The following is a 144,179-nucleotide window of genomic DNA, read 5'->3' on the forward strand; positions in this document are numbered from 1 at the left end:
TTCTTGTTGCTATTAGGTTCTTACTTTAAGTTGTTTAGGTTAATTTAGTTAAGTTACTTAGGTTAATTTACTTAGGTTAATTTTTATTAGGTTCTTAGGTTAAGTTACATAGGTTAATTCTTATTAGGTTGCAAATTTTTCTTCAAGTTTCATATAGGCTATTTAAAGAAAAGAAAAACAGAATTGATTACCACTAGTTCCAAATATTACGAAGAAAAAAGACTCTTGCATTTTGCTTCAAGTTCTATATTGTTCTTCCTATTATATGAAAATTTGAAGTGGACATGTCATATGTGGACATGTGATTTGGACATGTGATATTTGGAATTGGGACATGTCATGCCGAAATTACCCGTGAAAGGAGAAGAAGAGGAGAGGAGGAGGATAAAAGGAGAGGAGGAGGAGGAGAGGAGAGGAGGAGGAGGAGGAGAAGAAGAAGAAGAAGAAGAAGAAGAAGAAAAATACCTTCCCCTTCTTCTCCTCCTTCTTCTCCTCCTCCTCCTTCTCCTTCTTCTTGATTTCTTCTTCTTCTTCTCCTCCTCCTCTTGCTTCTCCTCTTTATTATTCTCCTTACCTTATTTTCCCCAACACTGAGATAATTATCCCATTTAGCTATAAAATGACATAATTAGCATATTTGTGTTGATCGGGTGGATTTACATGTGACAGTTATCTCTTCGCTGTGAGGTCTGCTGTGCGAAGACATCCTCGTGCGTTGTACTAGCTCCGCCCCTGCATTCGTGGGTCAGTACACATGTCGTCTCCTCCTCGCCCCTTCATTTACTGTGGGTCGGTTTCCAGATGAAACTTCCTAGATTTAGGTAATTAAATTAATTTATCAGTATGCGTGACCAGTATGCGTCTCTTGTTCGAAAGGGCGACATCTATAAATATGCATCTCTTTGCATATTTATAACCGCCATCCTTTCGTATTGTCCAACATTATCCATGAACAACCCGAGTATGTGTATATTGGGTTCGTTTTCCCATATGCAGTGCTCTGGATCCGATGCAAAATATCGTCAGTGCCTCTCTGTTGTTCTCCGGATGCACATCCTCTCTGTTTATTGTGGAGACGTGTATCAGGGGAACAGCTGGGAGGTGCTGCCAAAATTTTGCGTTGGATCCGGAGCAGAGCATGGGAAAACAAACCCAATCTACACATACTCGGTTGGGATTAGGACCTATCTTTACCTATTAGCGTGTAGGTTGCCTGGACGTAATAAAAATGGCGAACCTGATTAACCGATGAATATCAATGCTAAATTATATATAAATACATTTCTTCTGTCCTTAGTATCTACGCAAGATGAGTGATCGTGCGTGGATGTATACCGGTCACCCTAGTGAGAAAGAGATGACGAAAGAATGGTTTGTAAAAACAAAGGAATTTGTGAAAGCCGCATTCGCAAATGGCCAGGAAAGAAACTATTGCCCCTGTCTTGGATGCGACAACTATAAAAAGATGACAGAGGAGGGGTTTTAAGCCTAGTTATACAGTGTGGACATTTCATGGTGAGTCTATACAACGCACAAGAGCTGAGGTGGTCCGTCGTCGCACGGACGAGCATGGTACCGGGATCGAAGACATGGTGCAAGACTTTGATGATGCTCGGGATTCGGAAGATGAGATGGAGGAATCTGCAAAGACCTTTTATGAAATTTTGGAGTCTTCAAAACGTCCTCTCCATGAGCACACTGAGCTCTGTCAGATGGATGCAATTGCACAAGTAATGGCTCTGAAGGCTCAGTTCAACTTGGGAAGATAATGCTACGACGCGATGATGACACTATTTGGACGTTTCCTACCCAAAGGCCATGTCATGCCTGCAAACCTGTACCAGTCGGACAAAATACTTCGTGTACTTAAGCTGCCCTATGAGAAGATAGATGCATGTGAGGAAGGATGTGTATTATTTAGGAAGGAGTATGCACACTTGGACTATTATCCCAATTGCGAGTCTTGCACGTATCTTGTGGTAGACAACGATATGGGTGAGAAGAGTCAGACCAAAATCGGAGTTAGTGATCTTCGGTATATGCCAATCGTACCAAGACTTCAACGTCTTTTCATGGTCGAAGAGACAGCCAGACAGATGACATGGCACAAATTGGGCAAAAGAACCGAACTAGATGCGGATGGGAATAAGATGATGGTACACACATCAGATGGGGAAGCGTGGAAACATTTCGATGTATTGCATCAGGATAAAGCGGCAGATCCAAGGAATCCTCAAGTCTGCACCGCCACGGATGGTTTTAATCCCTTAGGCATGACGACAACCCAATACAGTTGTTGGCCTGTATTTGTCATTCCACTCAATCTCCCCCCGGGCAGATTATGCAAAGAAAGAACATATTTCTGACGTTGATAATTCCAGGGCCCAATTATCCGGGGAAGAATATGAGTGTGTACCTGCAACCGCTTAAGGATGAATTGGAAGAAGCTTGGGATAATGGGGTCAATACATACGATGGTGCTAGAACAGAGAACTTCAAAATGCATGTGTGGTACATGTACTCTATGCATGACTTGCGAGCGTATGCGCTATTCTCTGGATGGTGTGTGCATGGAAAGTTCCCGTGCCCCCAATGCAATGCAGCTCTTCAGTTTCATTGGTTGCAGGAAGGTCGGAAGTAGTCTTGCTTTGACTTGCATAGACAGTTCCTGGATCCTGACCATCAGTTCAGAAAAGACAAGAAGAACTTTACCAAAGGTAAAGTTGTCAAAAACTTGGCACCACCTGCGTTCATAGGCCAACAGATCCTGGATCAGTTAAACGCCCCTGAGCCTGATCCAGAGCGTCCAGGGTATTTCAAGGGGTATAATTCAAAACACGCCTGGACTCACAAGCCATGCTTCTAGGATCTGCCTTACTTCAAAGACCTCCTTCTTCCACACAATATCGACATGATGCACACTGAAAAGAATATCGGAGACGCTATTTTTGGTACATTGTTCGACATATATGGGAAGACAAAGGATAATATTAAGGCTAGAGTCGATCAAGAGACACTATGTCATAGACCATTTCAAAACATGCGAGAAGGCAAAGGAAAGCAGAGTGGTCGAAACCAAAGGCCTGGTTCAATCTTGGAAGGCCAACTATGAGGGAAATTATCTTGTGGGTCAAAATGCACTTGATGTTCCCCGATGGGTATGCAGCGAATCTAAAGAGGGGAGCTAGTCTTGAAAAATTAAAAATCTTTGGTCTCAAGAGTCATGATTGGCACATATGGCTAGAGCGGGTAATGCCGGTGATGTTACGTGGCTTTATTCCTGAGGATGAATGGCTAGTACTGGCGGAGCTGAGCTATTTCTTCTGTGTTCTTTGTGCGAAAGAATTGTCGCCTGGCGTGGTAGAAGACATGGAGGAGTTTGCACCGGAGTTGTTGTGCAAGTTAGAGAAGATCTTTCCACCAGGCTTCTTTAATCCAATGCAGCATTTGATTTTACATCTACCGACCGAGCCAAGACTGGGTGGGCCCGTGTAAGATCGTTGGTGCTATGCAACTGAAAGGATGCAGAAAACCCTTCGAGCTAAATGTAATAATAAGCGTAGAATTGAAGCATCGATGGCTGAGGCATTCATTACTAAGGAGGTGGCAAACTTTGTGACAGCACACTACGAAGCCAAAAATCATCATTTGCATAATCCGAAGCCTCGGCACAATGATGCATACCCTAAAAAGGTGGGTCCAACCTCTGCCTATTCAAAGGGAAGCTCGCTCCAGTCGGTGCTTCGAAACCAAAAACGTTGGATGTCGAAGAATGGCAGAACATTTCGTTGTATATCTTCAACAACCTAAGAGAAGTGCGGCCCTACATCGAGTGAGTTCTCGGCACATTTTCCCATAACTTCTAATTCATTTGAACTTCTCTTATTCCCGGATATTTCAAACAGCCGTTACGTCACCAAATTCTCGGATGGAGCGGTGATCGAAAATGATTCCTTCGAAGAGTATGAGCTCTGTCAAAGACAGGAGGCGGCTATCCCGGTTTCATCTCTTGGTTCAAACAAACGGTAATTATCAATAATGGACCATTTCATTCTTGGTCTAACTTGCGGCTAATGCAACAACCGTTTCGTATTAAACTTGTAGGCTAATTCATAGCCTATGGACGCCGAATTGAGACAGGTCGCTAATGGTTTTGACTATAAGGTCCGTTCATTTGAGAAATACAACATCAACGGGTATCTCTTTCGTACCTTTGGCAAAGAGCTATCTATGACCGACCGGAAATCTACAAATTGTGGTGTCTCTGCTATCGGCGAAGGTGTTATCGAGTATTATGGAAGAGTTGAAGCAATTTATGAACTTCAATTCTATGGTGAAAACCCACCGAACGTCGTAGTCTTAAAATGTTATTGGTTCCAGCCGAAAAAGACTAGAAGGACTCATGAACATATAGGACTAGTCGAAATGAATCCAAACACCCATTTAGATGTTCCCGATGTCTATGTTACGGCTCAATAGGCGACCCAAGTTTTCTATCTACCGTGGGAATGCCAAACATATAAGAATCTGGAAGGTTGGTATGTTGTTTATGAAGTGCCGCCACATGTCAGACCACCTCTCCCAAATGAACAGGATTATGAACCTCACATTAACCCAGACACATATGATGGAGAATTCTTACAAGAAACACGTCTTTCCAAGAAACGTTTCAAGAACCGCCGTGGTTCACCCAAGAACATGGAAGTAGACAACCACAATGAATCCGACTCCAGCCCTGAGCCGGAACGAGAAGACCTGGAACTCGTAGAGGTTACTGATGCGGATGACCTGTCAATGCTTCAACGATTAAAGGAACTCCTTTCACAACTTCACGCCGTTGAACCCGACGAGCACGTCATTCATGAAGACATGCGTGATAGTGATGATGATGATGCATTTATTGATGATGATTATTAGTTTGTAAGATTCACAACTTAAATTATATATATTTTAATCTTTATTATTCATGTACATATTATTATCCATGTCAGTTATTCAATTTTTTTATGTTGTATTAATTTCTTTTAATCTTTATCATGGCAGGTCACCGGGTGTCGAAAGTTGGTGGGCGATCGTCCAGATCGCTCGACGGGTTCTTCCCAGGCGCCCCGCACAAGGGGTGGTACTTCCCTTCCACCCCTATCTCTCTGTAGAGCCTTGGCAGACAGTCTGTCGACAGCACCCGTGGGTTCTTCTTCATCGACGGCATTGCCCACTAGGAGAGGTGCTGGTCGGGTAGGGAAGAAGGGGAAGGGTACAAGGAGAGGTGGTGGCCGCGGAAGATCCAGGAGGACTCTTGAGCCGTCCTCGCCACCACCACCAGCTCATTGACCTGAGCATAGGACTACTATGGTCAACCCGTTTGCGGAGGAGGCTACGGTGACTCCATTCCAGGAGCTTGTTGTTGACGGGCATTCGTCCCATGAGACTTCGGTCCAGGAGTAGCCTCGGGTCGAGGTGCATTCGGCCCAGGAGCAGCCGGAGGACACTACGGTTCCGGAGGCTTCACCCGACGTGGAGGGCCCGGATGGGAGACCTGGTCGGATCGTACCGAGTTGCCGGATTGGTCCGAGGGTCCGGGTGGCTTAGAGGGCGGGGATGGCGGGGATGAGCTTACGGATAGTGAGGCCGATGTGTAGGTGGACGGGGCCACCGTGTACAAGCGTGGTAGTACACGTCTCCCGGTCGCGCCGGCTACCCGCGAGCAGAGGCCGGTGATTAAACCTGAAGGAGATAGGTAAGTACATTTACTCTTTTTTTAGCTTTTGCCTTCAAGTTTGTTCAAATATCTAATGCGTTGACCTTATCATACTGCAGGGGATGGGTCCACCCTCTTGGAGTCCGCAGGCCGAACTCCGTCCTTGGTGTGCTTTGCCGGACAAATTTCCCGGGGTTTGTCACGTTGCCTGCTGAGGGTCAGGTTCCTACACTAGGATTTTCCTGGGAGCACTACCAGGCTGCGCAGGCCCCACTGGAGGAGATTATAGATGGTGTCTTGTGCCACACGAGGGCCGAGAAGGTGATCAAGAGCTTTTGGGTAAATTATCCTTTTACAGAATCTAAAATTAACAATATAGCTAATTATTGTACTAATCGGTGTTTTCACGTTTGATTGCAGACCTTCTATAGGTGTCAGGATGGATATGAGGAGGAGGCGGCCAGGGTTCTCGAGGCCGAGTGTAGGCGGTTACTACAGAACTCGCGCCACGAGGCTCGGCTGCAGGCTATTCGAGATTACTACGCCACGCGTGGTATTAACAAGCAGAAGAAGGATTGCCGCGGAATATTTCTGAAGAAGGAGCAATACATGAAGGTAATTACCTATTCTTAAGTCCTTCTACGTAGTTTTCTTGATTTCATTCATAGGCGTAGTGCTGAAAATTCTTCTATTAACTTACAGGTGCCCCCGAGATGGTGTGCGAATAAGATGGATTGTTGGGAGGCGTTGGTTGATGAGTGGTGCACAGGCAGCTGGCGAGCCATCCACGAGAATGCGAAGGATCGGCGTAGCCAAATGGTTGGTGTGCCACACCATCAAGGCTGCGCAACTTACTTCAGTTTGGACGAAACTGGGTATGTGATTTGCTTCATGATTGATGCAATTCATTCTTGATGCTAATATTTTGTTCCTCTCTTTTAGGCGCATCACAATAAGAGAGAGATGCCACACTTGTACGACCTTTATGGCATGGCCCATACTGCCTCGTACAAGAAGGCGAAGGCATTCTCTGAGTCTGACCTAGATGATCCCAATAACTTCACCAACATATCATCCCACCAAAAGCTCGTGGCATACAGGTACGCGGGGAAGGCTACGAAAGGGGATGACTTTAACCCTAGCCAGGAACCTTTGGATCCAGAGCTGGTTATGATATCTGGTAGCGGGAGACCCATGGCTCGATAGCCATTGGAGATGGGATAATACGTTGTCCACTCACTCTTCCAGAGATCAAGCCGCGCCAGTCAAGCAGCTGTCCTGAGATAATGCGTCGTCCACGGCCAATCGAACTTGCCATCGAGGTTACTTGTACGGACTAAGAACACTTTCATCCATTTCCTTATGTGTGTCACCATAGATCATTACTATGGTAACGAGGAATGGTGTTTCAGGCTGCTCTTCAGAAAGAGAGATTGACAAACCAGGCTGCCCTTGGGAAAGAGAGATTGGCAAGCCAGGCTGCTCTTGAGAAAGAGAGATCGGCAAGTCAGGCTGCTCTTGATGAGAGGGACCAGACCACGGCACGATTTATTGAGGAGGAGAGGTCCCGGAATGAGGCGGGTCAACGGGCCGTGTATGAGCTTTTTGTGGTATGTTTTTTTTCAAATTAGCCAAATCATGTGTGTAATGTCTTTTCATTACTAACTAATACGACCCACTCTTCAGGGTCTGTGCGAGAAGAGCGGTCAAGTCCCTCCACCGATGACGGTCTTCTCTTCGATTGGCACGGTGAGTTTAATTATAAACTAGTATTAATAATTGAGTGTCATCATGCTAACTGAGACATTGCAAAATATCTATTATGCAGAATAACTCTCGAGCGGCATCGCAAGACCCTTCTCTAGGTGTTTCTCCTCCTTGATGACCACTACGGTAAGTTTCTCTTCTCCTCTTTCATATTCTCCTTGCCTTAATTTCCCCAACAATGACATAGTTAGCCCATTTAGCTCCAAAAAGACATAATTAGCCCATTTAGCTCCAAAATGCCATAATAACCTCAAAATGGCATAAGAACCTTGGTTAGCTCATTAATATTATATGCTTAGCTTGTTTTCCTCTAAAATGAGATAATTAGCCCATTTAGCTCCAAAAAGACATAGTTAGCTAATTTAGATCCAAGAAGAGGAGAAGAGGAGAAGAAATAGGAAAAATGAAAAGAAAGAAGAAGAAGAGAAGGAGGAGGAGGAGGACGAGGAGGAGGAGAAGGAGGAGAAGGCCAAGGACCTTCTCCTCCTTCTCCTTCTCCTCCTTCTTCTTGATTTCTTCTTCTTCTCCTCCTCCTCCTCTTTCTTCTCCTCTTTCATATTATCCTTGCTTTAATTTCCCCAAAAAGACATAATTAGCCCATTTAGCTCCAAAATGCCATAATAACCTCAAAATGGCATAAGAACCTTGGTTATCTCATGAATATTATATACTTAGGTTGTTTTCCTCTAAAATGAGATAATTAGCCCATTTAGATCCAAAAACACATAGTTAGCTAACTTAGCTCCAAGAAGAGGACAAGAAATAGGAAAAATGAAAAGAAAGAAGAAGAAGAAGAATAAGAAGAAGAGAAGGAGGAGGAGGAGGAGGAGGAGGAGGAGAAGGAGGAGAAGGCCAAGGACCTTCTAGTCCTTCTCCTTCTCCTCCTTCTTCTTGATTTTTTCTTCTTCTCGTCTTCCTCCTCTTTCTTCCCCTCTTTCATCTTATCCTTGCTTTAATTTCCCCAACAATGACATAATTAGCCCATTTAGCTCCAAAATGCCATAATAACCTCAAAATGGCATAAGAACCTTGGTTAGCTCATGAATATTATATACTTAGCTTGTTTTCCACTAAAATGGGATAATTAGCCCATTTAGCTCCAAAAAGACATAATTAGGTAATTTAGCTCCAACAAGAGGAGAATAAATAGGAAAAATGAAAAGAAAGAAGAAGAAGAAGAAGAGAAGAAGGAGAAGGAGGAGGAGGAGGAGGAGGAGGAGGAGGAGAAGGAGGAGAAGGCCAAGGACCTTCTAGTCCTTCTCCTCCTCCTCCTTCTCCTTCTTCTCCTCCTTCTTCTTGATTTCTTCTTCTTCTCCTACTCCTCCTCTTTCTTCTCCTTTTTCATATTATCCTTGCTTTAATTTCCCAAACAATGACATAATTAGCCCATTTAGCTCCAAAATGCCATAATAACCTCAAAATGGCATAAGAACCTTGGTTAGCTCATGAATATTATATACTTAGCTTGTTTTCCTCTAAAATGGGATAATTAGCCCATTTAGCTCCAAAAAGACATAATTAGATAATTTAGCTCCAACAAGAGCAAAAGAAATAGGAAAAATGAAAAGAAAGAAGAAGAATAAGAAGAGAAGAAGGAGAAGGAGGAGGAGGAGGAGGAGAAGGTGGAGAAGGCCAAGGACCTTCTAGTCCTTCTCCTCCTCCTCCTTCTCCTCCTTCTCCTCCTTCTTCTTGATTTCTTCTTCTTCTCCTCCTCCTCCACTTTCTTCTCCTGTTTCATATTATCCTTGCTTTAATTTCCCAAACAATGACATAATTAGCCCATTTATCTCCAAAATGCCATAATAACCTCAAAATGGCATAAGAACCTTGGTTAGCTCATGAATATTATATACTTAGCTTGTTTTCCTCTAAAATGGGATAATTAGCCCATTTAGCTCCAAAAAGACATAATTAGGTAATTTAGCTCCAACAAGAGCAGAAGAAATAGGAAAAATGAAAAGAAAGAAAAAGAAGAAGAAGAGAAGAAGGAGAAGGAGGAGCAGGACGAGGACTAGGAGGAGGAGGAGGAGGAGAAGGCCAAGGACCTTCTAGTCCTTCTCCTCCTTCTCCTCCTTCTCCTCCTTCTCCTCCTTCTCCTCCTTCTTCTTGATTTCTTCTTCTTCTCCTCCTCCTCCTCTTTCTTCTCCTCTTTCATATTATCCTTGCTTTAATTTCCCCAACAATGACATAATTAGCCCATTTAGCTCCAAAATGGCATAATAAGCTCAAAATGGCATAAGAACCTTGGTTAGCTCATGAATATTATATACTTAGCTTGTTTTCCTCTAAAATGGGATAATTAGCCCATTTAGCTCCAAAAAGACATAATTAGGTAATTTAGCTCCAACAAGAGGAGAAGAGGAGAAGAAATAGGAAAAATGAAAAGAAAGAAGAGGAAGAGGAAGAAGAAGAAGAGAAGAAGGAGGAGGTGGAGGAGAAGGCCAAGGACCTTCTAGTCCTTCTCCTCCTCCTCCTTCTCCTCCTCCTTCTTGATTTCTTCTTCTTCTCCTCCCCCTCCTCTTTCTTCTCCTATTTCATATTATCCTTGCTTTAATTTCCCCAACAATGACATAATTAGCCCATTTAGCTCCAAAATACCATAATAAGCTCAAAATGGCATAAGAACCTTGGTTAGCTCATGAATATTATATACTTAGCTTGTTTTCCTCTAAAATGGGATAATTAGACCATTTAGCTCCACAAATACATAATTAGGTAATTTAGCTCCAACGAAAGGGGAAGAGGAGAAGAAATAGGAACAATGAAAATAAAGAAGAAGAAGAAGAAGAAGACGAAGAAGAGAAGGAGAAGGAGGAGGAGGAGGAGGAGAAGGCTAAGGACCTTCTAGTCCTTCTCCTCCTCCTCCTTCTCCTCCTTCTCCTTCTTCTTGATTTGTTCTTCTTCTCCTCCTCCTCCTCTTTCTTCTCCTCTTTCATATTATCCTTGCTTTAATTTCCCCAACAATGACATAATTAACCCATTTAGCTCCAAAATGCCATAATAAGCTAAAAATGGCATAAGAACCTTGGTTAGCTCATGAATATTATATTCTTAGCTTGTTTTTCGCTAAAAATGACATAATTAGCTAAAAAACATCATATTTTGTTCTTCTACTAACTTTCTTATTCACATTTTTGCAGATTGGATATACTACATGCATGGAAGCTGGCATTCATGGAGTTGAACAATGTCGATGGATGAACTTTATATGTATATCATCTAGTTTTCATTCGAGTTGATGAACAATGTCGAACTATATGTATATGTATATATGGATAAATAGTTCAATACTTTGTATGTTGGTTCTTTCCATATATGGGGATGTACATTGATTTATATGTATATCATATATGTGTGGTGAATTATATATGTGTTGGCAAGTATATGTGTGGTGAACTATATATCATATATGTGTGGTGAATTATATAAATGTGCTGCCATATATATATATATATATATATATATATATATATATATATATATATATATATGAGCTGTGAAATAATATAAAACAAAAAAACAGGTACTATATGGGCTTTTGCCGTCTGCCAGCTGATGGAAAAGACTTGTTCCATCAGCTGGCAGATGGCAAAGGTGCCACATGGCACCCACTTGTGCATCCTGGGGTGTCTATATGGGCTCTTTGTCGTCTGCCTCCAGGGTGGGCAGACAGCAAAGAAGAGGGCACAGAGGAGGGGGGAGGAGGAGGCAGATGACAAAGAGTTGAGGGGGGGGAGGAGGAGGAGGCAGACGACAAAGAATAAGGGGGAGGCACGCGGCAAAGAATAAGGGGGAGGCAGACGACAAAGCCTCCGTTAACCCCTAACGGAGGCAACGCCTGTCGGCTGCCGTCTCGAGCACTTTGCCAACTGCTCCTATGGAAAGCTGACGACAAAGAGCTTTGTCGTCCGCTTTGTGGGGACAGACGGCAAAGAAGGTACGATGCCGTCGTAGGCTGACGCAGAAATTTTGCCTGTCGTGAGATTCTTTGCCGTCTGTGATATTCTCTTTGCCGTCCGGGATTTAGTCTTTGCCGTCTGTGATGGCAGACGGCAAAGAAGCTGATTCCTGTAGTGCACTAGCTATATGGTGGTGACAAAACGAGAGACTCTCAATCATGAAGATCATGGTCCTTAATAAGCACAAGTGTGGAAATATAGTAGCATTGTCCCTTCTCTCTTTTTCTCTCATTTTTTTTGGTGGGATCTTTGGCCTCTTTTTTTTGGTGGGCATCTTTGGCCTCTTTTTGTAAATGGGTTTCGCTGGCCTCTTTTATTTCCTCAGATGGGACAATGCTCCATAAATGATGATCATCACACTTACAACTCAAAACTTAGAGGAATGATGACTGTATATGAAATGCCTTCGGTAGTGTACCGTGACAATGACCTAGCATGACATAGACATCAATGGAACCATCATGCTAGCTATCTTATGATCATGCAATGGCAATGTAGAAGTGGTGGCACATGTCATGGTGGTAGTTGCATGGCAATATATCTCGGAATGGCTTTGAAAATGCCATAGTAGGTAGGTATGGTGGCTGTTCTGAGGGAGGCTATATGGTGGGTTTTGTGCACCGGCGAAAGTTGCACGACACTAAACAAGATAGTAATGGTGGAAGGTGAAAGTGCATCTAAACCATGGACTCAAGAATAGTCATGAAGAACTCATATACTTGTTGCAAAAGTTTTAGTAGTAATCGAAACAAAGCATTCAACGCATACTCCTAGGGGAAGGGTTGGTAGGTATAAACCATCGCGCGATCCCGACCGCCACACAAAGGATGACAATCAATAAACTAATCATGCCCAGACTTCATCACATAGCGGTTCACCATACGTGCATGCTACGGGAATCAGTAACTTCAACACAAGTATTTCTAGATCCACAACACCTTACTAGTATAACTTCAATATTACCACAACCACAACTCAATACTAATTGAGATGAATCAAACTTCTCGAACTATTCAATGCACATGAAGGTGGAAGTTTTCATATCCCTTTGGATAACTACCCCTTTTGAGACTACTTTCATAGCATAGATCAACTACCACGCCACGCGCCACTGTGCTCTAAAAGATAGAAGTAAAACACATCGAGCAAAATCAACTAGCTCAAAACATATAAGTCAAACACATGTGAGCTGAATTGTCTAACCAAAGGATATAAGTGAAGCTCGAAAAATTCACGGTGAGTGCATGTCTCTCTCTCTAGGTGTGCAACAAGGAAGATTGTGACACAACAAAAATAAAAGACTCCTACAATACAAGACGCTCCAAGCAAAACACATAACATGTAGTGAATAAAAATATAGCCCTAAGTAACGTTACCGATGGATTGAAGACGAAAGAGGGGATGCCTTCCCGGGGCATCCCCAAGCTTAGGCTTTTACGTCATCCTTGAATCAACTTGGGGTTCCTTGGGCATCCCCAAGCTTGAGCTCTTGCCACTCTTTATCTCTTTGTCCATAAGAACTTCACCCAAAACTTGAAAACATCACAACACAAAACTTAAACAGAAACTCGTGATAACATTAGTATAATAAAGCAAACCACCACTTCGTTAGGTACTGTAGCAAACTTAAATTCTACTTATGTTGATGTTGGGTTACTGTATTTTCAATATTCCATGGCTAATACCCCCCGACACTATCCATAGTTTCATCAAAATAAGCAACCAACTCAACAAAAACAGAATCTGTTAATAGCAGACCAGTCTGTAGGAATCTGTATACTTCGTATACTTTTGTTACTTCACAAATTCTGAAAAATTACGACAGTCTTAAGAATTTGCGTAGCAATCTGCCGAAAAAATAATCAACTCAAAATCTCTTACATAATAAAAATTAAAATTCTTTTCGCGAGCAGAAAGTTTCTGTCTTTTCCAGCATGATCAAACGATCATCCCCAAGACTAATCATAACGGTTTTACTTGGCACAAACGCAAAAGAAACACAAAAAACACAATCATAACAGAATTATGAAAGTGTGGAAAACACAAAACATAAAGAAAAAGGATAGATTCGTTGGGTTGCCTCCCAACAAGCGTTATTGTTTAACGCCCTTAGAAAGGCATAAGGTGATGGAATCACGTATAGTCATCTTTGGTGCTCAAACCATAAGTAGTGTGATCATTTATTATCTTAAGATCTTCATCTTTATTGGATGACTCACCACTAGCTTTAGAAACAAAAACAGACTTGACGGTCTTTTTTAGAGTGAGATTTGGAGTATTTTGCACAATGGCAAAAGCGGAACCCAAGTTGGTTATGACATCTTCTAGTTTGCCAATTCTGGAGGACTTATTAACTATAGGTTCCTTCTCCCTTCAATTTTTCAAAACCATTCCCACTTTGGATCCGTAATGAGTAATTTGATTGTGGATCTTTCTATCCAAATCCCCAATAAGTTCAATTGTGGCAATTTTGTTTTCAATAGCGTCAAGCCTTTGCATCACGTGTTCCACGGTCAAGGTAGTTCCATTAACCATGAGCGGGGGTGAACCTACCAAATTAATGATAGCTCCATAGGAGTCAACAATATGGCTCCCCAAAACAATTCCCGCCTATGATGGTATCAAGAATATACCTATTCCAAGGAGAGATTCCAACATGAAAACTGTGAAGAAGAACGGTAGTGGATTGCTTACGAGTAGATCTACTTTGAACATTGCAAATCCTGTAACAAGCGTCCTTTAAATATTCTTCCTCATTCTGCTTGAAATTGAGAACTTCGTTCTCAGGTATCATTTGGAGTGGTGGGTCTAGCCATTGATGCACTATCCCACACACAAACGAACAGGAAGTAAGCGAGTGAAACGGGCAAAAGAGAACGGCAAAAACGCAAAAGAAAACGGCAAAGGAGAAAGGCAAATGAAAACGGCAAATGTGAAGTGGGGGAGAGGAAAACAAGAGGCAACTGGCAAAAAAAGGTAAATGCAAGAGATGAGTTTGCGACACTTACTTGGATAGATCTTGACTTGATCTCTCCCAGGCAACGGCGCCAGAAATCCTTCTCCTACGGCGAGAACAGACCTTTCCCGGCAAAGGCGCCAGAAATCCTTCTGCTGCTGGCTACGCCTATAGGGACTTCCTTGGCAAATATGCAATGGATTCCCCCGCAGCCTTGGAGCCTTGCGTTGGTGTTCCCTTGAAGAGGAAAGGGTGATGTAGCACTGCGGCGGTAAGTATTTCCCTCAGTTTGAGAACCAAGGTATCAATCCAGTAGGAGGATCGCGTCAAGTCACAAGTACCTGCACAAACACAAAGAGCTTGCACCCAACGCTATGAAGGGGTTGTGAATCCCTTATAGATTGTTTGCAAAGTGAGAACTGAAAGCAAAAAGTAAACAAAGCAAAGTAAAAGTAAAAGTGGAGATGATAGTTGTGAATAGACCCGGGGCCGTAGTGTTCACTAGTGGCTTCTCTCATGAAAGAAAGTAGACGGTGGGTGAACGAATTACTGTCGAGCAATTGATAGAACCGCGCAAAGTCATGACGTTATCTATGGCAATGATCATATCTATAGGGATCACGTCCAAAACAAGTAGACCGATACTTTCTGCATCTACCAGTATTACTCCACACGTCGACCGCTATCCAACATGCATCAAGTGTATTGAGTTCATAAGAACAGAGTAACGCCTTAAGCAAGATGACGTGATGAAGATGGACAATCTCAGATCTATGATGAAAGCCCATCTTGTTACCCTTGATGGCAACAACACGATGCGTGCCTTGATAGCCCTTCTGTCACTGGGAAAGGTCACCGCACGGTATGAACCCAAAACCAAGCACTTCTCCCATTGCCAGAATCATAGATCTAGTTAGCCAAACAAAACCCAAGACTCAGAGAGACTTACAAGGATATCAAATCACGGTTATAAGAAATTAGCAAAGACTCAAATATAATTCATAGATAATATGATCACAAATCCACAATTCATCGAATCTCGACAAACACACCGCCAAAGAGGATTACATCGGATAGATCTCCATGAAGATCATGGAGAACTTTGTATTGAAGATCCAAGAGAGAGAAGAAGCCATCTAGCTACTAACTACTGACCCGTAGGTCTGAAGTGGACTACTCACGAGTCATTGGAGAGGCGATGATGTTGATGTACAAGCCCTCCAACTCCAAAGTCCCCTCCGGCAGGGCACCGGGAAGGGTCACCAGATGAGATCTCGCGGAAATGGAAGCTCGCGGCAGCAGAAAAGTGGTTTCGTGGACGCCCTGATTTTTTTTGGGAGTTTAGGGAATATATAGGCCAAATAGCTAGGGCAGGGGAGCTCCAGGGAGGCCACAAGCCTGGTGGCCTCGCCCCCCTGGCCACGGCCTTAGGGCTTGTGGGCTCCCTGTGGCCTCCTGCCTTAGCCCTCAAGTCCCCTGATCTTCTTCCGTTCTGGAACAATTCATTTGTGGGCTTTTATTCCATTTGGACTCCGTTCCAAAATCAGATCAGAAAAAAGTCAAAAACATGGAAAACAGGAACTGGCACTTGGCACTGAATTAATAAGTTAGTCCCAAAAAAGATATAAAAGGTATATAAAACATCCAAAGTTGACAAGATAACAGCATGAAACCGTCTAAAATCATAGATACATTTGTGACGTATCAGCAACCTTCAAGCAGAAGCACTGGCCTCGGTGTCGGCCACGACCATTAACCACACAAGACCCTAGTCCAGGTTTATCGCCTATTTGAGACTGAACCCGCAAGGCTGTCCAGCCGAAGTCTCCTCAAACGATGTACGCAGGGATCCACAAGCCCACCATCCGGGTGCGACTTGGTACACCGTGCCACTCTGTATCTACCGCACTGAAGACTACGCCGTCGGACAGAGCTAAGCATGGCGGCCAACATTTTTCCTGCAAACACCAGAACTAGTTGCAACTCCTGGACAAAGATCTAGGCGATTAATAAGCCCAGAGGGTCACTTAAGCATTCCAATGTGTGGTAGTATCTTGTCTTGGATAACATACAGAGAACTCAATTCTTAAGGATGGTCCCAATGAGACAACCCACCATGTACTCCTACATGGCCTCTCATCGCTACCTTTATGACATGAGCACAACCATTTTGATTCATCGTCCAGATGGATCAGACCCTACCCGATTCTAAGCATAGCACGCACAATAAGCAATCATGGATGAATAAGCACAATAAGGCTCAAGAAGTTGCTACTCATGTTAAGTGGTTTCAACTATTTACTTTGGCAAAAAAAGGTCATGCAGAGGAATGGGTTCAACTAACGGAACATGTAGCAATTGAATCGTTGTTGTCCTAATGTAGTAAAGAGAGCAGGAGCGAGATAGTGGGTTTACATCAGTATGCTCAAGGTGGGGTTGCATGCCTGACAGTTCTGAAGATAGTACTTCTCTTCATAATTGTCAACGGTCACAATGTCGGAACCATCGTCCACCGAGGGGGAACAGCACCAGCAAACAGAAAAGAAAAACATTTACTTCATAGAAATGCAACACTATGATGCATGATCATGTCATGGAAATATGTTGTTTATTGAGCTAATGCATCTAGCAACAACGTCAAATGAAGTTGGTATGAACCAATGTTCAAATTTAAACTTTATATGTGGTTATTTAAAAGGCATTTAATAGAATTGTCTAAAACAGAGGACATAAGTTGTTCTAACATGCATGAAAGTTTGATAAACATATTGCTTGCATTCTTTTGATGATTTTTCATATATAATTTACATTCATCCAATTTATACATTATTTTCTATGATTTTTAGAAGTTTTATACATTTTCTGAAATTAAATAAATCCAGTAATCAAATATTGGATCATGCTGACGTCATCCAGTCAACGGTGCCTCGCTAGGTCAAACCTGACCATGGGACCCCTGTGTCATTGACTCAGGACTAATCCCTGTGTCAGCGACTATTAGTCGTGCTAACCACGTGAGGTTAGTCCCTAATGACGTCCACGTCGGACGTCGCCGGAGTTTCGCCGCCGGCTTCCAAAACAATGGCGGAGCTCGCCGAACTTGATCAAACTTGTGCTACGGGCCTCGGATTAACGCGCTGAGGGAACTGGGAGGAAGCCCGTGCTCGACCACATCGACCAGAGGCGTCAGAAGGGCTTGGGGTCACCAGAGATGACGACCACGACGAGCTTCGCGGCGACCGGCGTTCGGCAGCATGTGGATGCACGGCTCCGGGGCACTAACGGCCTAGTTCGAGGGCCCTACGGAATCTACAAAACTCCAGGAGCTCATTCCTGAGCTCGGAAGCGTGGTTAGAAGACCACGGCGACGCCAGAGAGATGGCCGGCGTCGAGGAGCTCTTGGCTCCAGCGGCTTTGCTAGCCAGGGGTGCGGGGAACCACGGGGAGAGGGGGAAAACGCTGCAGCAGCTCACCGCGAGTCGGAAGGAGCAAAACTCGGGCTCGAGGACGCACTGGTGCTGGCGGATTTGACGACGGTGGCACTTGGTTACTGGTGGTGGAAACGGTGATGATGGCGGCCCTCCGAGGTTTCTGGGCTCGATTCTGATGGCGAGGTGGATCAGGGCGACGAGGCGGTTCCTCTAGGCTTGTCGGAGAGGCGAAAGGAGGCCGGGTCTACGCGGACAACGGCGGCTTGCTAGAGCAGGGATCGGCAATGGCGAGGGGAGAGAGAGCAGGGGAAAGAAGAGGAATGAGAGGGAGAGAGAAATGGAGTAGGGGGTCCTGCGCGTCTCAAGTCGAGGAGATAGGCTCGGGGACGTATGTGCTAGCGCGAAGCAGGAGGTGGCCGCGGGTGAGCGCGCGTGCGCCACGCCTCTACCTACTGGCGAGAGGTGGAAGAAGACCCCTTCGCCCCTGGTGGACTGGGCCATGTCCTTCCTGGGCCAGGTAAGTAGGTAAGGATTTTATTTATTTATTTTGTTTTTGTTTTCTATTGTTTTAATTTGTTTTGGTTTGATTAACAGACCAAAACATATTTATAGAATCTGAAACTTTTATGGACCCTCACTGATTTTTTTAGGAGGCCCTCTCCAAGTTTCAAATTATTTGGAGCTATGCAATTATATATAATCTTAATAGCTCTAATGGAAATACTTATTAAGTTAATTCCAGAACCAAAAGTGACATGGAAAAAACATGCTTCACCTCTGGTTAATGTTATCACAATTATCCAGAAATGAAAACAATTTTGGTTGATCCTATTTGAATTTATTTGGTGCTAGGGTTTTATCATCCCCAATTCAAACTCAAAAGAAATATATAAATGCATGCATGAAATGCAATGACAAACAAGTCTAATCTAGGGCTGTGACATTCACACAAAAGTTATTGTGGTATGTTTCAATGTATTTTCCCCCTCCTCAAGGTTATTGGGTGTTTTACGTAAGTTATTAGGCTTACATTGCCTAAATTATCATGCACACAAAACTATTATTAGGGGGTATGCTTCGACAACAAAAAAAACATCGGGTGAAAGTTGGCATGTGTTTTTTATGTAAGTTATGACAACAACGGTGCGCAAATTACCGTGCCATTTACACGAAAGTTATCGAAGGTATGTTTTCAATGCCTTTTTTCACAGATCAAATGTTACCGCGTTGTTCGTACTCGAGTTATGACCTCGACGTTATGCAATTTACCATGGTATTTACACGAAAGCTGCCGGGGTATGTTTTAAACAACTTTTTCTTTGAGGTCACTATTACCATCATGTTCATGTGTTAATTATGAGGGTTACATCATGCAAATTATCATGTTATTTGCACAAAAGTTACTAATGTGATGTGTTTTCAACATGTTTTGCAAAGGAAACGGGACGTCGAATGTGTGCTTTGGTATGAGTCATTCAGTGAAAGAGTACAATAGAAATTTTGTGGAAACACAAACAAAATGATGGACAAAATAAAAAATGAGGAGACCAAGAAACCGCCCCAAAATGTGTTCTTATGTACGTACGTAAATAACGATCAAAAGCAACTATTTTCATGTGGTGGACAACAAACCTGGTTGTACAAGGTGGCTAGTGCGTTCTGTGTTGGATGCTTTGCAAAATGGTGTTTGTTCGATTCCCTATTATAGCACTTAATATTTTTCTCCCTGTAGCTGAATCGGAAGGACTGGTGCACAATGAAAAATGACGGTTGGTTGAATCACAATGACTCGCAAGTCATTTTGATCAATTGCAAGGGTCTGAATGTTCGGAAAATACTAAAACAGAATTATGTAGCCATTAGGTTTATCTAATAATAAGTGTCACATGTATGACTTGAGGGACATGGCCCAAATGCCTTCATTATCATCTTTTTGTCATGTTAAAGAAATGACATGAGCTGTACATGTTTGTACACATGTAATTATAAATTACGCCATTAATTGTTAGCTAAATACTGCAATGGAGTGCTTCTTGCCTTTTAAATTTGATTCTAGATTTATAGTTACGTTGTATTCACCTACTTTTTATGATAATTTTAATTAACTGATCATGAATTTTTTAGTAATTAACCATGAAAAAATTAATTCATGAATCATGGAAATATTTAATAATTCATCATCGCAATTTTAGTTTATAAATCATGGCTATTTCAGTAGTTTGACCGTGGAAATTCTAGTATTTTGACCATGAACATTAGTTTTTATGGACCATGGCAAATTTTAGTGCATGTATGATGACAAATTTAAGTACGTCAGCATGACAATTTTATTTTATGGTTGATTGTAGATTTGAAGTATTGACCATGCATTTCAAAGTAATTAGCAACGAATTTCTGTTTAATTATGAACCATGTTAAAATTATTTCATGGATCATGTTAAATTTTAGTATTTCATCATGGTAAGTTTAGTTTATTATTTTGTTTTTTATATACTAAAATTTACTTTAAACATAGAAGAAAAAGTAGTTGAAACTTATCATGGATATTTCAATCTAAACACCATAGTAATTTATATGCAATAGACATGACAACTTTTAACAAAAAAATAGTTGTCAAAACATGTCGATATGAGATATGGTGAAAACAGGTTTTCAATTAAATTTTTCATTTTAGACATAAAATATTTCAAGAATTCAAACCCAAAAAGATTACCACATGCATGCATGCGGTAACGTGGTTGTGGATATAGGGACGCTTGGTTTGTCTCTCTCCATCCAACACGTGTGGCAGATATGAGCATCCTAGGTTTTTCGTTTCTATAAACTAATACTAATAGTTATAAAAATATAATACTCCCTCAGTCCCGAATTACTTGTCGCGGAATGGATATTCGGGGTAATATCTAACCATTTTAAAAAATAAAAGGAATTCCTTACTTTAGAGTAATAAAGTGAATAGAAGTCGCAACCATACAAGACATTACAAACCGGTATAAATGAGTAGCAGTGCAAAAGCGGATACAAATTGCACGTGAACATAGCTCCAAGAGAGATAAAAGCTATCTAAGAGCTCCCGTGGATGGAATGTAGTAGGTTGATCTTGAGAAGCACTTGAGATGCCGCATCACAATCTTCTCTTTTCCCCAATGGTCTTCACAGCTAAAAAATAAAGCTCATTTGAAGATGTAATTAGAACGATGCTATGCGATGATTCCTTCGATAGCCAATTTGGTTTTAGAGGTCCAAATCACCCAACCCAAGGCCTCAAACGTTATCCACGCAATTCGACATAATTAGCCACGAGTGTTTTGAAGACTCGCTAAAAGACCACCCATTGATGTGGGATTCCACTCAGGTTCGAATAGCTTGCGAACACAACTCCATGCAAAAAAGGTCGGGGAACAATTAAAGATTATGTGGTTGGCGTCCTCTTGTGGCCACACAGCGCCAGTTCCTGTTCCCAGGGTCGTGGTGTTCTTGAAGGTTAAGTGTCAACGACAGTCTATCTAGAGCTTCCTGCCAGATGAAGATGTTCAAAGGGGGATGCTAGCTTCCCACAAGGTTTAGCAAAATTGACATTTAGGCATGCTACTAACTTAGGGTATAGTGATTTAACAAAGAACCAACCCGACGGTTCTACCAACCAACAAATGTGATCTCTGGATTCAAACAACATAATGGAGGCAAGTAAATCTTGTAGGGCTAAGAACGCCTCATCCTTCTAAATTGATAGGTCGCGAAGGAATTCTATTTGCGCCACGCTAGAAGCAATATTGTCACAAATTAAGAATCGTGAAAGGAAAAGCACGTAGAAAGGTGTCATATCCCAGGATCCCTAACTAGGGTTTAGTATTTGTGCTCATGTTTTCTTCCATTGCATTCAAGAATTTGAAACAAACTCCAAAGAAGTGATGCTACTCAAACCAAAAACCCTAGCCACTTCTAATTCAAGGAAAATTCAAATCTTGCCAAAATCAATGAACCCAAAATGGCCTCAAGAAAAGTTCACCTTTTCTGATAAATATTGAAAATAAGTTATCGGGGGTGAAATCTATTTTCAAATCACTTTTGGCATTTTAAATTTAAGTTAAAAGCTACTGAAAACAATGATATATTTGTTTTCAAATAATTTAAAGTTTCCAAAAATGTTGAAAACTTTATGAGTGGTTAGAAATATTCCAACTAACACTCCAGTATTTTTCAAACTATTTTAGGAATGGTTTGGAGCCAAAAATAAAACAAGACAAATAACAGAAGGAATAAAGCAGAAAAGAGAAAAGAGAAGAAATGAAAAAGACTTACCTCACGCTTACCTAAGGCCCAGCCCACCTAGCGCATGTCGTCTTCCTCCCTGTCAGTCGGAGCAGGAGGTGGCCGCCGCTCGATCCGGCGCGCCCACGCAGCTCCGTGCCTGCCTGGCCGCCGCGTCGCGCTGGCGTGGTCGGGGATAACCTCCCTGAGGCCTTCCCGCGCTCATCTCCTCCCCATTCACTCTGTGCTCTCTTCCCCTCTCGGTCGCCATTGGAGCCCGAGCGGAGCTCGAGCTCGCCGTCGCTCTGGCCTGCCTCCTTCCCTCTTGAGCCGCGCAGAAGAACCGCCAGGATCCCCTGAAGCTTCCAAGCCACGAGCTCAACGCCGAGACGGAGTGAATCACCTAGAAGTCGCCTTGTTCCTCCTCGTATCGCCGGCGTTCATAGTCGTCGTTCTTCCTCCTCAGGCCTCCCCCGAGCCTACTTTCAACGCCTCTGCACTCCTCGTGAGCTCAGGATCCTTTCCCCTGTATTTTCCCTCTCGATTCCGAGCACTAGCACCTGATTCCACCGGAGCCTGACGATGAACGCCGCGGTAGCTCGTCGCCGGTGGCTCTCTGGTGATCGGCTCGTTGTTCTGAGGCTTGGAAAGGCTTCAGCACATCGCGTAGATGCTTTAGGAGCCGAGCGCCGCACATTTTCACCTCTGTTTCGACTAGCCCGACAACGCCCGAGCTCCGGCAGCCGCCGAGCTCGTCGTCGGCGTCATCTCCGGCCAGATCAACCCCGGTTCTATGCACAAATGGAACGGTAGGTGAAGCTGGTCAGTCTGGTGCTTTCTGCCGCGCAAATGGTCGTCGGAATGGGATTTCCGATGCCCTCCGCCGTTCTGGTGGTCGCCGGAGGCTCACCGCCGGCGAGGACGACCTCGCCATCGGTGGATCTGACCCCCCTGAGTCTATGACAGGTGGGGCTAGCCCCTGGTTAATTAAGTTTAGGATTAATAAAAATAATTAATTAAATAAAAACTTAAACAAATACTGACATGTGGGTCCAACCCTGATAATTAATCTATTAAGTGAAATTTAAACTACAAACTGGCCAGGGTCACTAACCAATGGGTCCCACTGGTCAGGTTTGACTTTCAACAGCCAGTTGGACCTACTGATGTCATGCTGATGCAATAAAGCTTTTTCTGTTTTAAAAGAATTCCAGAAAATTGCCAAAACTTCTAAAAATCATAGAAAATAATCTGTAACTCCAATGAAGATAATTTATATATGAAAAAGGATCAGAAAAATCCAAGGAATCTGATTTTGATAATCTTAACATCACCAAACAGATTGAATGATGAATAGGATAACCTTATTAAATAATTTAGAGTTGGAATTTAAAATCCATTTGAATTCCACTTCAACTATTATGAACAACAATGATCAAGAACAATCAGCACCTCAAAATACCATCTTCATGCATGCAAAAACAAGATTACCTGAGCATCAGGTCGATTCAATTAAAAGGGAATTTGAAAATACCTTGTTTGAAGTGATATTTGAATCTTGATTCAAATCAAATCAACTTAAGAAATGGTAGCTAGATTAGCCTACCCCCTTTCATTTTCATGCCATGCTCGTGCATCATCTTGTTGCATATGATTGTTATTGATTGATATTGTTTTTACCGGTAGGCCCCGCTCCTCCGGATTCCACCGAATATCCGACTCAAGGATATTGTCGCTCTGCTGAGCAACAATGCAAGCAACCCTTTTGATCATCCCGATAAATTCCATGTTCTCGCTCCTGCACTTACTTATTGCATTAGGATCAAATGCTTCAAATGCTTTTGCCACGTTAGTTGAACCCACTTCCTTTGCATGACCTGTCCTTGTCACAGTAAATAGCTGAACCTTGCAACGTAGCATACCTGGTAGATGCTTGAGCCATGATGTGCCTTATCCTACTATGCATGCTATGCTTAGAGTTGTGTATGGTCTGTCATCTGGGTGATGAACAGAATTGTGAGAATGTGTTCAGTAAGTAAAGGTTGTGTGGTTGAACCTGATTTGGTAAAGGTACTAGTGAAAGGCTATGTAGGAGTACATGGAGGGTTGTTTCATAGGAACCGTCCTTAGGAACTGAGTTCCGTGTATGTAATCCAAGACGAGATACTACCACATGTTGGGCCCTGAAATATGACCCCTCTCGACTTATTAATCGCTTAGTACTCGGTCCAGGAGTTGCAAGTAGTTTCTGGTGTTTACATTCATTGTGGAGTCCGTGCGTAGCGTTGACCTTAGAGGTGGGCTATGATGCGGTAGGCAGTGGCACGGTGTACCAAGTGGCACCCGGATGGTGGGCTTGGGAACCCTGCGCACATTGTTTGGGGCCGTGGCGGAAACCTCGGTCGGACTTCCGTGCGGGTTACCCTCAGATAGGCGATAGACCTGGACTAGGTATTAGCGTGGTTAACGGTCGTGGCCGACTCCCTCGCTGGGCTTCCGCTTGAAGGTTGCCGAGGTGCATGACGTGCACATGGCGATAAGTGGCGAGAGCGTGTGTGAAGAAGTACACCCCTGCAGGGTTATGATCTATTCGAATAGTTGCGTCTGCGGATATGGACTACTTGGAAACATATGTTGTTCATAGATAACTATAATGGCTACTCATAAAATTGTCAAGATAAGCGTGAGTGTCGTGGAAGACATTTCCGTATGGAGACGGAATGATTCCACGATGGAGTATTGTTGTGGTGTTAGTGTACTCGTGTGCGAGAAATCAAAGTTGTCAAAACTATTTAAAAATGCAAGTTGTCTAGCCATGAGTCAAATGGTTGCTTTTCGCATGAAACCCCACAATTCCTTATTGATACATTGCATGAGTAGATAGTTTATCCTAAAGTCTTGCTGAGTACTTTTGTACTCACGTTTGCTTAATAAATTGTTGCAGAGGTTGTTAATGACCCTAATGGAGGGTTCTACCTAGACATCGACGAGGACGAGTAGCTAGTATCCCAGCTACGATCTGGCCCTAGGATGGGTCTGTAGATAGTCAGGCCATGTGCCTTTATCTTTTCCTTTGTGTGTACGCAGACAGTTTTAAATCTTCCACTGGCTTGTAAGAATTGTGTGTATGACTTGTGATGATGGGTCGTGAGACCCCTACCTTGTAATATTATGTGTGTGGCTCTTCCGAGCCTTCTAAATAAAGTTGTATGTATATAGTTATGTTGTGATGCCATCAATGTATCTATACATATCGGTATGCCATGCGTACGTGTGTTGTACTTGATATGTATGGGGTTCGAATACCTAGCCGTAGGCTTTAGTAGCACTCCTTACAGGGAAATGCCCCTTTGTGATTCCAACGAGCCATGGTAGTTCGCTACTGCTCCGAACACATTGGTTGACCGACATTTGTCCTTCTTAGTTGTTGTGTCTGTCCCCTTTGGGGAAATGTCACGTGATGTAATGGAGTTCTTGTAGCTTCCTACGACTCGTCTACATTCGGTCGTGGTCGACACCTGCTTTGCTGGGTCATGTATGCCTATCCCTGTGCGGAACTGCCGCTTTGGTTTATGACTAGACATGTCGATCCGGGTTCTTTGTCATTGAATTGCTAGCGACACAATTGCATACGTGAGTCAAAAGGCGAAAACGGTCCCGGCTAAGGTAAGGCTGCAGTCGTGGGGATAACCGTGTGTGAGACCGCAAAGAGATGCGATGTGTTACAGGCTGGATTCCTATGGCTTAGGATCGGGGTCCCGACAGTGTTGGTATCAGAGCCTGACTGACTATAGGATTACTAAGCCAAACTGGTCGAACTTGAGTCTAGAATTGCTTTAGTTATATATAAGGAAATTGTTTGTGGAAGGGAATGTAAGACTCTTGCTTCTCTTCTCAAGTTATTCTATTCTGGTTATCCTCGTTTTTTCTGCGGGGATTAAGGACTAGGTTACTTATCTTCTCTTAGGCTCGTGTTTGTGATCAGTAGATTATAGGACAACGGGTCGAGAGTTACTTCGGGTTTCTTTTATCCCCAGGAAAAGGAAGTAAGTTTTGATGATCAGAGAATTGAACTTGATAGTTGAGTGGTTACGCTATCCTATTTTTATGGGTTGTCTGAAAATTGTTTTTGAGCATTTACAACCATTATGCTGCCCAATTTTGTCTTCAGAGCTCTAATGCCTTTGCATTACTCTCTATTTTCATATGCCTGGCCGTCCTTCTCGTCAGGTGGTTCGTCTGATTAGGTGCATTGATGTGCCGGGTCATACGGCCATGCTAGTCAGGATGATGTCAGTGTCCGGTTACCGCTTGTACCCAGAGTACACAGTGGAGGAGCAGTACCGAGATTTTAATCAGAGTCAGTACCTCTGCACTGTTAGGGTATTCCCAGATTATCCTGGAGCTGAGGAGCCGATCCATTGGTCTTATGGATTGCGGGTCACTGTTGACATGGCAGTACAAGATGCTGCCTATTCAATACTGACCATCATGAGGGCTAGACATGCACCGCTGCAGAATTCAGAGTTTTTCTATGTTCCTGCCTCTCAGCCAGGTGAAGAAGGATACCTCAGTGGGGTCTACTATGATTCCTCTATGGAGGATCCGCTGCTGCAGTCCACTGCTGAGATGCTAGAGAATAGAGACAGGGATGCTCGTGCCCTTCGTATGGAGCTCTATGCTATACATGCCCGTCTGTGGACAGCTTTGACGCAGCTGGCACATGTAGTCCAGATAGGGTATGGAGATATGGAGATATTGAACCCTGTTAGAACCCATCTTCCGGCTCATGTTGACTGGCCTGCCATAGGAGGAGTCACCCCTCTTCGTCGACCTCTACTACCACCAGTCAGGGGACCAAGGCCACACCCGTGTCCTTATGGATCCCGGGGGTCTCAGGCTGGAGTATTTCCTGATCCGCAGGTTGAGCTACCAGGCCATGGAGGCAATCTTTATGAGATGTTCTATGCGGATGCCTGAACCGTGAGTGGAAGGATAGTATGGTACTAGTTGTACTTTCATAGTCCTATGTGACTTGGGAAGTATGCTTGTGTTGTGAAATGAATTCTGGAGGCATAGATAAATAATGTATAGGAAGCTTGGAAGCCCCTGATGAGTAGTTTCATGTTTTCAGTAGTTTGCTCTTCGGTTAAGGTTGTACTGAACTATGTAATGGTGTGTATGAACCATGGTGTATATATAGCAGTTGCTTGTTACCATGCTGTTCGGATATTCATTTCCGCATTCCATGTGTTCAGTGCATTCTTAATCCATAGTTAGTATTGATTTTGATATTGGTCTAAGCTGTGAGTTTGTTTGTCAGAATGGTGTTCACCAGGTTGAACCGTGCCCCTCCTCATGAGCAAGGCGAGGGTAGTCAAGCGTCGCAGGAGGAACTGCCTCACCCGCCCTCTCCGGCAGAAGTTATGCTTGAGGCAGAGAGAAACAAAAGGGAGACCAACCATCTGTTAGAGCGTACTGAGCAAAACACGGCTCGTCAGCCTAGGACTGCTGCAGTGTCCCTCAATGACTTTGTGAAGCTGAATCCTCCAAAGTTCCATCACTCCGTCGATCCCCTCGACGCTGATGAATGGATGTGCAGTATATCACACAAGATTCGCTCTGCGAATGTGTCTGAGGCCGATAAGGTGACCTTTCCGGCGTACTTTCTGGATGGACCTGCCAATCTGTGGTGGGAGAACTTTGAAGCTATGCGTCCTGCTGAACCATCAGCCACATGGGCAGACTTTAGTGCAGCATTCCGTATGCACCATATCCCAGAGGGCCTGATGGACAGAAAGAGAGAGGAGTTCTGTGCATTCACCCAGGGGAAGTTGACCGTGGATGCCAATAGCCTTGAGTTCGGTAACCTCGCCCGCTATGCAACAGAGGAGGTGTCTACTGATGCCAAGAAGCAAGCAAGATTCCATAAGGGTCTGAGCCCTGAGCTTCGTCGTGATTTGCGCCTCCATGAATGTACAAGCTTCCAAGCCCTGGTCAACAAGGCGATCAGTGCCGAGACTGGTCATACCGACTATGAAGCCACAAAGAAGCACTCCCGTGACTTTGGCTTGTCATCTGGTTCCGCGTTCCCAAAACGCAGGCTGTGGGTTCCAAATAGTTCTTTGCCGCCAAGATACACTCCGAGGCCATCCTATGTGGCGCCTCAGACGAATCAGACCAACCCTCCAGTTAAAACCTATGGTGGCCCAGCTAGCAATGCAGCAGCACATGCCAATCAGGTGATCTGTTACAAGTGAGGAGAACCAGTGCACTATGCCCGAGAGTGTCCTCAGAATGTGGGTGCCAAGCAACCCGGAAAGTCCGTTGGGCAAGGCAAGTCGGGCAAAGCTTATTATGTGAAGCCAACTCCTGCACGTGGCCGTGTGAACTATGTTTCAGTAGAAGAAGCTGCAGAGGATCCCGACGTCATGGTGGGTATGCTCCTTGTTAATCATCACCCAACGTCTGTTCTTTTTGACACTGGGTCTTCTCATTCCTTCATTTCAGAAAGTTATGAACAGTTGCATAACATGTCTTTCTGTGATATGCCAATCCCATTGGTTGTCCAAACCCCTGGTAGTAAGTGGCAAACCTCCAGGATAACCTATGACAATGAAATTCTAGTAGACAGGCTAGTTTTTCTAGCATCATTGATAGCCCTGAAATCTTCGGATATCAATATCATCTTGGGTATGGACTGGTTGTCAGCTCACTATGCCAAGATTGATACTCATTCTAGAAATGTTCAGCTTACCCATCCCTCGGGTGAGATAGTCAATGTCTCTACTCGAGTTGCCAAATGCCAACTCTGTTCCCTTAATGCCAACCCTCTTCCGGAACTTGAAGACATTCCGGTTGTCCGTGACTTCCTGGATGTTTTTCCAGAGGAACTGCCAGGAATTCCACCTGACACAGATGTAGAGTTTGTGATAGACCTTGTTCAGGGAACTGTTCCAATAGCCAGAAGACAATATAAGATGGCACCCCTGGATCTAGCCGAACTTAAGAAGCAACTAGATGAGGCCTTGAATAAAGGTTTCATTCGTCCTAGCTCTTCCCCTTGGGCTTGTCCCGTCCTCTTCGTCAAGAAGAAAGACCGAACGGATCGGATGGTTGTAGATTACCGACCAGTTAATCTGGTCACCATAAAGAACAAATATCCGCTCCCCGGGATCAACGATCTGTATGATCAGCTCGCTGGATCCTCAGTCTTCTCAAAAATGGATTTGAGGTTGAGATACCATCAAATCAAGATCAAGAATGGGGACATTCCAAAAACGGCTTTTGTCACTCGTTATGGCCAATACGAGTACACCGTCATGTCTTTTGGTTTAACCAATGCCCCAACCACCTTCTCTCGCTTGATGAATTCAATATTCATGGAGTATCTGGATAAATTCGTCGTGGTATACCTCGATGATATTCTCATCTACTCGAAGAGAAAACAAGAACATGCCGAGCATCTAAGGCTGGTATTGATGAAACTTCGAGAGCATCGCCTTTATGCCAAGTTTTCAAAATGTGAATTTTGGTTACCAGAACTGACCTATCTAGGTCACGTAATCTCTGGTAAGGGTATTGCTATCAATCCCGAGAGATTTCAAGCTGTCCTTGATTGGACTCAACCTGAATCGGTTAAGCAAGTTAAGAGTTTTCTTCGTCTAGCAAGCTACTATCGCCGCTTTGTCGTGAATTTCTCCAAGGTTGCAAAGCCTCTAAGTGAACTCCTCAAGAAAGATAAAAAGTTCGAGTGGACACCATAGTGTGAGCATAGTTTTCAGGAACTGAAAAGATGTCTGACTTCCGCACCTGTGTTGCTACCACCAGATTTCTCTAAGGACTTTGTTATCTACTACGACGCCTCGCGACAAGGATTAGGTTGCATTCTTATGCAAGATCGACATGTGATTCCATACGCATCTCGACAGTTGCATCCACATGAGGATAATTGTCCCACACATGATCTTGAGCTTGCAACTGTAGTCCATGCACTTAAAACCTGGCGACATTACCTTCTTGGTAATCGTTGCGAAATTTTCACTGATCACCAAAGTCTGAAATATATCTTCACCCAGCCGGATTTGAATCTCAGGCAAAGACGGTGGTTGAGTTGATCACGGATTACGACTTAGGGATAACTTACATCCCGGGGAAGGCCAATGTTATGGTTGATGCACTAAGTCGTAAGTCTTGTTGTAACAATTTGATGGTACAACGAGGTCAACCACATCTCGATGAGGAATTTCGGAAGTTAAATCTTCATATTGTTCCTCAAGGATTTCTTTCTACCCTGGTGGCGAAGGCTACTCTTAAGGATCAAATCATAGCTAGCCAGAAGCGTGATAAGGGTATATCATGGATCAAGGAGAATATTATTAGCGGAAACGGTAATGAATTCTCCATGAATGATCAAGGTGTTGTGTTCTTCCAGAATCGTCTAGTGGTTCCTAAGAATCCATATCTAAGGCAGTTAATCCTTAAGGAGGCTCATGATTCTCCTCTCACCATTCATCCTGGTAGTACTAAGATGTATCAGGACCTACGCCAGAGGTTTTGGTGGACTAGGATGAAGAGAGAAATTGCTGAGTTCGTTGCTAACTGCGACGTTTGTCATCGAATCAAGGCAGAACATCAAAGGCCTGTTGGCACCCCTTGAACCCTTAGCTATTCCTGAATGGAAATGGGATAAAGTCAGTATGGATTTTATCACCGGATTTCCCAAGACCAAGAAAGGAAATAATGCTATCTTTGTGGTCATTAACCGTCTCTCCAAAGTAGCTCATTTTCTTCCAGTTCTTGAGAGAGTATAACAGCTAGCCAGCTAGCAGAGTTATATATCTCTCGAATAGTGTCTCTTCATGGTGTTCCCCTGGAGATTAACTCAGACCGTGGAAGTATCTTTACTTCTCGCTTCTGGAAAAGTTTTCAGAATGCTATGGGGACTCACTTATCTTTCAGCACTGCTTTCCATCCTCAATCAAGTGGTCAAGTAGAAAGAGTGAATCAAGTCCTAGAAGATATGCTCCGAGCTTGTGTTATATCGTTTGGTGTGGATTGGGAGAAGTGTCTTCCATTCGCTGAATTTTCTTATAACAATAGTTATCAATCAAGCTTGGGCAAAGCTCCTTTTGAAGTTCTCTATGGACGAAGATGTCGAACACCTCTTAACTGGCCAGAAACCGGAGAGAGGCAACACTTTGGCCCGGATATGATCCAGGATGCAGAAGAGCAGGTTCGCATTATTCGTGAATAGTTGAAAACAACCCAGTCTCGTCAAAAGAGCCAATATGATCATCATCATAAGGCTGTGACCTTTGAAGTTGACGAGAAGGCTTACCTTCAGGTTACACCTTTGAAGGGTACCCATCGATTCGGTATGAAGGGCAAGTTGGCTCCTCATTACATTGGTCCTTTTCGCATTCTTGCCAAACGAAGAGAAGTTGCCTACTAGTTGGAACTTCCTCAGCATCTTTCCAAGGTTCATGATGTTTTCCACGTCTCGCAACTCAGGCGTTGCTTTTCGGATCCTATCCGTGAAGTGGACCACAAAACGCTTGATCTCCAATATAACCTTTCATACCAAGAATACCCTGTGCGTATTCTTGATCAAGCTGAGCGTACCACTCGATGTCGAAACCTCAAGTTTCTTAAAGTTCAATGGTCCAATCATTCTGAAAAGGAGGCAACATGGGAAAGAGAGGATCGTCTCTGACTTGAGTATCCCGCTCTATTCCCGAGGACATCCAAATCTCGGGACGAGATTCTTTTGAGTGGGGGTGAGTTGTCACATCCCTGGATCCCTAACTAGGGTTTAGTATATGTCCTCATGTTTTCTTCCATTGCATTCAAGAATTTGAAACAAACTCCAAAGAAGTGGTGCAACTCAAACCAAAAACCCTAGCCACTTCTAATGCAAGGAAAATTCAAATCTTGCCAAAGTCAATGAACCCAAAATGGCCTCAAGAAAAGTTCACCTTTTCTTATAGGTATTGAAAATAAGTTATCAGGGGTGAAATCTATTTTCAATTCACTTTTGGCATTTTAAATTTAAGTTAAAAGCTACTAAAAACAATGATATATTTGTTTGCAAATAATTTAAAGTTTCCAAAAATGTTGAAAACTTTATGAGTGGTTAGAAATATTCCAACTAACACTCCGGTATTTTTCAAACTATTTTAGGAATGGTTTGGAGCCAAAAATAAAACAAGACAAATAACAGAAGGAATAAAGCAGAAAACACAAAAGAGAAGAAATGAAAAAGACTTACCTGACGCTCACCTAAGGCCCAGCCCACCTAGCGCTTGTCGTCTTCCTCCCTGCCAGTCGGAGCAGGAGGTGGCCGCCGCTCGATCCGGCTCGCCCACGCAGTTGCGTGCCTGCCTGGCCGCCGCATCACGCTGGTGTGGTCGGGGATAAGCTCCCCGAGGCCTTCCCGAGCTCATCCCCTCCCCATTCGCTCTGTGCTCTCTTCCCCTCTCGGCCGCCATTGGAGCCCGAGCACAGCTCGAGCTCGCCGTCGCTCTGGCCTGTCTCCTTCCCTCCTGAGCCACGCAGAAGAACCGCCAGGATCCCCGGAAGCTTCCAAGCCACGAGCTCGACGCCGAGATGCAGTGATTCACCAAGAAGTCACCTTCTTCCTCCTCGGATCGCCGACGTTCATCATCGCCGTTCTTCCTCCTCAGGCCTCCCCCGAGCCTACTTTCAACGCCTCTGCACTCCTCGTGAGCTCAGGATCCTTTGCCCTCTATTTTCCCTCTCGATTTCGAGCTCTAGCACTTGATTCCACTGGAGCCCGACGATGACCGCCGCGGTAGCTCGTTGCCGGTGGCTCTCCGGTGATCGGCTCGTTGCTCTGAGGCTTGCAAATGCTTCAGCACATCGCGTAGATCCTTTAAGAGCCCAGCGCCGCACGTTTTCACCTCAGTTTCGACTAGCCCGACATGGCCCGAGCTCCAGCAACCACCGAGCTCGTCACCGGCGTCATCTCCTCCCAGATCAGCCCTGGTTCTATGCAAAAATGGAACGACAGGTGCATGCTGGTCAGCCTGGTGCTTTCTGCCGCCCAAATGGTCGTCGGAATGGGATTTCCGATGCCCTCCGCCGTTCTCGTGGTCGCCGGAGGCTCACCGCCGGCGAGGACGACCTCGCCGCTGGTGGATCTAACCCCCCTGAGTCTATGACAGGTGGGGCCAGCCCCTCGTTAATTAAGTTTAGGATTAATAAAAATAATTAATTAAATAAAAACTTAAACAATCACTCACATGTGGGTCCAGCCCTGATAATTAATCTATTAAGTGAAATTTAAATTAAAAACTAGCCAGAGTCACTCACAGTGGGTCCCACTGGTCAGGTTTGACTTTCAACGGCTAGTTGGACCTGTTGATGTCATGCTGATGCAATAAAGCTTTTTCTGTTTTAAAAGAATTCTAGAAAATGCCCAAAACTTCTAAAAATCATAGAAAATAATCTGTAACTCCAATGAAAATAATTTATATACGAAAAAGGATCAGAAAAATCCAAGGAATCTGATTTTGACATTTTCAAACATGTTTGAAAATTTTAAAATCACCAAACAGATTAAATGATGAATAGGATAACCTTATTAAATAATTTAGAGTTGGAGTTTAAAATCCATTTGAATTCCACTTCAACTATTATGACCAAACAATGATCAAGAACAATCAACACCTCAAAATACCATCTTCATGCATGCTAAAACAAGATTACCTGAGCATCAGGTCGAATCAATTAAAAGGGTATTTGAAAATACCTTGTTTGAAGTGATATTTGAATCTTGATTCAAATCAACTGCAACTTAAGAAATGGTAGCTACATTAGCCTACCACCTTTCATTTTCATGCCATGCTCGTGCATCATCTTGTTGCATATGATTGTTATTGGTTGATATTGTTTTTACCGGTAGGCCCCGCTCCTCCGGATTCCACCGAATATCCGAATGAAGGATATTGTCCCTCTGCTGAAGAACAAGGCAAGCAACCCTTTTGAGCATCCCGATAAATCCCATGTTCTCGCTCCTGCACTTACTTATTGCATCAGGATCAAATGCTTCAAATGCTTTTTCCACGTTAGTTGAACCCACTTCCTTTGCATGACCTGTCCTTGTCATAGTAAATAGCTGAACCTTGCAACCTAGCATATCTGGTAGATGCTTGAGCCATGATGTGCCTTATCCTGCTATGCATGCTATGCTTAGAGTTGTGTATGGTCTGTCATCTAGGTGATGAACAGAATTGTGAGAATTTGTTCAGTAAGTAAAGGTTGTGTGGTTGAACCTGATTTGGTAAAGGTACTGGTGAAAGGCTGTGTAGGAGTACATGGCGGGTTGTTTCATTGGAACCTTCCTTAGGAACTGAGTTCCGTGTATGTAAACAAAGATGAGATACTACCACATGCTGGGCCCTGAAATATGACCCCGCTCGACTTATTAATCGCTTAGTACTCGGTCCAGGAGTTGCAAGTAGTTTCTGTTGTTTATAGTCATGCTGGAGGCCGTGCGTAGCGTTGACCTTAGAGGTGGGCTATGATGCGGTAGGCAGTGGCACGGTGTACCAAGTGGCACCCGGATGGTGGGCTTGGGAACCCTGCGCACATCGTTTGGGGCTGTGGCAGAAACCTCGGCCGGACTTCCGGGCGGGTTACCCTCAGATAGGCGATAGACCTGGACTAAATATTAGCGTGGTTTACGGTCGTGGCCGACTCCCTCGCTGGGCTTCCACTTGAAGGTTGCCGAGGTGCATGACGTGCACATGGAGATAAGTGGCGAGAGCGTGTGTGAAGAAGTACACCCCTGCAGGGTTATGATCTATTCGAATAGCCGCGTCCGCGGATATGGACTACTTGGAAACATATGTTGTTCATAGATAACTATAATGGCTACTCATAAAATTGTCAAGATAAGCATGAGTGTCGTGGATGGCATTTCTGTATGGAGACGGAATGATTCCATGATGGAGTATTGTTGTGGTATTAGTGCACTCGTGTGCGAGAAATGAAAGTTGTCAAAACTATTTAAAAATGCAAGTTGTCTAGCCATGAGTCAAATGCTGGCTTTCTGCATGAAACCCCACAATTCCTTATTGATACATTGCATGAGTAGATAGTTTATCCTAAAGTCTTGCTCAGTACTTTTGGACTCACGTTTGCTTAATAAATTGTTGCAGAGGTTGTTAATGACCCTAATGGAGGGTTCTACCTAGACATCGACGACGACGAGTAGCTGGTATCCCAGCTACGATCTGGCCCTAGGATGGGTCTGTAGATAGTCAGGCCATGTGCCTTTATCTTTTCCTCTGTGTGTACACAGACAGTTTTAATTCTTTCGCTGGCTTGTAAGAATTGTGTGTATGACTTGTGATGATGGGTCGTGAGACCCCTACCTTGTAATATTATGTGTGTGGCTCTTCCGAGCCTTCTAAATAAAGTTGTATGTTTATGGTTATGTTGTGATGCCATCGATGTATCTATACATATCGGTATGCTATGTGTACGTGTGTTGTACTTGATGTGTATGGGGTTCGAATACCTAGTCGTAGGCTTTAGTAGCACTCCTTACAGGGAAATGCCCCTTTGTGATTCCAACGAGCGATGGTAGTTCGCTACTGCTCCGGACACATTGGTTGACCGGCATGTGTCGATCTTAGCTGTTGTGTCTGTCCCCTCTGGGAAATGTCACGCGATGTAATGGGGTCCTTGTAGCTTGCTACGACTCATCTACATTCGTTGGTGATCGACACCTGCTTTGTTGGGTCATGTATGCATGTCCCTGTGCGGAACTACCGCTTTGGTTTATGACTAGACATGTCGATCCGGGTTCTTTGTCATTGAATTGCTAGCGACACAATTGCATACGTGAGTCAGAAGGCGCAAATGGTCCCGGCTAAGGTAAGGCTGCAGCTGTGGGGATAACCGTGCGTGAGACCGCAAAGAGATGCGATGTGTTACAGGCTGGATTCCTATGGCTTAGGATCGGGGGTCCCGACAAAAGGTTTGTCCATGCACCACGAGCAAAGATAAAATTTGACGTATCTCCTGTCCCCAACCTCGAATTTCGTGAGGAAGAAAACTTTCTTGCACTTTTTGATCCCATTCCATATTTGAGAGGCTTTAGTATTGGCGTTTAAAAAAGATCTTACGGGGAAATATTTGGCCTTCGGAAGCTTTGCCCGAAGACCGTCCCCATTCTAGGTAATTTTCCAAATCCATTGGGATACGAGGACCAAGTTCATGTATGTGGTATTGGTTATACCGAAGCCTCCTGATTTTTTGATCTACACAAATCAACCCATGTGACCATTTGATATTTTCATTTTTTGGCGTCCGCTTCCCAGAAAAAGTTAGATGGATTTTGTCAAATTTACCACGGATACCTTCACCTAGTAAGCGAGTCCCATAGCGAAAGTGGGGATAGCCGAGATAAAGAAGTTATTAAGCGTTAATCTTCCTTTTGATGACATCATTTTCCTTCCCACGGATCACATCCGGTAGATACTTTAAGAACAATGGGATCCTAGTCCCCTTCGGTAAGGGATTTCTTTATGCAAGCCACCCAAAGGTACGTCATCAGAAGGTTTGCCTTGTGGTAGTTTAGGTTGTTGGCTAGTCTAGTTCCCTCATCAGCTGACATAGCTATAGCGGAAACCTACCTTTTGGCGTAGTTAATTTTCATGCCCGACATCACCTAAAAAAAATTAGGATGGTTTTAACTGTGGCCACACTATGCTCGTCCGGTTGGAATGTAAGGATCGTGTCATCCACATATTGAATATGGGAAATCCTGCCGGAGATGATTTGTGCATGACTACCTTGAGGTGGCCCACGACATAGGCTTTGTCAAGCATAGCCGGAATGGAGTCTATCACAATATCAAAAGGAAAGAGAGAGATCAGGTCCCCTTGTCTAAGGCCGCACTTGTTATGAAATTAATTCCCCACTTCTCTATTGATAGAAATCGTAGTCTCACTAATGTAAGAAGGTCCTAAGACAAACATCTATAGGAGACCCTTCGAAAACAAGCAAGAACTATATGCAATGACATGAACTGTGTGCAATGGCTTATCCATAAAGCAAGATTCACATGATAATTCCGTATGCGATACGTGGCATATAGTTGATCCATACGAACTATATGCAATGAGACAAAATAATGCAAAGGATTACACATATCAAGATATATGCGATATGCGGCATACAGGTCAACCGGATGAACTGTTTGTGATGAGACAAAATAGTATAAACGATTCGGCATAACAAGGTGTGTGTGACACCCGGCAAACGGGTGACTCGGATGAACTATTTGCAATGAGCTAAAATGAAACAAATGATTTAGTGTAAGAGGATGTGTGTAATACGTGGTAAACATGTCATTGATCGGAATTGTATGCGTAGACCGATACTAACACATAAGATTCGTGCTAATAAGCTATGTGTGATGTCTCCACACACTTGCTGGTAAACAATTGTATGTGATTGTTCAAATCATCACCGGCATGTTCCTTAGTTTAATTGTATCGGATGTGATTTGCTCAGTCTGCACAACATTTATGATCTGTCTACAGAAAAAAGAACATATATACTTATAATAACATAATTGCAAAACCAAAATAAACATTCAATTTCATAATTGGCTACAAATAACATTTGCACGACTAAATTAACAAGTACATGTGTACTAGACTATTAGTAATGATCATCAAATCCTACAATTCTTGTGACGAGTGGAGTCGGTCAGCCTAGGACGGAGGAACTTCCTCATGTCAATGGTCCACCCACACATTTTATAGCTTATGTATGCATCCTTGGCCACATACTTGACGTGATATTTATACAATATATGGACCCAGTCGCGCTATGAGGCAACTTGTTCTTCTTGCAGGAATCCTTCATATCTATATATTATAGATTGAGGTTAAGGTTTACTAGCCATGGACATGAGTTGTCATTTTATAACAGGATCACATCACTAGGAGAATGATGTGATGGAAAAGACCCAACCGTAAGCATAGCATTTGATCATATCACTTAGTTTATTGCTACTAGTTTCTTCATGTCAAGTATATGTTCCTAAGATCATGAGATCATGCAACTCCTTAACACCTGAGGTATGCCTTGTGTGTATAAAATGTCACTTTGTAACTAGGTGATCATAAAGATACTCTACAGGTATCTTCGAGGGCGTTTGTTAGGTTGGCATGGATTGAGTCTGGTATTTTTAACTCCGTATGACATTGAGGTATCTCTCGACCTCTCGGTAATACAACATCACAAGAAGCATGGAAACAATGTGACTAAGGACTTAGTCACGAGATCTTGTATTATGGAACGAGTAAAGAGACTTGCATGTAATGAGATTGAACTAGGTATGGAGATACCAACGATCAAATCTCGGGCAAGTAACATACCGATGGACAAAGGGAACTGCATACGGGATTGACAGAATCCTTGACTTCGTGGTTCAACTGATAAATATTTTTGTGGAATATGTTGGAACCAATATTGGCATCCAGGTCCCGCGATTGGTTATTGATCGAAGAGGCATCTCGGTGATGTCTACATGATTATCGAACCCGTAGGGTCCGCACGCTTAAAGTTTGATGAAGATATAGTGTTACTCGAATATGTATGTTGGTGATCGAATGTTGTTCGGAGTCCCAAATGAGATTCCGGGCATGACGAGGAACTCCAGAATAGTTCGTATGTAAAGATTCATATATGCGAGATTTGTATTCAGGCTCCGAAAAGGTTCTCAATACTTTCGACAGTATACCAGGAGTGCCGAAAGGGTGGAAGGGGTGCACCGGGAAGGGCCCACCCATTCCACACATCCACAGAGGGAGGCGCATCAACCCGTGTTGGGCTGGGAGCTGATATGTCTCCAATGTATCGATAATTTATGAATTATTCATGCCATGTTTGCCTATGTTTACAATAGTTTTACATGGTTTTGATGCACTTTATATGATTTATTTAGAACTAACACAGACGAATGCAGTTTTCAGCAAAATTACCATGGTGTTGTTTTTGTGGAGAAAATAAAAGTTATGTGAATCTTTTTAAAAACAAATTCTAGAGAAAATAAGGAATATTGGAGCAAAGAACCGCCGAAGGGGAGCCACCTGTGGGCCATAAGCCAATAGTGCACCCCCCTAGGTCACGCCCTGATGGCTTGTGGGGCCCACATGGCTCTGTTTGCGTAATTCAAATGCTGAAAAATCATATATATAGCAGAAAACCCGGAAATAAAGAGAGAACTTCTGCTCCGACGCCGCAACTCTCTATATCGAAAAAACACATCTGGAGCCTATCCAGTACCCTACCAGAGAGGGGAAATCATCTCCGGTGGTCATGTTCATCATCCTAGCGGAGGCCACGATGAGGTGGGAGTAGTTCACCCTTGGGGCTGAGGGTTTGTACCAGTAGTTATGTGTTCAGTCTCTCTCTCTCTCTCTCTCTCTCTCTCTCGTGTTCTTGAGATGGCATGATCTTCATGTATCATGGGCCTTAATACTCTAGTTGGATCATATGATGTTATTCCCTTGCTACCTTGTTGTGATGAATTGAATCTTTCCCTTTAAGATATCCTTATGTTGGATTGAATATTCTGGTTTGAGAACACTTCATGTATGTCTTGCATGGAGATACCCGTAGTGACACTCGGGTATTCAAGTGATTCACTTGATATATATTATGGCGTCAACTTGCAGATTCTAGTGACCTTGGGGATATATGCATAGGGGTTGATTGCACATTTTCATACTATGTTCTCCGGTAGAAATCTCGGGGTGCTCCTTGAAGTTCTTTGTGTTGGATTGAATATAATAGATATTAAATTGTTTGATGCATGTCGCATAATTTACCCCCGGATACTTGAGGTGACAATGGAGTATCTAGGTGACATTACAGTTGATTGATATGTATCATGCGTCATATTCTAGTACGAACTCTAGGGTTGTTTGTGACACTTATTGGAATAGCTCGAAAGATTGATCAGAAAGAATAACTTTGGGGTGGTTCACTACCTAAAGAATTTTCATCTTATTATTCTCTGCTTGATAGGAACTTTGGAGTGATTTTTTGTTGCACGTTGAGGGATGGTCATATGATTATATTATGTTAGCATTGTTGAGAGATTGCACTAGTCAAAGTATGAACCCTAGGTTTTATTACCAAGCATTTACAAAATGTTTTGATCACTGTTTACACTTTCTACCTTGCTGTTTTTATATTTTTAGATTACAAAAACCTATATCTACTATCCATACTAGACTATTATCACCATCTCTTCGCCGAACTAGTGCACCTATACAATTTGCCATTGTATTGGGTGTGTTAGGGACATAAGAGATTTTTTGTATTTGATTGCAGGGTTGTCTCAGAGAGACCATCTTCATCCTACACCTCCAAGTGATTCATAAACATTAGGTCATTAACTTGAGGAAAAATTTCTACTGTCCTACAAAACTCTGCGCTTGGAGGCCCAACATAGTCCACAACAATAAAGTTGTGTAGTATACATCAAGCTCTTTTCCGGCGTCGTTATCAGGGAGGTAATTGCTTGGAGCTATGTATTTAGATTTGTCAATAAAATATTTTAGTTTCTTGTTTTTCACTAGTTTGGGTTTATAAAACAAAACTAAAAAAATGGAGAATAGGTTGCGTCATATGCTTCGTATCTATAATGTGTTTCGTGAAAATGTTGGTTCGGAAAATTGTGCTCAATTGCTAGAGAAAGAATTTATGAAAATGCTTAATGTGAAATATTTGAATGATGAGCTTGATAGAGATATTGTTGGTATGAAATGTCTGAATTGTGGATACTTTTTGTTTGATATGTGCAAAAATAGAAATTTTTATGTCCACATAAAAAATTGTCTCATTTTACTGGAGCGTCAAAAAATTCTGAAATGTCTACATAGTTTTGATATGCAAATTCTCTGCATTTCCCTAATTTGTCAAAGTTGTTAGTCACGGAAGTATGGTTTTCATTTAGATCTTCACAGACTATTCTGTTTTTCACAGATTCTGTTTTGGATACATACTTTGCTTGTTTTAGTGTTTCCATGAGTCAAGGAACTCTAGGGAAGTTTGGTGAAACTTATAGTAATAGCTCAAAAGATTGGCTAGAAAGAATAACTTGGAGGTGGTTCTACTACCTACACCAATTTCATCTTATTGTTCTCCGCTAGATAGGAACTTTGGAGTGATTCTTTGTTGCACGTTGAGGGATGATCATATGATTCTTTTATATTAGAATTGTTTAGAGATTTGACTAGTGAAAGTACGAACCCTAGGCCTTATTACCAAGCATTTACATGATGTTTTTCTCGCTATTTTACACTTTCTACCTTGTTGTTTATATATTTTCAGATTACGAAAGCATATATCTACTATCCATACTACACTTGTATCACCATCTCAACGCCGAATTAGTGCACCTATGCAATTTTCCAATGTATTGGGTGTGTTGGTGATACAAGAGAATTTTTGTATTTGATTGCAAGGTTGTTTGAGAGAGATCATCTTCATCCTATAGCTCCCATAGATTGATAACCTTAGGTCATCCACTTGAGGGGAAATTGTACTCTCCTACGAAATTCTGCGCTTGGAGGCCAAATGTAGTCTACAAGAATAATGTTGTGTAGTAGACATCAGGAGCCCCTTCCCCCTAGTCCGATGGGCCTAGGGTTGGTGCGGAGGGGAAACCATAAAGGGGACGACCCATTTACTTGGAGGCTACTCCTCCCCCTGGGTCGCACCCCCTCCTTGGAGGAGGGGCCAAGGCCGGTGCCCCTCCCCCTTCAACCTATATATAGTGGAGGAGAGGGAGGGTAGACGCACCTCAAACCCTTGGCGCAATTATCCCTCTCTCTCGTTGCTCCATTTCTTACTCCAATCGGATCTGCGGTAGTGTTTGGAGGGACACTGCAAGGATTACTTTACCACCACCGTCCCCATGTTGCCGTGATGTTCAAGAGCACATCTACTACTCGGCCTTCGCTTTCTGAATGGAGGAGGTGGTGATGTCATTGAGCTACATGTGGGCTGAACATGGAGGCACCGTCTGTTCAGCGCTTTATCAGGACGGGTCGCGATTGGATCGTGAAGCCGTATGACTACATCAACCGAGTTTTTAGTGTTGTCTCTTAACCGTCTATGAGGGTACGTAGACACATCCTCCCCTTTCCGTGCTATGCCTTTCCATAGATAGATCTTGGGTGTTCCTAGAATTTTTTTTGTCTCCCATGCAACGTTCCCAAACATAAAGAGAAGTTACTAATTGGAACAAAGTCTATACAGATGATGTTGTGAGGAAAGAAAACACGTATCATATGACCAGGCTCCTTTACGTGCATTATAATTTCAGTGCCATCTTTCAGTACATAAATAATAGAAATTACTCCCCAAGGGCTCGTCTAAAAATAGGCGTGAACATATCCATCAAGTTTTACACAAACAACGACTGTAAATCTATGGTTTGTGACCAGTCTGATATCCCTAGATTATTCACTTATGTAAAGGACAATATTTTGTACTACATATTTTGCTGCAAAGAAAGAGATGTACTACATGAAATGATATGATCATTAAAGAATAGAGTCACATGATTTTGTGAGAGTAATTGAAAGAACAATATATCAGTAGAAATCAAAGGACAAAAATAAATAGCTAAACACATAATGTAACCATGATGTCATGCAAATACGAGAATAATCGAAAGAACAATACAACATTGTGGGGACCCCGACTTACAAGTCGATATCGCCGAATGATCGTGCTCAGTGATCCCAGAGATCAGTGCTCACCGAACACACAGAAACTAAATAATCAGAGTCTTACATCCATACACACTGTTTGGTACAATAAATGACCATTGCGGTCAAGTCTTACATATATAGGGCCTTAAAGGCCAACACACCGAACTGGACCAATAGCGGAATTATTGATTGAGGGCGTGAACCCATGCCATCAGCCTTAACCTACAGGCATTCTGACTGGGTAGCGTCCTAGCTCGCAAGGACGTCACCGAGTTACTCTTCACCATATCCTATTCTCTTATACCTGGTCAATGAAATAACCAGTGGCAAGCCGATGAGTACTTTCGATTGTACTGGCAAACAGCCCATGACATGAACAATGAAAGTGAAGGATAACAATAACATGCATCTTTGGTGGAATTCAGCTTGGAAGATTGATCATGAAATATGCATCAAGTTAAAGAATTTCTGTTGAAGAACAGGTTACAGATATCAATATATCCGTTGAGGGTTGAACCGTCCGAGTTCACCCTATATGCCAAGTCTCCGAACTTGGTCATACCATTACTTCCATAACAACACCTTTTTATCACCCCTCACACACACTTAGTTTATGCGGAAACAACTGGACGTAGTTTGAGCAGGATTACCCAACTGTCCTTGACCGTGGACACGGCTATTCGAATAGTTTTACACTCTGCAGAGGTAGTACGCTCTGGACCCACGAGATCTGGGAAACTTCCGTGTCACCATGACTCGCGGTACATAACATACCCGAGGTAAGTACCCGATCAATGTCTTTCCCCTGACGATACTAGACAATGATGTCCACTCGATTGGTACCCAGCCCACATGTTGTACATCTTACGAGCACCGACTCTGGACAGTATCAACCATACGGGGAGCAACGGTGTGCCTGGAACTCATAAAAATGGCATAGTCGTCCTACGTGGCACGACCCTATCACGAGAGTGACCACACATCGCTCCCGCCACTAGTAATGTGGCTCTTTGCTAGCACCTACCAGGGTAATCAACATAGCCCCGTCCCATAAAGGGTAACATGGTCATATTGGTAAGGTTGGTATGGTCGATACATCATAAATCTAATCCCATTTCCGAAACCATACTAACACAAATACCAGGTGCACCACTTCACCAAAAGTGGCCACCTAACTCATCATCACCCTCGGGCATTATTGGCACACGACGGGGTTTTCATAAATCTTTGATTTATACCAACAACATGCTCATCCTATTTACTCTAGCATTACTTGTCAACATGACAATAGCATGATCCTCAAAAAGGGGTAGGATCAAGCTCAATTCATGTGCTCCGGAGGAGCCATCGGTAAAAATCACCTCAGTGATTTACCGACACTTATGATCATATGCAACGGAAATACTTGCTATCTTAACATGCAATATAACATATGCTTAGTCATGGTCAAAGGGCTTCTTGCCTTTGCTCACATAAGTCCTCGGGTCTTCGAGGTCTTCCGCTCCAACTCCGAGTACTCCGTCAACCCGTCAACTATCGTCGGAAACTACCACAGTAAGCCACACAACAGGCAGAAATAAAGGTGCTACAAAATTAGAAGTTATATTTTTCTTGGACCTCTCTGGTCATAAGAAAAATACCCGAAGCTTGCCTTAGGAGGTTTGGATCATCAGGGATTTCTGAATGAAGAAAATGAGGAGTATGGGATTCTTTATGAAGCCCAAAGAAGATATTATGATAAAAATGAGTGGAGGCACTCATTTAACAGAGAACAACTTTAGGGATATTCAGGAAGTTGTTTCACTGGATTTGGAGCTGAAATGAATATTCTAGGAATTTTCTAATTTGGAATAAATAGCAATAGGAAGCTATTTATTTAATACAACAGAATAAATCCTGATAAAAATGTTGACCAAGGCTTCAAAAATAGGGCATGATATTAGAAGGTTCTGGAATTTGGAATCACTCCATTTGGAATTGATTGGAAACCTATAAGAATTTACAAATGTGGTTCTTGGAATATCCAGATTTGGATTTAAATAAAACACCACATAAAGGTTGCGTGGGAAAATGTGCAAGGCACATATTTGGATAGGCCTTGATTTTAGGAACCTACAGGAGGTTGAATCAATCAATTTGGAGTTAAAATGAAATTTATGTGGATTTATGAATTTCCTCGTAAAAGAATAATGGAAAAATGGTTTCTTACTAAGGCTATACTGCGTGTGCGACACTAGATAGGCAAATGGGCCGGCCAAACGGCTCCAATCGCGAGCACTAGCTACGCCGAAGGCGTATTGCCCGGCCTGCGCCTCTGCGCGAGGAAGACGCCCGCCAGCCGGGGCGCGACCACTTAATCCAGCGGGGCCGGCTGGAGTGGCTGACCAGGGGGGCCCGCCCGTAGGGTCATCCCGTTCCTCACACCGGCATGGAGGAACCGCGGGGCAGGAAGGTAGCTGCGCGGGCGCGACGCCTCCTGTTGACCCCTGCCCAGGCGAGAGCACCCGCGGGCTGAGGAGACTGCGCCGCCCCATTCCCAAACAAAGCGCCCGCGGAGAGGCTGCAAGGGGTCGGGCGACGGGGGCTGTGGGAATACCATCGATCTCCCAGGTTTCGGCACCCGCAACGAAGAGAGGGAGCCGGAGGTGCTCGGAAGGAGCAACGCCAGCTAGAAGAAAGCCTAGGGAAGCAAGAAGTGAGGGGAAAGGCCCCTAGTTGGCCCGGCTCGATAGGAGGCCGAAGCTCTAACCGGCGGCCATGGGGGAGAGGGGAGAGCTTGGGAGGCGAGAGGGTTCAGGGAGAAGCCCCGGAGGAGCCCAAGGAAGAGGGGAATAGATACCAGAGTAGTAGAGGCTCGGGGAGATAGGGAATAAGAGGGGGAAGAGGAAGAGAGAGCTCGGGAGCCCTCTAAAGCTCTCTGTCCATGGATGCCACGCACCCTACACGGAGCTTGGAGGATAGCTTATGGATTGAGATGCTTGGAACAGTCAAAATAAGATGCTGAGACATGCCTAGACAAGTTGGTTCGGAAGAAATGGTCTCGAGGAAAGCAAGAAGGTGCAAAGCACCCATATTGCAGTCAAGGGTGGTGGTCACCACGGGCACCAGTGCCAACAAGGCCCTAATGACCAGTCAAAGTTGTCTGGGAGGTGGGGCATGCTATTTGGAAGAAGAGTGAGGAGTTTGGTCTCTAGTGGAGTTGATTTGAATGGCTGTTGACCGAGGTTAAGTTTGCACCAGCAAACTTAGGGCTAATGGTGAGGGCACTCACAGGAGAGATAATGGGGAAAAGACATGTCTAGCAGCCTTAGGCATGGAAGGACTACATTCCTGCAAAGTTTCATCTCAAGCAAGGAAGTGTAGCTAGCACTTGTTGTACAAAGCTATATTTCAGCCACAATTCTACTTCAGGATGTGTTGCCCATTTTCTCCACATGAGCATGCCATCTCTTGGCATTAAACAATGCTTTGGGTTGCTAGGGACCCTCTGGAAAGAGGTGGGGCCTTAGGCTTAGGCAGAAGTGAGGCAAGAGGGTAAAGATGGTGATTCCAAGGGTAAAATGAGGAATAGTTACATGGAGCCTCTCTCCAATAATTGACCAGTGGCCATGGAAATGTTACTGGAGGTAAAATGTAACCATATGAAGCTGTGGTAGAAAGTTGAGCTCAAGGGTTAAAGTGGAGGGGCCAAAGTAGCCAATAAAGTGAATGGACACAAGGTGTTTGATGAGTGGCAATGCCACTAGATGGACTTCAATGGATATGAAACTTAACAGGATCAAATAATAGATGAAAATAAGCTTGGACACCAAAATTGGGATCTGGTGGAGAAGGTTTCCATTGTAGACTTGGAAAACCCATGAAAGGGGCAGAAATGGCTTTCTGCTTACAATTCCATTCAAATCAATTCCCACAAATCCAAGATTTGGTGTGGGGGCATTATTTGAGTATTAAGGCATGCACAAAAATTTTGGGGTCAATTGGAGAAACTTTATAATGTAAAGTTTCCCAAAGTCAGAATTCAACAGAGAGGGTTTTGAGGGGCTTGGGACAAGTTCTTCTGTTCTCCTTGATGCACGACTTGGTGTGGATGCATTATTGGAGTATCAGAACATGTCCACCAAATTTGAGCACAATTGGAGACATTTGACACTCAAGAGTTGCTCAAATTTGAACTTGGACAGATAGTGTTTTTTGAATAATTTGGGGAGTCAAATTAACTTGGATTTAGATGAAACTTGGCAAGATCATCAAACAATATCATAGTTGACATGCTGGAAGTTTAGTGGAATTTATTGAGAATATTTCTTATAGAAATATTTCAAAATCTTGAAATAGACAGGAAGGGTTTTTGAGGGGTTTGCCCAATATTTTGAACATGAACATGTGTTGAAACTCATATATATGGAATAAATATATCCATTGAGGTTTCCTAAATTTTCTTAAATATTTTGAAAGCAATAAAAATAACTTTCCTTCATTAGAGACCATTTCTGGCCTCACAGAAAGACACTTAAATAAAATAATAAAATAACTTTTAAAATAATAATATTATGGTTTTTGGAAGACATTTTGATAATAGGTTTTAAATAAAATAATTGGTGCAAAATAAATTCCTTAATTTGAGGACTTGTAGTACAAATCTCATCTCAGGGGTTTGAAAGTTTAATTGAAAGAAATGCTTTTTGTGAAAATAATATTTGGTAAAAATAGTTGTTGGTCGTAAACGCATGGCATGATCATTAGGCAGGAGTTTTGGGCTAGGGATGTGAGTCTGGAGAGTAACAAGAAATATTTGAGAACCAACGCAATTATACCAGCAAGCAAGCAAACAACATTCACTTCAAGCATCACAAGCTTTCACAAAAAAAATTAATTGGTCCTAATTTTTGAAATAAGTTAATAGTCAGGAAAGCTAAACACAGGGTGTTACAGACCTTATCCCCTTATGAAAATCTCGTCCCTGAGATTTCTAGGCTAGGGGTTGGAGAGATACAAGATCTTGGTTCGGAGGTCGTCTTCATGTCCCCATGTTGTGGTTGTGGGTCTTGAGGTGCTAGATGATACAACTTCGAATGTTTCGCACGACCTTTGCCTGACTGAGCGGGTTTTGGCAATAAGTTAGGCTTGACCGCGGGTCAAGGGCTTGGTGAGCTAAGTCCATGCAAGGTTCTGGCTTGCAAGTGCATTCCAAAGTCAGAATACGTGGCAAGATAGTGTGTCTGGGTTCTGGTCTTGGTGCTGCTCAAGCTGGTTAGTGACATCTAGATGCCTCGTGTTAGAACGCACTGCCAAAGTCTTCGTCTAGCATCCTACTTCTGCAAAGTCCTTGACTCCCTTACGGCGGGCAAGCTATGGTCGCAAATTGTCTTCATCCTTGAGGGCGTTGCAGTGGTCATCGAAGATTTCTCGCGAAGGGTCTGGGTTGGGTCTCACCCATGACTCTAAGCTCGGAGACTCACAGTTCAGAACGACTTCTACCATTTGGGAAGGTTGCGCGGGTTCCTGGATGAGCTGGCTACCCAATAGTATAGACCAGTCATCCACTCCCAAGGTCTGCGGCTCGGCGAGCGGGTGAATCACCTTTAGCAGGCTTCCACCATGATCCAATTACGAATCTCGTCCTTGATTTGGACCAAGAAGAAGCCGTCTGATTCTCTCGCTTGTCCAAAGGCTTCCTTGTCTTGATTCGTCGATGCTTCTGGACATCGTTGATGTAGTCGGTTGACGTCTCTTGCTTCTTCCTTGTTGTCATGGTTTCCCAACCATGGCGGTTCTTGATCTTGTCTTGAGTAGGATATACTTCCGTTGTCTTCGGGTTGCTTCGAGTAGCCCACCATCTTGAGATAACACTGTACCCTCGAGAGGCATAGCGATCGGCGTTCCTGGGGCTCGTCCAAACATGACTAAGGTGTTCTTCCTCTTATTGGGGTGAATAAGTATCTCATCAGTGAGGATGACAACATATTTTTCCCCAAGCATGACATAAGCACATTGCTCATGAGACAGGTGAAGAGAACAGGGTCTCGCTATGGATGGTTGCTGGTCGAGGGTTTTGTGGTCCAACATGACCTAGTCCTTCATGCCCATGTTCATCATAGACACGATGGGTGGTGGTCGGGCGGAGTACTTGCCATATTTCAACGACTTAGAGCCGTTTTCTATGGTTGTAATCCGACCACCTTATGGCTGGGTGAAGCTTTAGGGTCTCAAGGAACTTAGGATGTGGGTGAACAGTTATCATCTTATCTCTAAGAACATTCCTTAGATGCCAATAGTTCGACCTCTAACTCGGGACAACATCACCTCATCTCATCAAGGATACCATCTCACATGGGTCAACTCCAGGGTTGAGGGAAGGACTAACCCAAACATTACAAGTATGGTGTATCTACGATGCACATGCATTCCTATGCAAGAACCTCGGGAGGCATACAAGCTCCCAAGATTGAACTTAAGACACCAAGAATTCAAATGTCCAGCTAGGTCATTTAGTGGACAGGGTACTTCATTACTACATTAAGGAAACACATAGTATACCAATCCAATATCTTGTTTCCTTGCTACGAATCCGATCAAGTGATCCATCAATCCGATCAATCATTACTGGACCTATCACTCATACAAATCCAATATTGACGGGGTTCTACATAATTGCTTAGAGTCCTCATAATTCACATATTACTGCAACGATTACGTCATAGTATGTCCACCAACTTCAATAATTATGGCTATCTAATCTCCAAGGCCAATCCACATAGGTGTGTAAATCAATTTGACAACTCGAAGTATACCCACTCACTATCCACCAGAAACATGGTATCACGATCGAGATTATCGGGCTAAATCCAATTTTAATCCGAACCATGTGTTCGCTGTCATCCTCTATACCCTATTAAGATTACCTACTTAAATCCAAGATTCAAGTCCAATAACAAGTCTACTCGATAATTCAAGTCATAATGGCAATATCATCAACCATGTCAACTACGTTCTAAAGTCAGGTATACCACCGAGAATTTACTGTTCGCGAGCATAATCGTCCTAATAAATCCAAACATACACCCGGAATAGGTAGGTTATGCTACTACATCAACTTGTCCCACCAAGTTCATCTACCTTCATAAGGGTATTATGATCCACCAAGATAATCTAGCTATACTCTCAAGACAACTATGATCATCACACAATCTTTATTCTAATACTCTTATATCATAGAACGGTCCTCTTATGGCATCAGGGTTATGGTGCTAGCTTTAAGAATGAAGGATACTCGTTCACTGTGATCACTAATCCCATCGAGAACCCGGTGCTAAGCGGGGTTTATCGGGGATCTACAGGTGTTCTGGCAAGTCCATGTACTAGACACGCGACCAGAAAATTTGAGCCGGAAAGGCTTGTGGAGGTTAGTCTGGTCTAGAGGGGTTTCCAATCTTGAGGGAGAATCATAACTACTATGGTTTGCGTGTGGTTAAGCATAGTACAGTTAGTGTCTTTAGTGTTAGTCATCCTTCCAAGTGGATCCTTGGTGCATCTTGTCTTGGTGTCTCCAGTTGTCGACAGGGGGGAAAGAGAGAGAGTAGCATAAAAGGGAAGTGTCTAAGGGTTTTAGCGCAATCAAACAAGCGTTGGAAAGTCAACTCAAACAAGTGCCAAAATCATTTCGTACATCAAAATAAGACAGGTGATATAACTGCATGCTTGTTGCTTAAGCAAAAGTGCGACTTATACCAAGCACAAACAACAAAGCAACCAACACTCAACATGGTCCATCCGAACCATTTTACGGGCTCAACTTCGCATAGAGAATATACGACTCATCCTAACCTAGGGTTCTTGGACCCAACAATCATGCTTTCTTCATGCCTCGGAGAGGAGTCCGCTAAGTCTTCTGGACCTTCTCATGGGGTTGTCATGCCTCTCATTGTTGCTTCCGAAGCAACTCGCTTGAGTTGTAAAGAGCTCTTGATGTCTTCTCGTCTGGGGAGTTGCTGACGAAGGTGGTTCTTCATGGCTGTCATTGACATGATCTTCCTTGTCTTCATAATCTTGTCATTGTCTTCTTGTCTTCCGAGGCTTCGAGAGCCTCAAGTGGACATCTTCATGCATCGGTATTTGCAAGACATGATAGAGTTCCGACCTGCCAATCGTACTGACCGGGATATCGACACCTAGAGCGGGGATGAAGATAGCGTTTTCCTGATCACTAAGGTGAGGCGGACCAAATGGCGATGTTCTCATCCACCGGTGGTGGTCGACACAATCCTTGTTATTGACAGGGTCGCTCTATTAGTGATGCATGTGACGTCTTCCATATATTACGTCCAGATTATCTTAGGTGAAGGTGGCACCACCCCAAAAAAATGTCGAGGGTGTCACCATCATCGGGCCTCGATGTCCTTGTTCCTCATGGAGGTACTTCTGTTGGTGTCGTTTGGTCGTAGAGCTGTCGTCTTTGTCCTTCAGCACATGGGTGATTATCTGGAAAGGTTACTTCCTTCCAAATTGCCCACGAGGATTTCAAGTAATCTCGTGGTCAGAGGGCATGAGGGTGGTAGCGACCATTCGCAAGTTTTGAAGATGCAGATGAGGGATGTTTAGAAAATAAGAGTGGGGTGCTAAGGCAAAACCTTGCTTCCTTTGAAATTTAGGAGAGGTGAGAAATATACAGGTTTGTAAATACTTTCGAAAAGTCTGGAAAGAAGTTTTATCCTGATTAACGTCCGTTTTAACTAAGGGCTTCCTACAGTCACGATGGCTCTCATACCAGCTCTGTGGGGACCCCGACTTACAAGTCGAGATCTCCGAATGATCATGCTCAGTGATCCCAGAGATCAATGCTCACCGAACAAACAGAAAATGAATAATAAGAGTCTTACATCCATACATACCGTTTAATACAATAAATGACCATTGCGGTCGAGTCTTACATATATAGGGCCTTAAAGGCCAACACACTAAACTGGACCAATAGCGGAATTATTGGTTGAGGGCGTGAACCCATGCCATCAGCCTTAACCTACATGCATTCTGACTGGGTAGCGTCCTAGCTCGCAACGACGTCACCGAGTTACTCTTCCCCATATCCTGTTCTCTTATACCTGGTCAATGAAATAACCAGTGGCAAGCCGATGAGTACTTTTGATTGTACTCGCAACCAGCCCATGACATGAACAATGAAAGTGAAGGATAACAATAACATGCATCTTTTGTGGAATTCAGCTTGGAAGATTGATCATGAAATATGCATCAAGTTAAGAAATTCTGTTGAAGAACAGGTTACAGATATTAATATATCCGTCGAGGGCTGAACCGTCCGGGTTCACCCTATATGCCAAGTTTCCGAACTTGCCCATACCATTACTTCCATAACAATACCTTTTTATGACGACTCTCACACACTTGGTTTATGCGGAAACAACTGGACGTAGTTTAAGCAGGATTACCCAACTGTCCTTGACCATGGAGAGGTAGTACGCTGGACCCACGAGATCCGAGAAACATCCGTGTCATCCATGACTCGCGGTATATAACATACCCGAGGTAAGTACCCGATCAATGTCTTTCCCCTGACGATACGAGACAAAGATGTCCACTCGATTGGTACCCAGCCCACATGTTGTACGTCTTACAAGCACCGACTCTAGACAGTATCAACCATGCGGGGACCAACGGTGTACCTGGAACTCACAAAAATGGCATAGTCGTCCTACCTGGCACGACCCCATCACTAGAGTGACCACACATCACTCCCGCCACTAGTAATGTGGCTCTTTGCTAGCACCGACCAGGGTAATCAACACAGCCCCATCCCATAAGGGGTAACGTGGTCGTACTGGTAAGGTTGGGACGGTCGACACATCATAAATCTAATCCCATTGCCGAAACCATACTCACACAAATATCGGGTGCACCACTTCACCAAAAGTGGCCACCTAACTCATCATCACCGGCGGGGTTTTCATAAATCTTTGATTTATACCAACAACATGCTCATGCTATTTACTCTAGCATTACTTGTCAACATGATAATAGTATGATCCTTGAAAAGGGGTAGGATAAAACTCAATGCATGTGCTTCAGAGGAGTCATCGGTAAAAACCACCTCAGTGATTTACCGACACTTATGATCATATTTAATGGAAATACTTGCTATCTTAACATGCAATATAACATATGCTCTGTCATGGTCAAAGGGCTGCTTCCCTTTGCTCACATAAGTCCTTGGGTCTTCGAGGTCTTCCGCTCCAACTCCGAGTAGTCCGTCTACCTGTCAATTATCGTCCAAAAAAAACAACAGTAAGCCACACAGCAGGCAGAAATAAAGGTGCTACAAAATTAGAAGTTATATTTTTCTTAGACCTCTCTGGTCATAAGAAAAATACCTGAAGCTTTCCATAGGAGGTTTGGATCATCAGGGATTTCTGAATGGAGGAAAGGAGGAGTAGGGGATTCTTTATGAATCCCAGAGAAGATATTATGATAAAAAAGAGTGGAGGCACTCATTTAACAGAGAACAACTTTAGGGATATTTAGGAAGTTGTTTCACTGGATTTGGGGTTGAAATGAATATTCCGGGAATTTTCTAATATGGAATAGATAGCAACAGGAAGCTATTTATTTAATACAACAGAATAAAGCCTGATAAAAATGTCGACCAAGGCTTCAAAAATAGGGCATGATATTGGAAGGCTCTGGAATTTGGAATCACTCCATCTCGAGTTGATTGGAAACCTATATAAATTTACAGATTTGTATCCAGATTTGTATTTAAATAAAACACCACATAAAGGTTGCTTGGAAAAATGTGCAAGGCACATATTTGGATAGGCCTTGATTTTAGGAACCTGCAGGAGTTTGAGTCAATTAATTTGGAGTTAAAATGAAATTTATGTGGATTTATGAATCTCCTGGTGAAAGAATAATGGAAAATGGGTTTCTTACTAAGGCTATACTGCGCGTGCGGCGCTAGATAGGAAAATGGGCCAGCCCAATGGCTCAAGCGCGAGCACTGGCTACGCCAAAGGTGTATTGCCTGGCCTGCGCCTCCGCGCGAGGAACACGCTCGCCAGCCGGGGGGTGGCCACTTAATCTAACGGGGCCGGTTGGAGTGGCTGACCAGGGGGGCCCGCCCGCAGGGTCATCCACTTCCTCACGCCGGCATGGAGGAACCACAGGGAGGAAGGTAGCTGCGCGGGCACCACGCCTCTGGCCGTCCCTTGCCCAGGCGAGAGCGCCGGCGGGCTCACGAGACCGAACCGCCCCCATTCCCAAACAAAGCACCCGCGGAGAGGCTGCAAGGGGGCGGGCGACGGTGGCTGCGGGAAGACCGTCGATCTCCCTGGTTTCTGCACCAGCAGCAAAGGGAGGGAGCCGGTGGTTCTCGGAAGGAGCAGTGCTAGCTAGGATAAAGCCTAGGGGAAGCTAGAGGCGAGGGGAAAGGCCCCTGATTGGCCCGGCTCGAGAGGAGCCCTAAACACTAACCGACAGCCCTGGGAGAGGGGAGAGGTTGGGAGGAGAGGGGGCTTAAGGAGAAGCCCCGGAGGAGCCCAAGGAAGAGGTGAAGAGATACCAGAGTAGCAGAGGCTCGGGAGAGAGGGAATAAGAGGGGGAAGAGGAAGAGAGAGCTTGGGAGCCCTCTAAAGCTCTCTGTGCATGGATGCCACACACCCTACACAGAGCTTGTAGGCTAGCTGATGGATGGAGATGCTTGGAATGGTCAAAATAAGATGCTGAGAGATGCCTAGACAAGTTGGTTCGGCAACAAATGGTCTGGAGGAAAGCAAGAAGGTGCACATCACCCATATTGCAGTCCAGGGTGGTGGTCACCACGGGCACCCGTGGCAACACGACCCTAATGACCAGTCAAAGTTGTCTCGAGGAGGGGCATGCTATCTGGAAGAAGAGTAAGGAGTTTCGTCTCTAGTTGAGTTGATTTGAATGGCTGTTGACTGAGGTTAAGTTTGTAGCAGCAAACTTAGGGCTAATGGTGAGGGCACTCACAGGAGAGATAATGGGGGAAAAGACATGTCTAGCAGCCTTAGGCATGGAAGGACTACATTCCTGCAAAGTTTCAGCTCAAGCAAGGAAGTGTAGCTAGCTCTTGATGTACAAAGCTATATTTCAGCCACAATTTGATACGTCTCCAATGTATCTATAATTTTTGATGGTTCCATGCTATTATGTTATCAACTTTGGATGTTTTGTATGCATGAATATGCTATTTTATATCATTTTTTGGGACTAACCTATTAACTCAGTGCCCAGTGCCAGTTTCTGTTTTTCCTTGTTTTTGACCTATTTCACAAAAGAATTTTAAACGGAGTCCAAACGGAATAAAACCTGCGGGATGATTTTTTCCATAATAGAAGATACGCACAGGACTTGAGAACCAAGGCAGGAGACCTCGTGGGAGCTCACAAGCCCCCTAGGCGCGCCCTAGGGGGGTGGGGGGCGCGCCTGGCAGGCTTGTGGGCCCGACGTGCCTCCTTTGCCCTACCTCTTTCGCTTATAAATTCTCTAAATTCCCGAAACCAAACAAGAGAGCCACGAAAATACTTTTCCGCCGCCGCAAGCTTCTGTCTCCGCAAGATCCCATCTAGGGACCGTTCTGGTGCCCTATTGGAGGGGGATTCGGACACAGAGGGCTTTTTCTTCAACACCATTGCCTCTCCGATGATGCGTGAGTAGTTCACCACAAACCTTTGGGTCCATAGATAGTAGCTAGATGGCTTCTTCTCTCTCTTGGATCTTCAATACAAAGTTCACCATGATCTTCATTAAGATCTATCCGATGTAACTTTCTTTTTAGGTGTGTTTGTCAAGATCCAATGAATTGTGGATTTATGATCAGATTATCTATGAATATTATTTGAGTCTCCTCTGATCTCTTATATGTATGATTTCGTATCCTTGTAGTTCTCTTCGAGTTATGGGTTTCGTTTGGCCAACTTGATCTATATTTCTTGCAATGGGAGAAGTGCTTGGTTTTGGGTTCATACCGTGCGGTGTCCTCACCCAGTGACAGAAAGGGTAGCGAGGCATGCATATTGCATGAATTAGTCCCTCTACATCATGTCATCTTGCTTAAGGCGTTACTCCATTTTTTGTGAACTTAATACACTAGATGCATGTTGGATAGCGGTCGATGTGTGGAGTAATAGTAGTCAATGTTTAAGAAATCGATAACTGGTAGCTGCTCGGTCGGCTTGGGACTAGCGATTAATCAGTGAATCAGCCTATTAAATAGATTAATTGGTCGACCATTAATTAGTAGATTAAATAGAAAATTGCCAACTTATATCTAGGTTTTTTTATGTATTATACCATAATTCCAGGCACCTATCTATGTAATATACCAAAATATTCTATTGTAGGCATATAAAAACTAAACAAGAGGTGAAATTGATAATCGTTATACATCCTAATATATATAATCTGAAAATTTAAAATTATCAATTAAACATTTAAACTTATCCATATACTTGCTAACATACATCACACAATATACTACACATAACAACCAAGACCAACGGTTCCATCCACCCATCTACAAAATTGTAATTCATAATCTACTAATATCTGAATGTTGAATTCTACACTAAGATAGGGTGGAAAGATGGCACTACCTTGCCTGTTGGTGATGCCATTGAGGAAGATATTGCGGGGCATCCCATGGGAGAGAATGGGCAGCGGCCAAGGGGGTGGGGTCCATGTAGGCGACTAGAATGGTGGGGTAACTAGATCTTGCAGGTGTAGTGTGGTGACTCGCGTCCTAGGGTCATGAGGAAGCGGGAGGAGGGTCAAACCCTAGGTATTTAGTAGAAAGAGAGGTGGGAGGGGTTATGTGCCAAAATTTTGGGATTCATTTGCCCACCAGTTAATGGGCTAGTAGCGATTAATCGGTCTGGCAACTGATTAATCGGTATGACAACTGATTAATCGGTCTAACCGGCCAATTACTCGACATGACAAGTTAACACGATGAATAGGTGTTATTCGATTCGGTCACCCTAAGAGTAGCGATTAACTGGCAAGTTAACTGGTTAATCGGACAAATTCTTGAACAATGACAGTAGTAGATGCAGAAAGTATCGGTCTACTTGTCTCGGACGCGATGCTTATATGTATGATCATTGCCTTAGGTATCGTCATGACTTTGTGCGATTCTATCAATTTCTCAACAGTAATTCGCTCACCCACCATAATACTTGCTATCATGAGAGAAGCCTCTAGTGAACACTATGGCCCCCGGGTCTACTTCACATGATATATTCAGATCTATAAAAATACCAAAAATGCTTTGTTGCACTTTTCACCTTCAGATCTCACCTTGCAAATAATCGTGAAGGGATTGGCAACCCCTTTTTCGCGTTGGGTGCAAGTTTGTTTGTCTTTGCGCGGGTACATTGGTGCCTCATCTTGATACTCCTACTGGATTGATACCTTGGTTCTCAAACTGAGGGAAATACTTATCGCTACTTTGCTGCATCACCCTTTCCTCTTCAAGGGAAAAACCAACGCAGCTCAAGAGGTAGCAAGAATGATTTCTGGCGCCGTTGCCGGGGAGTATTCAAGTGAAGCATACCAAGTAACTATCGCAAACATATCTCTTGCATTTACATTGTTTGCCTTTTGCCTCTCGTTTTCCTCTCCCCCACTTCTAAAAAAACAAAATTTACAAAAATATTTGCCTTTTTCGTTTGCCTTTCCTTTGCTTCTGTTCTACGTGCCTTCATTGTTCTTGCATCTTTGCTTGCTAAAAATCTATTGATATGGATCCTCATCCACTTGCTAATCTTTTCAAAAGACCAAATAATGATGAACAATTTGCTAGTGAGTTGAATGCACTTGACTATCTCTACGGAGTTTTGTTTGAAAATCATGAATCTGAAAATTTTGATGAAGTGTTGAAAGAAGAAAATTATAAAGTGGTTCATGATATTTGATTGAATGAAAAACATGATTTCCATGTTGTTAGTATGAATTCTCTGAATATCTATGATGCTAATGATATGCAAAACCACAAGCTTGGGGGTGCTATGCTTGATGAAGATGATATTTTTTATTTCCCAAGTTTTGGTGATGACCCTTATGCTATAATTGATCATGAAATGAATGCTTTGTGTGATAGTTATATTGTAAGATTCCTTCACGATGTTATTGAAAATTACTATGAGAGAGGAACATATGCTTTTACATATTGCAATAATATCAAGCTTCCTCTCTATGTGTTCAACATTTTGAAGTTATGCTTGTTTTGCCTTCCTATGCTAGTTAATTCTTGTTCCCATAAATTGTTTGCTCACAAAATCCCTATGCATAGGTAGTGGGTTAGACTTAAACGTTTTTTTTGCCATTCATGATGCTCTTTTGCATATCCCAACTACTACTTTTTATGTGAGCATCATTGAAATCGTTAAGCCTAGCTAGGGGCGTTAAACGATAGCGCTTGTTGGGAGGCAACCCAATGAATAAATTTATTTTTGCTTTTCACTTTCTGTTTTGTTGTGTCCACACCATCATTATTCTGTTATGATTGTGTTTTTAATGTTTTTTTGTGTTTGTGCCAAGTAGAACCTTTATGATTAGTTTTGGTGATAGTTGTTTAATCATGCTGAAAAAGACACAAACTTTGTGCTCACGAAATTATTTTTTTCCTATCCAGAAAGAGATTTTGAGTTGATTCTTTTTTTTTGCTTCTGATTGATATGCAAATTGCCCTAATTTTCATAATGTTTCGGAATTTTTAGGATACTAGAGGTATACGAAATATACATATTGCTACAGACTGTTCTGTTTTTGACAGATTCAGTTTTTGTTGTGTTGATTGCTTATTTTGATGGAACTATGGTTAGTATCGGGGGGTACAAGCCATGGAGAAGTGAGAATACAGTCATATAACATCAATCTAAATGGAAATCAAGTTTACCGCAGTACCTAAAGAGTTGGTGGTTTGTGTTCTTATGCTAATGATATCACGAGTTTCTGTTCAAGTTTTGTGTTGTGAAGTTTTCAAGTTTTGGGTGATGTTCTGATGGACAATGGAATAAAGAGTGGAAAGAGCTTAAGCTTGGAGATGCCCATGTCATCCCCACCCAAATTCAAGGACACCAAAAATCCTAAGCTTGGTGATGCCCCGGGAAGGCATCCCCTCTTTCGTCTTCAATCCATCGGTAACGTTACTTGGAGCTATATTTTTATTCACCACATGACATGTGTTTCTCTTGGAGCGTCATGTATTATAGGAGTATTTACTTTTTGTTTTCTCACAATCATCTTTTCTGCACACCTTTTTGAGAGGGACATGCACTCATCGTGAATTTGCTAGAATACTCAATGAGTTTCACTTATATCTTTTGAGGTAGGCAATTTAGGTCGCATGTGCTTCACTTTAATATTTTGAGCTAGATAATTTTGCTCGAGTGCTTCACTTAAATACTTTTAGAACACGGCGGTGTCATATTTTGTAGAAATAAAAACTCTCGATCTTCACTTATACCATTTTGAGAGTGCTCTCTCTAAGTAACTTGGTGATTGGCATGTGCTATGAAATTAGTCCTAAATATGATAGGCATCCAAAGAGGATATAATAAAAACTTTCATATTCAAGTGCATTGGTTAGTAAGAGAAGTTTGATTCCCCACAATTAGTTTTGAGATATGGATATGGTAATATCAGAGTCATGTTAGTAGGGTGTTGTGAATCTAGAAATACATGTGTTGAGGTTAGTGATTCCGGTAGCATGCACGTATGGTGAACCGCTATGTTAGGAAGTCGGAGCATAATTGATTTATTGATTGTCATCCTTTGTGTGGCGGTCGGGATAACGCGATGGTTAACACCTACCAACCCTTCCCCTAGGAGTATGGGTTTAGCAGTTTGTTTCGATTACTAATAAAACTTTCGCAATATGTATATGAGTTCTTCATGACTAATGTGAGTCCATGCTATAGATGCACTCTCACCTTCCACCATTGCTAGCCTCTCTAGTGCCGCGCAACTTTCGCCGGTGCACAAACCCACCATATACCTTCCTCAAAACAGCCACCATACCTACCTATTATGGCATTTTCATAGCCATTTCGAGATATATTGACATGCAACTTCCACCGTTCCGTCTCATGACATGTGCTGTCATTTGGATATTGCCATTGCATGATCGTAAGATAGCTAGCGAGATGTTTCAATGTCATACGCTAAGCTAGATCGTTGCACATCCCGGTACACTACCGGAGGCATTTCATATAGAGTCATTATTGTTCTAAGTTTTGAGTTGTAAGTAAATAAAAGTGTGATGATCATCATTATTAGAGCATTTTCCCATGTGAGGAAAAAAGAGAGGCCAAAGATGCCGACCAAAAAAATGAAAAAAAGAGGCCAAAGAGCCCAAACAAAAAAAATGATGAGAGAAAAAGAGAGAAGGGACAATGCTACTATCTTTTCCCACACTTGTGCTTCAAAATAGCACCATGTTCTTCATGATAGAGTGTCTCTTGTTTGGTCACTTCCATATACTAGTGGGAATTTTCATTTTATAACTTGGCTTGTATATTCCAACGACGGGCTTCCTCAAAATTGCCCTAGGTCTTCGTGAGCAAGCAAGTTGGGTGCACACCCACTAGTTTTCTTTTTGAGGTTCCATACACTTATAGCTCTACTGCATACGTTGCATGGCAATCCCTACTCATTCACATTGATATCTATTGTTGGACATCCCCATAGCCCATTGATACGCCGAGTCAATGTGACTATCTCCTCCTTTTTGACTCACAACCTCCTCCACACTCTATTCCACCTATAGTGCGATATCCATGGCTCACGGTCATGTATTGCGTGAGAGTTGAAAAAGTTTGAGAAAGTAAGAGTGCGAAAATAATTACTTGGCCAATACCGGGGTTGTGCATGATTTAAATTCGTTGTGTGGGGATGATGGAGCATAGCCAGACTATATGATTTTGTAGGGATAACTTTCTTTGGCCTTGTTATTTCAAAAGTTCATGATTACTTTGCTAGTATGCATGAAGAATTATTTTTTTCATGGTAATAGTAAACAATTGTTTTGAATCTTACGGATATGAACATTCATGCCACAAGAAAGATGTTACAAAGAACAAATATGTTAGGTAGCATTCCACATCAAAAATTCGGTCTTTATCACTTCCCTACTCGAAGACGAGCAGGAGTTAAGCTCGGGGACGTATCTATAATTTTTTATGGTTCCATGATATTATGTTATTAACTTTGGATGTTTTATCTGCATGAATATGCTATTTTATATCATTTTTTGAGACTAACCTATTAGCTTACTGCCCAGTGCGAGTTTCTGTTTTTTCCGTGTTTTCGATATTTTTCAGAAAATAATTTTAAACGGAGTCCAAACGGAATAAAACCCGCGGGATGATTTTTTCGATAACAGAAGATACGCAGAGGACCTGAGAACGAAGGCTGGAGACCTTGTGGGAGGTCACAAGCCCCCTAGGCGCACCCTAAGGGGGGGGCGCCTGGCAGGCTTGTGGACCCCACGTGCCTCCTTTGCCCTACCTCTTTCGCCTATAAATTCTCTAAATTCCCGAAACCAAACAAGAGAGCCAGGAAAATACTTTTCCGCCGCCGCAAGCTTCTGTCTCCGCAAGATCCCATCTCGGGACCGTTCTGGTGCCCTGCCGGAGGGGGATTTGGTCACGGAGGGCTTCTTCATCAACACCATTGCCTCTCCGATGATGCGTGAGTAGTTCGCCACACACCTTCGGGTCCATAGCTAGTAGATAGATGGCTTCTTCTCTCTCTTGGATCTTCAATACAAAGTTTTCCATGATCTTCATGGAGATCTATCCGATGTAACTTTCTTTTGCGGTGTGTTTGTCGAGATCCGATGAATTGTGGATTTATGATCAGATTATCTATGAATATTATTTGAGTCTCCTCTGATCTCTTATATGCATGATTTCGTATCCTTCAAGTTATGGGTTTCGTTTGGCCAACTTTATCTATAATACTTGCAATGGGAGAAGTGCTTGGTTTTGGGTTCATACCGTGCAGTATCCTCACCGAGTGACAGAAAGGGTAGCGAGGCACGCATCATGTTGTTGCCAACAAGGGTGAAAAGATGGGGTTCATATCATATTGCATGAATATATCCCTCTACATCATGTCATCTTTCTTAAGGCGTTACTCCGTTTGTTATGAACTTAATAAACTAGATGCATGCTGGATAGCGGTCGATGTGTGGAGTAATAGTAGTAGATGCAGAAAGTATCGGTCTACTTGTCTCGGACGTGATGCCTATATGTATGAACATTGCCTTAGATATCGTCATGACTTTGTACGATTCTATCAATTGCTCGACAGTAATTCGATCACCCATCGTAATACTTGTTATCATGAGAGAAGCCTCTAGTGACACTATGGCCCCTGGGTCAACTTCACATCATATATTCAGATCTACAAAAATATCAAAAATACTTTGTTGCACTTTTGACCTTCAGATCTCACCTTGCAAATAATCGTATAGGGTTTGACAACCCCTTTTTCGCGTTGGGTGCAAGTTTGTTTGTTCTTGCGCAGGTACATTGGTGCCTCATCTTGATAATCCTACTGGATTGATACCTAGGTTCTCAAACCAAGGGAAATACTTATCGCTACTTTCTGCATCACCCTTTCCTCTTCAAGGGAAAAACGAACACAAGCTCAAGAGGTAGCACAATTCAACTTGAGGATGTGCTACCCATTTTCTCCACATGAGCATGCCATCTCTTGGCTTTAAAGAATGCTTTGGGTTTCTAGGGACCCTCTGAAAAGAGGTGGGGCCTTAGTCTTAGGAAGAAGTGAGGCAAGAGGGTAAAGATGGTGATTCCAAGGGTAAAATGAGGAATAGTTACATGGAGCCTCTCTCCAATAATTGACCAGTGGCCATGGAAATTTTACTCGGGGTAAAATGTAACTATATGAAGCTGTGGTAGAAAGTTGAGCTCAAGCGTTAAAATGGAAGGGGCCAAAGTAGCCAATAAAGTGAATGCACACAAGGTGTTTGATGAGTGGTAGAGCAACCAGATGGACTTCAATGGATATGAAACTTAACAGGATCAAATAATAGATGAAAATAAGCTTTGACACCAAAATAGGGATTTGGTGGAGAAGGATTCCAATGTAGACTTGGAAAACCCATGAAAGGGGTAGAAATGGCTTTCTTCTTACAATTCCATTAAAATAAATTCCCACAAATCCAATATTTGGTGTGGGGGCATTATTTGAGCATGAAGGCATGCACAAAAAGTTTGGGGTTAATTGGAGAAACTTTATAATGTAAAGTTTCCCAAAGTCAGAATTCAACAGAGATGGTTTTGAGGGGCTTGGGACAAGTTCTTCTATTCTCCTTGATGCACCATTTGGGGTGGATGCATTACTGGAGTATCAGAACATGTCCACCAAATTTGAGCACAGTTGGAGACATTTGACAATGAAGAGTTGCTCAAATTTGAACCTGGACAGATAGGGTTTTTTGAATAATTAGGGGAGTCAAATTAACTTGGAATAAGAGATGAAACTTGGCAAGATCATCCATCATATCATAGGTGACCTGCTGGAATTTTACTGGAATTTATTGAGAATATTTCTTATAGAAATATTTCAAAAGCTTGAAATAGACAGGAAGGGTTTTGGAGGGCTTTGCCCAATATTTTGAACTAGAACATGTGTGGAAACTCATATATATGGAATAAATATATCCAGTTAGGTTTCCTAAATTTTCTTAAATATTTTGAAAGCAATAAAAATAACTTTCCTTCATAAGAGACCATTTCTGGCCTCACAGAAAGGCATTTAAATAAAATTATGAAATAACTTTTAAAAAAAAATATTGTGGTTTTTGGAAGACATTTTGATAATACGTTTTAAATAAAATAATTGGTGCAAAATAAATTCCCTAATTTGAGGACTTGTAGTACAAATCTCATCTCAGGGGTTTGAAAGTTTAATTCAAAGAAATGCTTTTTGGTGAAAATAATATTTGGTAAAAAGAGTTGATGGTCCTAAACACATGGCATGATCATTAGGCAGGAGTTTTGGGCTAGGGAGGTGAGTCTGGAGAGTAACAAGAAATATTTGAGAACCAACACAATTATACCAACAAGCAAGCAAACAATACTCACTTCAAGCATCACAAGCTTTCACAAAAAAAAATTAATTGGTTCTAATTTTTTAAATAAGTTAATTAGTTAGGAAATCTAAGCAGAGGGTGTTACATACATTGATTTTTGTTATGTATAAAGAACAAATCCCCTTTGGCATCGAATGCTGCATGTGGCACCTTCTATCCAAACGTAGCAATATATGGTATATGTTCAGAAAAGTGGGCCATGCAAACGTAGCAGGGTGATACAGAACATATCATGTGCTTCGTGAAGTCACTTGGTATAGTGAGATGGAACTTCTCGTCCATTTGGACGGGGTGGCATAGTCCTGATTTATCCTTGCACTGTGCACTCTATGAATGAAAACATTTAAATCAGCTAGAAGAAAAATGAATTCACAACGATTTCGGCCTTATGATTAACAAGGATAGACAGACTGGGATAAGAGATGAGCGAGTATTTTAGTAAATTAGTTACCTAGTTCTCCATGAGAGAAACCCCAAATACCGCAGATTCTCTAATAGGGCTGAGCTGGGTGGACCGGCGAGCAACGACGAGAAATTTGATGCCGATAGGGGCGACAAGCACGAGTGGCGAAATGTTGTGGGGTTTGGTGGTAGCAGGATAGGGCGATAGGCATCAAGCTACGTGGTCACCGCGTTATTAGGCGGTGATTGCAGAGGAGTGGAGGTATTAGTGTGACTGGGGATACGGGGTGAGGATTTTATAACTTGGAGTGGGGAGGGTTTTTTGTGCCAGAATAATGTGCTTTTGAGACGACAGTTTAGACAACACAACCATGTGTGCTAAATGTCAGTCTGGTGTGAGAGATACAGCCTGCTATTCGATCCATGTAAATCCTATGGTTCAGACGTGCAATCCGTGGGGATGCATTCTTAGGACGCACGTGCCATGGCACAATATTAGTCATCACACACGGTTTCAATCAGAGAAAATAACTAAGTTTCTAGGGGGCTGGTGAACGCAACGAGGAGCAGCAGGAAATGATAAGTAGTTTTCAGCAAGGAATTATGTGGAAGTGTTGTAAGTAACAATGATAGATAGTTTTGTAGCAAGATAATTCATAACAAGTGACAAGTAACAATAGTAGCAAAGGTTCATCAAGGTAGGCCAATCCTTTTTATAGCAAAGGACAGTCCTGAAAGTTTCTTATATGTAGCAAGCGCTCCCAAGGACACATGGGAACTTCTGTCGTCATGTCATCATATTAAGTTGATTCACGTTTTCTACTTTGATGATTTGTTATGTCGGTGGACCGGTGCTGAGGTGTTATTCTTACTTGAACTAACAACCTACTTATGATTACCCCCTCTCGCAAGCATCCACTACTACAAAAGAAGAATTTAGAATAAACTAACCATAGCATGAAACATGTGGATCCAAATTAGTCCTTATGAAGCAACGCATAAACTGGGGGTTAAGCTTCTGTAACTCTCGCAACCCATCATCTATTATTTACTCCACAATAAATTCCCTTAGGCCCATAACATTGTGAAGTGTCATGTAGTCGACGTTAACATGAGACCACTAAGAGAAGTAACAACATCCATATCATCAACATATCGAACGAATACCAACTTTACATGATTACTTATAACAATACTTCTCCTATGTCCTCAGGGACAATAATTACTACTCACACATCATCAACATGTTCAAGATCAGATATGTAATACTAATAGCTAAGGATCTGAACATAATATCTTCCAGCAAGTAATGCAACAAGCATCGACTACAAGATATGATCAACACAAGTAGTAACCCACAAATACCAATCTAAGGTTTTGATAAAAAGATTGAATACACTTGATGAACTAGGGTTGGAGATGAGATGGTGTTGGTGAAGATGTTGATGAAGATTGGTTCTCCCACAGAGGAGGAAGCATTTGTGATGACGATGGCTTCGATTTCCCCCTACCGGAGGGGAATTCCCCCAACACAATCTATTTGCCGGAGAGCAAAAGGGCCTCTGCCCAGGTTTTCGCCTCGAAATGGCGGTGCTTCATCCCGAAATCTAAATTATGATTTTTTTTTTCTAGGATAAAAGACACCATATAGGAAAATATGGTCGCTAGAGGGCCATAGGGGGCCCCACAAGCCATCAGGGCACGGCTCGGGTGGGGGGGGGTTGTTGGCTTTTGCCCATCTAGGGTATATTTTTGGCCCAGAAATTCTCAAATATTCCAGAAACATTCTACGGAAAATTTAAGTTCATTTGGAGCAAGTAGATTTTTCTGTCTTTTTTTTCCGTTTCCCGGTCCAGAATTCCAATTTGTGGATTTTCCCTCTCACTGATGTACCTTTCATATTTAGAGAGAAAGGGAATAAATATTGTATGATAATAGGAGATAATGGGCAAGATCAACACAAATGTCAATAGATATTCATGATGCAAAATGAGCATATCAGTCACGTCCACATTTCCTTCCTCGCTTGACCTTCGAACTTTTGTCGCGCTTAACATCCATGGTCAGCAAGTTTGAAGGTAAGTCTAGCATTGTTTACTGTAATATGCTCAGTGTTTAAAAAATTCCAACACCAATAGGTAGTTGTGCATGTTGTGGGCTGATACATCTCCAATGTATCTATAATTTTTTATTGTTCCATGCTGTTATATTATCATTCTTGGAAATTTTACAATCATTTTATAGCAACTTTATATCATTTTTTAGACTAACCTACTGACATAGTGACTAGTGCTGGTTGATGTTTTTTGCTTGTTTTTTAGTTCGTAGAAAATCAATATCAAAGGAGTTCAAATTTCATGACACTTTTTCGAGATGTTCTTCTGCCCAGAAGACATCGAGAGGAGCAAACAACCACCGAAGAGGAGGCCCAGGCTAATCAATGGACACCAGGGCACGCGTGCCCGCCCTGGCATGGCCTGGTACCTATTGGGTACCTCGTGGCCCATCTTGGCATAATTCCAACGCAAAAAATTCCTATAAAAAGAGAAACCTCTAGAAATAACCCTAGATGACAAGTTCCGCCACCGTAAGCCTCTATAGCCACCAAAAACCAACTGGGAGCCCATTCTCGCACCCTGCCGAAGGGGGATATCATCTCTGGTGGCCATCTTCATCATCCCATAGGAGGCCATGAGGAGGAGGGAGTAGTCCACCCTCGGGGTTGAGGCTTTGTACCAGTAGCTATGTGTTTAATATCTTTCTCTGTCTCTCTCTCTCGTGTTCTTGAGATGTCATGACCTCTATATATCACGGGACTTGTTAATATAGTTGGATCATATGGTGTTTTTCCCATGCTATTGTTGTGATGAATTGAATCTTACGTTGGATTGAATATTCAGGTTTGAGAGCACATGATGTATGTCTTGCTTGCTGATACCCGTAGTGACGTTGGGGTGTTCAAGTGATTCACTTGATATATGTTTTGACACTCAACTCGTAGATTCTCGAGGTGACATTGGCTTAATCTATGCAGAGGGGTTGATGCACATTTTCATATTATGTTCTCCGGTAGAAATCTTGGCGTGCTCCTTGAAGTTCTTTGTGTTGATTTGAATATGAAGAATCTGAAATTGTTTGATGCATGTCGTATAGTTAGCCCAGGGATACTTGAGGTGACATTGGAGTATCTAGGTGACATTAGGGTTGATTGATATGTATCAATGGTTTTATTTTAGTACAAACTCTTGAATAGATCGATCGGAAAGGATAACTTGTTATTCTAGTATGAACTTTTGGAAAGATTGATAAAAAAACAACTTTGAAGTGGTTTCGTACACTACAAACAATTTCATCTTATGTTCTCCGCTAGATAGGAACTTTGGAGTGATTCTTTATCGCATATTGAGGGATTATTATGTTGAGGATCGTAGTAATTGCAAAAAAATTACTATGCCATACAAGGATCTATCTATGGAGAAACCAGCAACGAGAGAGGTTGTAGAGCATCTTCATACCTTTGAAGATTGCTAAGCGGAAGCGTTGCTAGAACGCGGTTGATGGAGTCGTACTCGCAGCAATTCAGATCGCGGTAGATTCCGATCTATGCAGCAAACGATGGTGCCTCCGCGTTCAACACACTTAAAGCCCGATGACGTCTCCTCTTTCTTGATCCAGAAAGGAGAGAGGAGAAGTTGAGGGAGAGTTCCGGCAGCACGAGGGCGTGGTGACGTTGGAGCTATGTGGTTCTCCAGCAGGGCCTTGCTAAACACTTTGGAGGAGGAATAAGAGAGAGCTAGGGCAGCGCCATGGGAGAGAGATGAATTATTGTCTCTCAAAAAATCCCGAAACCTCAAGTATATATAGGGGGAAGGAGAGGGAGGTCTGCCTTGGCCCCTCCTCCAAGGAGGAGGAGTTCGGCCAAGCTAGGGAGGAGTCCACCTCCCACAAGGGAGGTGGATCCCTTTCTTTTAAAACTCCTTTTCCCTTATCTCCTTATCCCTAGCCGCATGGGACGTTAGGGAAGGCCTTGGCCAGCCCAATAAGGGCTGGTCTACCTCCTCTAACATACCATGAACTCTTTTGGTCGTCACACCCCTCGCCGGGTTCCTCTCGCACCCTCCCGGCACCCCCGATACACTACCGATGAGCCTGAAACATTTCCGGTGAACAAAACAGGACATCATATGTATAAAACTTTACCTCCAGACCATTCCAGAGCTCCTCATGACGTCTGTGATCTCAACCGGGACTCCGAACAATCTTTGGTAACCACGTACACTATTTCCCTATAACCCTATAGCGTCATCGAACCTTAAGTGTGTGGACCCTACAGGTTAGGGAGACATGCAGACATGACCGAGACACCTCTCTGGTCAAAAACCAACAACGGGGTCTGTTTATTTGCTGCCTCTTGAGCTTCCGTTGGTTTTTCCCTTGAAGAGGAAAGGGTGATGCAGCACAGGAGCAGTAAGTATTTCCCTCAGTTTGAGAACCAAGGTATCAATCCAGTAGGAGAATCAAGCCAAGTGTCTAGAGTACCTGCGCGAGACACAAACGAGCTTGCACACAACGCTATAAAGGGGTTGTCAATCCCTTCAAGATTGATTGCAAAGTAAGATCTGACGGCGGGAAGTGCAACAAAGTAAAAGTGAAAGGCTGAAAATATGGTGTGAAGTAGACCCGGGGGCCATAGTGTTCACTAGAGGCTTCTCTCAAAATAGCAAATATCACGATGGGTGAACAAATTACTGTCGAGCAATTGATAGAACCGCGCAAAGTCATGACGATATCTAAGGCAATGATCATACATATAAGCATCACGTCCGAGACAAGTAGACCGGTACTTTCTGCATCTACTACTATTACTCCACACATCGACCGCTATCCAGCATACCTCTAGTGGATTGAGTTCATGACGAACAGAGTAACGCCTTAAGCAAGATGACATGATGTAGAGGGATAAACTCAAACCAATGATGTAAACTCCATCTTTTTACCCTTGATGGCAACAACACGATGCGTGCCTCGCTACCCCTTCTGTCACTGGGTGAGGTCACCGCACGGTATGAACTCAAAACCAAGCACTTCTCCCATTGCAAGAATCATAGATCAAGTTGGCCAAACAAAACCCACAACTCGAAGAGAATTACAAGGATATGAAATCATGCATATAAGAGATCAGAAGAAATTTAAATAAGATTCATAGATAATCTGATCATAAATCCACAATACATCGGATCTCGACAGATATACCGCAAAAGAAGATTACATCAGATAGATCTCGATGAAGATCATGAAGAACTTTGTATTCAAGATCCAAGAGAGAGAAGAAGCCATCTAGCTACTAGCTATGGACCCGAAGGTCTATGGTGAACTACTCACGCATCATCGGAGAGGTCATGATGTTGATGAAGAAGCCCTCCGTATCCGAATCCCCCCTCCGGCAGGGCACCAGAATGTGCCCGAGATGGGATCTTGCGGAGACAGAAGCTTGCGGCACCGGAAAAGTATTTTCGTCGATCTCTCGCGCAGTTTTGAATTTTTCAAGAATTTATAGGCGGAAGAGGTAGGGCAGACGAGCCACAGGGGGCCCACAAGCCTGCTAGGCGCGGCCCCCTGGCTATACCTAGGGGCCTTGTGGCGTCCCCTAGTGGCTTCTGCATAGGTTCTCTCGTCTCGTGCGTATCTTCTATTCCGAAAAAAATCTTTTCGGAAGTTCTATTCCGTTTGGACACCGTTTAGAACCCTGCTCTGAAAAGGGTCAAAAACACGGAAAAAAACAGGAACTGGCACTTGGCACTGAGTTAATAAGTTAGTCCCAAAAAAGATATAAAAGGCATACAAAACATCCAAAGTTTGACAAGATAATAGCATGGAACCATCAAAAATTTTAGATACGTTGAAGACGTATCAAGCACCCCCAAGCTTAACTCTTGCTCGTCCTCGAGTAGGGAAGTGATAAAGACTGAATTTTTGATGTGGAATGCTACCTAGCATAGTTGTCTTTTGTAACTTCTTTCATATGACATGAATGTTCAGATCCATAAGATTCAAAACAATAGTTTTCTATTGACATGAAAACAATAATACTTCAAGCAAACTAGCAAGGTAATTATGAACTTTCGAAATAACAAGGCCAAAGAAAGTTATCCCTACAAAATCATATAGTCTGGCTATGCTCCATCATCCCCACACAACTAATTTAAATCATGCACAACCCCAGTATTGGCCAAGTAATTGTTTTCGCACTCTTACTTTCTCAAACCTTTTTCTACTCTCACGCAATACATGAGCGTGAGCCATGGATATAGCACTATAGGTGGAATAGAGTGTGGTGGAAGTTGTGAGACAAAAAGGAGGAGATGGTCACATTGACTTGGCATATCAAAGGACTATGGATATTCCCATTAATAGATATCAATGTGTATGAGTAGGGATTGCCATACAACGGATGCACTAGAGCTATAAGTATGTGAAAGCTCAAAAGGAGAACTAGTGGGTGTGCATCCAACTTGCTTGCTCACGAAGACCTAGGGCAATTTTGAGGAAGCCCATCATTGCAATATACAAGCCAAGTTATATAATAAAGATTCCCACTAGTATATGGTGTGACAAAATGAGAGGCTCTCAATCCTGAAGAACATGGTGCTAATATGAAGCACAAGTGTGGAAAAGATAGTAGCATTGTCCCTTCTCTCTTTTTCTCTTTTTTTGGGCTTTTTGGCCTCTTCTTTTCCTTTTCTCCCTTTTTTTGTGGGCAACTTTGGCCTTTTTTTATTTCCTCACATGGGAAAATTATCTAATAATGATGATCATCACACTTTTATTTGCTCACAGCTAATAGAACGATGATGACTAAATAGGAAATGCCTCCGGCAGTGTACCGGGATGTGCAACGATCTAGCTTGGCGTATGACGTTGAAAAATCTCGCTAGCTATATTACGATCATGCAATGGCAATATGAGAGTGACGGCACAAGTCATGAGACGGAACGGTGGGAGTTGCATGGCAATATATCTCGGAATGGCTATGAAAATGCCATAGTAGGTAGGTATGGTGGCTGTTTTGAGGAAGGCATATGGTGGGTTTGTGCACTGGCGAAAATTGCGAGGTACTAGAGAGGCTAGGAATGGTGGAAGGTGAAAGTGCATCTATACCAAGTACTCACATTAGTCATGAAGAACTCACATACTTATTGCGAAAGTTTTTATTAGTAATCGAAACAAAGTGCTAAACGCATACTCCTAGGGAAAGGGTTGGTAGGTGTAAACCATCGTATGATCCCGACCGCAACACAAAGGATGACAATGAGTAGATCAATTATGATCCGACTTCCTAACACAGAGGTTCACCATACGTGCATGTTATAGGAATAACTAACTTCAACACAAGTATTTCTAGATTCACAACACCCTACTAACACAACTCTTAATATTACCAAATCCATGTCTCAAAACTAATTGAGAGGAATCAAACTTCTCTTTCTACTCAATGTACATGAAGATGGAAGTTTTATTGTATCCTCTTTGGATACCTATCACCTTTGGGATTACTTTCATAGCACAAGCCAACTATCAAGTTACGCACTGCCATGCTCTAAAAGATCTATGTGAAGCACAAAGAGCAAAATTGTCTAGCTCAAAAGATATAAGTGAAGCACAATGAGCATTCTAGCAAATTCTCGATGAGTGCATGTCTCTCTCAAAAGGAGTGCAGCAAAGATGATTGTGACACGACAAAAAGAAAAGACTCATATGATACAAGATGCTCCAAGCAAAACACATATCATGTGGTGAATAAAAATATAGCTCCAAGTAATGTTACCGATGGATTGAAGACGAAAGAGGGGATGCTTTCCTGGGGCATCCCCAAGATTAGGCTTTTTGGTGTCCTTGAATTTGGCTTGAGATGCCTTGGGCATCCCCAAGCTTGAGCTCTTTCCACTCTTTATCCCTTTGTCCATGAGAACATCACCCAAAACTTGAAAACTTCACAACACAAAACTTGAACAAAAACTCGTGATAACATTAGCACAAGAAAACAAACTACCACCTCTTTAGGTACTGTAGCAATCTTGATTTCTATTTATATTTTTGTTAGGTTACTGTATTCTCAATTTTCCGTGACTAGTAACCCCCGATACTATCCATAGTTTCATCAAAACAAGCAACCAATACAACAAAAACAGAATCTATCAAAAACAAACAAGTTTCTAGCAATTTGTATACTTCGTATACTTCTGTTACCTCAAAAATTCTGAAAACTTCTGACACCCTGGGAAAAAGGCATATCAACCAGCAGCAAAAAGAATCAACTCAAAATCTCTTTCTGGATAAAAATGAAAAATAATTTGGTGAGCGAATAGTTTCTGTCTTTTTCCAACAGGATCAAACAAGTCATAAAGGTTTTGCTTCGCTGAAACACAAAAAGAAACACACAAAAAACACAATCATAACAGAATTATGATGGTGTGGACGCAACAAAACAGAAAGAAAAAGACAAATTCATTGGGTTGCCTCCCAACAAGCGCTATTGTTTAACGCCCTTAGCTAGGCATTGATAATTCAATGATGCTCACACAAAAGACAAGAATTGAAGCACAGCGAGAGCATCATAAAGCATGTGAAAATCACATCTAAGTATAACATAATTCCTATGCATAGGCATTTTATAGGGAAACAAATTATCAAGACAAACAATAACTAGCATATGCAAGGGAGAAGAAATAGATAATAGCAATCTCAACACAACGAGAGGTGGTTTAGTAACATGAAAGTTTTTACCACAATATTTTCCTCTCTCATAATAATTACATGTGGGATCATATTCAAATTCAACAATATAGCTATCCCATAGGATATTATTTTCATGATCCACATGCATGCAAAGTTGACGCTCTTCAAAAATAGTGGGATTATCATCAACTAAAGTCATGAGTATACCAAACCCACTTTCAATAATATTGCAAATATCATATTCATCATGAGGTTTAGACAAATTTTCAAGATCATAAGAAAAATCATCACCCCATTCATGATCATTGCAAAAAGTAGAGGACATAGCAAAACTAGCATCCCCAAGCTTAGGGTTTTGCATATTTTTAGCATGATTGACACTAATAGAATTCATAGTGAAACCATTGCAATCATGCTTTTCATTCAAGGAGCCCTCGTGAATCACTTCACAAATTTCTTCATCACAATTTTCAGATTCACGCATCTAAAGCAAAACACCATAAATATAGTCAAGTGCACTCAACTCACTAGCAATTGGTTCAACATAGTTGGACCTCTTGAAAGGATTAGCAAGTGGATGAGGGTCCATATCAATAGATACTTAGCGAGCAAAGATGTAAGCATATTGAAGGCACATAGCACACAAGCGAACACAAAGCAAGCGAGAGAAAAGGCGAACGAAAAAGGCAAATATTTTTGTAAATTTTTGTTTTTCAGAAGTGGGGGAGAGGAAAACGAGAGGCAAAAAAGTAAATGCAAGAGATGAGTTTGCGACACTTACTTGGATGTGCTTCACCTAGAACTTGATCCTCCCCGGCAACGGCGCCAGAAATCCTTCTGCTGCCTCTTGAGCCTGTGTTGGTTTTTCCCTTGAAGAGGAAAGGGTGATGCAGCACAGGAGCAGTATGTATTCCCTCAGTTTGAGAACCAAGGTATCAATCGAGTAGGAAAATCAAGCCAAGTGTCCAGAGTACCTACGCAAACACAAACTAGCTTGGACCCAACTCTATAAAGGGGTTGTCAATACCTTCAAGATTGATTGCAAAATGAGATCTGAAGGCGGGAAGTGCAATGAAGTAAAAGTGAAAGGCTGAAAATATGGTGTGAAGTAGACCCAGGGGCCATAGTGTTCACTAGAGACTTCTCTCAAAATAGCAAATATCACGATGGTGAACAAATTACTTTCGAGCAATTGGTAGAACCGCGCAAAGTCATGAAGATATCTAAGGCAATGATCATACATATAGGCATCACGTCCGAGACAAGTAGACCGATACTTTCTGCATCTACTACTATTACTCCACACATCGACCGCTATCCATCATGCATCTAGTGTATTGAGTTCGTGACGAACAGAGTAATGCCTTAAGCAAGATGACATGATGTAGAGGGATAAACTCAAACCAATGATGTAAACCCCATCTTTTTACCCTTGATGGCAACAACATGATGCGTGCCTCGCTACCCCTTTTGTCACTGGGTGAGGTCACCGCACGGTATGAACCCAAAACCAAGCACTTCTCCCATGCAAGAATCATAGATCAAGTTGGCCAAACAAAACCGACAACTTGAAGAGAATTACAAGGATATGAAACCATGCATATCAAAGATCAGAAGAAACTCAAATAACATTCATAGATAATCTAATCATAAATCCACAATTTATCGGATCTCGACAAACACACCGCGAAATAAGATTACATCGGATAGATCTCCATGAAGATCATGGAGAACTTTGTATTGAAGATCCAAGAGATAGAAGAAGCCATCTAGCTAGTAGCTATGGACCCGAAGGTCTATAGTGAACTACTCACGCATCATCGGAGAGGTCATGGTGTCGATGAAGAAGCCCTCTGTATCCGAATCACCCTTCCGGCAGGGCACCAGAACGTGCCCCAGATGGGTTCTTGCGGAGACAGAAGCTTGCGGTGGCGGAAATGTATTTTCGTGGATCTCCCGCGCAGTTTTGGATTTCTCAGGAATTGATAGGCGGAAGAGGTAGGGAAGACGAGCCACAGGGGGCCCACAATCCTGCTAGGCGCGGGCCCTCCTGGCCGTGCCTAGGGGGCTTGTGGCGTCCCGTGGTGTCTTCTGCCTTAGTTCTCACGTCTCGTGTGTATCTTCCGTTCCGGAAAAAATATTTTCGGAAGTTTTATTTCGTTTTGACACCATTTAAAGTCCTCCTTTGAAAAGGGTCAAAAACACGGAAAAAAACAGGAACTGGCACTTGGCACTGAGTTAATAAATTAGTCCCAAAAAAGATATAAAAGGCATACAAAACATCCAAAATTTGACAAGATAATAGCATGGAACCATCAAAAATTGTAAATACGTTGGAGACGTATCAATATCCATGTTGGTTCCCACATGTTCCACGATATTCTAATTGGATGAACCACGATGTCGGGGATTCAATCAACCCTGTAGGCAATTCCCTTTGTCTACCGGTATGATACTTGCCGGAGATTCGATCGTCGGTATCCCTATACCTTGTTCAATCTCGTTATCGGCAAGTCTCTTTACTCGTTCCGAAACACATCATCCCGTGGCTAACTCCTTAGTCACACGGAGCTCAATATGATGATGGATATCTGAGTGGGCCCAGAGATACCTCTCCGTCACACAAAGTGACAAATCCCAGTCTCGATTCGTACAACCCAACAGACACTTCTGGAGGTACCTGTCGTGCACCTTTATAATCACCCGGTTACATTGTGACGTTTGATACACTGAAAGCATTCCTACGGTATCCGGGAGTTGCACAATTTCATGGTCTAAGGAAATGATACTTGACATTAGAGCGCTTTAGCAGACGAACAACACGATCTAGTGCTATGCTTAGGATTGGGTCTTGTCCATCGCATCATTCCCGAATGACGTGATAATGTTATCAATGACATCCAATGTCCATGATTAGGAAACCATGACCATCTATTGATCAACGAGTTAGCCAACTAGAGGCTCACTAGGGACACATTGTGATCTATATATTCACACATGTATTATGGTTTCCGGTTAATACAATTATAGCATGAATAATAGACAATTATCATGAACTAGGAAATATAATACTAACCACTTTATTATTGCCTCTAGGGCATATTTCCAATAGTCTCCCACTTGCACTAGAGTCAATAATCTAGTTCACATCACTATGTGATTGCAATGAATCCTACACCCATACAGTTTTGTGGTTCGATCATGTCTTGCTTCCGAGAGAGGTTTTAGTCAACGGGTTTGAACCTTTCAGATCCGTGTGTGCTTTACAAATCTCTATGTCTTCCTATAGATACAGCTACCATGCACCATTTGGAACTATTCCAAATGGCTTCTCCACTATATTAATCCGGTTTACTACTTAGAGTCATCCGGATTAGTGACAAAGCTTGCATCGTCGTAATCCTTTACGACGAACTCCTTTAACCACCTCCATAATCGAGAAAAATTCCTTAGTCCACTAGTTACTAAGGATAACTTTGACCGATGTCCAGTGATCCATTCCTGGATCACTCTTGTACCCCTGGACTGACTTATGGCAAGGCACACTTTAGGTGCGGTACACAACATGGCATACTATAGAGCCTACGGCTAGAGCATAAGGGACCACTTTCGTCCTTTCTCTTTCTTCTGTCGTGGTCTGGTATTGAGTCTTACTCAATATTCACACCTTATGACACAGCCAAGAACACATTCTTTGCCGATCCATTTTGAACTCTTTCAAAAACTTGTCAAGGCATGCATTTCATTGAAATTTCTATTAAGCACTTTGATCTATCTCCATAGATCTTGATGCTCAATGTTCATGTAGCTTAATCCAGGTTTTTACTTTGAAAGGCACTTTTCAAACAACCATATATTCTTTCCAGAAATTCTACAACATTTTCGATCAATAGTATGTCAACCACATATACTTATCAAAAATTCTATAGTGCTCCCACTCACTTCTTTGGAAATACAAGTTTCTCATAAACTTTGTATAAAACCAAAATCTTTGATCATCTCATCAAAGCATATATTCCAACTCCGAGATGCTTTCTCTAGTCCGTAGAAGGATCACTAGAGCTTTGAATACTTGTTAGCATCCTTTAGGGTCGTCAAAACCTTCTGGTTGTATCAAATACAACCTTTCCTCAAGGAAACCATCGAGGAAACAATATTTGACATCCTATCTGCAAGATTTCATAAATGATGCAGCAACTACTAACATAATTCCAACAGACTTTCTGCATCGCTACGAGTGAGAAAGTCTTCATCATAGTCAACTCCTTGAACTTGTCGAAAACATCTTTGCGACAAGTCGAGCTTCTTAATGATGACTTTTTACCATCATTGTCTGTATTCCCTTTAAAGATCCATTCGCACTCAATACTCTTATGACCATCAAGTGGTTCTTCCGAAGTCTATACTTTGTTTTCATACATGAATCCTCTCTCGGATTTCATGGCCTCCAGCCATTTGTCGGAATCCGGGCCCACCATCGCTTCTCCATAGTTCGTAGGTTCATTGTTGTGCAACAACATGATCTCCAAGACAGGGTTGCCGTACCATTCTGGAGTAGTACGCGTCCTTGTTGACCTACGAGGTTCGGTAGTGACTTGATCCGAAGCTTCATGATCACTATCATCAGCTTCCACTTCAATTGATGTAGGCGCCACATTAACAACTTCATGCGCCTTGCTACACCCACTGGTTGAAGTGATGGTTCAGTAACCTCATCAAGACTCCACCATTCTCCCACTCAATTCTTTCGAGAGGAACTTTTCCTCGAGAAAGGACCCGTTTCTAGAAAACAAACACTATTGCTTCCGGATCTGAATAGGAGGTGTCCCCAACTGTTTTGGGTGTCCTATGAAGATGCATTTATCCGCTTTGGGTCCGAGCTTATCAAGCTGAAACTCTTTCACATAAGCATCGTAGCCGCAAGCCTTTTAAGAAATGACATCTTAGGTTTCTCTAAACCATAGTTCATACGGTGTCATCTCAACGGAATTACGTGGTGCCCTATTTAAAGTGAATGGAGTTGTCTCTAATACCTAACCCATAAACGATAGTTGTAATTTCATAAGAGATATCATAGTATGCACCGTATCTAATAGGGCATGACTATGACATACGGACACACCATCAGACTATGGTGTTCCAGGTGGCATGAGTTGTGAAACAATTTTCACGTGAAACTATTTTCACATTGTCTTAAATGTTTGTCAAACTCGAAACTCAGATATATATGTTTACCTCCACGATCACATCGTTGACATATTGTCCTCTTGTCACGATGATATTCAACTTCACTCTAAAATTAGTTGAACCTTTCAATTATTCAGGTTTTTGTTTCATCAAGTAAATACACTAGTATCTACTCAAATCATTTGTGAAATAAGAACATAATGATATCCACTGTGTGCCTCACCACTCATTGGACTGCACACATTAAAATTTATTACTTCCAACAAATTACTTTCTTGTTCCATCTCACTGGAAAACAAGGTCTTCAGTCATCTTGCCCATGTGGTATGATTTGCATGTCTCAAGTGGTTCAAAAATCAAGTGATTCCAAATGATCCATCCGAATAGAGTTTCGTCATGCGTTTACACCAACACGCATAGTTTGCATGTCTCAAACGTTTCAAAAATGAGTGAGTACAAAGATCCATCAGCATGGAGCTTCTTCATGCATTTTATACCAATATGACTCAAGCAGCAGTGCCACAAGTAAGTGGTACTATCATTACTACTTTGTATATTTTGGCAATAATATTATGAACATGAGTATCACTACGATCGCCATTCAATAAACCATTCATTTTAGGTGCAAGACCATTGAAGGTATTATTCAAGTAAACACAATAACCATTATTCTCTTCAGATGAATAACCGTATTGCCATAAACATAATACAATCATGTCTATGCTCAACGCAAACAACAAATAACAATTATTTAGGTTTAAGAATAATCCCGATGGTAGAGGGAGCGTGCGATGTTTGATCATATCAACCTTGGAAACACTTCCAACACACATCGTCACCTCACTTTTAGCTAGTCTCCGTTTATTCCGTAGCTTTTATTTTGAGTTACTAACACTTAGCAACTGAACTGGTATCCAATACCCTCATGCTACTAGGAATACTAGTAAATTACACATCAATATCATGTATATCCAATATACTTTTGTCGTCTTTGCCAGCCTTCTCATCTACCAAGTATCTAGGGTAGTTCATCTTCAATGACCGTTCCCCTCATTACAGAAGCACTTAGTCTCGAGTTTGAGTTCAACCTTGGGTCTCTTCACTAGAGCAGCAACTGGTTTGTCGTCTCAAGAAGTATCGTTTCTTGCCCTTGCCCTTCTTGAAACTAGTGGTTTTTACTAACCATCAACAATTGATGCTCCTTTTTGATTTCTACTTTCGCGGTGTCAAACATCGCGAATAGCTCAAGGATCATCATATCTATCCCAGATATGTTATAGTTTCTCACGAAGCTCTAGTAGCTTGGTGGCAGTGACTCTGGAGAACTATCACTATATCATCTGGAAGATTAACTCCCACTTGATTCAAGCGATTGTAGCACTGAGACAATCTTAGCACATCCTCAATGATTGAGCCTTTCTCCCTTTACTTTGTAGACAAAAAATCTTGTCGGAGGTCTCATACCTCTCAACAATGGCACGAGCATGCAATCCCAATTCTCTTGGAACATCTCGTATGTCCTGCAACGTTCAAAACGTCTTTAGCGCCTCAATTCTAAGTCGTTTAAGCATTGTGCACTAAACTATCATGTAGTCATCAAGAACGTGTATGTCAGATGTTCACAACATCTACATACGACGTTCGGGGTTCAGCACACTGAGAGGTGCATTATGGACACAAGCCTTCTGTGCAGCAATGAGGATAATCCTAAGTTAACAGACTGACTCCGCATAATTGCTACTAGCAACTTTCAACTAAGTTTTCTCTAGGAACATATCAAAAACCGTAGAGCTATAGCGCAAGTTACAACATAATTTGCAAAGACCTATTTGACTATGTTCATGGTAATTAAGTTCATCTAATGAACTCCCGCTCAGATCGACGTCCCTCTAGTCCTCCAAGTGATACATGATCCATGTCGACTAGCCCGTGTCCAATCATCACGTGAGACGGACTATTCATCCATGGTGAACATCTCCATGTTGATCGTATCAACTATACAAATCATGTTCGGCCTTTTGGTCTCCTATATTCCAGGCCATGTCTGTACATGCTAGGCTCGTCGAGTCAACCTAAATGTTCTGCATGTGTAAACTGTCTTACATCCATTGTATGCGAACGTTTGAATCTATCACACCTGATCATCACATGGTGCTTCGAGATATCTATCCTTCGCAATGGTGCACACTTAGGGGAATACATATATCGAAATTATAATGAAGGATCATCTTATTTACTACCGTCGTTCTAAGAAAATAAGATATGAAAACACGATAAACATCACACACAATCATATAGTGACATGATATGGCCAATATTATCTTGCTCCTTTGATCATCATCTTCGGGGCACCATGATCATCATTTTCGCCGGCATGACACCATGATCTCCATCATTGTGTCTCCGTGGATTATTCACGCCAACTATTACTTTTACTACTGTAGCTAATCATTAGTGATAAAGTAAAGTAATCAACATGGCGTTGCATCTCATACCATTAATTAAGACAACTCCTATGGCTCCTGTCCATTGTCATACTCATCGACTTGCAAGTCGTGAATCCTACTACAAAAACATGATCAATCTCATACATCACATATTAACATCACATACTTTTGGCCATATCACATGACAGAACATACCCTTCAAAAACAAGTTAGGCGTCCTCTAATTGTTGTTGCAAGTTTTACGTGGCTGGTTAGGGTTTCTAGCACGAACGCTTCTTACCTACGTGAAATCCAAAAAATTTATATGCCAATGTTATTTACCTTCATAAGGACCCTCTTCATCGAATCCGATCCGACTAAAGTGGGACAGACAGAACACCCGCTAGCCACCTTATGCACCAAGTGCATGTCAGTCGATGGAAGCAGTCTCACGTAAGACTACGTTTAAAGTTGGTCCGGGCCGCTTCATCCCACGATGCCGCCGAATCAAGATAAGACTAGTAACGACAAGCATGTGTTCTACTCGTGCATAGAATCTACGCACATAACCTGGCTCTGATACCACTGTTGGGGATCGTAGTAATTTAAAAAAAAATCCTACGCCGTACAAGGATTTATCTATGGAGAAAACAACAACGAGAGAGGTTGTAGAGATTCTTCATACCTTTGAAGATCGCTAAGCGGAAGAGCTGCTAGAATGCGGTTGTTGGAGTCGTACTCGTAGCGATTCAGATCTCCGTAGATTCCGATCTATGCACCAAACGATAGTGCCTCTACGTTCAACACATGTACATACCGTTGACGTCTCCTCCTTCTTGATCCAGCACGGAGAGAGGAGAAGTTGTGGGAGAGCTTCGGCAGCACGATGACATGGTGACGGTGGAGCTATGTGGCTCTCCGGCAAAGCTTCACCAAACGCTGCGGAGGAGGAAGAAGAAAGAGCTAGGTAGGGCTGCGCCGTGGGAGAGATATGAATTATTGTCTCTCAAAAATCCCAAAACCTCAAGTATATAGAGGGGGAAGGAGAGGGAGGTCTGCCTTAGCCCCTCCTCCAAGGAGGAGTTCGGCCGAGCTAGGGAGGAGTCCACCTCCCACAAGGGAGGTGGATCCCTTCCTTCTAAAACTCCTTTTGCCTTATCTCCTTATCCCTAGCCGCATGGGCCTTTAGGGAAGGCCTTGGCCAGCCCAATAAGAGTTGGTCTACCTCCTCTAACAGCCCATGAACTCCTTTGGTCGTCACACCCCTCCTGGGGTTCCTCGGGCACCCTCCCGGCACTCCCGGTAGACAACCAATGAGCCTGAAATTTTCCCGGTGACCAAAATAGGACTTCCTGTATATCAATCTTTACTTCCGGACCTCCTCATGACATCCGGGATCTCATCCGAGACTCCGAACAACCTCCGGTAACCACGTACACTATTTTCCTATAACCCTAGCGTCATCGAACCTTAAGTGTGTGGACCCTACGGGCTCGGGAGACATGGAGACATGATGGAGACACCTCTCCGATCAATAACCGACAGTTGGGTCTCGATATCCATGTTGGATCCCACATATTCCACGATGATCTCATCGGATGAACCACGATGTCGGGGATTCGATCAATCCCATTTGCAATTCCCTTTGTCTATCGGTATGATACTTGCCCGAGATTCGATCATCGGTATCCCTATACCTTGTTCAATCTCGTTACAGGCAAGTCTCTTTACTCGTTCCGTAACACATCATCCCATGGCTAGCTCCTTAGTCACACTGAGCTGAGTATGATGATGTATTACCGAGTGGGCCCAGAGATACCTCTCTGTCACACGGAGTGACAAATCCCAATCTCGATTCATGCAACCCAATAGCCACTTTCGGAGATACCCGTAGTGCACCTTTGTAATCATCAGTTACGTTGTGACGTTTAATACACCCAAAGCATTCCTATGGTATCCGGGAGTTGCACAATCTCATGGTCTAAGGAAATAATACTTGACATTAGAAAAGCTTTAGCAGACGAACAACACGATCTAGTGCTAAGCTTAGAATTGGGTCTTGTCCATTACATCATTCCCCAATGATGTGATCCCATTATCAATGACATCCAATGTCCATGATCAGGAAAGCGTGACCATCTATTGATCAACGAGCTAGCCAACTAGAGGCTCACTAGGGACACATTGTGATCTATATATTCACACATGTATTACGGTTTCCAGTTAATACAATTATAGCATGAATAATAGAAAATTATCATGAACTAGGAAATATAATAATAACCACTTTATTATTGCCTCTAGGGAATATTTCCAACATGTTATGTGATCCAATTATATTAGCATTGTTGAGAGATTGCACTAGCGAAAGTACGAACCCTAGGCCTCATTACCAAGTATTTATACAACATTTTGCTCGCTGTTTTACACTTTCTACCTTGATATTTTTATATTGCCAGATTACAAAAAACTATATTTACTATCATTACTACACTTGTATCACCATCTCTTCACTAAACCAGTGCACCTATACAAATTACCATTGTATTTGGTGTGTTGGGGACACAAGAAACTTTTTATTATTTGGTTGCAGGGTTGTTTGAGAGAGACCATCTTCATTCTACGCCTCCCATGGATTGATAAACCTTAGGTCATCTAGTTGATGGAAATTTGCTACTATCCTACAAAACTTTGAGCTTGGAGGCCCAACACGACACTACAAGGACAAGTTGTGTAGTAGACATCATGGGATAACTGATGGGGTTGTAAATCAGGGGTAGCCCTACGTACCTGCTTCCTTTGGCCTACCTAGGACCCCTTACGGACATCAGTGTCCTTCAAGTCACCATTGAATCCTCGACCTCATTCGCTTTGACAACCGTCACTCAGCCTCCTCAGAGGTACTTGGACCACCTTGTGACAGTCGGATGCATCCCGTCACTCGGGCCACAGCAAGGTGAAGGCACCGAAGAGGCAACAACAGCTAAGGACTTAATCCACCACATGAAGTGCAGTGAAGACTCACGTTACAAGTAATGCCAGGGGTTAAGGCTCCTGTTTCTAGTAACTCCCCTCTTTATTACCATTAATTTTCTTGTAATGAAGCTCGACCGGTCGCGGCACCTACTATATAATCCATTCCCGGGCTCTAGCTTAAGGGTTCCACACTTGTAATCTTTTGCACCCCCATAAGAAAACACAAGCCTCACGGTTCGAGACGTTAGGGCAGTTAACACTTCCGAGTGGGGCCTGAATTCATAAATCCGAGTGCATCCGCAATGCCTAATTAGACTTCCCCCCTTCATTCGTACCCCTAGGTATTATTCTCATGATCATTCCCACGACAGTTGGCACCCATCGTGGGGCTGCGCGTCTACCGAAGCCGGTGCAGTTGCAAATTTTTCACACTTTCGACAACATGATGACACTCGGCAGAGAGATCCTATTCGGTTCCCTCAGCTTCATCGTTGATGACTCGTCGTGGCTGCAGGATGCGCCACTGGACACCGACGCCCTCCCCGCGTAAGGTACGTCGCTTTTCTGCGCAGTAGTGCACGGAGCCTTGATCCGGCGGCAATCAATGCCATATCACTGGGCATCCCCATGTCCCGCTGTTGTTTGCCACAAGCGCTCTCGGCGCTCGCGAATGCAGCGGTGGATCAAGCATTCTATGGCCAACTAGACCATCTCCGGACAGGTGGGCATGCTCAGCACTGATGAACCCATTGTCAGCCTCTTCCCTTTGTCAAGCGAGGAGTCAACCGGCGTCTCTGACTACGACAGCAGCACGGGTGCAGCCGAGATCCTGATGGCTGATACCAATAGCGGAGGCAACCCAGATCACGCAGCAGAGAATTCTCCCAAGTGTGACGGCACAAAACGTCGCCACGGTGATAGCAACCACCACATTCTACAGCCGCTCACCGAGAAGCAGCGGGAGGAACTCCGGCAGAGGAACGATCAAGTCCTCCACACGCCCATCACAAGGAACACCCTAGAGGAGATCGCGCTGGAAAATGCGTGATTGGCCAACCTGGCCGAACGTGAGCGCCTCGAGCGGCTCCAGCGTTCACTCGACACACGGGCTACGAAGGACCAGCCGAGCTCTAGTCACACCCGCATGCAGTTATTTCCGAATGACCGACCGCTTCACATCGAGGTGATGCGGACTCCTCTGCTGAACCTGGCTACCGCCAATCGGATCGCTGATTCCATTCAACCAAGTGACATTGCGGCCGGGGATGGCATTCGACAGATCCAAGCTCTGCTGAAGACGACCTTACAGCAGAATTCCATAGTGTCGCAGTCGTGGCACCGCATTCATAGAAAGTCCATCCAGACGGACACCATGTAGTCGGCTCATAGCCCGCACGTGCACTGACGATGCCAAAGGTCTCCTCCTCTCCCGAGAGGCCCGCACGGAGACTAAGGCAAGGTCATCGGGGCCGAAGCATGCCACCCCCTCACAGCAGTGGCTCACTTAGTCGTCATCCTCACCACCGCAAGCCAAGCCCCAATCGGCGTCGGGATCATGAGGGCGGTGACTACCGGGCCCTCAAGTTCAACGCTCGGTCTATCATCACGCATCAAGTGATCGATCGATCGTGAGCTGGCTGGGGATTGCTTTGGCCGACACATCTGTGAGTCAGATATCCCCTCCAACTACCAGTTGGCCACGGGGATCAGCAAATTCAATGGCGAGTTGAAGCCGGATACCTCGCTCGAAGACTACCGAGTGGCCGTCCAGATCGACGGCGACGATAACCATGTCGCAATGAAACATTTGTCCCTTATGTTGGAGGGGTCCGTGAGGGCGTGGCTCAACCAGCTGCCCTCCCCAACAACATCCACACCTGGGGCGTTCTTGTCCGAGTGTTTGTCAAGACATTCGAGGGAACGTACAAGCATCCAGGCGGATTGAAGGAGCTACAGCACTACGTCCAAAAGAACAATGAGACTCTCCAGGAGTACATCCAGAGGTGGACCATTCTCCACAACACCATTTAGAACGTCACCGAGCACCAAGTCGTGTGCGCTTTCAAAGCGCCCACTCGGTATCGAGAGATCATTCTCAAGTTCGGCCAATCGGGGGACCTATCCCTCGATGGGGGCATGGAGATTGTCAATCAGTATGCTAATGGCAAAAAGAAGACCACCTCCGCAACGGCAAGGGATGACATAGCGAAACCCCTTTGTCGGGCAACGCTAGAAAGAAGAAAAGGTGAAAAGGCGACACATCAGGTAAAGCCGAAGTATCTGTTGTCCCAAGACAAGGCCAAAGTAAATCCAAGAAGAAGAAGGAATCGACTAGCAAGAACAAATCTGAGTCGAAGAGCAGTCTGTTGGACCAGCCGTGTCCAATTCATTCTCGCAAATACGAGTAGGGGAGAGCAATTTGTTGGACCAGCTCGTGAATGTCGTCTGCTCCGGAAGGAGATGGGCAAAGATACCTCAAGGGACAAGGACGATGAGGACGACCCTACGAGTGCCTTAGGGTATCCTAACATTCAGGCGACCCTCATGATCTTTGCCGACATCGAGAGCAAGAGCCGATTGAAAGTTATCAATCGGGAGGTGAACAAGGCAGCCCGGCTGTCACAAAGTACCTCGACTGGGCAAAGACGCCCAACACCTTCGACTAGTCGCACCACCCTGCCAGCATAGCCACCCCGAGGAGGCACACGCTGGTGGTCGACCCCGCAGTCAATAGGTTCCGAATGCGGAAAGTCCTCATGGACAGAGGCAACGGCCTCAACATAATCTACATGGACACTCCCAAGGCCATGGACATCCCTTTCTCCCAGCTGAGCAAGAGTAACATGCAGGTCCACGAGGTCATCCCCGGGAAGAAAGCAGAGTCCTTCCGTCAAATCACTCTGAGCATTGTATTCGGTTGCGAGGAATTTTTTTTGCAAGGGGAGGTTGACCTTCGAGGTGGTTGACTTTCAGAACGCCTATCACGCCATCGTTGGTAGGACCACCTACACATGTTTGATGGCACGTCCATGTTACGTGTGTCTTAAACTTAAGATGTCAGGCCTGAAGGGCGTGATCACGGTGGCTGGCAATCGAAAGGTTGCTAAAGAGTGCATCCACGAAGGCTCTAGGATATCCAATGAGCAGGTCTTCACAGCCGATCTTGATGGGTACAAGAAAGCGGTGGACACTACAGATGTGCTCAAGTCGAAGCGGCCAGCTACTGAATCCACGTTTTAGTCGCCGGCGAGACAAAGCGGGTTCTGTTCCACCCTACTGATCCGAGTGCTGCTACGACCAACATCTCCACCTCACTCGGAGAAAATAGGAAGCCGAGCTCATCCGGTTCTTTCGTGAGAACGGGGATATCTTTTCATGGAAGCCATCTGACATGTCGGGGAATCTCAGGGAGCTGGCCGAGCATCGCCTCCGAGTGGACCCGAAGATCAAGACCGTCAAAGAACACCTGCATCACTCCTCCTCGGAGAAGCGTGCTACTGTGACAACAGACCTTCCCTGACAACAGCGCCAAGAATCCTTCTGTCATAGGCTATGCCTATAGGGACTTTCTTGGAAAATATGCAAAGGATTTCCCCGCGGCCTTGGAGCCTTGCGTTGGTGTTTGCTTGAAGAGGAAAGGGTGATGTAGCACAGTGCCGGTAAGTATTTCCCTCAGTTTTAGAACCAAGGTATCGATCCAGTGGGAGGCGCGCGTCGACTCACAAGTACCTGCACAAACACACAGAGCTTGCACCCAACGCTATGAAGGGGTTGTCAATCCCTTATAGATTGTTTGCAAAGTGAGAACTGAAAGCAAAAAAGTAAACAAAGCAAAGTAAAAGTGAAAGTGGAGACGATAGTTGTGAATAGACCCGGGGGCCGTAGTGTTCACTAGTGGCTTCTCTCATGAAAGCAAGTAGACGATGGGTGAACGAATTACTGTCGAGCAATTGATAGAACCGCGCAAAGTCATGACGTTATCTAACGCAATGATTATATCTATAGGCATCACGTCCAAAACAATTAGACCCATACTTTCTGCATCTACTACTATTACTCCACTCGTCGACCGCTATCCAGCATGCATCTAGTATATTAAGTTCATAAGAATAGAGTAACGCCTTAAGCAAGATGACATGATGTAGATGGACAATCTCATATCTAAGATAAAAGCCCATCTTGTTACCCTTGATGGCAACAACATGATGCATGCCTTGCTGCCCCTTCTGTCACTGGGAAAGGTCACCACACGGTATGAACCCAAAACCAAGCACTTCTCCCATTGCAAGAATCATAGATCTAGTTGGACAAACAAAACCCAAGACTCGAAGAGACTTAGATGGATATCAAATCATGCATATAAGAAATCAGCAAAGACTCAAATATAATTCATAGATAATCTGATCATAAATCCACAATTCATCGGATCTCGACAAACACACTGCCAAAGAGCATTACATCGGATAGATCTCCATGAACATCGTGGAGAACTTTGTATTGAAGATCCAAGAGAGAAAAGAAGCCATCTAGCTACTAACTACGAACCCTTAGGTCTGAAGTGGACTACTCACGAGTCATTGGAGAGGTGATGATGTTGATGTAGAAGCCCTTCAACCCCAAAGTCCCCTCCGGCAGGGCACCGGGAAGGGTCTCCAGATGAGATCTCGCGGAAACGGAAGCTTGCGGCGGCGGAAAAGTGTTTTCGTGGATGCCCTGATATTTTTTCCTGATTTTAGGGAATATATAGGCCCAAGAGCTAGGGCAGGGGGCGCTAGGGAGGCCACAAGCCTGGTAGCCGCCGCTCCCGTGGTGGCGGCTACAGGGCTTGTGGGCCCCCTATGGCTCTCCTGCCTTGGCCCTCAAGTCCCCCGATCTTCTTGTGTTCTGGAAAATTTTATTTTTGGGATTTTCTTCTGTTTGGACTCCGTTCCAAAATCAGATCCGAAAAGAGTCAAAAACAAAGAAAAGACAGGAACTAGCACTTGGCACTGAATTAATAAGTTAGTCCCAAAAAAGATATAAAGGGTACATAAAACATCCAAAGTTGACAAGATAACAACATGAAACCATCAAAAATTGTAGATACGTTTGAGACGTATCAAGCATCCCCAAGCTTAACTCCTGCTCGTCCTCGAGTAGGGAAGTGATAAAGAATGAATTTTTGATGCTTTCATGCTACCTAGCATAGATGTATTTTGTAACTCCTCTTATGTGACGTGAATGTTCTGATCCATTAGATTCAAAACAATAGCTTGCTATTGACGTGGAAACAATAATACTTCAAGCAAACTAGCAAGGTAATCATGAACTTTGAAAATAACAAGCCCAAAAGAAAGTTATCCCTACAAACTACTTCAAGCAAACTAGCAAGGTAGTCTGGCTATGCTCTATCATCCTTGCACAATGAATTTAAATCATGCACAACCCCGGTATTGGCCAAGTAATTGTTTTCAAACTTTTACTTTCTCAAACCTTTTCAACTCTCACGCAATACATGAGCGTGAGCCATGGTTTTAGCACTATAAGTAGAATGGAGTGTGGTAGAGCTTGAAAGACAAACAAGGAGAAGAATGTCACATTAACTAGGCATATCGATGAGCTATGGAGATGCTCATCAGTAGATATCAATGTGAATGAGTAGGGATTGCCATACAAATGATGCACTAGAGCTGAGCGTATGTGAAAGCTCTTAAAGAAAACTAGTGGGTGTGCGTCCAACTTGCTTGCTCACGAAGACCTAAGGCAATTTTGAGGAAGCCTATCATTGGAAAATACAAGCCAAATTATATAATGAAAATTTCCCACTAGCTATATGGTGGTGACAAAACGAGAGACTCTCAATCATGAAGATCCTGGTGCTTAATAAGCACAAGTGTGGAAGGATGGTAGCATTGTCCCTTCTCTCTTATTCTCTCATCATTTTTTGGTGGGCTCTTTGGCCTCTATTTTTTTGGTGGGCATCTTCGGCCTCTTTTATTTCCTCACATGGGACAATGCTCCATCAATGATGATCATCACACTTACAACTTAAAACTTAGAGCAATGTTGACTCTATATGGAATGCCTTCGGTAGTGTACCGTGACAATGATCTAGCATGGCATGGACATCAATGGAAACATCATGCTAGCTATCTTACGATCATGCAATGGCAATGTAGAAGTGGTGGCACATGTCATGGTGTTAGTTGCAAGCCAATATATCTCGGAATAGCTTTGAAAAAGCCATGGTAGATAGATATGGTGGTTGTTTTGAGGGAGGCTATATGGCGGGTTTTGTGCACCGGCGAAAGTTGCACGACACTAAAGAAGATAGTTATGGTGGAAGGTGAAAGTGCATCGAAACTATGGACTCAACATTAGTCATGAAGAACTCATATGCTTGTTGCAAAAGTTTTAGTAGTAATCGAAACAAAGCATTCAACGCATACTCCTAGGGGAAGGGTTGATAGGTATAAACCATCGCGCGATCCCGACCGCCACACAAAGGATGACAATCAATAGACTAATCATGCTCAGACTTCATCACATAGCGGTTCACCATACGTGCATGCTACGGGAATCACTAACTTCAGCACAAGTATTTCTAGATCCACAACACCTTACTAATATAACTTCAATATTACCACAACCACAACTCAAAACTAATTGAGATGAATCAAACTTCTCTAATTATTCAATGCACAAGGAGATGGAAGTTTTCATATCCCTTTGGATAACTACCCCTTTTGAGACTACTTTCATAGCATAGATCAACTACCAATCCACGTGCTTCCGTGCTCTAAAAGATATAAGTGAAGCACATAGAGAAAAATCAGCTAGCTCAAAAGATATAAGTGAAGCACATGTGAGCTGAATTGTCTAACCACAGGATATAAGTGAAGCTCGACAAAATCACGGTGAGTGCATGTCTCTCTCTCTAGGTGTGCAGCAAGGAAGATTGTGACACAACAAAAATAAAAGACTCCTACGATACAAGACGCTCCAAGCAAAACACATAACATGTGGTGAATAAAAATATAGCGCCAAGTAACGTTACCGATGGATTGAAGACGAAAGAGGGGATGCCTTCCCAGGGCATCCCCAAGCTTAGGCTTTTACGGCATCCTTGAATCAACTTGGGGTGCGTTGGGCATCCCCAAGCTTGAGCTCTTGCCACTCTTTATCTCTTGTCCATAATAACTTCACCCAAAACTTGAAAACTTCACAACATGAAACTTAAACAGAAACTCGTGATATCATTAGTATAAGAAAGCAAACCACCACTTCCTTAGGTACTGTAGCAAACTTAAATTCTACTTATGTTGATGTTGGGTTACTGTATTCTCAATCTTCCATGGCTAATACCCCCCGATACTATCCATAGTTTCATCAAAATAAGGAACCAACTCAACAAAAACAGAATTTGTTAACAGCAGACCAGTCTGTAGCAATCTGTATACTTCGTATACTTCTGGTACGTCAAAAATTCTGAACAATTACGACAGTCTGAAGAATTTGCGTAGAAATCAGTAACCAAAAGAATCAACTCAAAATCTCTTACATAAAAAAATGAAAATTCTTTTCGTGGGAAGAAAGTTTCTGTCTTTTCCAGCATGACCAAACGATCATCCCCAAGACTAATCATAACGGTTTTGCTTGGCACATACGAAAAATGAAACACAAAAAACACAATCATAACAGAATTATGAAAGTGTGGAAAACACAAAACAAAAAGAAAAATGATAGATTCGTTGGGTTGCCTCCCAACAAGCGCTATTGTTTAACGCCCTTAGCTAGGCAAAAGGTGATGGAATCACGTATAGTCATCTTTGGTGCTCAAACCATAAGTAGCGTGATCATTTATCATCTTAAGATCTTCATATTTATTGGATGAATCACCACTAGCTTTAGGACCAAAAACAGACTTGACGGTCTTTTTGAGAGTGAGATTTGGAGTATTTTGCACAGCGGAAAAAGCGGAACCCATGTTGGTTATGACATCTTCTAGTTTGCCAATTCTAGAGGATTCATTAACTATAGGTTCCTTCTCCCTTAAATTTTTCAAAATCATTCCCACTTTGGATCCGTACTGAGTAATTTGATTGTGGATCTTCCTATCCAAACCATCAATAAGTTCAATTGTGGCAATTTTGTTTTCAATAGCGTCAAGCCTTTGCATCACGTGTTCCAAGGTCAAGGTGGTTCCATTAACCATGAGCGGGGGTGAGCCTACCAAATTCATGATAGCTCCATAGGAGTCAATAGTATGGCTCCCCAAAAAATTCTACCTACGATGGTATCAAGAATATACCTATTCCAAGGAGAGATTCCGACATAAAAACTGCGAAGAAGAACGGTAGTGGATTGCTTACGAGTAGATCTACTTTGAGCATTGCAAATCCTGTACCAAGCGTCCTTTAAATTTTCTTCCTCATTCTGCTTGAAATTGAGAACTTCGTTCTCAGGGGTATCGTTTGGAGTGGTGGGTCTAGCCATTGATGGACTATCCCACACACAAACGAGCAGGAAGAAAGTGAGTGAAACGGGCAAAAGAGAACGGCAAAAAGGCAAAAGAAAACGACAAAGGAGAAAGGCAAATGAAAACGGCAAATGTGAAGTGGGGGAGAGGAAAACGAGAGGGAACTGGCAAAATAGATAAAAGCAAGAGATGAGTTTGTGAAACCTACTTGGATAGATCTTGACTTGATCTCTCCTCGGCAAGCGATCCTCCTCCCCGACAACGGCGCCAGAAATCCTTGTGCTACTGTGACAACAGACCTTCCCTGACAAGGGCGCCAGGAATCCTTCTGTCACGGGCTACGCCTACACGGACTTCCTTGGCAAATATGCAAAGGACTTCCCCGCGGCCTTGCAGCCTTGCGTTGGTGTTCCCTTGAAGAGGAAAGGGTGATGTAGCACAGCGGCGGTAAGTATTTCCCTCAGTTTGAGAACCAAGGTATCGATCCAGTGGGAGGCGCGCGTCGAGTCACAAGTACCTGCACAAACACAAAGAGCTTGCACCCAACGCTATGAAGGGGTAGTCAATCCCTTATAGATTGTTTGCAAAGTGAGAACTGAAAGAAAAAAGTAAACAAAGCAAAGTAAAAGTGAAAGTGGAGACGATAGTTGTGAATAGACCCGGGGGCCGTAGTGTTCACTAGTGGCTTATCTCATGAAAGCAAGTAGACGGTGGGTGAACGAATTACTGTCGAGCAATTGATAGAACCGTGCAAAGTCATGACGTTATCTAAGGCAATGATTATATCTATAGGCATCACGTCCAAAACAAGTAGACCGATACTTTCTGCATCTACTACTATTACTCCACACGTTGACCGCTATCCAGCATGCATCTAGTGTATTAAGTTCATAAGAACAAATTAACGCCTTAAGCAAGATGACATGATGTAGATGGACAATCTCATATCTACGATAAAAGCCCATCTTGTTACCCTTGATGGCAACAACATGATGCGTGCCTTGCTGCCCCTTCTGTCACTGGGAAAGGTCACCACATGGTATGAGCCCAAAACCAAGCACTTCTCCCATTGCAAGAATCATAGATCTAGTTGGCCAAACAAAACCCAAGACTTGGAGAGACTTACAAGGATATCAAATCATGCATATAAGAAATGAGAAAAGACTCAAATATAATTCATAGATAATCTGATCATAAATCCATAATTCATCGGATCTCGACAAACACACCGCCAAAGAGGATTACATCGGATAGATGTCCATGAAGATCATGGAGAACTTTGTATTGAAGATCCAAGAGAGAAAAAAAGCCATCTAGCTACTAACTACGGACCCGTAGGTCTGAAGTGGACTACTCATGAGTCATTGGAGAGGCGATGATGTTGATGTAGAAGCCCTCCAACTCTAAAGTCCCCTCCGGCAGGGCACCGGCAAGGGTCTCCAGATGAGATCTCGCGGAAACGGAAGCTTGCGGCGGCGGAAAAGTGTTTTCGTGGATGCCCTGATTTTTTTCTGGATTATAGGGAATATATAGGCCAAAGAGCTAGGGCAGGGGGGCAGGGAGGCCACAAGCCTGGTAGCCGCCGGCCCCCTTGGTGGCGGCTACAGGGGTTGTGGGCCCCCTGTGTCTCTCCTGCCTTGGCCCTCAAGTCCCCCGATCTTCTTCTATTATGGAAAAATTTATTTCGGTGATTTTATTCCGTTTGGACTCCGTTCCAAAATCAGATCTGAAAAGAGTCAAAAACACAGAAAAAACAGGAACTGGCACTTGGTACTGAATTAATAAGTTAGTCCCAAAAAAGATATAAAAGGTACATAAAACATCCAATGTTTACAAGATAACACCATGAAACCATAAAAATTATAGATACTTTTGAGACGTATCAAAGCGTAAGGCACTCGACGAGGAGATCAGTCGACTCCTAGATGCCAAGTTCATCCACGAGATCTACCACTCCGAGTGGTTGACGAACGTGGTCCTGGTGCCAAAGAAGAACAACACACTCCAAATGTGTATTGACTTCAAGCACCTCAATCGGGCCTGCCCGACGGACCACTTCCCTCTGCTTCGCATAGATCAAATCGTACATTCCACTTCCGTATGTGAACGCCTGTCGTTCCTGGATGCGTACTCCGAGTACCACCATATCTGAATGTATGGACCGGATGAAATAAACACAACCTTCATCACCCCATTCGGGTCTTTTTGTTACATCACGATGCCATTCGGTATCAAAAATGCTGGAGCTACATTCCAGCGTGTGATTCAAAAATGTCTACAGAAACAAATCAGTTAGAATGTCGAAGCGTACATGGACGACATCCTGGTCAAGTCTAGGAAAGGTTTCGAACTCCTTGCCGACTTCGCTAAAATCTTCGCCAACCTTCGACACTTTCGGATTAAGCTCAACCCGGACGAATGCACCTTCGGTGTACCGGCTGGAAAGCTACTCGGTTTCCTCATCTCTGAGCGAGGGACCGATGCTAATACCGATAGGATCAGAGCCATTGTCCACATGAGACAGCCGGAGCGCATCCATGATGTGCTAAGGCTTACAGGCTGCATCATAGCCCTCAGTCGCTTCATCTCGAGACTAGATGAGAAGGCCCTGCCTCTTTACCGATTGATGACGAAATATGACAAGTTCGAGAGGAATGATGAAGCGCAAGTCGAATCCTACCAACTCAAAGATCTACTTTCCACCCAGCCCGTGTTGGCTGCCCCGAGTAGCGAGGAGCCCTTGCTCCTGTACGTCGCTGCAACTAGCCAAGTGGGTAGCACCGTACTCACCATGGAATGGGAAGAATCGGGCAAAGCATACAAGGTACAAAAGCCAATCTACTACATTTTCGAAGCATTGACCCCATCAAAACAGAGTTATCCGCATTCTCAGAAGCTGGTCTATGGGATCTACCTGACCGTGAAGAAGGCGGTCCACTATTTCCAAGATCACTCGGTCACGGTCATCAGCGATGCTCCCTTAGCGGAATTTTTGCACAATCAGGACGCGACTGGCCGAGTGGCCAAATGGGCGACTGAGCTCCTGCCACTAGAGATCAAAGTCGAAGCCAAGAAAACATGCAAGTCTGAAGCCCTAGCGGATTTCCTTGCCGAGTGGGTAGAACAACAGCAGCCTGCTCAATTTGTTGCCAAGCATTGGACTATGTTCTTCGACGGATACAAGATGCTCCGTGCTTCAGGGGTTGGGGTGGTTCTCGTTTCCCCAGGGGAGACTGATTGAGCTACATGCTCCAAATTCACTTTGATTCTTCCAACAATGAGACCGAGTATGAGGCCCTCCTAAATGGACTCCGCATGGCCATCTCACTCGGCATCCGCCGATTGATGATTTATGGCGACTGGGATCTCGTTGTCTACCAAGTCATGAAGGAATGGGACATTCGATGCCCAGCAATGACAGCCTAGTGCAACACGGTCAGGAAGCTGAAGTAAAACTTAGAAGGATTGGTACTACAACATGTGCCCCGAGCCAAGAACCAAGAAGCCGACGACTTGGCAAAGATCGGGGCACTCGGAAGATCGTTCTAAAGGGCGTGTTCCTCGAGCACCTACGCGCCCCCTCGGTCAAGGAGGATCCTTTCACCGAGGATCCCCCACAAGTAATCGGTCCATCTAATCTGACTGACATCAACGTCCCGGACATGGTCGACGTCGTCCGTGAGATGTTGGTCATCACTCCCGAATGGACACAACCTTATCTAGCTTACTTGCTCCAGCAAGAGTTTCCCGAGGACGAAGAGGAAGCCCGCCAGATCGTTCGGCGGTCTAAAGCTTTTGAAGTACTTGGAGACAAACGGTACAAGAAGAGCGTTATAGGAGTCAGCCAGAAGTGCATATCTCCAAAGGAAGGACTTCAAATCCTGCATGAGATCCACTCGGGAACGTGTGGGCACCACGCGTCTTCCCGGACCTTAGTGGCGAAGGCCTTTTGAGCTTGTTTTTGCTGGCTTCGAGCCAATGAAGTAGCAAGGGACTTGGTGGACCTCTGTGTTGGGTGCCAGTTCTAAAAGAATCAGTCGCACAACCATGTACCCGGGCTAAAGACGATCCCGCTCACTTGGCTATTCGTTGTATGGGGCCTCAACATTGTCGGCCCTTTGCGCACCTCATCGAAGTTCACCAACTGTGTTGAAGCCAAACCCATCAAAAGTTTGGACGCGACGACTGTCGTCACCTTCATTCGGCAGATCATCTTCAGATTCGGAGTTCCCCACGAGTTCTGTGAGTTCTACCAAAACACCATCTTCACCTCCATCATCACCGACAACGGATCGAACTTCGACTCCGACGAGTTTTGTGAGTTCTACCATTCCGAGGGCCCTCGGGTTAACTATGCCTCCATGGCACACCCGTAGTCGAATGGGCAAGCGGAACGGGCGAGTGGCATGATACTCCATGGTCTGAAGCCCCGGCTCATGAGATACCTCAAATATGCATCTCGCGCTTGGGTCAAGGAATTACCTTTCTGTCCTTTGGGGGCATGCGAATGACTCTGAATCGTTCAACCGGACGTACTCCATTCTTCATGGTGTATGGCTCGGAAGCCATCCTGCCTAGTGATTTACGTCACAACTCCCCCCGAGTGGAGGAGTACAACGAAGCTAAAGCTGAAGCAGCGTGCCATGAAAAGCTTTATCTTCTGGAGGAATAGATGGAACTAGCCCTCGTTTGATCCACGGCGTACCAGCAAGACCTTTGACGCTACCATGAAGGACAAGTCAGGGGCTGAGCGTTTCAAGAGGGGGGTCTGGTCCTCCGACTGGACCAAGAGAAACACCATGAGCTGTCACCTCCGTGGCAAGGTCCATTTGCCGTCTCCAAAGTTCTGCCCAGTGGATCTTATCGACTGTACAACATCGACAACGAAGCAGAGGAACCCTGAACTTGGAACGTGGACCTGCTCCGCAAGTTCTACACATCGAACTTTCTTTTCTTCATTCTGTTAATGAATCCGAATGAATAGAAGAATAAAGTGCTTACTTTCTTCAACTATCTTCGAACACTTCACTCCGGTGAAATACACCCATAGTGGGTGAAAAAATCCTTAACTACGAATCTGTCTTCGCTTAAGGTAAATCCTACCTCGGGTAGGGACAACGTCCATGCTTGCGGGCTTAGATGCGAACCAGTTTTCGCCTAAGTTAAATCGTTTCCGAAAGAGGACACGATCGTCATTCGATTACTTTGATGGACAGGACCATCAATGAGTCCTTAATGACTATCATCTCGGTAGCGAACCCGTTTCGCCTAAGGTAAACCCTTCCTCGAGTGATCGTGGAAACCTCCACACTCAGAAGCTTAGCTGTGAACCAGCTTTCGCCTAAGTTAAAGTGGTTCTGAATGAAGGCAAGATGTTTGTTCGGGCGCCAAGATGAACAAAACATATATTTCTTGGTAGCGAACCTCTTTCGCCAAAGCTAGACCCTTCCCCGAGTGATCGTGGAAGCCTCCACACTCGGGGGTTAGCTACGGACCAGCTTTTGCCTAAGTTAAAGTTGTCCTGAATGGAAGCAAGACTTTCATTCAGAAGCCAAGATGAACAGGACAATCATTCCTTAGCAACGTATTCGTTCTCACCTACGGTAAATCCTACCCCAAGTAGGGACAACGTCCATGCCTGGGGGCTTAGCTGCATACCAACTTTCGCCTAAGTCAAAGCGTTTCCGGATGAGAACACAACCGTCATTCGGATACCTTGATGGATAGGACCATCAATGAGTCCGCAAGAACTATCATCTTGGTGGTGAACATGTTACGCCTGAGGTAGACCCTTCCCTGAGGGATCGTGGAAACCTCCATACTCGGGGGCTTAGCTGCAAACCAGCTTTCACCTAAGGTAAAGGGGTTCCGAATGAAGGCAATACCTTTGCTCGGATGCCAAGATGAACAAAACAAATATTTCTTGGTAGCGAACCCATTTTGCATAAGGTAGACCCTTCCCCAAGTGATCGTGGAAACTTCCACACTCCGGGGCTTAGCTGCGAACCAGATTTCGTCTAAGTAAAATAGCGGTTCCGAATAAAAGCAACACTTTCATTCGGACGCCAAGATGAACAAGATGATCATGCCAAACTACGATTCCACTTTCGCATAGGGAGAATCAATGTTGAGTGACGTCGACCTCCTCACTCGGGGCTTAGCCGCGAATCATCTTTCGTCTAAGTTAAAAACAATACGGAGTGAGGACAACTTCCACACTTGGGGAATCGGATGCAAATAAACTTTTGGCCGAGTACAAACCACCTCAAAGAAAGACGACCAAGCAAATAAGATCCAAAACCAACTGCAGATAAACGAGATCTAGTTTAGCTAATGGTACGCAAAAGAGAGGGCCCAGGGCCCACTCAAAGTTTGAGGTTACATAAAATCTCTGGACATACCGAGGCAAATTAAAGCTTAAGTGTTTTTCCCTCCGATCTGCACTCACAGGCCGAACCCTCCACTGCTTCGATGAAGGTGTCAAGATAAATACTTTTTGTGATCCGTGTGGCTGCCGCCATGAACATCCCGATGAAGTCTTCAAATTTAATGCACTTGCTGTTGACTAGACGAAGATTCTTCAGCTTCTCTTCATCCACGCCCTTGCAATGGATGCGGACAAGCGAGATGGCAATGTTGGCTCCGACCATTGCTAATGACTTCTTCCCCTACTTAAGTTTGCTGGGGATGGCCTTCACTTGGTTCAAAATGGATTGAGCATTCTTCATAGGAGTATCTTCGGGCACCTCCTCCTGGTCGATCTCTCCAATGGCCGACTGGAGCAGCTTGAAGCAAGCCACTACATAATCAACGCGATCCTCCAGCTTGAGGAGAGACAAGGCAGCATTATCTTTTAGGAGACCTCTCTTGGGATTGAGCTCCTTCTCTATTCACGTCGTTTGTTCTTCAATGTCAGCAACAGAGGATACACTCAACAGAAATGGGGGATGAGAAACGCCAGTCAGAAATTTCAGAATGATCATGGAAAAGTATTCGGGAATTCAACGTACCTTTGAGATTCTCACAAAGCTCTACACTGAAGTCCTCAGCGAACTTCTCTAGCTCGGCCTTCTAGGCATTGGCCTTCTTAAGGTTGGCCTCCCACTTGGCGTAATGTTTCTTCAACTTAGCAAACTCCGTTGTGGTTTTCTCCGCACTGGCTTTCAAAAGCCGATTCTCCTCCTCCACATCCCCAACCGATTTGAGTTTGGCTTCAACCGCCAGGTTTTCTGTTTGACCTCCTTCCAAGCAGAGGCAAGTTCATCATCCCTCTTCTCATGGGTTTCCTTCATGGTCACTAAAGAAATGGAATTCTTCATGCTCTCAAAAAGGCGATCTGACAAGACACCCTCAGTCGGATAAGGAGAGACAATGCAATGGAGTATCAGTCGGATGACAAGGACATACCTTCTGCCATTCTCTTCTCCAGCTCCAGTCGTTTGCTCTTTGCCTTCTCCGCCTAAAGACTGAGTAGAAGTTCCTGCTAGTCTTTTTCCATGGCCTCATCGCGGCCAACAGGCCCACAGGCAGTTTGTAATCAACAAATACAAGATAGGCATAACATTATGTCGCAACTCTAAGACTACCGCCGACTTCCATATCGATGGTAGCCTCGGGGAGTACACCCAGTGAGTGCCCTCAGCGTGCTCCCACTAATTAACACAGGACGAGGGATCCGCTCCCGACTAACCACTATCAATCAAACCAAAGAAACTCAGACTACTGTCGATTGCTTTAGTCGACAGTAGCCTCGGGGACTACACCCAATGGGTTAGCTCGGCGCTCCCCCACTGGAAAGATGGAAGAAAGGAAAGAGCTTTGTACCCTAATGGATTCTGTCGAGCATACAAAAGAAAAATAGACCACCGCCGACTAACTCAGTGGACGGTGGCTTCGGGGACTACATCCAGTGGGTGCGCTCAGTGCACTCCCACTAACAACCAGCGGGTGTGCCCACCCGAGACTCCTACCAAGAACCAAATTCAAAAAATACATGCGTGAAGAACTTAAATGAATGTTATTTGCCACAACTTCACTCGCGTCATATGCCTCCTTCAATCGCCCAACCATCACGTCCAGCTGAGCCAAGCCCTCCTTGCGCGCCTCCTCTTGATCCTCCGTGGTAAGATGGAGCTGGAAGAGGCTGCGATCCACGGGGTCAGACGATGAAGTGGTCAGCGGATATTGTCCAAGTGACGCTCCGGCCAAAGCGGCCTCCTGCACCATAGGAGTCATGGCTTTGATGTTCACTCGGCTGGGAGTCGGAGCCTGCTTCAATACTTCCCCAGAAGTAGAAGGGATATCAACGTCGAGTTCGATCACATCCTGCGGCCCTGCACACACCCACAAGACAGTCCAAAGATCACCCCAATATCCAACCCGTGAATTTCGAATGGACTGCTGGAAAAGCTGAAGGATTACCTTTCGACGAAGCAACGTCAACGTCAGGTCTACCCTTGTCAGTAGTCTTGTGATCCAGTGAAGCAGTCGACGTGTCAGGCCTACAACAGAGACAACAAAATCCGATCTCATTGTTCAAACAAAGACAATTCACTCGGCGAAGATACTTACGCTGAAGCCACACACACATCGACCTTGATGCGCGGCAGGACATCTTTACGAGGCTTTGAGCTTGAGATCTTCTGTTGCTTGGCGGCCTGTTCTGGCAAGGCCTCAGACTCGCCCCAACCTCGGTTGGAGCTACGAGTCAGCATCTATGAGAAACTCTGCTTCGCCACGACGGAGTCTTCGGGGCGCCTGCGCGTACCCCAGGGTCCCGGCGCGCCATGGAACGGGTTTCGACCTGTTTCTCGACCTGAACTTCGTCGGATGGAGAAGATTCCACCTCTTCCCCACACTCCTCCTCAATCTCTTTAGTCTTCGCATTGTCGCCAGCATCGTCCTCGGCTTCCTCCGAGCCCTTCGGGAGCTCGGTGTCCTGGTTCTCCGTGTCGCTTTCCACGTCAATAGGAGAGCGGCTAACCGCAGGTATGGAGCCGACAAGCCCTGTGAAAGCCTGCGGAATGAAAGAAGCAAAGTCGGAAGTGGAAGTTAAAACAACTAAGAAGTTCACTCGGCGCGGTTCTTCGATGACTCACCTCATTCGGCTTATGATCAGCCACGAAGGGTTTCACCTCCCTCAAGCCTCTGGGGTTGTCCCTCACTGGAGTAATGGCCCTGAGCTTATTCTCCACCGCCTCCTCATCGAGCTCCGCAGGTTGGACTCGGGTCTGATCATCCGGCCCTTCATACTGCCACATCGGGTGAGCTCTAGCTTGAAGGGGCTGAATCCTACGCAGGAAGAAGACCTCTAAGAGGTCTATCCCGTTCACGCCCTTTCGGATCAAGGACACCACTGGTATCATCAAGATATCTATGTCGGTCTTCTCCCCCGTGGACAAGGTCAAAGTAGGAGCTGAGTAGATCCTATCAACCGTGATGGGAGAAAGGCCCGACTGACCCTCACTGACTGAGATGTCTTGGCAGTAATACCAAGAGTCCTGCCAGTTCTTCACCGAGTCCAGAAAGCTCATCTCGGGAAATCTACTTTTGCCCGTAAGCTGAATGCCCAAGCCACCGCAAAGCTATACTACATTGGTCTTTCCCCTCGAGGAATGATACTTCTTCACGGTCATCACTCGAGAAGTGAACAAATGCTTGAACAAGCCCCAACGCGGATAACATCCAAGGAAGTTCTCGCAGAATGACACAAATGCAGCCAGATATGAAATAGCGTTGGGAGGCAAATGGTGCAGCTGAGCCCCGAAGAAATCAAGGAATGCTCGGAAGAAAGGATGCGGAGGCTGAGAGAAACCTCACTCGATGTGGGTGACCAAGAGCACCCGCTCGTCATTCTGGGGCGCCGACTCGATCTCGTCGTCCTCATGCAGTCGCCAACTCCCATGGGATAACAAGCCTTTGCCCTCCAACTCGAACAACCGCGACTCTGTGACGCGGGATGGCATCTAGTCGCCCTGGATCCACCACCGTGGAAGAGCTCCCGCACTCGAGGAGGATCCATGCGACCCCCTCTTGGCCCGCTCGGCCTTCGATGTTGCTCCCTTTGCCATGGTCGGCGGCGAAGAAGTGGAAGCTGGAGATTGACAGAGACAACCGGTGATTCGTGTCTTTGGTGGCAAGCGGCGGAAGCGATGACGGGAAGAATCTAGTCTCAGGACGCGGTTCCTTCTCTCTTTCCTCCGTTCCGGGCCTTAAATACCCAACGACAGGAATCCCCATCGAGCACATCGCTAGTCCAAGGAGGATCTACAGTATCCTGGGGCGGAAATCAAGGCGTCGCCCCACTACTTCCCCTACCCGCGTCTCCGCCGAAACCACCGCCCCCGCGCGCGCTCCCTTGATTCAAAAAATAGCGAAAAATCCGCCCCACCTCATATCCCGAATGGATCCAGTATCCATGAAGCGTGACGAGGTGAGTCGAATGATCTTTTCGCTCATCCCCCTGCGGGACCTAGATCACTCGGGAAATCAAAGAGGATGACCCGATCGTCCTTCCCTCAATACAGGCAGGGTCCATCCCTGCTCGCCGATTGAGGTCATAGAGTTCAAAACTCTCGTATACCCAATTCATGGAATCTATCTTCCCGAAAGATATTCCGTCATTGCCGACTACAGCCGTACCTGTATGACTGGACAGTTGGAATTTGACACTCTTGAATCCGTGGAGTTTTCGAAAGTCCGAATGACCCAGCTCCATGCTACAACCCAAGCATTTCCAAGACATCGAAGGAAGTCATTCACTCGGTCTGTAAAGCCTCAACCGATTCGAGGGCTACTGATGGGGTTGTACATTAGGGGTAGGACTATGGACCGGCTTCCTTAGGCCTACCTAGCACCCCTTACGGACATCAGTGTCCTTCAAGTCACCATTGAAGCCTCGACCTCATTCGGTTGGACAACCGTCACTCGGCCTGCTCAGAGTCACCCAGACCACGTTGTGATAGTCGGACGCATCCCGTCACTCGAGCCACAACAAGGTGAAGGCACTGAAGAGGCACAAACAGCTAAGGACTTAAGCCACCACATGAAGTGCAGTGAAGACTCATGTTACCAGTAACACCAGGGGTTAAAGCTTCCATTTCTAGTAACTCACCTCTTTATTACAATTAATTGCCTTGTAAGGAAGCTCGCCCGGTCGTGGCAACTACTATATAAGCCACTCCCGGGCTCCAACTCAAGGGTTCAACACTTGTAATCTTTTGCACCCCGATAATAAAACACCAGCCTCACGGCTCGAGACATAGGGCTGTTACCAATTCCGAGTGGGGCCTGAACTCATAAATCCGAGTGCATCCGTTGCGCCTAGTTAGACTTCGCCCCTTCGTTCATCCCCTAGGTACTATTGTCAGGATCATTCACACGATAGTAACGGCTGCAAGTATTGTATTGTGTGGGAAGAGCAAAAATAACACATACAATTCATGCTAATAAGCTATGTGTGTTGTGGGCAATCATAGATTGGTCTATGAGAAGCATAATATTCCATCAACCAAGCTTATTGCAGCTCAAGACTGCAATTAGATTGCGCTACATAGTTCATAATGCAATGTCTCACCAACATATGGTTCAACACATAAACATACCCAAGAGTAGATATAAGACACACACACTAGATAGGTATCATACTGGTGGAAATATAGATAATTCAATCCTAATCAAATCCACCAACATGGTAAAGTTTTCTAGGTACTTAGCATTTGCAACATGCGGCACCCTACGAGAATACTTGTGCCTGAAAGAGCCGATGGCTCATCCTCTTGCATGTGCCAGAACAGTTGTAAACACGGTGTGGAGCTTTTGGTTGCATAACGAGCATCCTAAGCCCCCATCATAGGTCATGACATGATGCTCATGCTTTGCTGCATGAAGCTTGATGCGCTTTTGCTTCTTGTACATCCCCTACTCATATTTATCGATGTCGATATCGTTTGATAGCACCTATACATATAATAAAACATGTGATCTGCATGAGTGAAATGCAAAAAATGAGAGCACACACAACTTAGAGCACAAAACTATTAAGTATTAACTCATGACTATAAATGCATGAACTAATAATTGTAAAAAAACTAGGAATGTTCAAGTAAATACTACTCCCTATTCACTAAAGTAGTGATCTAAGAGATGTTATCTTTTTTAAGAGAGGGAGTACATGTACACTCATCTATGTAGGCCATTCAAATCGATTCTAAAATTTGCCTACGAATTATTAGCACAATCACTAACCTAACAAGGATTATTAGCAAAATTATTATTTGTATAGTTTAAACATTAAATCACTAACTGTAGATGAATTAATAGAAAATAATTTGTACATATCTGAATTATCCACATCAACTACCATTTGTAGCCATCAAACAATCAATATATACACTTCATTGATCTATCGAATCTTACTCTGATTTCATGGATTGAAATAACAAAAACGCTAGGTTTTTCATTCCAAAAAACCAAAAGCAAGACTAACCATAGATAACCTCGATTATCATTACCAAAATATTGGTGTAACCGGTTCTTTATCATTGTCTAATTCGTCGTCATTGTCGGAGTAGTCGTCAGAGAGGTCGTAGTAGTCTTTGTGCACCATCGCCTCTGGCTGGGGAGGCACAACGGCGACTGCGATATTAGGGCCGTGCTTTTGTGCCTCCATGACCTGATTGGCGGCTAGGGCAACCTCATCCCCCAGCATCAAGATATGTTTAGGTACTTTGTTGGCCGCGGCTTAACCTCTGCATCACTACTCCCAACCATGGCGGCGAGGATGCATGCAATGTGTAGAGAGAATGGGGCCTCTCGTCTTTTGTTATAACAAGTGGTCCATGTGCCATTAATATGTAATGATTGGGATCTAGGTGGGCGGAGGTCAAAGGGCTCTCCTCCCTATGAACCTACGTAGTGGATTGCATCCATGCCTCCCATCAATTCAGATTCCCTCTTACACGTCTCCCGGTGAGCTTATGCAACAGACTACTCGCACGTGTGACGTCAATTCACACACCTCCTCGCATGCCTCCCAGTCAGACTGCATAGTGGACTGCTCGTAGGCATCCTATCAACTTACAAATCTGCTCGCACATCATGCAAGACGCGCGGTCGCACATATATTGTTAGTCTAATACCCATGGTTCTGATAATGTAACGTTTGGGATGATAATGTGGCAACCATGAGCGTCAACCCTTAATAAGCTTTCGTTTGTAAGAAACGTATAAAAAATTGTCTCGAAGTTGACCAAAGAATATCACATGCTATTGGTGTCATGTATCATGAAACATCATGCCAAGTTTTATTAAATTTAGGTGAGTTTTGGATTTACTAGAATTTAAAAACTACGATTTTTACTGTTTGTGGTTGAGCCACGATGTCGAGATGGTTGAAATTTCCTACCATTTATTGTCTGGGGACTAAATATGCACCAAGGGACAAATATGGTTTTCCTCATTAAACTCCTAGAAACTCAATTGATGTATAACAAGGTTGAATGATCTCTTATTTCTTTTAAATTTTCATACGGGCTCATATGTACCATTCTCACTATAGATATGGTTTGACACACCTCGAAGTGGTGGTGTGTGTGCGGAAGCGGGGGTCCGGCATAATCCGTGTCACGAGCCTCTGTGTGGGATTGTCCATTTTTTTGAGGTAGTGACACATTGAGTATTGAAAATATCAAACAACATTTTCATACATATGTTTGGGCCAGATGCATGCAATGGTGGTACACTCCCGCTTGTGTTATCATTGATGCAACCATCCATGGGACCATATGGTATATCACTTTGACACACAGTGAGACGGGTTTGACCAAGGTGGATTCATCTTGGTATGTGTTATGGTACATCATGTTGAGATTCCACACAAAAGTTTGAGTGTGTGCGTACACAAGAATCCCTCCCACTGTCTCAAAGTTGGGGGAGCATACTACATGTCATGAACTTTTGTGTGGGGACTTTCCGGTTTGCAAAGTAGGGGCCACATCCAAGTCGTGCATTGGGCATTTTAACATCAAAGCACCTCCATGCATAAGTTTAGGCTACATACAGACGATGGCGGTCCTTGGTGACTCCCTCATGTAGTTACCGATGACGCACCCATGTATGGACCCGCGTGGTCCATGACTTTGACCTATTGTTGGGATTGGCTTCTATTCCTTGCTGAAACACAAAGAATCCAAGTAGCTTGCCAAACAGAACACCGAGCACACATTTCTTAGGGTTGAGATTCAAGTTGACCTTGCGTAGGTTTGCAAAGGTCTCTTCCAGGTCTTGTACAAGGGTAGCTTCGTCTCTGATTTTGACCGCTATGTCATCCTTGTAAGCTTCCACATTTTTGTGCAACTGAGGTCCAAATCTAATCTATACGGCCGTGGAAAAGGTAGAACCGGCACTCATTAACACCGAAGGGCATACGTACAAAGAAGTACATGTCGCATGGAGTTATGAATGCGGTCCTATCCTCATCTTCTTTGGCCATGAATATCTGATGGTATCCAGAATATGGATCCAAGAAGGAAAGCCAATCGCATCCGATAGTAGCATCAACTATCTAATCAATTTGCGGCAAGGGAAATGGGTCCTTCGGGCATGCTTTGTTTAAGTGAGTGAAATCAATGCAAAGCCTCCATTTCCCATTTGCCTTACGTACCACTACCGGGTTAGCCAACCATGATGCATGCAGTACTCCTCGAACTAAACCAGCTGCTTCTAGATTCTTGAATTCTTCGGTGATGAACTATTGTCTCTCTAAGGCCTTCTTCCTAACTTTCTGCTTGACGGGTCTAGCATGAGGGCAGGCAGCAAGGTGGAGCCCAATTACCTCTCTGGGATAAGAACATCGGGACTGTCAGAAGGTTGTGAGGCAAACACATCGACATTTGCCCGTAGAAAGGCAATGAGCGCTCTTTCCTATTTTTCGTTAAGGGTGGCACTAACGGTAAATGTACCATCAGAGCCATCCTCCTTTGTTAGGATTTTATTTGTTGCAGGGTAGGAGACATTCGATTTCTTGCTAGTGGAACTCTCCGGAAGGTCATCGAGGCGCGCTTCCCGGAGTCCTTGTCGATGTTCCTGCTAGATTTATTTTCCTTCTTTAGGCTTCTCGCAGGAGCGGGTCCTTCTATGGCCTCGGCTGCTACTACATTGCTATTCATCTGGTCTACATAAAAGACTGCATGTTTCTTGTAAGTATAGTGGGATGCTGCCATGAATTTTGCCAATGCTGGGGGACCAAGAATTCCATTGTACCGCATGGAGAGTTTGACCACGTAATATACAACCTTCTGGGTCCCGTAGTTGAACTCTCCGCCAAACGTAACAGGCAAAGTTATCTTCCCCTTGGGCTGGCCTTTGTCGGGGTTAATTTACTATAATTAACACGTAAGCTTGAGCTCATCGTCGTGGATTTGCAGCCTCTTAACCACCTCGGGGGAAGTCAGGTTCAAGCCTGCCCCACCGTCAACTAACATCTTACTAACTTTGAGGTTGTGGAATGTCGGAGAAACAAATAGGGCAGACACCCGACCATAGTAATGTGATCAGGGTGATGCTCTCCGTCAAAGATGATAGGCATGCGGGACCATTCGAGCGGTCTCCCAGACTCTGCCATTGACTCCATGGAGTTAACTTGGCGCCCACTATTTGAGCTCGCGGGGAGAGGAGTGCAAGGATGCACCCCCGTCTTCACACTTGGCCTTGGTTGCCCTTTGGAATTCTTTATCGCTGGAATCCTCTCCATCGTCTCCATCATCACTCACGTCATCTTCTTCTTTCTTATCACGACCTCTGGCAAGCTTTTGCTTTTGCTGCGGGGCCTTGCCGCGGTGGCCTCCTCTACCACCGCGGCCCTTCCCAGTAGCACCATCTTGTCCCTTCACTTTGTCGCGCTTCTTGTACTCTGCTTTTTTCTTTTCAGCAAGTTGCTCAACTTGGGGGCATTCTTGGAGATCATGCCCTTGGCGCGATGGATCTTGCAATATGGCCATTGTACTTTCTATTTTTCTGTGCCGCTGCATCCTCACGGCAATCAGCGCACGAGGCAGCTACCTTGCTGGGGGTTTCAGCTTTCCCCTTTTTGCCGGTGCTAAGCTCACCAGAGCTTTCGACGGCCAATCCTGCCTTTCCCTTGCGCTTCTTGTTGCACTTTCGTTTCCTCCCCTTCCATATGGGGGGTGTCATCTTCGTCATTAGAGTCGACTCAGACACCCGCCTCCTATCCGGGGAGTCGCCTTCCTTCTTCATCTCGAGCACACTTGTCCGCCAACGTGTACAACTCGTTGACGGTCTTGGAGAGTTTGACATTCATCTTGGCCCACAATCTCCTATTGCGCACGCTCGAATGTAACGCGACAATCATGACTGCGAGGTGTATCTCAAGAATGTTGTGGTGCACTCTACTGAATTTCTGGATGTACTTCCGCAGGGTTTCCCCCTCCTTCCGCGGGAGGACCTGCAAGTCGTTTGGCTGTCCTGGCTTCTGGTGGGCTCCCATGAAGGCGCCAACAAACTCGTTGCACAAGTCAGTCCAAGACGAAATGGATTTCTCTCGCACGTGCATCAACCACGACCTCACATTTGGCTTGAGTTCCAAAGGGAAATAGTTGGTAGGCACCTTCTCATCTCTTCCTCCGGCACCTTGGACGGCTATCGTGTAGATGTCCAGGAATTCTGCCGGGTTGAGCTTTCTGTCATACTTCTCTGTTAGTTCAGGCTTGAAAGCTCGGCTCGACAGCAAGCGAACCTATCACAGTTGGTGAGTGAAGGAGGGATACCTGCCCTTGTACGGTAGGTGTCGGCTAGCACTGGGCGCGGGATCGCCAGCGTCTATGCTGTTGCGCCTATCAGATTGACGGTGTGCTTCCCGACATCGTTCAATGGTGATATACGCGTCCTCCTTCCGTCAATCTTCCAGGACACACCGCTGGTCTCACTGGTCGTGCGGGCCGGACGAGGCCATGGACACCTCATCAGGCCCGTCAGTGCACAAAGCTTGTTGTTGCTGCCATTGGGTTTGCTATCAAAGAGGGGACTGCACCGTTGGTGTGGCCCCCTCAACACGACCATCAGTTCGGGCCACCATCTTCATTCGTGCACGACGGGACGGTCCTATATGTCATGATTTGCTGGCTTCGACAAAGCCAATCAAACTCTGAATGGTGGCCCTCCACTCATCCATTTTGTCATCCTCTGGTGGAAAACTCAACAACAGATAAGCCTGCGCCATTGCCTCTGCGGCTGTGTCCGACGTGGGCAGAGAGGCGAACCGCGACGTTGCTCGACTCCTGGTGGAACCAAGAGGAGCATCATCATGCTCTTGTCGTCGTGCACCGTTCGTCGTGGTGGTCTGGCATGGGGGAGGCTGAGTTGGTGGACCCGCGACTCCGTTCAGCACTCCGACTTGCTCTGGACGAGGCACGCGCCCAGAAGTTGTGCGTGTGATCACGGCTTGCTTCGTATTGAACGCTGCTACTTGTAAACTGCGTTGGATTTTTATACCCAAAGAGGAGAAGATGATGCAACACATGAAAGTAAGTATTTCCTTCGGTTAAGAAACCAAGGTTAGCAATCCAGTAGGAGAACCAAGCAACACCGGCACGTGCACACACAACGCATAACTTCACACCCAATGCAGACGAGAGGTTGTCAATATCTCTATGGTGAATAAGCGAGATTAAATGATATATGATATATAGATAGATTGATAAATAAATAAAAGATAAAAAAGTGCAGCAAATATTTTTGGTGTTTTTGTATAAGTAAACGAGATTGATCTTATAAAAAAAGTAGACCCTGGGTCGTAGGATTCACTAGTGGCATCTCTCTCAAGAAAATAGCATACAATGGGTAAAGAAATTACTGTTGGGAAATTGATATAAAAGCAAATAATTATGATGCTATTGAAGGCAATGATCATGATATATGCATCGCATCCAAATCAAGTAGACAGACTCCTGTCTGCATCTACTACTATTACTTCACACATCGACCCCTATCCAACATCCATCTAGTGTATTAAGTTCATAAGAATGAAGTAATGCATTAAGAATGATGAAATGATGTAGTCAAGACAAAAGCATATAAGAATTCATCCCAACTTGTTACCCTTAATGGCAAAAACATATGCGTATCAACTCCCCTTATGTCACTAAGACTGAAAACCGCAAGATCGAACCTATTACCGACCACCTCTTCACATTGCAAGAAGATCTAATCTAGTTGGCCAAACCAAAACAAAACTTCGGAGAAGAAACACAAGGCTATAATAAATCATGCATAAAAGATATAAGCAAAGAACTCAAATAAAACAAGGATAAATCTGATCATAAACTCACAATTCATCGGATCCCAACAAACACACCGCACAAAGTCATTACATCAAATGGATCTACCTGAAGATTATGGATACCGTTGTATTGAGATACAAATAGAGAGATAGCCATCTAGCTACTACTTATGGACACTTAGGTCTATGGTGAACTACTCACGCATTAGTGGAGAGGCGACAAGGTTGTTCAAGAGACCGTTCGTGAAGAGTTCCTCCTACGACGGAGTACCGGAGAAGGCCTCCAGATGGGATCTTGCGAGAATGGAGGCTTGCAGCGGTGTAAAAAGTATTCATGGACTCCCTTGAGGGTTTTAGAATACTACTGAATTTATAGTGGAGGAGGTAGGGCAAATGGAGCGTGGAGGGGCCCACACAACATCAGGGCGCTCTGGTATTGTGTGGGGCCCTCTTGCAAGATCTTCCTTTGCCTCCAAGTTCGAGGTGATCCTTATCTTCAATAAAAAAACCTCAAAAAGTTGCACGACAATTTGATCTTATCTAATATTGAATTCATGCGAAACAAAAACAGGGCAGAAAACAGGAAGTGGGACTTGGCACTAAGTTAATAGGTTAGTCCCCAAAAATGATATAAAAAGGTATAAAATGATAATAAAACATCCAAGAATAATAATATCATAGCATGGAACAAGAAAAAATAATAGATACATTGGAGACGTATCAAGCACCCCAAGCTTAACTCCTGCTCGCCGTCGAGTAGGAAAGTGATAAAACATGTTTTTGATTGTGGAATGCTACCCAACATACTTCATGTTATTTTCATAGCATAAACATGACGACTTAGATGATTCAAAGCAATAGTCTATATTGTACATGAAGACTTAGATACTCAAGTGATGCTAACAAGCAACCATGCCTTTCAAAATTACAATGCTAAAGTAAATTCTCCCTAGGCCATTTTTCTCAATCATTGATCCATATGCACACTCGAATATCAATCATACTCCATGCACACACATAACCACATGACCCCCTAGTTGGTGCTTTAAAAGAGAAGGATGACACTCAACATAAAAAATTAAATAGAAAGTCCCTTCATAGAGGGAAGCATTGATTTACGAAGGTGCCAGAGCTCATGTTTTTAAGAGATGAATTTTATTTGGGTGGCATGCTTTGCTCGTCAACGAGAACGACTTAAGTTTCCCAACAGTTCTCACTCTTGATACATCATAGGTGGTTCCCAAACAGAAAGTAAATATTCTTTGTATCTCCATTCCCTCATCATCATTTCAGTGTCATCAAAACTTTGGTCTTTCTACTGTCACATCCAAGAGAATATATTTCTTGTTTCCACCATTACTTTTCATAGTCCATGGCTAACAGAATTCACTGGTGCCTTCGGTACCATCATATTACATTTATTTTTGGGACTGGACATCCCTTTTACGGCCACACTCTCGTGCAATGACAAGTGAATAAACACTCATCGTGAGAATGACATATCCAACACAAAAAAATATTGGCCACCCCTCACCGCTGCATGAGCGATACGGGCATACAAAAGAGAAAATATTTTTGAGATCTTTTTAGAGATGGAACATGAAAATTTACATGGAACGACAGAGCAATACCACATATAGGTAGGTATGGTGGACACAAGTGGCAAAACAAGGTATAAGGATAATGGATGCACAAGCAATATTCCCGCTTAGTACAAATGAAGGCTAGCAAAAAGATTGAGAAGCGCCCAACTAGAAAATCATAATGATGCGCATGCATACATAAAACATAACCAACATTGAACAATACACCATAAGTAAAATATAACTTCATTGCATAACTATTGACTTTTTGTGCTTGCATAGGGAATCATACACCTTAAAATCATTATTCATACTAGAGCATAATTAACTCACTACCATAACTCACACATCATCATCTACATATCTCAAAACTATTACAAAGAATCAAGTTTTTGATGTCTCGTAAAAACATTGTATGCTACTTTTCATTATTATACTTGGATATTTATCACAAAGGGACCAAACATCATATCTTGTACCAATTACCAAGACTATTTTCACACTCTCAAAAAGATATAAGTGAAGCAAGAGAGTGAATTTCTTCAACATTTTCTAACATCCTCAAAAAACATATAAGTGAAGCAAGATAACAAGTTTATTAAAAAATATATCATTCTCAAAAAGATATAAGTGAAGCATGAGAACAAGTTTCTTTAAAACATTCGCACAACCGTGCACAAAAAGATATAAGTGAAGCACTAGAGCACCCGCCTAGCTTAACAAATTTAAGTGAAGCACAAGAAATAATTCTAGCAAATTATGATGACGTGAGGCCATATCAAGAAAATGTGTTCAGAGGTGATGATTGTGAAAAACTAATAATCAAAGACTTATATCATACAAGACGCTCCAAGAAAAACACATATCATGTGACGAATAAAAATATTGCCTCAAGTGTCTTACCGATAGTCGTTAGAAGAAAGAGGGGATGCCTTCCGGGGCATCCGAGAGCTTAGACGCTTGATTCTCCTTAGATACTACCTTGGGGTGCCTTGGGCATCCCCAAGATTTGCATTTTGCATCTCTTCATTCCTTCATCCATCAACGTCACACGCAAAACTTGAAAACTTCAATCACACAAAACTCAACAAAACCTTTGTGAGATCTGTTAGTATAACCAAGAAAATTACTACTATGAGTACTATTGGAAACCCATTCAAATTTTATAATTGCATTATAGGTACTGTATTCTCACTTTCCCATGGCTTGCACCTCCCGATACAATCCATAGATTCATCAAAATAAGCAAATAATGCAACGAAAACAGAATCTGCTTTAAACAGAACAGTCTATAGTTATCTATACTATAACCATACTTATGTGATACTAAAAATTCTGAAAAATTAGGACAACATAACTAATTTGTAGCACAATACTGTGGTAAAATTTCAGCTCATTTTCACGCTCGAGTAAACAACTAAAATTCGTTCACTTGAGACAAAGTTTCTGTTTCACATTTAGTATTGTTTCTACTCATCTTATGAATCATCCTAAAGGCCTTACTTGGCACAAACACCGAATAGAACATAAAAACACAATCATAACACAATCATAATTGTGCAAACACTAAAAATAGTAAAAAAAAAAGAAAATAAATATTGTATTCATTGGGTTGCCTCACAACAGGCGCTATCGTTTTATGCCCCTTGCTAGGCATGCTGATTTCAATGAGGCTCGCATAAAGGTAAATAAGTGAAACATAAAGACAACATCATGAATCACATGGCAAGCATATTTAAGTGTAACCCGCTTCATATACATAGGGATTTTGTGAGAAAAGAAATTATGGGAACAACAATCAATTAGCATAGGAAGGCAAAACAAGTATAACTTCAACATTTCCAACACAAAGAGAACAAACTTGATATTATTGCAATACGTAAAAGCATATGTTCTTCTCTCATAGTAATTTTCAGTAGCATCATGAATAAATTCGACAATATAACTATTACATAAAGTGTTATTTTCATGATCCACATGCATAAAAGTCTTATGATCTTCCAAGGTATTGGGATTAACATTAACTAAAGACGTGACCTCTCCAAACCCACTTTTATCAAAATAATCATAAGATTGAACACTCTCCAAATATGTGGGATTCTTTTTACCTAAAGTTGACACTCTTCCAAAACCACTTTCGATACTATTGCAAACCTTATTATCAATAACATATTCATCATGAGGATTAAATAAATTTTCAAGATCATAAGAAGCGTCACCCCAATCATGATCATTACAATGAGTAGTGGACATGACAAAATAATCATCCCCAAGCTTGTAGTTTTGCATATCATTAACACAATTGACATTAATAGAATTTATAGTAACGTCATTGCAATCATGCTTTTTAATCACGGAGCTATCATGAATCACTTTATAAATTTCTTCTTTCAACAATTCATCAAAAATTTCAGATTCTTGATTTTCAAACAAAACTTCATAGAGATAATCAAGTGCACTCAACACACTAGAAATTGGTTCATCATAATTTGGCCATTTGAAAACATTAGCATGTAGATGAGGATCCATATCAATAGAAGGCACATGGCAACACAAGCAAAGAGGCAAACGGAAAACAGGGCGAACAAAATGGCAATTTTTTGTGAAATGGGGGAGATGAAAAACGAGAGTCAAAAGGAAAATAATATAAATGCAAATATAAGAGTTGATAGTGTAGGTACTTGGTAGTGGCTTCCGAGATTGGCAAGTTGATGTTGTTCGCTTGATCCTCCCCGGCAACGGCGCCACAAACTCTTCCTTCTACTTGTAAACTGCGTTGGATTTTTATCCCCGAAGAGGAGAGGATGATGCAGCATAGTAGAGTAAGTATTTACCTCAGTTAAGAAACCAAGGTTGTCAATCCAGTAGGAGAACCAAGTAACACCGGCACCTCCACACACAATGCAAACCTTCGCACCCAACACAGACGAGAGGTTGTCAATCTCGGCGGTAAAGAAGCGAGATTGAATGATATATGATAGATTGATAGAGTGGTAAATAAATAAAACATGAAAAAAGTAAAGCAAGTATTTTTGGTATTTTTGTATAAGTACATCAGATTGATCTTACAATAAAAGTATACCCGGGGGCCGTAGGATTCACTTGTGGAATCTCTCTCAAGAAAATAGCATACGGTGGGTAAACAAATTATTGTTGGGCAATTGATCGAAAAGCAAATAATTATGAGGCTATCGAAGGCAACGATCATGATATAGGCATCACATCCAAATCAAGTAGACCGACTCCTGCCTGCATCTACTATTATTACTTTACACATCGACCGCTATCCAGCGTGTATCGAGTGTATTAAGTTCATAAGAACAAATTAATGCATTGAGAACGATGACATGATGTAGTCAAGACAAAAGCATAGAAGAATTCATCCCAACTTGTTATCCTTAATGGCAACAACAGATGCGTATCAACTCCCCTTCTATCACTAGGAGTGAACACCGCAAGATCATACACTACCGAGCGCCTCTTCCCATTGCAAGAAGATCTAATCTAATTGGCTAAACCAAACCAAAACTTCGAAGAAGAAATACAAGGCTATACTAAATCATGCATAAAAGAGATCAGCAAAGAACTCAAATAAAAGAAGGATAGATCTGATCATAAACTCACAATTCATCGGATTCCAACAAACACACCGCACAAAGTCATTACATCAAATGGATCTCCATGAAGATTATGGATACCGTTGTATTTAGATACAAAGAGAGAGAGAGCCATCCAGCTACTACCTACGGACCCATAGGTGTGTCGTGAACTACTCACACATCATCGGCGAGGCGGCAAGGTTGTTCTAGAGCCCCTCCGTGATGAGTTCCTCCTCCAACGGAGTACTGGAGATGGCCTCTAGATGGGACCTTGCAAGAACAGAGGCTTGCGGTGGCGGAAAAAGTATTTCGTGGACTCCCTTGAGGGTTTTGGAATATAGCTAAATTTATAGTGGAGGAGGTAGGGCAAATGGAGCGTGGAGGGGCACACACAACATCACCATGTCGTCCCTGGGGCACGCCTTGGTATTGTGTGGGGCCCTTCAGTAAGATCTTCCTTGGCCTCCAAGTTACATGTGATCCTTATCTTCAATAAAAAATCCTCAAAAAGTTTCGGGATGGCTTGATCTTGTCTGATATTGATTTCCTGCGAAACAAAAACAGGATAGAAAACAGGAAGTGGCCCTTGGCTCTAAGTTACTAGGTTAGTACCCAAGAATTATATAAAAGGTATAAAATGGTAATAAAAACATCCAAGAATAATAATATCGTAGCATGGAACAAGCAAAAATAATAGATATGTTGAAGACATATCAGGTGTCGCTGTTGTGACTACGACCACTGATGCGACGGAAGCGTGGATTCTGGATATCCCTTTCGCCCGCAGTGTTGGGGAACGTTGCATGGGAAACAAAAAATTTCATACGCACATACAAGATCTATCCATGGTGATGAGAGATCGGATCGACATACCCTTGTATATCGCTAAGTCGGAAGCATTAAGAAATGAGGTTGATGTAGTCGAACGTCTTCCCGATCCAAATCGCAAGTCGTCCCGCGATCCAATCATGATCCAGTGTCGATTGGACGTCACCTCCGTATTAAGCACACGTACAGATCGATGAAAATGTCCACCCTTTTGATCCAGCAAGAGGGGGCGGAGAAGTAGATGAGTTCTCTGACAGCACAACGTCGTGGTGATGGTGGTGGTGAACTAATCGAGCGGGGTTTCGTCAAGCTCTACCGAACTAATCTAAATGAAGAAGACGATCTATGGAGGATAGTGCAGCACGTGAATTTTCAGGTGGTGGTTGCCCTCAAAACCTACACTATATATAGGAGGAAGGGGTAGGTGGGCTTGCCTTGGCCCCTCCTCTAAGGAGGAGAGGTTCGACCGATCTAGAGGGAGAGTACACCTCCCACAAGGGAGGTGGACACCCTTGGGAGGACTCCTCCTCGACCTCCTCTCTCAAGTTTGGCGAATGGGACTCTTGTGACTGGCTTCTCAAGCCCACCAAGGTCTCGTGCGCCACCTCCTAGGTCCATGTGCCCCCCGGGGTGGGTGGCCCCCTGCAACCCTTTCGGCACTCCCATTACAATACCGGAAATCCCCGAAACTATTCTGTAACCCGAATACCACTTTCCTATATGTAAGTAGTTACCTCCAAACCATTCTGGAGCTCCTCGTGACATCTGGTATCTCATCCAGGACTCCGAAAAACCTTCGGTCACCAACACATATAACTCAATAACACCAAAACGTCATAGAACCTTAAGTGTGGAGACCCTGCGAGTTCAAGGACTATGTAGACATGATCGAGACACTCTCCGGTCAATAACCAATAGCGGGACCTGGATGCCCAAAATGGTTCCTACATATTCTACAAAGATCATTATCGGTTGAACCTCTATGTCAAGGATTTAGTTAATCCCGTATGTTGTTCCCTTTGTCCATCAGTATATCACTTTCCCGAGATTCGATCGTTGGTATCTGCATACTTATTTTAATCTCGTTACTGGCAAGTCTCTTTTCTCATTCTGTAATACAAGATCCCATTACTAAATCCTTAGTCACATTGCTTGCATTCCTATGATGTTGTATTACCGAGTGGGCCCTAGAGATACCTCCCTGTCATACTGTGGGGACCCCGATTTACGAGTCAAGATCGCCGCATGAACGTGCTCACTGATCCTAGAGATCAATGCTCACCGAACACACGGATACTGAATATTAAGAGTCTTACATCCAAGTACCGAATTATTACATCACGTGACCGAATGGTCAGGTTCACAAGGTAGGGCCTATAAGGACAAATCACGCTGATACAACTAGTAGCGGAAATCTTAGGTCTAAGCGGGTGCCCATGCCATCAGCCTACACCAACATGCATTCTGACTAGGAAGTGTCCTAGTTCGCAGGGGCATCTCCGAAGACGTACTCATCTCCAAACTCCAGTCCTTCCATGTCTGGTCAATAATATAACCAGTGGGAAGCCAATGAGTACTTTTGAATGTACTCGCAAACAGCGCATGATATGAACAATGAAAGTGAAGGATAATAATAACATGCTTCTTTGGTGGATATCTTCTTGGTGGTAAATAAACATGATCATAGATATGCATCATAAGTTAAACTACTTTTGAAGAACAGGTTACAGATATGAATATATCTGTCACGGGCTGAACCATCCGAGTTCACCCTATATGCCAAGTCACCAAACTTGGTCATATCAAGTTTTCCATAACATCACCATTTAACACATACTCAAATGCACTTGGTTTATGTGGAAACGACTTGACGTAGTTTAAGCAGGATTACCCAACTGTCCTTGTCCGCGGACATGGCTATTCATATAGTTTTACACTCTGCAGAGCTAGTACGCTGGACCCACGAGATCCGGGAAACTTCCGTGTCATCCAGCACTGGCGATACATAACATACCCGGGGTAAGTACCCGATCAATGCCTTTCCCCTCACAATACTAGCCAAAGAGGTCCACTCGATTGGTACCCAGCCCGCATGTTGTACGTCTGACGAGCATTGACTCTGGACAGTATCAACCATGCGAGGACCAACGGTGTGCCTGGAACACGTAAAAACGGCATAGTCGCCCTACCTGGCACGGCCCCATCATGAGAGTGACCAGATAGCTCTCCCGCCACTAGTAATGTGGCTCTTTGCTAGCACCGACCAGACTAATCAACACAGCCCCGTCCCATAAGGGATAATGTGATCGTACATGTAAGGTTGGGACGGTCGACACATCATAATTCTATTCCCATTTCCGAAACCATACTCATACAAATACTCGGTGCACCACTTCACCAAAAGTAGCCACCTAACTCATCATCACCCTCGGGCATTAGTGGTACCCGACGGGGTTTTCATAAATCTTTGATTTATGCCCACAACATGTGCATGCTAATATTACTCTAACTTTATTTGTCAACATGATATTAGCATGACCCTCATAGGTGGTAGGATCAAGCTCAATGCATGTGCTACGGAGGAGCCATCGGTAACATCACTTCAATGATTTACCAGCACTTATGATCATATGCAATGGAAATATGTGCTACACTAGCATGCAATCTAACATATGCTCAATCATGGTCAAAGGGTTGCTTGGTCAGCTAGGTATCCGGTGTCTTCGAGGTCTTCCGCTCCGATCCCTTCATCACATGGGTTTTCTATCGTTGTATAAAGATAATATAATAAGTAGCTCACTCTCAAATAGATCACAAAGTCATTTTAAAAATGTTGGTTATTTCTGATAAATGCAGGTTGTTATTTAAAAAATAATTGCCTCTGATTCTAATCAAGGAATATTTTTAAAATCAACTAAACAGAAGCAAAACTGTTCCAAATTAATCCTTTTTATTATTATAAAACAGAATAGTTGCTGCAAAAATTCAACCAATGGTTCTATTAAATACTTCATATTTTTAGAAGAATAACAGTGGAATAATAAAATTTTACACTAGTTAAATCTTTTTATAAAAATCATTGAAAATCAAGTTTTTAAATAAAAGAAAAAGGGCTACAGCCCCTGGCCTGCCGAGGCCCGCTCGCCGTTAGGTTTGAACCTGACGCGCGGGCCCCTGCGGTCAGCAACTACGGGCAGCGAGGGAGAGAGATGGGCCACCGACACGTGGGGCACACCTATCGGGGTCGTCTCCTACCTCTGGCCAGAGAGGAGGAGGAGCACGCCGGCGTGGCTACCGACGTCCTCGGGCCCCAATAAAGACGGAAATGGGTCCGGCTTGTCGTTGCCTACGTGATGGTGGTCGAGACAACGGCGGAGGTGCTCAGGTTCACCGGCGACGAGGAAGCCGCGGTGGAGGAGTTTCGGGCGAAGGTGGAGGGGGTAGCTAGGGGCACGGATTAGCTTGGAAAAGATGGGGGAAAGATCCCTGGTGTCAAGGGGAGTGGTTTGGTGGGCAGAGGGACGCAGGAGTCGACGTGTAGCCGGAGATCGGCCGTACCTCCGAGGCGGAGGGGCCTTGGTCGATATCGAGCACCGGGGCTCTACTAGTTTGCTGGGGTGGCTAGGAAGGTGCTAGAGGTGGCTGCGATGTGGTTTGAGGGGTGCTGGAGCAGGGGGGCTATATATAGGCCCGCAATGGTGAGCTGATTCGGGAGCGCTAGTGACTCACCGTGGCGCTCATGGGGGTGCAGAGAGGAGCTAGGGTCGAAACCACGGTCTCAGGACATGGTTTTGGACTGCGAGAACCTACTGCGGGGAAGGGAGAGAGAGGAGAGACAAGCATCAGTGGCCGCACATCTCTGGCCGGTTCTGGTGCGCACGGGCACGCGCCGCACCAGCTCTTAGCGCGGGAGAGGAGGGGCCCTGATGGTCGCCTGATGTAGAGGGGCTGTCGGGGAAGAAGTTGGACACAGAGCGCAGTTTTGGCATGCCACGACATGCTGACATGCTCTGGGGGTACTTTGGATGTGTCTAGCATGTCCTAGGCACTGGCTGGGATGAGGCTAGTCATTGAAGTCCCGTTGGAGCTTCGGCTGGTCAAGGGAGACAATAGAAACAGGTGCTGTTAGCCTTGAGCTCAAGCTTAGAATGGAGATTTTGTCATTTCTACTTTTGAACCAGAGAGAGGCCAGTTGACTGGGGCTGTGCATTGATACTGGCCACCTAATATGAGAGTTTGGGGAAAAGGGTTGGGGTTTAGCTAAGGCTAGAGGGCTTTTACCGATCTGTCACAACGTGCTCGACAGTGGTTTGGGGTGGTTGCACCCCACCACTGGTTCTGCAACTTAACATGATTGCGTTTGGTGCTAAAACATGGGGTTTCACCAAGTTTGAGCTCCATTGGACAAGTTTAGCTTTGTAAACTTGAGAACTTCACCAAATGACCAGATATGTTCCTTCCGAACAGAGTGTGGGCAAATTAAGTCCCACAAATCCCATTTTTGGTGTGGAACCCTCATTTGACGTATTAGGCACTCCTGCAAAGTTTCAACTTCATTGGACAAACTTTGCTATGTAGAGTTTCTCTAACTTCAAACTGGAAAGAAGGGGTTTTGAAATTATTTGGGGTCCTTAATCACCTTGGATCAAGGTGAAACTTCACATGGGCACGAAATATGGCTTAGGGATACTACTGGAAATTTCTAGGATTTTCTTGAGAATATTTCCTTTGGAAATATTTCAAAAGTTCAAAACAGATATAAATGGTTTTCAGGGTTTTACTCAAATAATAATAATATAAATAGGGGTTAAAAATTCTATGTATGGAAAATATATGTCCTTCTGATCATCTCCAAATTTAATCAGATTTTTCTAAGGCAGAAAAGTATTTTTACATATAGGAATACCATTTCTGGCCTCAAAATTGGGCATGCAAATAAATTAAGAAAACAATTCACAAAATAATTATTTTGTGGTTTTGGTGCACTAAAATGGTGCTAGAATCAGATCACCAACTTTGGGTAAGAACACTCCTTGCCATCAAGGGCATGTAGTGCAACTCAAAGCAGGGTTTCATTTTATCCAGAAATGAGAAAAGGTTTTGAAAATAATTTGATCTTAAGAATGTGGTTTTTATCATCACATGATCAAGCACACAAGCATACAATGACAATCATGGCGCTCACAACATTAGTTTTGAAAAAGTTTTAATAAGATCAGATTTCTAAATTACAAAGAAAGTGGTAGTGAAAACAGGGTGTGACACATACGGAGTGACAAATCCCAGCCTCGACCAATGCCAACCCAACAGACACCCTCGGAGATACCTGTAGAGCACCTTTATAGTCACCCAGTTACGTTATGATGTTCGATACACACAAGGCATACCTCCGGTGTCCACGAGTTGCATGATCTCATGGTCATAGGAAGAGATACTTGACATGCAGAAAACAATAGCAATAAACTGACATGATCATATGCTACATTCATAGTTTGGGTCTTGTCCATCACATCATTCTCCCAATGATGTGATCCTATTATCAAATGACAACTCATGTCTATGGCCAGGAAACCTTGACCATCTATGATCAAGGAGCTAGTCCATTAGAGGCTTACTAGGGACAATGTGTTCTCTATGTATCCGCAGATGTATCTGAGTTTCCAATCAATACAATTCTAGCATGGCCAATAAACGATTATGTTGAACAAGGAATTATAATAATAACTATTTTATTATTGCCTCTAGGGCATAATTCCAACAGTCTCCCACTTGCACTGGAGTAAATAATCTAGCTCACATCACTATGTGGTTTACATTGTAATGAATCTAACACCCATACAGTGCTGGTGCTGATCATGTTTTGCTCGTGGAAGAGGCTTAGTCAATAGGTGTGCAACATTCAGATCCGTGTGCACTTTGCAAATATTTATGTCCTCCTCCTTGATATAACCACGGATGTAATTGAAGCATCACTTTATATGTCTGGACCTATTGTGAAACCTTGGTTCCTTGTCTGGAGCATTGGCACCATTGTTGTCACATAATAGGGTCATTGGATCCAGTGCATTGGGCACAACTCTAAGATCTGTCATGAACTCCTTCATCCACACACCTTCTTTAGCCGCCTCCGAGGCAGCTATGTACTCCGCTTCCGATGTAGAATCTGCTACTACGTTTTCCTTGGAACTGCACCAGCTTACCACACCCCCATTGAGAATAAATACGTATCCGGTTTGAGACTTAGAGTCATCCTGATTAGTGTCAAGCTTGCATCAACGTAACATTTCTTTAGTCCTTTTCAGGTACTTCAGAATATTCTTGACCATTGTCTAGTGTTCCATTCCTAGATCACTTTGAAACCTTCCCTTCATACTTATGGCAAGTCTGACATCAGGGGTCTTGTGCACATCATTGCATACATGCTAGAGCCTATGGCTGAAGCATAGGGGGCGACACTCATATTTTCTCTATCTTCTGTAGTCACTGGGCATTGATTCTTACTCAGCCTCACACCTTACAATACAGGCAAGAACCCTTTCCTGGACTATTCCATTTTGAACTTATTCAAAACTTTGTCAAGGTATGTGCACTTTGAAAGTCCTATTAAGCGTCTCGATCTATCTCTATAGATCTTGATGCCTAATATGTAAGCACCTTCTCCTAGGTCCTTCATTGAGAAACTCTTATTCAAATAATCTTTTACGCTTCCCAAAAATTCGATATTGTTTCCATTTAGCAATATGTCATCCACATATAATATTAGAAACGCTATAGAGCTCCCACTCACTTTCTTGTAAATACAAGCTTCTCCACAAATTTGCATAAACCCAAACGCCTTGATCACCCCATCAAAACGCTGATTACAACTCCGAGATGCTTGCACCAGTCCATAAATGGATCGCTACAACTTGCACACTTTGGTAGCATTCTATGGATCGACAAAACCTTCCAGTTGCATCATATACAACCCTTCCTTAAGGAAACCGTTATGCAAAGCTGTTTTGACATCCATCTGCCAAATTTCATAAGCGAAAAATGCAGCTATTGCTAACATGATTCCGACGGACTTAAGCATCTCTACAGGTGAGAAGGTCTCATCGTGGTCAACACCTTGAACTTTTGAAAAACCCTTTGCCACAAGTCGAGCTTTATAGACGATGACATTATCGTCCGCATCCATCTTATTCTTAAAGATCCATTTATTCTGAATATCCTTTCACCCTTCAGGTAATACTTCCAAAGTTCAGACTTTATTTTCATACATGGATCCTATCTCGGATTTCATGGCCTCTAACCATTTGTTGGAATCCGGGCCCACCATCACTTCTCCATAGCTCCTAGGTTCATCGTTGTCCAATAACATGCTTGATAAGACAGAGTTACTGTACTACCCAGGAGCAGTACGTGCCCTTGTCGACCTACGAGGTTTGATAGCAACTTGATCCATAGCTTCATGATCATCATCATTAGCTTCCTCTTCAATTGATGTAGGCTCCACACAAACAAATTTTAGTGATGTGCTACTCTCTGGTTGAAGTAAAGGTTCAATAACCTCATCAAGTTCTATCTTCCTCCAACTCAATTCTTTCGAGAGAAACTCTTTCTCAAGAAATGTTCCATTTTTGGCAACAAGCACTTTGCCTTCAAATCTGAGATAGAAGGAGTACCCAACTGTCTCTTTTGGGTATCCTATGAAGACGCATTTCTCTGCTTTGGGTTCGAGCTTTTCTGGGTGAAGCTTTTTTACATAAGCATCACATCCACAAACTTTAAGAAACGACAACTTTGGTTTCTTGCCAAACCATAGTTCATATCGCGTCTTCTCAACGGATTTTGATGGTGCCCTATTTAAAGTGAATGCAATTGTCTCTAATGCATAACCCCAAAATGATAACGGCAAATCGGCAAGAGACATCATAGAACACACCATTTCCAATAAAGTACGATTACGATGTTTAGACACACCATTATGATGTGGTGTTCCAGGTGGTGTCAACTATGAAACAATTCCACATTGTATTAAGTGATTTCCAAACTCATAACTCAGATATTATCCTCCTCGAACATATCGTAGGAATTTGATCTTCTAGTTATAATGATTCTCCACTTCACTCTGGAATTGTTTGAACTTTTCAAACGTTTCAGATTTTTGTTTCATTAAGTAAATATAACCACATCTACTTAAGTCATCTATGAGGGTGATAAAATAACGATATCCACTACACACCTCAATGCTCATCGGATCGCACACATCAATATATATGATTTCCAATAAGCCACTTGCTCGCTCCATTGTTCCAAGGAACGGAGTTTTTTTCATCTTGCCCATGATGCATGGCTCACATGTGTCAAGTGATTCAAAATCAAGTGACTCCGAAAATCCATCAGCATGGAGTTTCTTCATGCGTTTTCACCAATATGACCTAAGCGGCAGTGCCACAAGAAAGTGGCACTATCATTATCAACTCTAGATCTTTTGGCATCAATGTTATGAACATGTGTGTCATTACTATCGAGATTCAATAAGAATAAACACCTCACATTGGTTGCATGACCATAAAAGATATTACTCATATAAATAGAACAACAATTATTCTCTGATTTAAATGAGTAACAATCTCGCAATAAACAAGATCCAGATATAATTCTCATGCTTAACGCACGCACTAAATAACAATTAGTCAGGTTAATCACTAATCTCGATTTTAATTGAAGTGAGAGCGTGCCGACAACGATCGCATCAACCTCGGAACCTTTTCCCACGTGCATCGTCACTTCGTCCTTCACCAACCTCCGTCTATTTCATAGTTCCTACTTTGAGTTGCAAATGTGAGCAACCGAACCGGTATCAAATACCCATGCATTACAACGAGTATACATCAACAACATGTATATCATATATGGCTTGTTTGGCGTTGGCCGCCTTCTTGTCGGCCAGATACTTGTTGCAGTTCTGCTTCCAGTGACCAGTCCCCTTGCAATGATAGCACACAGTTTCTGGCTTGGGTCCAGCCTTGGGTTTTTTCACGGGAGGGGCAACAACTTTGCCACCCTTTTTGAAGTTACCTTTCTTGCCCTTGCCATTTTTCTTGCAACTCATGGTTTTATTGACCATCAACACTTGATGTTCCTTCTGAATCTCGGACTCGACAACTTTCAGCATCGCAAACAGCTCGTCGACTAATTTATTCGTCCCTTGCATGTTGCAATTAATCACAAAGCTTTTGTAGCTAGGTGGCAGTGATTGAAGAACCCTATCAGTGATTGCCTATGGCGGGAGAGCGATTCCCAACTCAGTTAGATAGTTGGTATACCTTGATATTCTGAGCACGTGCTAACTGAAAGACCAGTTCTCCTCCATCTTGCAAGCATAGAACTTATCGGAGGTCTCATACCTCTCGAACCGGGCATTATTCTCAAAGTTAAACTTCAATTCTTGGAACATCTCATATGCTCCATGACGTTCAAAATGTCTTTGAAGTCCCAGTTCTAAGCCATACAAAATTGCACACTGAACTACCGAGTAGTCATCCAGACGCGACTACGAGACGTTCATAATGTCTTTAGCCGCCGGGAAGGTGGGTGCATCACCAAGCAGTGCATCAAGGACACAACTCTTTTGGGAAACCGTGAGGACAAGCCTCACATTACGGGCTATCGTGGTAATGATTCCGACAATAGAAAGAGGGTAGGCTAACGGAGCATGATCTATCAAGATGCACATGGGTGACATGGTGGTTTTAGCGAGTTCAGGCCTCTCAAAGTGGAGATAACAACCCTACGTCTCGCGCTCCGGAGAGGCTTTGTTTTATCTGTCATGGACATGAGTTACATGGTATAGAGAGAGCCAGAGCTCCACGGAAGGAATGAGCCCGCAGGAGAAGAAGAAGAAGAAGATGTCTCTAGCTATGTGGAGGGGGTGGCTTATATAGAGTGCGCCACTTCCTCACCTCTTATGTTACAAGATGGGGCATTGATGCCATAATGTCAGCCCACTACAGATGTCTTGCCGATGTTGGTATTTGCATGACCGAGTGAGTCATACGGCCGAGTGGTTGACTGTCATCCGAGTGGATGGAATGTACTTGTCTGAGTGCATCCGTACCGAGTGGATTAGATGTTGTCACGATCCAGTAGGAATTTCCCTTGTAGTCCTTAAACTAATAATGAGGTGCCCTTGGGTAGGACGTATTGGTCAGACCTATGACCTATGACCTAGGGCTATATACCCGTCATTAGCCCCCGAATGGATCAGGGTCCGAGTGGTGAAGGTGTCAATGTCAATCTTGTAGGAGCAGACCGAACTTGAATGTGCTTCAGGCCCTTGCAAAATTGTTCGTTGATTGAAGTCTTCATCATTCGCCCTGATCGATTCCGCTGAGTAGTACGTCCGAGTGAACTTAAGAATTGAAGTAGATCCGAGTGACCAACAGGATCTTGAGACTCTGACTGACTGCTTGTAGTCGGTTGGAATCTGTTGAATCTCTTGAACTTGGATGTTGTTGGTGGACCTGAACAAGCAGAATGTTTCTTTTTTTGTTTTTCCCTTCTAGTGGGGGCACGCTAAGTGCACCCACTGGGTGTAGTCCCCGAGCCTCTGTCGGACTAGATGAGTCCGGTAGAGGGTTTAAGTCATCCAATGCTCGTCATGTTGAATGTTTGTTGTATCTGCATTATATGATTTCTAGATCAAAGTCAAGTCTCTAAGAGTTGTTTTTAACTTAGGCGATATGGGGTCGCAGCTAAGTTCTCGAGTGTGGAGCGTGTCTGTAGTCGGAGTAGTTTTTAACTTAGGCGATACAGAGTCGCAGCTAAGCCTCCGAGTGCGGAGCGTGTCCATACTCGGAGTTGTTTTAACTTAGGCGATACAGAGTCACAGCTAAGCCTCCGAGTGCGGAGCATGTGTGCACTCAGAGTTGTTCTTAACTTAGGCGATACGGAGTCGCAACTAAGTCCTCAAGGGTGGAGCATGTCCGCACTCGGAGTTGTTTTTAACTTAGGCGATACGGAGTCGCAGCTAAGTCCCCGAATGTGCAGCATGTCCGCACTCGGAGTTGTTTTTAACTTAGGCGATACGGAGTCGCAGCTAAGCCCCCGAGTGTTGAGCATGTCCGCACTCGGAGTTGTTTTCAACATCGGCGATATGGAGTCGCAACTAAGTCCCCGAGTGTGGAGCATGTCCGCACTCGGAGTTGTTTTTAACTTAGGCGATACGGAGTCGCAGCTAAGCCCCCGAGTGTGGAGCATGTCCGCACTCAGAGTTGTTTTTAACTTAGGCGATATGGAGTCGCAGCTAAGTCCCCGAGTGTGGAGCATGTCCGCACTCGGAGTTGTTTTTAACTTAGGCGATACGGAGTCACAGCTTAGTCCCCGAGTGTGGAGCATGTCTGCACTCGAAGTTGTTTTTAACTTAGGCGATACGGAGTCGGAGCTAAGCCCCCAAGTATGGAGCATGTCCGCACTCAGAGTTGTTTTTAACTTAGGCGATACAGGGTCGCAGCTAAGCCCCCGAGTGTGGAGCGTGTCCGCACTCGGAGTAGTTTCTAACTTAGGCGATACAGAGTCGCAGCTAAGTCACCGAGTGAGGAGCATGTCCGCACTCGGAGTAGTTCTAACTTAGGCGACACGGAGTCGCAGCTAAGTTGAGCGGTGGCGCGTGGGGCAGCCGAATGATGAAGACGTGCCACACGGAGTGGGGATGCGCATGGCATCCGAGTGAGGTAGACGATTCTGGCTGAGTGGCAACACGCGGGGAGGCCAAGTGATGTATGTCGAGGAGGCGTCCGACCCACTGAGGGCACGCGGGGCGGCCGTGTCCAGTACGTCATTGCGGGGGCTTCCGAACACGTGAAAGCGCATGAATGATCGTTGCGGTGACTGAGCCTGAGCAGCGACGAGGATGGCGCACGGATCCGTCGAGTAACCTGTGTATGAAAAATAGCACAAGCCAACATAAAAATTTATCAAAGTAATATGATCTTTTCTGAAATAGTTCGTGTAAATTGCACCCATAGACACACATTGGGTGTGCCACGTGATTGTTGGTTTGGAACCAGCAAGAGTCTAAAAGAGTGAAGGATCCGGCTGAACTCGTTTGAGTACTGGACCCAAACGAAGCGGAAGTGAAGTGTTCCCACATGAAAATAAACAACCGAGTGCAGAGGTACACTCAGTGGCGTGGCCTCCGAGTGAACGTCATGTGCGACTTCCTCGACACTCAGTAATGTAGAAACGATTATTTAATATAATGCAGTCTGTGAAAAAATGACTTAGCTGCCTGACGACGCGCGGGGTGGTCGAGCGAAGTAGACACGTCCGGCTGAGTGGCGACGTGTTGGGCGGTCAAGAGATGAAGACGCGTCTAGCTGAGTGGCGACACACGGGGCGGCCGAGTGACGACACGCAGAGCAACCAGGTGACGTAGGAGCCTCCAGTCGAGTGACGACACACTAAGCTGCCGAGTGACGAAGGAGTCTCCAGCCGAGTGAGGATGGCTTGTCTTGCTGACCGGCGATGCGCGAAGCTACCGAGTGCTGACAACGGATCCGAGTGAGGGACGGCGCGCAGGGCGGCCGAGCGCTGACGACGCGTCCGACTGAGTGACAACATGCATGGCGGCCGAGTGATGATGACGCGTGTTCGACCGAGCGCCGATGCGCAGAGTGGTCGAGTGATGACGGCGCGTCCAGTAGAGTGTCGGCGCACGGAGCGGCCGAGTGAGGATGGAGCGTCCGACTGAGTGACGGCATGCAGGGCGGCCGAGTGATGATGATGCGAGTTCGACCGAGCGCCGACGCGCAGAGCGGTCGAGTGATGACGGCGCGTCCTGTAGAGTGACGGCGCACGGAGCGGCCAAGTGAGGATGGAGCATCTGACTGAGTGACGGCGCGCGGAGCGATCGAGTGACGAAGAAGCATCCAGTCGAGTGATGAAGTCGCGTCCCGTTGTGTAGCGATGCGCGGTGCTGTAGAGTGCCTGCACATTAGTCATCTGGATGGGAATACCACCAAACTAAACCTGAACGTTTTACTTGTCATGTGGACGTTTTGTTGTCCGAGTGACGAGTCTCTTAGTTATAGGGATAATCTGGTTTCCAGCTAGCCGAGTGACCCTACAAGTTAGCAAGTATAGCCACTATTCTTTGTGCCGGACAAAAACGACCATGTATTGATGCTAATTAGCCGGATTAAATGTTGGGTGGTAATATATGCATGCATGTACAAATTAATTGGCGCGAAAGGAGCGTGCTTGTTATCGCTACAATAAATAGGTAATTGACGTTGGGAATACTCACCAATCAGCCACATAATGAGGCGATTATACCTTAATGAAACGGGCCACCCATGCTTCAAGGAATTGGGAGACCTTAGGCATGTAATTAATGATTGCTGGTGGAGTTGCGTACGGGTGTGCATGGTAGCTCTCCTTCCGTTCCTTTTTTTTCTGCATGCAGTCAATTAATCAAGGAAGATGCCAAAGTAACAGCATTGAACGGTCATCGGTTGCAGCTTGCAAGGCGAGGCTAATTCCTAAGGCGTCGTTGCTGTGTGCCTCGGCCAGGAGGCCTCGCCGGCCACCAGCGCCGGAGGAAGTAGCGCTACGCGCCCGCGTCGCGCGGCGTCGGCGCTTCCACCGCGGAGGTCGCCCCTGAGTGGCCGAGAACACGAGGCTAGAGTTGACGATGAGGAGAACGGTGTCGGAAGTCCTGCATGCGGGCTGAACGACCTAGTTGAAGACGATGCCCACGCGGGCGTCGGTGGCGGCCGCGCATCACGATGACGAGACGGCGGTGCCTATAGTCGTGCGTGGATGCTTAACGACGACGCCGCACACGATGTGCAGTCGATTGTGCGTCGATGGCCGTTGTGCTTATGTCGATGATGACGACAATGAGACAGACGACGCCGGCAGCCACACGTAACGACGACGGGACGCCGGTGGCCGCCCGTGACGATGATGAGGCGAAGGACGCTGGTGGCCGCGCATGACGACGACGAGCCGGACGATGCCAGCGGCCACGCATGACGACCATGAGGCTCATGACGATGAAAAATAACCATATGCATCATGTCTTGATAGACGCCATGCCCCACGGTGGGCGCCAACTGTCGTGGTAATGATTCCGACAATAGAAAGAGGGTAGGATAACAGAGCATGATCTATCAAGATGCACATGGGTGACACGATGGTTTTAGCGAGGTTAGGCCTCTCAAAGTGGAGATAACAACCCTACGTCTCGCCGTCCGGAGAGTCTTTGTTTTATCTGTCATGGACATGAGTTACATGGTATAGAGAGAGCTAGAGCTCCAGGAAAGGATTGAGCCCGCAGGAGAAGAAGAAGAAAGTGTCTCTAGCTATGTGGAGGGGGTGGCTTATATAGAGTGCGCCACTTCCTCACCTCTTATGTTCATAGATGGGGCGTTGATGCCATAATGTCAGCCCACTACAGATGTCTTGCCGACTGTTGGTATTTGCATGACCGAGTGAGTCATACGACCGAGTGGTTGACTGTCATCCAAGTGGATGGAATGTACTTGTCTGAGTGGATCCGTACCGAGTGGATTAGATGTTGTCACGATCGAGTAGGAATTTCCCTTGTAGTCCTTAAATTAATAATGAGGTGCCCTTGGGTAGGACGTACTGGTCAGACCTATGACCCTACCCTTGGGCTATATCCCCGTCACGGGCCTAGTCTACAAAGTTGCTCCCTTCATCTTTTAGCTCGGATTTCTCTAGGAACGCATTAAAATTCACGGGTGCTACTACGCGAGCCATTGATCTACAACATAAATTTGCAAATATTACTTAGACTATTGTTCAAGATAATGAGTTTATTTAATCATATCACTAAAAAAACTCCCACTCAAATTGACATCCTCTAGTCATTGCAGTGATACATGACCGAAATCCACCAACCCAAGTCCGATCATCACGTGAGATCAGGTGGTTTCAATGGTGAACATCTTCAGGTAGATCATTTTTGCTATATGAATCATGTTCAACCTTTTGATCTCTTGTGTTATGAGGCCACATCTGTACATGCTAGGCTTATCAAGCTTAACCCGAGTGTTCCACATGTGCAAAACTGTCTTGCACCGGTTGTATGTGAACGTAAAGTCTATCACACCCGATCATCACGTGGTGTCTCGAAGCGATGAACTTTTGCAACGGTACACACTCGGGGAGAAGGCAATTTTATCTTGAAATTTTAGTGAGGGGTCACCTTATAATGCTACCGTCATCCTAAGCAAAACAAGTTGCATAAAAAGGATTAGCATCACATGCAAATCATAAGTGACATGATATGGCCATGATCTTGTGCTTTTGATCTGTATCTCCAAAGCACCGGCATGGTCTCCATCGCCACTGGCACAACACCATGATCTCCATCATTGTATTTCCATCGAGGTTGTCGCGCCAACCATGCTTGTACTACTATTGCTACCGTTTGGCGATAAAGTAAAGCATTACATAGCCCTTAATGAGTGACACGAAGGTCATACAATAATTAAAGACAACCCTATGGCTCCTGCCAGTTGCCGTAGCATCGACATGCAAGTCGATATTAATTATTATAACATGATCATCTCAGAAATCAACTATATATCATCATGTCTTTTGGCATATCATATCACAACATACCCTGCAAAAAACAAGTTAGACGACCTTTAATTTGTTGTTGCATGTTTTATGTGGCTGCTATGGGTGTCTAGCAAGAACACTTCTTAGCTACGCAAAAACCACAATGGTGATATGCAAGTTGCTATTTAACCTTCTACAAGGACCGCCTCTATCGAATCCGATTCAACTAAAGTAGGAGAGACAGACACCGACCAGTCATCTTTATGCAACAAGTTGCATGCTAGTCGATGGAACTGGTCTCTTATACGTGGAAGAGTATTTTTGGTCTGGGCCGCTTCATCCAACAATACCGTTGAATCAAGACAAGACTAAGGAGGGAAGCAATCTAACTATCAACACCCATAAACTTCTTTCTGGTCTACTCGAGATGGCATATACTGATAGACCTTGCTCATGATTCCACTATTGGGGAACGTTGCATGGGAAATAAAAAACTTGTACGCACATACAAGATCTATCTATGGTGATGACTGTCTACGAGAGGAGAGATCGGATCCACATACCCTTGTAGATCGGTAAGATGAAAGCGTTAAGAAATGTGGTTGATGTAATCGAACGTCTTCGTGATCCAAATCGCAAGCCGTCCCACGATCCAATTACGATCTAGCGCCGAACGTACGGCACCTCCGCGTTCAACACACGTACAGCTCGATGACAATGTCCACCTTCTTAATCCAATCAGAGGGGGAGGAGAGGTAGATGATTTCTCTGTCAGCACGATGGCATGGTGGCGGTGGTGTTTAACTAATGTGGCAGGGTTCACTGAGCTCTACTGAACTAATCTAGATGAAGAAGATGATCTATGGAGGATAGGGCAGCACATGGCTTTGCAGGTGGTGGGTGCTCTCAAAACCTCCTCTATATATAGCAGGAAGGGGTAGGTGTGCTTGCCTTGGCACCACCTCCAAGGAGGAGAGGTTCGGCCGAACTAGAGGGAGAGTCCACCTCCCATAAGGGAGGTGGAGACCCTTGGGAGGACTCCTCCTCCACCTCCTCTCTCAAGTTTGGCGCATGGGCCTCTTGGGGCTGGCTGCCCAAGCCCACCAGGGGCTGGTACGCCAGCTCCTAGGTCCATGTGCCCCCCGGGCTGGGTGGGCCCTCCCAATGGACCCTCCGAACCCTTTCGACACTCCCAGTATAATACCGAAAATCCCCAAAACTATATCGCAACCCGAATACAACTTTCCTATATATAAATATTTACTTTTGGACCATTTCGAAGCTCCTTATGACGTACGGGATCTTATCTGGAACTCTGAACAACCTTCGGTCACCAAGACATATAACTCAATAATATCAAAACATCATCTAACCTTAAGTGTGCAGACCCTGTGGGTTCAGGAACTATGTAGACATGACCGAGGCACTCTCTGGTCAATAACCAATAGCGGGACCTAGATGACCATATTGGTTCCTACATATTCAACGAAGATATTTATTGGTTGAACCTTTATGTCAAGGATTCAGTTAATCCCGTATGTTGTTCCCTTTGTCCATCGGTATGTTACTTTCTCGAGATTCGATCGTTGATATCTGCATACCTAGTTCAATCTCGTTACTGGCAAGTCTCTTTACTCGTTCCATAATACAAGATCTCATGACTAACTCCTTAGTCACATTCCTTGGAAGCTTCTTGTGATGTTGTATTACTGAGTGCGCCCTAGAGATACCTCTCCGTCATACGGAGTGACAAATCCCAGTCTTTATCCATGCCAACCCAACACACATCCTTAGAGATACCTGTAGAGCACCTTTATAGTCACCTAGTTAAGTTGTGACGTTTGATACACACAAGGTATTCCTTTAGTGTCCGGAAGTGGCATGATCTCATGCTCATAGGAACAGATACTAGACATTCAGAAAGCAATAGCAATAAACTGACAAGGTCATTTGATACGTTCATAGTTTGGATCTTGTCCTTCACATCATTCTACTAATGATGTGATCCCGTTATCAAATGAAAACTCGTCTCTATGGCGAGGAAACCTTGACCATCTCTGATCAACGAGCTAGTCCATTAGAGGCTTACTAGGGGTAGTGTGGTTTATGTATCCAAACATGTATTTGAGTTTCCAATAAATACAATTCTAGCATGGATAATAAAAGATCATCTTTAACAAGGAAATATAATAATAACTATTTTATTATTGCCTCGAGGGCATATTTTCAACATGCATCACTAGGGCCAAGCTCACCAGGACATTGCTGATGCTCGCCTCCAACGCTCTTTGTCCCGGCTTCGGCCGCGGGGGACACAACAGTGGCGCCTCCTGCACTGATTGCGTCACCCACGGTGCCTGCATCGCCAGACGCCGCTGTGGCGCTAGTAGTGTCCGCAGCCGCAACCGTCGTGGCCTTCGAAGTAGAAGGATGGGAGTTTGCGTCGGTCTTCTTCTTGGGAGCCATGAGGAAAAGGAATAGCGATGAAGTTCGGCATGATGCTCGTAATCTCAGGTTTGCGCGAACGATTCCCCCTACCTGGCGCGCCAAAGATGTCGGGGCACGTGTGCACTCGATCACCTATGGGACCATTGGCCAAAGTTGTCAGAACCGTGACTCAAGTCTTAGAATCTTATGACTTTATGATCCAAACTAGCCCCTGTGATTCTACGATTTTTCTCATAGAATATAAGTTTCTATGATCCTAGTAATTATGATTCTATGATTCACGATCCTAAGAACGGAGCTACGATCCAATTCAGAATCGCGATTCTAACAACCATCCATTGGCCCCTTTGTATTTCGGTAGGGAGATCGCGTTGCACAAAGAGCAGAAACTACGAGGCAGCATGACATTGGGACTCGAGGCATTTACCTAAGTTCGTGCCGCTGAGAAGCATAAAACCCTACTCCTGCTTTGCTGGATTGATTGGGGAAGATGGAACTCACAAAACGTTTTGCCCCGGAAAGGGTTGCCGAGGAGAGTTACTGTGCGTACAAATTCTCTAGGCTCCTAAATTGCTTGTGGTCCGAATCCTGTCCTTGGTTGTGTTGGGCCTCTTTTTATAGCATAAGGGGCGTCCATAGTGGCAAATAGACACGATTAGATAGGTAATAGTGCTATCATACCTAATTCTGGCACTCAAGAGAAAATACCATAAATGCTGCTTTAGGTGGCGCGCGGGTGTGCGTCCCTGGCAAGCTCCTGCCACCGCTTAGTTGGCTGATACATGGTGTGTCGACACGCCTCTAGACGGGTGTCAACTGGTCATAATTTGTCTTCCGGCGCGTCACCGCGTATCTAGCAAGAGCCACTTAGCCATCTGGGAGCTCGACACCTCATTGATAAGCTACTGGTGTAGCGATGAGGTGGAGCGGTGGCAGATTGGCTCGTGTTTGCGAGGGACGTGGCTTGCCGGGTCTTCTTGAGGATGCCTCTGCCTTGTTCCCCAACAGGTGACGAGGGTTCATGGCGTGTCTTGGGCTCTCCTAGGCTGCTGTGTAGGTCTTGCCGGCGTTTGGTTCTGGATACTTGCTTTGGTCGGTGGTTGCCTTCGAGGGGTTATGCTCTTAACGCTCGTGCACAAGTCAGGGGGACGGGGTACCCCATTACTAGTGCACCGACAAATGATAGTTCCCATCACTTTTTCTAGCATCATAACTAGCAACATTTTCGTAACAATCATCATGGTTCAGTAGCAATCAATTCACATGTCATAGTTCAAACAATGCATTCTCTTGAAACTCAAGAACCCATGTTCTTAGTTACCAAACAACTTCAATGCATCATCAAGTCTATGTAAGAGCTCCACATACTCAATTATCATATACTCTTCTATGATTGCTAATACTCGAGGGCATATTTTTAGAACAAACAACATCCATCAAACACAGAGAAATATAGGGGCTTAAAGTTTCGCCTCCCAACATAATTATCATAAAGATAATTGTCAATAATAATGAATCATGATCAAATATATTTGACTCGATATATATGTTTGGATCTTTCCCCACTAGATGGTGCTTGCCAACTAACAGACTGAGGTTGGAATAAGAAGTTGACTGAACATGAAAAGTAAGTAACATGAAAGTCAATAGAGTACCCATCATAGAGGGAAGAAGGGATTTGCACAGGTGCCAAAGCTCATTGTTTTAAAACAGAGATAAATATGTAATTTTGGGTGGTGTGCCTTTCCTCTCAACATTACAACAGATTTTTCATTATAGTCCATGCTAATCGCATTATTGGTGGTTCCCAAACAGAGTTGAAACTATATTCCTCCTCCACCATTCAAACTCATTCCATGGCTAGCTCATAACCTACTAGTATATGAGATCGTGATAGTTTTCGACGGTAGAGTATTCAACTAAAATTTATAGATTCGGCACAAGGGGAGACAAAGAGTACTTGCACGTATTAGCAGTTGAGTTGTCAATTCAACCATACTTGGAGATTTAGTATCTGCAACACAATAATCAGAAGCACGGTAATATGATAGTTTTGATAGAAGTGGTAATAGTAGCAACAGTAACGGTAACAGTGATAGCAGTTTTGTAGAAATTGTAACAACGGTACAATAGTAGTAACATAGCAAGCACAATATGTGGAAAACTCGTAGGCACTAGATTCAGTGATATTGCTGGATAATATTCATCATATAACTGTCACAACATAGGGCGACATAGAACTAGCTCTTGTTCATCGATATAATGTAGGCATGTATTCCGTAAATAAACATCCGTGCTTATGGAAAAGAACTTGCATGACATGTTTTGTCCTACCCTCCCGTGGCAGCGGGGTCCATAAGGAAACTAAGGATTATTAAGGCCTCCTTTTAATAGAGAATAGGAACAAAGCATTAACACATAGGGAATACATTAACTCCTCATACTACAGTAATCATTGGAAAGAATCCCAATTATTGTTACTTTGGTGTATGCGAATCAAAACACATAGTAGGTGCATATCACTTGCAAGATCGGATCAGGAACATAGATATAATGATGATAACATAAATGGTTCAGATCTGAAATCATGGCACTCGGGCCCTAGTGACAAGCATTAAGCATAGCAAATTCATAGCAACATCAATCTCCGAACATAGTGGATACTAGGGATCAAGCCCAAACAAAACTAACTCGATTACATGATGAATCTCATCCTGCTCTTCACCGACCAGCAAGCCTACGAAGGGATTACTCACTCCCAATGAAGAGCATCATGGAATTGGCCATGGACGAGGGTTGGTGATGACGAAGACCGAAGATTCTCCTCTTCGGAACCCCAAACGGACTCCAGATTAGGCCTCTCGGTGAAGAACAAAAGGTGGCGGCAGCTCCATATCATGAAACGCGATAAAACTGCCTCCTAATTTGTTTCTCCAAAAATAGGATATAGCGCGAGAATTAGGGTGAGCGGAGCCATGTGGGCCCGAGTAGTTACTAGGTCGCACCAGGGGGGCCTAGCGCGCCCTGATGTCTAGTGGGCACCTGTGGCATCCCCTCTCATGGTATTAGTTCCAGTATTTTTCATGTATTCCAGAATGAATCTCCAAAAACCTTTGTTCCATTCCAAGAACTTTTATTTCTGCACAAAAACAATACCATGGTAGTTTTGGTGAAAACAGTGTCAGTCCGGGTTAGTTTCATTCAAATCGTGCAAAATAGAGTCAAAAACAAGAGCAAAAGCGTTAGTAAAAGTAGATACGATGAAGATGTATCAACTCCACCAAGCTTAACCCGTTGCTTGTCCTGAAGCAATTCAGTTGACAAACTGAAAGTGAAAAATAATGAACTAGCAAGCAATAATAAGATTACTCAAACGCCAACACTTTGTCTAAAACAATCATGATATAATATGACAATAATGGTATCTCACTAGCCCTTTCTGAGACCGCAAAACATAAATGCACAGCACCTCCAATGTTCCAGCAGCGACTAGACATTGTAATTCTTGGCAAAAGTGATCTAGTCATGCCGCAGACAAGGATTAACTAGACACAAAGCATGAGGATGAGAGCAGTGCTCTCTAGTGTGGCGCTTGTTTGAGAGCAGTGCTCTCTAGGTGATGACTCAAAGTAAAATAAAATAACATGAAAGTAAATAGGAAGTCCCTTTACAGAGGGAAGTAGGGATTCGCAGTGGTGCCAGAGCTCATAGCGAAAATAAGAGATAATTTTTTTTGGGAGGTGCACACTTCCTGTCAACATTACGATCAAGAGTTATCGGTATCTTCCATGATAAAAAAATTAGTGACGGTTCCTAGGTGGTAAAAGTAAAGGTTTACTCCCCCTCCACCAAGAAACACACTCCACGGCTAGCCCAGTCCACGGGTGCCGTCCATAGCAACAACAATCCGGGGGGAGTTTTGTTTAATTATTTTCGATTTATGTTTCGGGATTGGGAGTCCCTTTTTACCAACCCCCTCATGCAAGGATGAGTGAATAAACACTCATCATGAGAATAACCCACTTAGCATGGAAGTTATTGACCGCCCTATGTCGCTCCATGAGCGGTCCAGGCACACAAAACAGAAGTTCATTTGAAATATTAAAGGTGGCACATGCAAATTTACTTGGAACGATAGGTTAATACCGCATATAGGTAGGTATAGTGGAATCATTTGGAATAACTTCTTTTCAAGGATTTTTATGGACATGTAGTATTCCCGCCTAGTAGAGTTGAAGCCTAGCAAATAGGTTGGGAAGCGACCAACTAGAGAGTGAAACGGTGAGGAACATGCTTTATGAATAATCATAATTGCATACTAGCATGAGTAGGATATAAACACCATGAACATAAATATCGTGGAGGCTATGTTGGTTTTGATTCAACTTCATGCGTGAACATGTGCCAAGTCAAGCCACTCGAACAATCAGAGGAGGATACCATATCATCATACTACGTCACAACCACTTTAATGCATGTTGACATCCTAGATAAATCATTATCCACTCCTAGCTACTTAAGCATGGCATGCACAACTATAATCTCTAATTGTCATTGGAAACATGTTTGGTCATAATACGCTGAATAATGGATGTTGGTCTAAACATATTTACAAAAACAAAAACAAGTCGAGTTCATACCCGCTTCTCTTTGCTAGTCACTTCATAAAATCTATTCATTATTGCCTTTCACTTGCATGACCGAACGCTATGAAAATAATAATAGTGCAAGAGTTCCATGGACTAAGCTGGAATCTGCAACATTTTATTCAAGAGGAGAAGACAAAGTAATATGGGCACTTTATTAGATTAACAACGATGCATATGAGAGCCACTCAACATTGTCATCGTGGTCTTCCCCTTGGATATAACTCAAAGAAGGGGAAAATAAATTAAGAGAAACACACTAAAATGTTTTCGGAGTTTTAAGTTTTTCAAGAAGAAAGGACATTAGAGAAGGAAAAACTAAAACAAGAAGAGCTATTTACATGGGAAAGCTCCCAACAAGTAAAATAAGAAAAGAGAAATATTTTTGGGTTTTATTTTAATACTACAGCTAAATTATGCTAGAAAGAAAACTGAAAAGAAGTGCGAAATATTTTTAGATTTTCTGCAAGTTTTTCAAACACACAAGAAGAAGGCAAGAAAATAAATCTAACAAGGATAGCACCATGCAATAGTGTGAACACCAACAACTAGAATATGCAAGCATGAATATAAGGTCGGTGCAAACACATACTTACCCAAGCTTAGGATTTTGGCCTAGCTTGTTAATCACCACCCATAGTAGTCGTCCAGCCTCATTTCGAAGTGTTTGGGCGGCAGCACCAGGGAGTCCCACTCCTAGGGCTCCTGCTCGGCCGTTGCCTGGGTGTTCCGGTAGGCAATAATGTCCTCACGCATGATCCTGAATCCGTTCTTGGCAATAGAATCAAATAAAGCATGTGCAGGCAACAGGATACTATCTCGGGTAACCCCACTAAAAACTAAGTTATACGACAGGTTATCCAAGGAATCATCACTGTCAATGAATTGATGATCAACCATAGACTCACGATCTAGATAAGATTGTGGTAAAAGATAGTCATGGTGACAAAAATGGATGTTAAAGCATTTCACTAGGAGAGTGGCATAAATACCACCCTGGATTTTACCCTTGGATTTGTTATTGTGTAAATGTCGAGAAATAATAGCTCCCAAATTGAAGGTGTGGTCATTATGGAGTGCTCTGTGCAAAATGTCAAGGTTAGGAGCGCTAAGGAAACTACCCTTCTCCCTACACTACGGGAAACAGCTAGTTTGCCTTCAGGCCATAACAAACGGCAAAGGCCTGTATACAGACGACAAAGATTTTGCTGTCTACCAGCACACGGCAAAGGTTGACGGCATCCTATGAATGGGGAAAGAGGTTCTTTGCCGTCAGATTTTGGTCGGGCAGAATGCAAAGATTTTCCCGACAGTGTTAATTCTTTGCTGTCAGCTAGTCCCGAAATACGGCAAAAAAGAAACTCACGGAAACGATCGTCAAACAGACGGAGTTAGTGTCTTTGTCGTCGGCCTTCATGCTCACCAGACGACAAAGAATAAATATTTCCCGTCATGCACCAGACGGCAAAGAGTTATTCTTTGCCGTCAACCGAGCGTCTACCAAACGGCAAAGAGTTATTCTTTGCCATCAACCAAGCATACACCAGGCGGCAAAGAATATATATATTCAACACACGCACACACACAAACACACACATATATATATAACAACACTTCCATAACACAACATATATATATCAAAATATTTCCCCTGATCCATAGCAAAGATCCACATCACAGAACCATAACAAAATAACACACGAGAACAAAGATCCATGTATATAGCATAGATCCATAACACATATCCATAACATAGTTCCATAACACATATCCATAGCATAGTTCCATAACACATATCCATCGCATAGCTCCATAACACGTATCCGTAGCATAGTTCCATAACAAACATGCATAGCATAGTTACATAACAAATATGATACACAATGAACAAAGCGAGCATCTCTACATAAGATTTGCCACTACAACAAGTGTATTCATGTGCATGTCGTAGTCCAATGAACATCCAGGCGGCAACCTACGAGATGAAATGATCTATGTCACATTTTGGCACACCAAGAAAAATAACATGCTTGATATCATCGGTATGCCAAAAATAACATGCTTGAAATCATCAATACGTCACATTTCTAGTGCCTCTGAAACTATATTATAGTTTTTTAGAATCATAGAAATTTTATATTTTACTAGATCTTTTGTTACTAGTGACTTTTGGCACATAGCAATCTACCGCTAGTCTATTTATTTAGAAGTTCTACGTTTTAATGTTCAAGTGCGAACTAATATTCATAATGAGTTTGCCTTTTTTCATTACAATTAGTTGAGCTGTGTCATGAATAATAATATGAATATACTCTTTGTATGCTTGAAGTGCGGAGTTTGGCCAAATGATGAGAGTACATAACCTAAGGTTTGATTCAAATTTAACACTCTAAATCATGAATATATTCAAGTGGTCTATAAATGATGAAAATAAATAGCCTCAACTGGTCTCTACCTTGGAAGTTTGATATTCAAGATAGAATTCATATAGCTACCTGTCTCTACGTTGATAAATTTGGGACCTATGTAAATGAGATATGTAGCCACTAACCAAGTCGATCTCAAAGATGAGGAGAACCACCAAGGTTATTGCCACTTGGGCCTGGTGCATGTGAAGAGACATCCTTATTTGATCCATGGCATGATTAATGCCGCATGAAGTATTGCATTGTTAGCAAGACACTCATACTAAAAAAAGAAAATAATGACACTTGCAAGTATATTAGTTAACTGATTGTATGGTTCGGAGTAAAGGTAGGCATCACCATCGCAGGCATACCATTCCTACTACAATAAGCCTACAAATTATGTTTGAAGAGTGAAGATTAAGTACTAGTAGTAAAATATTACATGTTCTTGGCTATTAAGGAACTAACCTAAAACATTTGAAAATATTGACTAGTTTGTGCAGCCAACGCCTGCTACATACTCGCATCAGCATGTCGCCTCTCCTCCGCCAACCTTGCCTCCAACCTCTCATCTGCCAGTCGCCTCTCCTCCTCCAATCGGGACTACATAATATGGAATTGCAATCGCATGTTCAAATTCAACACTAAGTAAGAAATTTAAAAAAGCATATATAGGAGGACTTGTATAGGTTACCTCTATGTCAACCATTGCTGGAGTCTTGCGTTGACATATAGAAGATTTTGGGATACCTAACCAAGCTTTGTACTCAGGGAGAGTGCGATGGGAGGAATTAGGAAACATGCCTCCTCCAATCGCTTCAGTGCCATGTTTCCTTCCACCTCCAGCGATCATAACCAACTTGTGGTCAAGGGGCTCATATGTCACGTCATACTCAATCCCTTTCATCTTTTTTGTCGTACTTTTAAGTGTGACCATCCGATCATAAGCGCTCTTGCTAGTGTATGCAGATGATGTGTTACTGTCATTGTACGGCATGGCAGATCTGAATGGTGCCTTATGGGCCAAAGCGTACACTTGGAAAAGGTTAGGCTCCGGAACATTATGCTGAGATGCCTTCAAGCAAAGCAACCTGATTAAGATTTCATCACAAGGATTGACATCTATGATTGAAACATGTATGACAAAAGAAAGATTATGAAGAACAAATCGACAGGAAGGAAGACATACCCAACATTTTCCAAAGTCCTTATGGCCCATGTTGCCTTGATTGTGTGGTGGATACTTCATTGTGGCTTGCCATTTCCTATAATCTCGGTTTGTCAATATGTACTCTTTGGAACACCAGTGATCCACGATCTACTCCCAACACCCCCCCCTTATCGACGCACCATCTGGGAGTAACCTAATTGATCAACTGCGTCTCATATATGTAAAAACAAAATTGAGTGCTAACCTATTGAAGAAGTAACAAACATGAACATGCTTTACATGCATGTACTCCTCCTTCTTAAGATGGTGTGCCTTCATCAACACTCCTATATCCTTGAGTTAGCTTATAATTTCGAACGACTAAAGAACGTGCCTCGTACATCATATTGTGGACAAGCTTCTTGCATTGTTGGTTGACGATCGCTCGTGCCTCCTCCAACTTTCCATCCTCGCATCTATAGAAATCCTGCAAATACACGCGAGATTGTCCAAAGTTAGGCAAATGACTAGTTATGGATAATATATGTGTGAAGTGTGTGAAGGAAACTTATGATTACCCAAACTTTGACAAAGACCCGCTTGGCTTTGTTGCGATACTCGAGGTTGATGACTTTACCAATATGCTCATAGACTTTGTAGTGGTGCCACGTCTGTGCTAGCTGTGGAACTTTGCCCTCCACTGGAAAGTGACCATGACAGGGTAATGCTCCCTAACGAGGATCCCAATGATGTCGTTCATTAGCCGATACTTTCCCGGGGCATCTCCAACTTTCGTCCAAGAGCTACATAATGAGAAGCCAAATTCTTAGCAATTGTTGCAAACATTGAAGGTAGAAAACGGGAAGCCAAACTTAGTTACGTTTCTCCATATGGAGCAATACATGGCATCTGCTCGATAGGAAGCCCTTGTTTTGGGAGCCTTCATCAACCGCGCTCGTACATGGTCCGACCCTCCTCAACTTGTACGAAACTATAATCTTCCTTGTCATCTGTCGTTGCCCCAAACCGATCCTCAACCTCCTCCAATGATAACTGTTCATCCACCCCCTCCTCCTCAAACATGGGGGAGTGAGACACCGGCAGGGAGGCTCGCAGTGGGGCGGGAACAGAGCCCCACTGGAGTTATCCCCCAGCCATCTATATCGCGGTGGGGCGGGAACTGCTATAGCCGCGGAGGGCCGAGGCGACACCCGGGGGGGGGGGCGGAGGCGGTGGCAGGGCCCCACAGGACTTATTCCTCAACCATATCGCTCGTTGTGGCGCAGGAACCGTTGCGGTCGCGGTGACTGCGGAGGGCGAAGGCGGCTACCGGGGAGGGCCGTGGCGGCGGCCAGGGAGGGCGGCGGCGGCGGCGACAGGGGAGTGTCCGGGGTCCTATCCGCTCGTGGTTGAGCTCGGGTGGGCTGGTCCTATCCTCCCGTGTGAGGAGAGAGAGGAGCCG

This window comes from Hordeum vulgare, chromosome 2H, assembly GCF_904849725.1.
Source record: "Hordeum vulgare subsp. vulgare chromosome 2H, MorexV3_pseudomolecules_assembly, whole genome shotgun sequence".
Taxonomy (NCBI): Eukaryota; Viridiplantae; Streptophyta; class Magnoliopsida; order Poales; family Poaceae; genus Hordeum; species Hordeum vulgare.